General features: G+C 55.7%; 1 protein-coding gene and 1 non-coding gene across 4 annotated transcripts; both read right to left on the bottom strand.

Annotated features, from left to right (window-relative positions):
• Nucleotides 1–14,257: 14,257 nt before the first annotated feature.
• Nucleotides 14,258–121,658, bottom strand: PAX7 (paired box 7). Of its 3 annotated transcripts, none has more exons than XM_060411511.1 (9): nt 121,494–121,658; nt 118,752–118,987; nt 118,066–118,192; nt 116,461–116,595; nt 65,415–65,614; nt 57,812–57,977; nt 56,349–56,551; nt 25,080–25,326; nt 14,258–18,192 (listed from the first exon to the last, which is right to left on the bottom strand). In XM_060411511.1, exons 1-9 carry the CDS (start codon nt 121,576–121,578, stop codon nt 18,077–18,079), a joined length of 1,515 nt encoding a protein of 504 aa, XP_060267494.1. In that variant the 5' UTR covers nt 121,579–121,658; the 3' UTR covers nt 14,258–18,076. The 3 variants fall into 3 exon arrangements, with proteins under 3 accessions (XP_060267494.1, XP_027821445.1, XP_027821444.1); XM_027965644.3 differs by having other exon boundaries at nt 116,461–116,589; nt 118,066–118,195; XM_027965643.3 differs by having other exon boundaries at nt 118,066–118,195.
• On the bottom strand, nt 79,910–79,982 carry TRNAG-GCC (transfer RNA glycine (anticodon GCC)). Its single transcript has one exon. It is a non-coding gene; the product is annotated as a tRNA-Gly (tRNA).
• Nucleotides 121,659–122,400: the final 742 nt, after the last annotated feature.

Here is a 122,400-nt window from a genome sequence, read left to right on the forward strand (position 1 = left end):
GATCAAAGTGTCCCTGTGAGCTAGATAGTGTGAGAGGAATCTCTATTTCCTGTTTGTATTTTTAATAACTTTATTTGTTTATTTGTGGTTGTGCTGGGTCCTTGCTGCCGCCTGGGCTTTCCTCGAGCTGCAACAAGCAGAGGCTACTCTCTAGCTGTGGTGCGCGGGCTTCCGGCTTCAGGCCTTCCTCTCGTTGCTGCACAGGCTCCAGGCTCACGGCTCGGGAGCTGTGACTCACGGGCTCTGGAGCACAGGCTCAGCAGTTGTGGTGCCTGGGCTTGGCTGCTCCGCAGATGTGAGATCTTCCCGGATCGGGGATTGGAACGGTGTCTCCTGCTATGGTTTTTCCAGTGGTCATGTATGGATGTGAGAGTTGGACTATAAAGAAAGCTGAGCACTGAAGAATTGGTGCTTTTGAGCTCTGGTGCTGGAGAAGACTCTTGAGAGTCCCTTGGACTGCAAGGAGATCAACCAGTCCATCCTAAAGGAGATCAGTCCTGGGTGTTCATCGGAAGGACTGATGTTGAAGCTGAAACTCCAATACTTTGGCCACCTGATGACAAGAGCTGACTCATTTGAGAAGACCCTGATCCTGGGAAAGATTGAAGGTGAGAGGAGAAGGGGATGACAGAGGATGAGATGGTTAGATGGCATCCCCGACTCAATGGACATGAGTTTGGGTAAACTCTGGGAGTTGGTGATGGACAGGGAGGCCTGGCGTGCTGCGGTTCATAGGGTCACAAAGAGTAGGACACGACTGAGCGACTGAACTGAACTGAACTGATTCATACTGTCTTCCATAGTGGCTGTATCAATTTACATTCCCACCAACAGTGCAAGAGGGTTCCCTTTTCTCCACACCCTCTCCAGCATTTACTGTTTGTAGACTTCTTGGTGATGGCCATTCTGACCGGTGTGAGGTGATATCTCATTACAGTTTTGATTTGTTTTTCTCTGATAATGAGTGATATTGAGTATCTTTTCATGTGTTTGTTAGCCATCTGTATGTCTTCTTTGGAAAAATGTCTGTTTAGGTCTTTTCCCCGCTTTTTGATTGGGTTGTTTGTTTTTCTCGTATTGAGTTGTATGAACTGCTTTATATTTTGGAAATTAATCCTTTGTCAGTGTTTCATATGCTATTATGTTCTCCCATTCTGAGAATTGTCTTCTCACCTTGCTTATAGTTTCCTTTTGGAGAAGGCAATGGCACCCCACTCCAGTACTGTTGCCTGGAAAATCCCATGGACGGAGGAGCCTGGTGGGCTGCAGTCCATGGGGTCGCTAAGAGTCAGGCACGACTGAGCAACTTCACTTTCACTTTTCACTTTCATGCATTGGAGAAGGAAATGGCAACCCACTCCAGTGTTCTTGCCTGGAGAATCCCAGGGACAGAGGAGCCTAGTGGGCTGCCGTCTATGGGGTCGCACAGAGTCAGACATGACTGAAGTGACTTAGAACCATAGTTTCCTTTGCTGTGCATCACACTGATACCAAAACCAGACAAAGACAACACACAAAAAAGAAAACTGCAGACCAGTATCACTGATGAACACAGATGCAAAAATCTTCAACAAAATTTTAGCAAGCAGAATTCAGGAATATGTCAAAAACTCATGCACCATGATCAAGCTGGGTATATTCCAGGGGTGCAAGGATTCTTCAATATATGCAAATCAATCAATGTGATACACCATATTAACAAATTAAAAGATAAAAGCCATATGATAATCTCAACAGATGCAGAAAAAGCCTTAGACAAAATTCAGCATCGATTTTTGATTAAAATTCTTCAAAAAAAGGCATAGAAGGAAACTACCTCAACATAGTAAAGGCCATATCTAATAAGCTGACAGTGAACATCATTCTCAATGGTGAAAACCTGAAAGCATTCCCCCCAAGATCAGGAATAAGACAAGGGTGTCCACTTTCACCACTATTATTCAACATAGCTCTGGAAGTCCTAGCTTCAGCAATCAGAGAAGAAAAAGAAATAAAAAGCATCCAGATCTGAAAGGAAGAAGTAAAGCTGTAACTGTTTGAAGATGACATGATACTGTATATAGAAAACCCTAAAGATCATATCAGAAAATTACTAGGGCTAATCGGTGAATTATTTGATTAGCTGAAGAAGGGAATGGCAAATAACTTCAGTATTCTTCCCTTGAGAACCCCATGAATAGTATGAAAAGGCAAAAAAATAGGACACTGAAAGATGAACTCCCCAGGTTGGTAGGTGCCCAATATGCTACTGGAGATCAGTAGAGAAATAACTCCAGAAAGAATGAAGGGATGGAGCCAAAGCAAAAATGATACCCAGTTGTGGGTGTGACTGGGGATGGAAGTAAGGTCCAATGTTGTAAACGGCAACACTGCATAGGAACCTGGAATGTTACGTCCATCAATTCAGTTCAGTTGCTCAGTCATGTGCGACTCTTTGTGACCCATGAACCGCAGCACACCAGGCCTCCCTGTCCATCACCAAATCCCGGAGTTTACCCAAACCCATGTCCATTGAGTTGGTGATGTCATCCAACCATCTCATCCTCTGTTGTCCCCTTCTCCTCCTGCCCTCAGTCTTTCCCAGCACCAGGGTCTTTTGAAATGAGTCAGCTCTTTGCATCAGGTGGCCAAAGTATTGGAGTTTCAGCTTCAACATCAGTCCTTCCAGTGAACACCCACGACTGATCTGCTTTAGGATGGACTGGTTGGATCTCCTTGCAGTCCAAGGGACTCTCAAAAGTCTTCTCCAACACCACAGTTCAAAGGCATCAATTCCTCAGCACTCAGCTTTCTTTATAGTCAAACTCTCACATCAATACATGACCACTGGAAAAACCATAGCCTTGACTAGATGGAGCTTTGTTGACAAAGTGATGTCTCTGCTTTTTAATATGCTGTCTAGGTTGGTCATAACTTTCCTTCTAAGGAGTAAGTGTCTTTTAATTTCATGGCCGCAATCACCATCTGCAGTGATAATCAAGGCAAATTGGAAGTGATCAAACAGGAGATGGCAAGAGTGAACATCAACATTCTAGGAATCAGTGAACTAAGATGGACTGGAATGGGTGCATTTAACTCAGATGACCATTATATCTACTACTGTGGGCAGGAATCCCTTAGAAGAAATGGAGTAGCCATCATAGTCAACAAAAGGGACTGAAATGCAGTACTTGGATGTAATTTCAAAAACGACAGAATGATCTCTGTTCGTTTCCAATGCAAACCATTCAATATCACAGTAATCCAAGTCTGCACAGCAACCAGAAATGCTGAAGAAGCTGAAGTTGAACAGTTCTAAGAAGACCTACAAGACCTTCTAGAACTAACACCCCCAAAAGATGTTCTTTTCATTATAGGGGACTGGAATGCAAAAGTAGGAAGTCAAGAAACACCTGGAGTAACAGGCAAATTTGGCCTTGGAGTACAGAATGAAGCAGGGCAAGGGCTAATAGAGTTTTGCCAAGAGAACACACCAGTCATAGCAAACACCCTCCTCCAACAACACAAGAGAAGACTCTACACATGGACATCACCAGATGGTCAACACCAAAATCAAATTGATTATAGTCTTTGCAGCCAAAGATGGAGAAGCGCTATACAGTCAGCAAAAACAAGACTGGAAGCTGACTGTGGCTCAGATCATGAACTTCTTATTGCCAAATTCAGAGTTAAATTGAATAAAGTAGGGAAAACCGCTAGACCATTCAAGTATGACCTAAATCAAATCCCTTACAATTATACAGTGGAAGTGACAAATAGATTCAAGGGATTAGATCTGTTAGACAGAGTGCCTGAAGAACTATGGACGGAGGTTTGTGACATTGTACAGGAGGCAGTGATCAAGACCATCCCCAAGAAAAAGAAATGCAAAAATGCAAAATGGTTGTCTGAGGAGGCCTTACAAATAGCTGAGAAAAGAATACAAGTGAAAAGTGAAGGGGAAAAGGAAAGATATACCCATGTGAATGCGGAGTTCCAAAGAATAGCAAGGAGCGATAAGAAAGCCTCCCTCAGTGATCAGTGCAAAGAAATAGAGGAAAACAATAGAATGGGAAAGACTAGATATTTCTTCAAGAAAATTAGAGATACAAAGGGAACATTTCATGAAAAGATGGGCCCAATAAAGGACAGAAATGGTATGGACCTAACAGAAGCAGAAGATATTAAGAAGAGGTGCCAAGAATACACAGAAGAACTATACAAAAAAGATCTTCATGACCTAGATAATCACGATGGTGTGATCACTCACCTAGAGCCAGACATCCTGGAATGCGAAGTCAACTGGGCCTTAAGAAGCATCACTACAAGCAAAGCTAGTGGAGGTGATGGAATTCCAGTTGAGCTATTTCAAATCCTAACAGATGATGTCATGAAAGTGCTACACGCAATATGCTAGCAAATTTGGAAAACTCAGCAGTGGCCACAGGGCTGGAAAGGGTCAGTTTTCATTCTAATCCCAAAGAACCATGAACTTCCAGATGTTCAAACTGGACTTAGAAAAGGCAGAGGAACCAGAGATCAAATTGCCAACATACATTGGATCATAGAAAATGCAAGAGAGTTCCAGAAAACCATTGACTTCTGCTTTATAGACTGTGCCAAAGACTTTGACTGTGTGGATCACAACAAACTGTGGAAAATTCAAGAGATGGGAATACCAGACCACCTGTCCTGCCTCCTGAGAAGTCTGTATGTAGGTCAAGAAGCAACAGTTAGAACTGGACATGGAACAACAGACTGGTTCCAAATATGAAAAGGAGTACATCAAGGCTGTATATTGTCACCTTGCCTATTTAACTTACATGCAGAGTTTATCATGAGAAATGCTGGACTGGATGAAGAACAAGCTGGAATCAAGATTGTTGGGAGAAATATCAATAACCTTAGATATGCAGATGACACCACCCTTATGGCAGAAAGTGAAGAAGAACTAAAGAGCCTCTTAATGAAAGTGAGAGAGGAAAGTGAAAAGTTGGCTTAAAACTCAACATTCAGAAAACCAAGATCATGGCATCTGGTCCCATCACTTCACAGCAAATAAATGTGGAAACAGTAACAGACTTTCCTTTTTTGGGCTCCAAAATCACAGCAGATGGTGACTGAGGCCATGAAATTAAAAGATGCTTGTTCCTTGAAAGGAAAACTATGACCAACCTAGACAGCATATTAAAAAGCAGAGACATTACTTTGCCAACAAAGGTCCATATAGTCAAAGCTATGGTATTTCCAGTAGTCATGTATGGATGTGAGAGTTGGACTATAAAGAAAGCTGAGCACCAAAGAATTGATGCTTTTGAACTGTGGTGTTGGAGAAGACTCTTGAGAGTCCCTTGGACTGCAAGGAGATCCAACCAGGCATTCCTAAAGGAAATCAGTTCGGAACATTCATTGTAAGGACTGATGCTGAAGCTGAAACTCCAATACTTTGGCCACCTGATGTGAAGAACTGACTCCTTAGGAAAGACCCTGATGCTGGGAAAGATTGAAGGCAGGAGGAGGAGGGGATAACAGAGGATGAGATGGTTGGATGGCATCACTGACTCAATAGGCATGAGTCTGAGCAAACTCCAGGAGTTGGTGATGGACAGGGAGGCCTGGTGTGCTGCAGTCCATGGGGTCGCAAAGAGTCGGGCATGACTGATCAACTAACCTGAACCAAACTGAAATGAATCAGTGAATTTAGCAAAGTTGCAGGATACCTAATCAATACACAGAAATCACTTGCATTTCTATAGACTAGCAATAAAAAATCAGAGACAGAAATTAAGGAATTAATCCTATTCAACATTGCAACAAAAAGAATTAAATATATAGGAATAAACTTACCTAAGGAGACAAAAGAACTGTACACAGAAATTTATAAGACACTAATGAAAGAAACCAAAGATGGCATGAACAGATGGAGAGGTGTTCCATGTTCCTGAGTAAGAAGAATCAATATTGTGAAAATGACTGTACTACCAAACACAATCTACAGATTCAACGTGATCCCCGTCAAATTACCAGTGACAGTTTTCACAGAACTAGAACAAAAAGATTCACAATTCATGTGGAAACACAAAAGACCTCGAATAGCAAAAGCAGTCTTGAGAAATAAGAATGGAGCTTGAAGAGTCAACCTTCCTGACTTCAGATTACAGTACAAAGCTACAGTCATCAAGACAGTATGGTACTGGCACAAAAACAGAAATATAGACCAAGGGAACAAGATAAACCAATTCTTAAGGGAAAAGATAATCAACAGATGCTAACTCTGAGATAACCCAGATATTGGAATTATTTAAGACTTTATTTATATTTATAATCATACTCGATGAGGTGAAGTGAACATTCTTCAAATAAAAGGGAAGGTAGAAATTCTTAGCAGAGAAATAGAAACCACAAGAGACAACCAAATGGAAATTTTATAACTGAAACATTCAATATCAGAAAAAAAATTTTTAAGTCACTAGGTGAGTTTAATAGCAGAATAAATGTAACAGAGAAAGCAGTCATTGAAGTGAGAACAGATCAATAGAGATTACCTAATCCAAAGGGCACAGAAAAGAATTTTTTTAATTAACAGAACCTCAGTGACCTATGGGGCAATAAGAAAAGCTCTAATATTTCTATCATTGGAATCCCTGAATGAGAGGAGTAAGAGACAATCGGATAAATAATAAATAAAATATCATGCCTGAAAGATTCCCAAACTTAAGTGAGAAAGCATACATTTACAAGTTCAAGAGGTTAGTAAGCCCCAAAGAGGATAAGTCCAAAGAAAACCAGGCACAGGTACAGATGAGCCTATTTGCAAAGCAGAGAGAGACCCAGACATGCAGAAGAGGCATATGGACACCAAGGAGGGAGATAGGGGGTGGGGTGAACTGGGAGACTGGAATTAATACGTATACACTACTACTCATAAAACAGGTGACTATGAGAACCTACTGTGTAGCATAGGAAAGTCTACTCGGTGCCCTGCAGTGACCTAAATGGAAAGGAGATTTAGAAAATAAGGAATATATGTATACATATAGCTGATTCACATTGCTGCACGGCGGAAGCTAACACAGCATTGTAAGGCAACTACACTATAATAAAAATTTTAAAAAAAGAAAACCAGGTATAAAGACAAACTTAATCAAACTTCTGCAAATAACAGATAGCGGTCATTAAGGCAGTCATAGAGGAACTGCATGTGGCATAAACAGCAACAGAAAGTTAAGGAACCGTGAATTCCTTAGAAACCACAGACCAGAAGACAAGACACCATCTTTTCAGAAAGAAAATAACCACCAAGCCAGAATTCTATACCTAGCAAACATGGCCTTCAGAAATGAAGAGGAACTACAGATATTCTTAAATGGAGGGAGACTCAGAGAAGTCTTAACCAGCAGACACGCTCTGAAAGGAAGACTGAAGGATGTCCTGGCTGAAGGAAACTGATGCTAGAGAGAAGCCTGAACTTCAGGAACAAAGAAAGAGCAGCAGACACGGCAGATATTTGGGTGAATATAACAGCCCGTTTTTCTCCTCCTAAGTTCTTTAAAACACTTGCTTGTTTTTAACAATGTATTATATTATCTGGAAAGTTTCAGTGTATACACATGGAGCACACAACGATAACATCAAGGGTTGAAGGCATCTACGTGAAGTTGTAAAATATTAATGCTAAGAAGACTGTGAAGAAATTAGGGGTGTGTATATATATATATATATATATATATATATATATATATATATATGAATTAGAACCTAATAATTCCTAGAAAGAGTTAAAGTGAAAGTGTTAGTCGCTCAGTCATGTCCAACTCTTTGTGACCTCATAGACTGTAGCCCACCAGGCTCCTCTGTCCATGGAATTCTCCATGCAAAAGTACTGGAGTGGGTAGCCATTCCCTTCTCCAGGAGATTTTCCCAACCCAGGTATCAAGCCTGGATCTCCCGCATTGCAGGTGGATTCTTTGCCATCTGAGCCACCAGAGAAGCCCCTTAATTTCTAGGTCAACAACTAAAACACAACAAAGAGAATCAAGAGATAAATTAAAGTGAAGCAGTAAAATATATTTTTAAAAATCCAAGATAGGGCAGGAAGAAAGGAACAGGGAAATTTAAAATGAAGTTATAAAATAGTGAAAATGAAATGAAATAATGAAATAATGAAAATAGTGAAATGATAGACCTAAATCCAACTTGTGTGTGTTATGTGTACATATAGTGAACCTTCCCAAGTAAAATAATACTTAAAAAAAATCATATATTTTAAAGAACCTAAAAGGACAAAAATGGTTTGTTATATTTATATATGGCTCAGCTGGTAGAGAACCTGCCTGCAATGTGGGAGACTCGAGTTCGATCCCTGGGTTGGAAAGATCCCCTGGAGAAGGGAAGGGCTACCCACTCCAGTATTCTGGCCTGGAGGATTCCATGGACTGTATAGTCCACGGGGTTGCAAAGAGTTGGACACGACTGAGTGATAATCACTTTCACTTTCATATTTGTATTCATTACATTAAGTATATTCAGGAGCTTATTCTTGAGTTTTTATTTATCACACTGTCCTATTTAGGAAGCTATCAGGGAGAACGTTCCTTTACCAAGTTTTCTAGTTCTCATTCACATTGGTACTTGGGTTACTTATCAGGTTTCCCATTTTCCACTGGCTTCTAGGAAGCTACAGGAACCTCCCCATAATATTAATAAGCATTTCTATGGTAAAAGATCTTGTGGTCACATAAGTCTGTGAAACACAGACTAAAGAAAATTGATAAATTTCTTTATTCTGTGTCATTTAATCTTTATAACTACCTTGGGAATTGGTACCATCATTATGGCATTTTTATAAATGACAAGAAAATTGAGTCTTTAGAGAAGTTTAGACTACTTGCCCAAGGTTAGGGCTGGAACATAGAATGTCTGACTTCAGAGTATGCCCTCTTAAACAAGTAGAAAAGTTATGTATATGAAGCCCTGGCACAGAGGAAACACTCATCCTTATGGCATGGGCAACTCAAAGGCTTCTCTCAAGCCTGGCTTCACGAAAGGAGGAAGTGTGGTCCCAGCCCAAACCAAGGCATCCAGCCATCCCTACTCCAGCACTTACCTAAGTCCTACTTGGGGATGCTCCTGCCGAAGCCAGTTTTATCCAAAGCTGCTCCTAGTGACCCACTAACTTCATACAACTTCAATCAACTTTTTTTGATCCCCTAATCCTCACTCTTTTTCTCCTCAGTCTGACTTCCCTTCTTTGGAGGCTTTCTTCGAGAGGTAAATTTTCAGGACTGAGGAAGAGGGCTTCACAGACTTCAAATGCATCATGGAGATAACTGCTTATTGGTCATTTGTGTGCCCATAGAAGTGGAGGAGGCAGAATCAGACAGATTTTTTTTTTTTTTTTGCTAAATCTCTTGTATACTCCCCTGTAGTAGAATTTGGCATCCATACCCTTTCCCTGCACTGAGATGGACAGAATGGACTTCCCTCACTCTTAACTTTGGGCTTGCCCATGAAACTTGCCGTGGGCAATAGGTTGTTAGTAGATCTGATAGGAAAGAAGCTTGAAATGGGATTCCCCCTCCAAATGCCCTTAGAACTCTGGTGATCTGTAATCACGGCCCAGAATCTCTTTTCTTCATGGTCCTCCCAGAAAAATTATTGTCAGACTTGCAGCCTGAAGTCCAGCTGCCCATCTGTTTTACTTTTCTATTGCTGCATAAAAAATTAGTACAAATTTAGTGACTTACGACAACTCATTAATTATCTGATAGTTTCTGTAGATGAGAAGTCTGGGCACAGCATAGCTGGGTCTCCTCTGCCGAGGATCTCACCAGGCTGAATTCAAAGTATTTGCAGGGGCTGTGATCTCATCTGAAGGCTTGATGGGGAAGAATCTGTTCAGGGTGTTGGCAGAATTCAGTCCCTTCTATAGGACTGAGGTCTCCTCTTTCTTGTTGCCTGTCAGTCAAGGGTCACTCACAGATCCTAGAGGGTGACCTCACATCCTAGCAATGGCCCTCTTGTAAGACAGCAGCTCACGTCTTTTTTTTTTTTTTAAGCAACTTTTTATTGTGCATTGAGGTATAACTGATTAACAGTGTTGTGATAGATTCAGGGGAACAGCAAAGGACTCAGCCACACATATGCATGTATCCATTCTCCCCCAAACTCCCCTCCAATCCAGGCTGCCACAGCATCGATAGCGCGCTTCTTTAAATGCCGCAGGAGACTTCACTGAAGTCTGCTGTGATGCAGTCTTCTGTAATGTAATGTAATCACATAAGTGACCATCCCGTCATCTGTGCCAGATGACATGACCATATCAAGATAGTGACCATCTCCTCATCTTCACAGATCCTGCCCACCTTCAATGGCAGGGGACTACACAGGACATATATGCCGGGAGGTAGGAGTCTTGGTGAACTTCAAAGGGTTCTGCCTGCTGCACCATCCATGCCTAAATCAGTCAGACCACCATTAACCCACCAGACTGTGAAGGTGAGAGTGAATGCTTATTGTAAGCCGCTGGGTTGTGAGACAGCCTATTCCACTGGCTGGCTGATTATTGTGGCAATGGCTGGCTGATACACTTCTTTTCAAGAAGCATTGTCCTCCTATTTCAAACAGTGTCCGATTCCCATTTGGGGGAGGCAGTTTGCTATGATGGGCAGGGTACTGGGACCAGTGAGGTCTGGGTTTGAGTCTCTGCTCGTCTTTCTCCTGGCTGGGGGCCCATTTCCTTATCCAAATAATGGGACCTGCAATGCCCACCTCATTGGGATGTCAGGAAGGTTAACTAAGACAATGGATGAGGACCACCTGGCACAGAGTAGGCTCCACAAATGTTAGTGTTTTATTTCTCTCAAGCTCATATTTCTAGCCAACATCTCCTTATCTTCAGAGGGTGGGTGTGATACGCATTCTGGGAGGGGCTGCTGCACTGCTGCCACCTGTGGGCCACCTGGATGGCATCTCATCACCAGCTAGGGAGCTGACCTACAGGGCTCTCTGACCTCGAATGGGCTCTCTGAGCCAGACTGTGGAAGACAGCCCTCCTTGGTTTCTGTGGAGTAGAGACCCTGGATATCCACCCTCAGACAAGACCCCGCCTCCATCTCTCCAGCACCTTAAAGTTTTAGGCTAATTTAAAAGTGTGACACGGAAGCCTTCTTTTGGAGAGTTCGGTCTTTCCCACTGACCAGCAGTGTGAGTTTGGGCCAGTGACTTCAACTCTCTGACCCTTGGTTTCTTCCCCAAACATTGAGGGTGGGAGTCCCACCTTACACGGCTGCTATGATGGTGATGAGACAAAATCTGTGTGCCTGGGCCATCACCGGAGCTCTGCAGATGGAGTTCCTGTTCCTGCAGAGACTGTCTATGTCTGTCCTTTTATTGCTACTCCCTGCCCTTCCCGACCTCTTAGAGAAGAGCGCAGAGGTGGTGCTTAAGGAAACGTTTGCTTTCACCTTCTCGTCCCTCATTTAATCCTCATGTAGACCCCCTGCAGCAGATGTTGTGGTCAGGAGGGTTTTTCCCAACAGTTCCACCTCTCACCTCCCAGACAAGGGATAGATTACGCTTCCCTGCTCCCTTTCAAGTTCACTGTGGCCATCACACTTGCTTTGGTCTATGAAGGTGAGGAGAAGTGACCTAAGTCCCTCCAGTGGAAGCTTTAGGAGATAGTGTGTGATTCGCCACCTCTCTCCTTCTGGTACCAGTGACCAGTAACATCAAGATAATGGCCACTCTCTATTAGGCTGACTATGACGAGTCTTGAACATGAATATGAACAAGGAAAAATGTAAACCTCTGGTGTTTTGAGCCCCCGAGATTTGGGTTGTTGCTACTACCTTCCAGCCTTGTTATAGTGTGACAGATTTTATCTCCACCTGAAGGATGACGGGGAGTAGCTTGTCTACAGTCTCACAGAGGGCACCTTGAACCAACGATGGAGCTTCACCCGAGACAGCACACTTGATTCATTCCAGGGGAGAGAGTGGAGGTGTCCGGAGGCCTGAATGCACTCTCCTGATGCCTCTTGCAAGTGAGTCCCTGCTCCCTGCCCTGGATATTTACATGATCAGGAGGGATTCTCTGTGCAGAGTAAGTCAGCGCCAGCCTGGGGAGGGAATGGGATGGAGTTGTGGAAGCTGCATTCTTGGGAGGACTAGGCATTCTAGACTTAACTTGGCAACAGACAGGATTGTACTCAGAAACCCCAGTCTCTGTTCTGGGTTTCCTCCCATCTCAAGGCCCATTTATCTCCTGTCTCAGGAAACTCTTTCCTTCACTAGTAAATTTTCTCAAGGAAAGGCTGTGAAACTCACCCACCGTCATGTATGCCTCACAAGCAAGGCACAGAGACGGCTATGTTACGCAGCGTTGCTGCAGCAGAAGCTGAGCGGTACACACTTGTCTATTAATAATAAATATCCATTCCTCCCTTCCCTTTAGGCACAGAACCCTAATTTTATTCTGGACAGTACGTGTGTGCCTGGGCACAGGGCTATGTCTGTCAGCTGGCTGGGGTACAAACAAAGGTTGCTGAGTGGGACCCCAGAAAGCTCCCTGAGAGGGGTTCTCTGGGAGCCCCCAAGGGCAGGCCTGGGTCTGGGGCAACTTGACACTGTACACTTAACATCGAGCACTTTGTGTTGCGCTGGTGATGGACAGCTCCTAGACACCTGGGCACGCTCCAGGCTGCTTTGGGACCAGCCTGTGGCTCAGTTTATTGTCATGCTAACCTGGAAGATCTTTAGATACCATCCAGTCTGCTTTTTAAAAAATATATGGAAATAGGGTCTTACAGGGAGAGAAAACTGTCTCAGGGCCCACAGTGAGTCATATGCAGAGGTCAGAGTAGAACTTGACTGTTTCTTGATTCTCCCCTGTATCTTCCTGATTTACTGAACGGCAGTTGCTCAGTGGGGGTGGCAGGGAGCCAGGGAGATAGACATGGGTGAACTGTGGCTGAGAGCCCTGATTCTGCCACAAGCTGCCTGGGTTCCTTACGGGGCTGGTAGAGAGCTCATCGCACTGTAGGAATTCTATGAGGAGAAGGGTGCCTGGCAGCCTTCCGATCGCTCTGACCTTGGGAAGAGAACTTGGCTGGATTGGGTGGACTCAGATTCTTCCTTTGTGTGCGCGTTACCGATCCTTCATGCATATTATCTCCCCCAAACTCCTCCATCTCGCCCCCTCCCTGCTCAGATGACCCATGTAAACCAGCACCCTGGAATGGCACAGGTGGCCGGGTTTAGCGCCAGAGGAGTATGTGGAGTCGATGGTGCTAGTCCTTGCCCAGAGGCCCTTTGACGGGGCCGGCGCACCCGCCCCCTAACTGATGAGAGTTGCTGCTGAGGGCTCACTGCCATTCCTTTCTCTGGAGAACTGCCTTCAGCCCACAGGGGCCGTGTTAACCCAAGGTGCTTGGCCACACAAACCCTTTAGCCACCCATTCCATCCCGTCCCCAGGCACAGCCAGCAGCCAGTGAATGACTGATCTGTGCAGCAAATATCCCCTGATCTCAAGGTGAGGCTGACTCTGTTCTCCGATTCTCAGTCCAGAGCTCTCTGCCAGACCAGGTTGGGCCGAGACTCCAGGTAAAACCTCCCCTTTGCCCAGCTCCCTCCCCTGCCCCATCCTTCTCCTTTCACTCCCTTAAGCAGGGCTCCCCAACTGCCTGGGTCTAACGGCTGGTGATTTGAGGTGCAGCTTATATAATAATAACAGAAATAAAGTGCACAACAAATGTAATATGCTTGAATCGTCCTGAAACCATTACCCCTGGCTCAGTCCCCCGTGGAAAAATCGCCTTCCACGACATCAGTCTCTGGGGCCAAAACGGTTGGGGACCACTGCCCTCAAGGATTTCTCTTGAAGGCTCTCCAATAATTCACCTGCCGGCAACCCTCTCATATCAGGCTCTGCTTGAAAGACAATAAGTAAACTTGTGAGCTCTCTCCCACCGTGCAAATTCTGTCTATTGATACAAGGAGAGGCCACAGAGGGTTCTATGTTTAGTGGCAGGAAAATCCTGGTGAAGAGAACTGAGGCTTCACCAGAGAGGTGTGTCCACTGAAGAAACATTGCTGAAGCTTTCGCTGTGTGTCCAGCATCTGCTGAGCCCTGGGAGGCCCGGGGGGCGCCAGAGAAATGGAGTTCCTACCCCTCGACACACACTCTCCAGATTAGGTCAAAGGTCTTCTTGTCTGCTCCTCAGTCCCGTTTAAGGGCAGTCCCACATGGAGATCAATTGAGTACACGGAATCCTGGAGATGCTTTTAATTTCTTTTTAATGTATATTTAACAGTTAGACGCCTGAGTTACAGAGGAAGCGCTTACAAGCAGGTAGTTAAAGCAAATGCCAGTTTCTCTTTCTAATCTACTACTCCAGATAGCTGAATAAATTATGGTGCGATTATACTTAAACACACACCTTCGAGCCCACGCGGACACCCCACTCACACGCTCATGCACACACACTCGCTCCCACATGGAGGAAAGTGGCTGTGAGTCACACACGGAAGCAACCAAGTTGCCATCGCTAGGAAGAAGGGATGATCTAGAGCACTATGCAGATAGTTCCCGGGTTGGGATTGGCCTTATCGATAAGCAGATGTCTCTGAGCATTTGAGGATGGTGGCTGGAGGACGCCCATTTGGCCTCGGGTGTGGTGCCTCTGTGGGAGGGGAAGGAGAAGGTCAGTCGGCCTCAGAAAGCATCCCACAGTGAAGGGCACGCTGGGGGCCTTGAGGGGAGCACCAACCCGAGAGAGGCCCCAGAGCATCATGAGTTTTGGGGGCCACTGAGGGGCTTCCCAAGTTCCTGGACCCACACCTCTGAAAGCATTGCCCGCTCCCTGTCCAACAACACAGGATTTCAGTGGGGTGATCAGCATCATGAATCTGCCTTGTCCCATCCGGTGGTGGACCAGATGGAAAATCTGGCCTTCTCGTGTTCCTTCTGGGCAAACCTCTCTCGATTATTCCCTCCTTCTCTTTCGTGCCCCCCATCTCTCTCCTCCTTCACGTTCCTCTGGCAAAAGAATGGCAAATATAAATCAAGGAAAACATACGAGTGAAAAATAAAACATAGCTTGCTTCTTACACATCACTTTTTTTTTTTTTCATAGCAAGAGAGAAATACCAAGTGAAAAACGAAGCAATAAAAATGAAAGAACCCAACAGAGCCCGGAATGTATAATCCGAAACACACGGTATGCAGATATGTCCCTACAGATGGTCCCTGGCGCTAGCACGACACGCACTGTGGGGGTTTTTGCTCCTTCTTCTTTTTTTAGTATTTATATATATATTTATAAAAGTCAACTCCCTATAAACGAACAGCACATCACCACGTTTCCAACTAATGTACAATGAGTTCAGAAGAGGGGCCCCCATAGGTAGGACCAATAGCTACTTGTGAGAAGTTGGAGGAAGCATGTTTTATTTTGCTATGGACGCTATTTACAGGGCTAGAGCGGGATTGTTTCTGGGCCAGCCTTGCCACTGGGATTCAGACCTTCTTTCTCAGCCTGTGGTCAACCCTCAAGAGTTGGAAGCTTTCTAATTCTTATCCAGTATCATCTTGCTGGTGAAGCTGCAAGCTGCCAACACCAGACGGAATTTTACAGACTGAGTTGGTTAGACACATTAATACACTAGGTTTTAGGAAAAAACCTGTTAGGGTCAGGGTTTCTTTCTGAGGAGGGTGGGGACCCTGGGGGAATAAGTCCCACTTTCTACCAAGACGGTCGCTTGGGAGAACTCCAAAGAAGATGGACTTAAGGAGAAATCATTTGGTTTACACCTATTTTGCCATTGCAGGCAGATATTTGGGATTGGTCCTAGCATTGGAATGTCACTTCTGGGGGTGGGGGCACAGAGCTGGGTGGTTTTGATGTCACCAGCCTGAGATCCCTGCTGCTCCTGGAAAACCTAGGGTGTAAGGAGATGCAGAGGATGGCTGAGACCGGCTTCCAGAGGGAAAGGCTGACCATTCAAGGAATGTGGATGAAGACTGTAGTTCAGCTTAAGGAAGAACTGCTTCCTGGCTATGATAGCTACAAAAACACGGACCGGGTCACCAACAGACAACACACACCCTTCCTTTTTGTCCAGAGCTTGAAGAGCCCAAAGTCTCCTGCCTTGGATGCTCCCATGGAAACTTTGGCTGAACTTGATGGGCCACCCATGTCTGGGTGTCCACTGCTACCAAAGAGTCTGTTTGTCCCCAGTTAATCATAGGCTCCTCGAAAACCAGAGATCCAGGTCACCTTGGTCGTGGTCCAGGTCAGGCCTGAGACTATTGAGTCTGAAGCTGGGAAGCAGGTGAGAGCATTCATCACAGAGGTGACGTCCATGCAGGGAACCGTCCTAGTATCTCGCTAACCCGGCTCCCCAGAAGGGAGGCGCTCAGGTTGATCCCCAAAGCGGCAGCCTGTCCCTCTGGGGATGTCCTGTGAGCTGAGGGCGAGGCATGAGTTGAGCAAGGAGGTGGTGCCAGGTGCCCAGGAGGGGCCAAGCAGCTTGGTCCGGTCTGCGCAGAGTCAGCGCTGTGGCTCCTGTCTCCAGCGCCTCTGACCCGGCGGGACTTGATGCAGGTGATCCACGTGTAGATTATGATGATGGAGATGGAGACGAATAGAATTTTGATCAAGGGTAAAGGGGAGAGTTACAAGGCAGGCCGTAGTCAGGGGCCTGAGCCACTCCCTAAAGGTCTCACCGTGTAAAGAGAAGGCAGCTGGGGAGAGCCACTAGAATGGCCACGGAAGACGACCTTGCCTTCTTCTCCAGAACCTTTGGTGCCCCTCTCTCCCAGGGGCCGTGGCTCAAAGACTGGCCACATCTCCACGCCCAGGGGTGCTGGATCAGAAGACAGAGCCATCTCAGCTGAGAACTGAAAGATGCCAGTCTGGGTGGGACAGGGACATGCCCTTCCCGCCCCCCCCCCAATGCCAGAGGGACTCTGGTCTTGTCTGCGGGGCAAGCAGTCCCTGATGACCCAAGAACCCTTTTCCAGAGCAGGTGGAGGCGCCCTTCCTAGAGGGCAGGGCATTCAGGGGATGGGCCCAGGTCTCTGAAGGAGGCTTTGTGAGAAATCGAAGCTCCATGGGCTGTGGACTTGAAGGCAGACCGCTGAAGCCTTTGGCAGCAAAGGTTTGCTGCCCACAAACAGAGTAACCCCGGTTACGAAACCTCCTCTGAGCCTGCCTCATCACTCACATGTTCTCAAGACTTGGTCTCCTCCCCCGTCATCTGATTCAGCAAATGAGAAAACTGGAGGGTCTGTGTGCTCCCCAGACCCCACCTGGGATGGGCAAGGTTGGAACCTGGGCTTCAGTGTTAGAGCCTAAAGCTGCTTCTGAATATCCGGCCTGGGTCCTGGTATCCTGGACCAGCCCACTGCCAACAAGCCCCACCCATGTGGCCCTGCCCCCTGGCTAAGCTTCTTCCTGGTCCTCCCAATCCCCTTGCTTGGGCTAGATTCCCCCTCTACCCAGCAGAGGTATGTGGAGAGGTCCTGAAGACCTCAGAATTTGTGGGTGATTCCTGGGAGCACCCCAGGGCCAAGGTCCCCCCTCCTTTGCTGAGGAGGAGGAGCTGTGGTTCAGGCCCTGAGCCAGAGACCCACCAGGAGGGCTTACTCCCAGCACTTCCACCGAGATCAGCCCTCTGGGCTCCACCTCTGTGCAGGGGACTCATGGGCACTGCGGTCAAAGGGCTCCTGGACCTCATCCCAGACAGCATCTTCCTTTGGTTGCCCAAGGTGCTCTGTTCAGGGTGAGCTGGGATCTCTGGGTCTGAGATGGCAGAGGCCATGTCAGAATTTGGCTGGGGCAAGAGGGCAGGCTGACCAGAGGCCCTCCAGTGGGGAGAGTGAAGGGGCAGACTCCAAAGGGGTCACTCCAGGTCCCTAACCAGAGATGAACGGTGGGCAGGCTGCCTGTCTCCAGAGGGCTGGCCACAGGAAGGGAATTGGCTCCTTCCCTGGGCTCCAGGGACCCCAGGGCGATGGAGGGACTGAGGATGGGAGGCTCAGGGATCAGTAAGGGTTAGGCTGGGAGTCAGGCTGGGGCAAGGCGCCCCAGGGGCCCTAGTAAGCCTGGCCAGTTTCCACAGGCAGGAGTCCCAGCACAGCCGAGTGCTCCCCGAGCTTCATGCGACGCTGTGTGGACAGGCTCACATTTTTGGCCAGGTAATCAACAGCAGCTGGGGAAAAAAAGAGAGACTTCTAGAAATTCACATTCTTTTTGCCTGTTAATTCAATCTGTCCTACATCTATTCATCCATCCATATATCCATCCATCCATCCATTTATCAATTCACCCATCCATCCTTCTCTGTATCTACCCATCTCTTCTTCCATCCATCCATCCACAGCCATATCTTTATCCATCTATCTGTCGTCCATCCATTCACCATCAATCTGCCCATCCACTTTTTGTCTGTTTATCCACCTATTCATCCATCCACCCACCTATCCATCAATTTATTCATAAGATTCTTTCTCTCACTTCCTTTCCGATCATTCAGCAAATATTTGCTTCCCACATTGTTTACCCAGCTCCCCTATGGGCTCTGTAGGAAAGTACCTAGGGTATCCCATTGTCTAGCAAAGAACTGTCCCTTTCCCCAACACGCCTCTACCCATCCCTGTTCTGAGGCACATCTGGCGAGTCCCCTGGGGGCCAGGTAGTAGTGGGGGCAAGGTCCTTCTGCGTTTTCTGGATCCTAAGCCCAGCTCACAGCTGAGGCAGAGCAAGATCTCTTACTCAAAAACGAAGGGAGCTTTTGCCAGGGAGCTGAGGGGTCCCTGCAGGAGGAAGGGCCAGGAGCCTGTAATGCAGGGAAATGAGACCTGCAGCCTTGCCAGTTCTGGTCACCCGGAAGAGAGGGATGAGAGTCTGAGGGCATCTATTCACGTGTGTGTGAACCGTGGGAACAAGACTCTCTGTGATGGAGTGATGGACACGAACAATGCTTGTGCTTGTGTGTGTGCACAGACCTGGGTGAGGTGTGCGCACCTGCTCGAGGTGAGCGCTGGGAACACAGGTGACTGCACAGCTGAGTGCCACCTCAGCCGGGCTCATGCATTGGGTGTGTGCAGGTGGCCCGCTGGTGTTCTGGGCCGACTCTCCTCATTGTGCCTGCCTGGGGCTGCAGCCGAAACCATCCTGGACGCGATTTGCCTGCCATGTGACCGAGGCCCCTTGAGGCACAGACAGGCTGCCTCCCAAGCCAGAATTTGCAGCTCTGGCCTATCCTACCTTCTGGGAACCCTCCGATCTGGAGGTGAGAGGAAGCTGGAGAGAGGGCTCTCCCTTCACTGTCCCCTGCCCACTGAGGGGCCCGGTAACACTCTCCATGCCTTCCCAGAGTTGGGGGGCCCCTGCCTAGAGTGGGTGGGTGGAGCCGGGAGGTGACGGCGTGGCCGGAGGGAAAATAGGGAGCTGAGATGGGCTGTATCAGTAACTGAATTCCAGGAGGCCCTACTGCCTAGGGGCTCAAATGCCCTACATTCAAACTCTGCACCTGTCAACGTTCAGTGTGTGATCTGGGGACATACCATGTCACCTTTCCAAGCCTCAGTTCTGCTGTAAGATGATACTAGCACCTGGGTTGAAAGGTTATTGTGATTAGATGAGCACATGTATACGCAGCGGTCAGTCAGCCCCACGCCTGGTGCACGGGGAGTCGGAGGGACGAGGGCTCGTAAGGCTGAGGTGCAGTAAGAAGGCATGCCCTTTGATGGGAAAAGAAGGAAAGGGACGGTGAACTGGGCGACTCAGCCTCCTGACTACCTCCTGCTCACGTGGCTTTGGGCAAAACACTCTGTCTCTCCAGCCCTGCCTCCTTGTCTGTAAAATGGGGAGGACAAATTCCAGCCTCCTCAAGGGCTGTTTTAAGGACCAAATGAGACAATGTGCTTTGAGATGCCTGGCACAGGGGGCTCCCTGGATTCCTAAAGGATATACACATGCCCTGGGTCTTACTGGAGGCCTGGACTCCACATCCCTCAGCTTCCCACGCTGAGCCCCCAGGTGCTGCCTGTAAGGTTACTCAGCCTCCAGGCTCCTAGCTGGTGGGGCAGAGTGGTGGTGGCCCACCTTACCCTTGCCTAGGGTCCAGCCCTTACTCTGGGGGAGGGTGAGAAAACCTCCCATCTCTGGTCTCAGGGGGACCCAGCAGCTGTGACCACACCGTCTCTACTACGTGGGGTCTGTCTTATCTGGGTTTCAGGTCTCGCCCAAGAGGAGGCCACGTTGTCAGAGTGGTAACAGGAAGTGGGGGGCAGGGAAGAGCTGATGTTTCCCCAGAGCTGACTCTATGCCAGTCCCACTCTAAGCATTTTACGTGCACCATCTCACTTAATTGCCCCAATACCTCTGTGAGGCTGGGATTATTACCATCCCCATTTCACGGATGACAAAACTGAGGCCCTGCCCTGAGAGGTTGCATAACTTGAAAGATCCCAGCGTTCTTAAATTGTGGAGCCGTAATTCAAATGCAGGCAGTCTGATGCTAGCTGCTAACCACCCCTGCCAGCTCCACCTCTTGCAGAATCATCTCGGGTCCCCACACAGCACTTGAGAGTGTATGGAGCTCCCTACATCCCGAAGCCTGGAATGGCCCCCTTCTCTACTCCAGGCAAGGTAAGGGGTTTGTCTAAGGGCCAGCTCTTCCTGCAGGAGTGGCAGAAAGGTCTGGCTTTGGATAACAATGATGGGAACTGCCAAGTGCCAGGCAGACGATATCTCATCTAATTCCTTCAGCTGCCCCATGCTTTAGGCTACAGCTGTTCCCACTTTACAGATGTGGAGGCTGAGGCTCAGGAAGAGCCACCGGCCCAGAGGCACATGTGGGCTGGAGGAGCCTGACTTTACTCTGCTTGCGCCTCTGGTCACTCTGTCCCTTCCCCTTTAGTCTCTCCCTGTCACCAGCCATGGCCCTGCACGCTGTAGGGACTTCCCCAGGCCCTGTTGTCAAGACGACCAAGGAAACACCAAGAAACACCGAACTTTACTGACGACTCAGCCAGCTTCAAGGGCACCCGTCATCCCGCAGAGCCTGCCTCTCCCTGGGGTGGGGCCGGGGTCCCGCGAGGGCAGGGCTGTGACATTTCTCATTACAGCCTGTCAGTGGCCCTTCCTGTCTCTCTGTCTCTCCGAGCCTCCCCTCCTCTGCCTCGTGCCCGAGCCTGGGCTCTCAACGTCTCAAATTAGATTAATCAGGAGTTGGCAGGAGAGGTGGTGGCGATGCCAACCAGTAAACAAATCTCAGCCGTCAGCGTCTCGTCAGCCAGCGGCCCCAGAGGAGGACCCTTCTAGACACAAATTCTTATTGGACTTGTCAGATCTATTAAAATTCTTTTCACACTTCTGCGTTCTATCAGCCCCATCATTAGTACGGCCCTGGCCTCTGGGAACACCAGGGCCATATTAATCTGCCGTGCGCCCTGTCCCTGCCCCCTGCCCCCACCCCCTTTAGGGACAGGGAGAGACAGATGGACGGACGGATGGCAGCAGGGAGCAGCGGGGGAGGGTGTGACGGCGTCCCTGGGAAGTGGAGAGGACCGAGGCGAGGCGGCTCACTCTCCTGCTTTGGGGTTTGGTCCACCCGGCCCAGGCACACCTGAAAGGGAGGCTCCCCACGCTCAAAGGGGTGGCCCTGTGCGCCCGGACAGGTACTGTCTGCTGGTCCCAGCCAACCTCTCTGGGACCCCCTTTCCTCATCTGCGCAGAGGGAATAACCCAGTCCCCTGCACCGGGTGGCGGTGAGGACGGGGTGCCAGACCCACTCAAGAAGTGATCACTTCTTCCTTTACACACGGGCGTGTTGTAAAGTGACCCCCTGGAGCCGGTATAGACACAGAGCAGTGAATATTCACAGAGGAGTAAGCCTCTGCCCACACACAGATGAGTGTGAGCTTGTGAACAGGACTCCACACCCAGGGCGGGCGTCCATCATCCCTCAGCATCTTGCAAAGTTTGTGGTTTGACTCGAAAGAGATCTAGGTTTGAAGTTCGGAGACTCCACTTTCCGTGGGACCGTGGGGAAAGTTCCCGGCCTCTCTGAGCCTTAGCATCTGTAACCTGGGGTTTTTGAGGATTACACGAGATGACGAACACGCACCTCACCCAGTGCCCGGCGGGCTAACTCACACACAGCACAGGTGTGGGCAGATGCCAGGTGCCCTGGGCACACACAGCATAGCTTAGAGCATGAGGCTGTCACACACGGGCTATGGTGAATTCAGCTGCCCGTGGACATGGGGAGGTGGTCAGTGGGAACCCCACGTGTGTCCCTGGGCTGTCCCAGGACGTCACAGCCGAGGGGGGTGGTACCATGGGAAAACATCGAGACAATGGAATCGAATCCCTGGGCCCCCATTTCACAGATGGCAAAACTGAGGCTCAGAGAGGCGGGTGACTTGCCCACATCAGGGTGGTGGCGGGGCAAACTCTCCTTCAGTCCTCTCCTAGTGTGCCCCAGGAGCCTCTGTGGGCTGGGTGGAGGAGAGGATCTCACCTCTGTGGGCTGGGTGGAGGAGAGATCTCACCTCTGTGGGCTGGGTGGAGGAGAGATCTCACCTCTGTGGGCTGGGTGGAGGAGAGTGGGGTCTGAGCTGGGGTACCCCTGGGGAAGGGCTGGAGGAGGTGGCCCAGGAGGAGCTCTGAGCAGCCCCTGGCGGAGCCAAGGGAGGCAGGGTGGGGCTGGAGGGGGATGACTGGGGGGCGGAGCTGGAGGTCGGAAGAGTGAGGAGGTGTGGGGGGTGAGGAGCGGGGCAGGGAGGAAACCGGGGCCAGCTCTTCCCCAGCGAAGGGGAACAAAACTCCCTTCTCGCCTCCCGGGCCCTTTCCCTTTTGATCCCCCCTCCCTTGTGGCCCCCATGCTGACTTAGGGGTAATTTTATTTCCGAGCTGGGCAGGCACCCCTGGAGTCGGGCACGGGCTCCGGGTGTGACTAACGCCTGCCTCGGGCCGGGGCTGCGGCTGCCGCTGGAGCCCGCTGAACTCTTTATCAAGAGCACGTGTGTCCTGCTCCGTGCCCGGGAACGCAGGCTGGGGCCCGGGGCCACCCCGGCCCCTCTGCAGATACCGCCCTGCCCGCGTGCACGCCCAGCTCTCAGACTCGCAGGCACATGCACACACTCACACAGACACACTCACACACACATCATGAGCTCACACCCAGATGCACACCTGGATACCAGTACACACAGCTACACCTATACCCACGCTCAAGCATATCCGTACCTGTAAGTATACTCTGCACACACATGGACTCCAAACACACGCTCACTCCAGCATACGCACATGGCAAACACATGTCTATGCATGTACACACAGCCACACATAGTCCATGTTTACATACATGCACACTCCACATAGCACAGCAGGTCACACACACAGGCAGCCACACACACACCGAGCCACATGATCACGCCTGAACGCACGTTTCAACACACACGTGTATGTTATGGCCACATATACTCACATGACCAAATGTGTACATGTGTTCACATACAAACCCACGTGCACACAATATGCTCATTCACACTCACACATGTAAAGTGTCGTGTGCACAGATACACTGTCACTCACACACTCATGGATCCACACATACACGCATGCTCACCTAGACACAGATGTGTGCACTAACACGGGTGTGCCAACACACACACATACACACAGACACAGACCGCGAGGTACTCTTGACATGGACACTCGCGCTCACCTAGACACACGTACGTGAACACATGCCCCCAGAGGGAGGAGGCCATGAACACAGCTGGGAGGTGGAGGCCGGCACAGCTGGCCCGCATTTAGCCGTGGAGGCGAGGCTGTGCGGGGGGTGGGGGCGGGGGTGGGTCAGGAAGCAGAGGTCAGGGGCCAGGCCAGGGCTGCGGAGGGGCAGAGAGGGCCCCGGGCCGGGAGGTCACACCCTGCTGCCGCACGCCCTTCTGATGAGTTTGACACCAGCAGGTGACGCCTTTGCCGGGGACCGGGCTGGGGGCCGCGTGACCTCAGCCCCCCCCCCAACCCCGGCTGTCGGGAATGGCTCCACGGCCACCCGGCCCACCTGGCAGCTGGAGGTGGCGGCCCAGTCTGAGGGCCCACCGCCTCTGCTCCAGACCAGAGGCCAAGAGCGTAGCGCTAGGGGTGGGCACCAGAGACCACCTCACGGTCTGCGGAAACCAAAGCTGGGGTGGCGTGGGGGAGAGGGCTTGAGACACAGCTCTGCCCTGGGGGTGTGGGGGAGAAGGAGAAAGGGGCACGGTCTGTCCCCTGGCTCCCCAGCACTCGGCATGTGCCTGCTGCAAGCGGGGAGCTGCAGTCACCTTCCAATCTGATTTTCTCTTAGATTTAAAACCTCTAATTTGCTTTAATTTAGTGGTTGGGAAGATCCCTTGGAGAAGGCAATGCCTACTCACTCCAGTATTCCTGCCTGGAGAATTCCACAGACAGACGAGCCACCGTCCCTGAGTCTCAAAGACTCGGACACGACTGAGCGACTATCACGATCACATTCACAGTGACTGAGAAATTTTTCAAAATATTTGAAACAACTTGAGTGTGTAAATCTACTTCCTCCAGTTGTAAATTTCAGGAAACAAAGGCAGATCTCATAGTTCCAGTGAAAACTTAGAAACTGAAGGAAAACACTCTGGATTTCAAAAACAGTCTATGAAAAAAAGAATGTGAAAATGTCTTGTCATCACGTCATGTGGATTGCGTATCAAAATGATCATCTTTTTAAGCTATCCCGGGTTCCCTAAGAAATGTCAGTAAACTCATCCGCCTTGTAAAAGGTGGCTAGGAGGAAGTTTTAAACGATACCGGTGGCCCGTATCATGTTTCTACGGACAGCCAGGCTCCAAGACAAGAGGAGTGTGAGTGCAGGGGTCCAGGGCTGTATCAGGTCAGGACGGCAGTTCTGCCTTTCTGGACCTCAGTTTCCTCACCTGTGCAATGGGCACCCCCACCCAACACCCCTCACAGTTCTCTACAAGCAAGTGGGAGGTCCTTGTGCCGGGTGGGGGGGTAGTGTTGGGACAGGGAGAGGAGGGGACACCTGGGGCGCCAGGCACTCACTCTGGCCGTACTGGCCGTACTGGTAGCCAGCCACGGGGTCCACGCTGTAGCCGGTGGCGCTGTAGGTGGGCGGGCAGTACGACTGCGAGGTGGGCAGGCTGTCTCCCGGCTTGATGGAGTCCGCCCGCTGGCTGCAGCTGGCCGTAATGGAGGTGGCGGAGTCCAGGCCGCCGTGTAGCGGCGAGATGGAGAAGTCAGCCTGGGGCTGCGGCGGCACCGCGCTGGGGTTGCTCAGGATGCTCATCACCTGTGGGGAGAGAGCGTCAAGGCAGGGCAGGCAGGGCAGGCGTGTGGGGCCCCTGGGGGACCCCGCAGAGGCAAGCAGGGTGCAGGGGCGATGCCGGGGCGATGCCGGGCTGGCCTTGGACAGACCTTCGCTGGAGTGTCTCCCTTGAGGGCCCTGCAGCCTTGCGATCCTCCGTTTACCTGGCTTACTTGCCTTTGTGGGGAAGATGGTTGGGGGTTTGTCTGGTTAAGTCCCGGCCCTGGGAGCGTCCCTGCACTGAGAGCTTTGAAGGCAGGGCAGGCCCAGTCTCCCTCTCTGTTCCCGGGGCCTGAGGGGCACCTTGTGCTTGTCTGCTGAATGCAGGAATACACGTGTGCATCAGTGAATGAATGGAACAGCTAACTGTGTCTCTTCCATCAGACAGGGAGCTCCCCCAGGAACTGCGCCTCCCCATCAGACTAGGATGCCCCTATCTTCCGACACAACGGTTAAACACTCTGGATCTGTCTGGCGTCACCCCCAGTCCTGTGCTATGCCTACTACACTCTCGACTTTGAGCTTCTGCCCTTACACGGCCGGTGCTCCAAGTGCTTTCACAGACGTCTGTGACCATCACCCCCTTCTCCGCTTGGCACGGTTTGGCAGACAGGAAGTCACTGTGGGTGATGGCAAGCCCAGTTCACGTGGTGGGGCTCGTCTCTAGAAACTCAGCTGAAAGAACTTGGTGTTGGTTCATTGGTGTGCTCACTTATTCATTCAACAAACACACACGGATGATGACTATGGCTCCAAGCCTCAGGCCAGGCCCCGGGACTTCAGAGGAGGAAGAGCCCTGGTTCCTGACCTTGGCCCAGGGAGAGGGTCTGGGTCTGGGGCGGGTGGCAAGTAGCGGCAGACCACCAGAATCTGGAGTGACGAGGGGCATGACAGAGGGGGCTGTGGGTGCCTGCAGGAGGGCACTCGGGCATCCCGGGGGTCCAGCTCTTGGAGGGAGGGGAGGGGAGGGGAGGGGTCAGGGGTGACCTGGCCAATCCAGAGAGGATGGGGAGGGGAGGGAGGAGCAGTCCTGTGGACTTGGCCTGCCGGGTACCCTGGTGACCTGGTGATGCCACCATTCATGGGAGGGAGACCCCGGGCGCCGGCGAGGCCCGCCTTGCTGACAGCCTGCTCTGCACGGAGCCGGAGGGCCACACTGCCACCCAGGCTGGGCGCGTGGTGCGCTTTCTGACGAGCCCACCCGCCCCCTGGGGAGAAAACGGACTCTGCACGTTGGAGCGATGAAGTTTTGGCCGACTGGACGCCTTGTGAAAACTTTCCCCTTCTCGGGTCTGACTCATCCCTGCTCCAGGCAGGAGGCACCGATGTGGAATCCTCAGGCCAGGGTCAGACCCTGAGCTCCTGCACATGCTAGCCCTTAACCCCTACGACCACCTCTATCCTCAGAGCGGGGCCGGCAGGCCGGGACGGGCTCTGCACGCGGGACGTGCTCAGGCATCAGCGGCCCCAGGTCCTCTGGTCCTCCTTCTCTTTCCCTCCTCTTAGCAACGGACTCGGTGTGACTGCCAGTGCAGAGCCCTCCAGAGACGTGTGGGGCGGAGTCATGACGCCCATTTCTCAGATGAAGAAACCGAGGCCCACCCAGAGCTGCGTCTTCCCCAGATCTCACAGCGGGGGTGCCAGGGCCTGACCCCTCTAGCCTGATGATGTCAAGTCTGACTCTCAAGGACGGGTTTTAGACACGTGACCATGAAGGGGGTTCTCACTCCAGGTGGGGGTTCCCTGGGGGTGTGGGGTGGGATCCCAGGCCCACGAGGGGCCTGGCTCCTCAAGAATACTGCAAGCACAGCCTCCCCTGACTCTTCCCGCAATGCACCCAGCAGGCGCCTCTCAGCCTTTCTCTCAAGCCCTCTGTCCTTTCTTTCCTCACCCCACCCCCAGAGCCGAAGTCAAGGACACCAGGTCTGCTGGGGCTGGACTTTGTCTCCACCGCAGCTGGTGAGCTTTGGGTGGGACTTTGCAGGGTGTCAGCCCAGTGGGATGGCGGAAACACAGGCGGAGCTGGGTTTGCTCTTTCCTGACTGTTGCGGCGGGGTCCTGGGCCTGAGGAAGTTGCTGGGTGTGTGTGTTTGGTGGATCTGCGGGGGCGGGGGACACTCAGGAGTCTAACACTGCCCTGGGGTTAGGAGCCCCGATTCTCTTCTAGGTTGCCTGTCAGTTTCCTGGTCTAGATCTCGCTTCCATCCGAATTAAGAAAATCACCCTCCCTCCCATTGTCTACCCCATATAAACACTAACCCTGCTCCTCCTTCAAGGAGCCCTGGCCTCAAGAACAAACTCAGGGGCTCAGGGAAAACACACAGGTCCCATTTCCCTTTCTTCGAAAGGATCGTTGTGGGGTGGGAACCCTCTCGTAAGAGTTTGTCAGTTCTGATGAGCCTCTGATATAATCCTTCTCTTTACGTATCACCAAGATGCCAGGCCCAGCAAGGATGGGATGGAGGAGACAAGTCGGGAGGTATTTGGGGAGAGAGGAAGGATGCTTCAGAGGACAGGCTGGAAGGTGTGTACAGATCCATACTCATCCTGCAAGGCAATAGCCACCCAACAAATCTGACTACGTTGCTCAAGAATTATCAGCGGCTCTCTGGAACCTCCCAGATGGACAGGGCAAAGCTCCGTGTGACTGGACCTCCACTTGCCTGTCCCAAATCCCCCCTCCTTCCTACCTCGCACTTTATGTCCCAGCTGTCCCAAACCACACAGTGTTTCCTAAAGACATCCTTGCTTCCTTCATTCACTTACTCATTCATGACACTTCACAGAGCGTTACTATATGCCAGGCTGGAGACAGGGCTCAGCTATGAGCTCTCTGAGGGCAGAATGGAATTGTGTTTCATCCATCACTGCAGCCCCGGTGGCTACACTGTACCTCCTACAAACTATAAGCTCAGAAAATCCTGTCAAATACATGCATGTTCACTTAACAAATATTTATTGAGCACCTAATATGTGCCAGACACTGCGCCAGGTATTGAAACACAGTAATGAAGAGTAACAGCTGCATGACCTCCAGGAGCTGCCCGCCAGTCAAGTGCAGGAAGATGGAAACAAACCATATAATTTCCAATACTGATAAGTGCAGTGGAAGAAAGACACAGCATGTGGAGTAGTGAGGGGAGACCTCACTAGCAAGACCAGAGAGAGTCGGCCAGCGGAAGACAGAACAGAGAGGTGTCCGGGCAGAAGAGGCAGCGGGTGCAAAGGCTGGAACACGCCCAGCAGGTCTGAGACACAGCAAGGAGGTCGATGCTAGCCTTCCTGGAATGCTCTGTGAGAAGGGGTTCGTGTGGTGCCCAGTGGCCTGGGGGGCTTGGACCGTGGGCCGTTAAGATACAGCTCAGAATCCGCTCAGGCCCAGGGAGCTTTCCCTGTACTGGGATTTGTTCGGTGGGATTTGCCCTGCAACGTCAAATCGGGTCCACATCTGGGCTGGGTGTGAATGGGGGCTGTGCAGCATCTGCTTGCTCTCTTCCAGGGTGCCCGGAAGTCTGGGGATCAGAGGGCTTCGCCTGCGTCCAGCCTCCTATCTCAAGGCATGAGCACGTCCAAGCTGATGGGGTCAGACCCCTCTAAAGAGAGCTGGAGCATGGAATGACTTTTCCGGCAAATGAGCTGTTTTACCCCCATTCTGCAGATGGGGAAATCAAGGCACAGGGACGTGAAAAGGAGTGCCTGAGATTGCACCGTCAGGAAGTGGCAGAGCTGGGACTTGAAGCCATGTCTCCCTACCCCTCGCTATGATCCCTCCCCACAGCAAGCTGAGCCAGACAGCATGGGGAGAGAGGCCCGTGGCAGCCCCGCAGGGCAGAACTCCACAGACCTACAGGGCCCTCGCCAGCCTCGGGCAGGCTCACAGACCCCCACGGGTCCCCCTTCGCCCAGGGAAGCAGGAAGCATTGGCCCACAGTTAGGGGCCCAGCCAGAGGTCTGGGGCCTGCAAACTTTTGAACTTGAGGAAGTCCTGATCTGATGCGGTAATCACCCCCCTCAAGAATGCTATGGCCTCTCCCCCAGTGGGTTTTACTTTTTTCCCAGTGACCTTGCTTTCACTAATGTATTACTTCTTGGTACCTTACCGTTACTAACTCAAAATCAATACCGACCTCCACATCTGTAAGGTTTTATCTGAAGGCCGATCTCTGGGCTGTCCATCAGGCTGAGTGGCAGCCGTCCCTTCCTCCCCACCCCCCGTCCCCCGCCCCCTTGGTCTCCCTCTCCTCTAAATCAGTCCCAGCCTCCACCGGACTAAATCAATGAGGGTCCGGCCTCACCTCCCCGCGCCCCCACCTTCCACCCGCTGGGGAGAGGCTTGTAGGTTTTGGGGGGTGGGGGCCACGGGAACCCAGCAGCAGCCCCCCTTCCACATCCTTTGCTCACCGCCCCCTCCCCAGGGACCTGCCGGCGTTCCCCTACTTTAAAAGAAGGGGATGGGAAAATGTAATTAATTCCCTCCGTTCCTGAGCTGGCCCCGAGGGCCTGGGACCGGGGAGGCTGAGCTGTGAGATCTGCACCCTCTGTGATAACCGAACGTGGCTTTGGGAGTGAGGCTGCAATTAGAAGGGCGATCACCATCGTGGGCCCTCCATGGCCCGGCTTGGGGTGGGCGAGTGGGGGCTGTGGTGGGATGCAAGCGGGCAGGGAGGGGCAGGGGCCGAGACGCATGTGGGCAGGAAGGCGGACCTCAAGGTGAGACTGGGGCTGGAATAGCGCCAAGGACCACAGGACCAGCAACCAGGCAGTAGGTCAAGAGCCCCACCTCCTCCACACCAGGAGACCCTGAGGCCCAAGGCCCTGGCCAACAACAGTTTCACCGAGGGCACTTGGCCAGTCAGGGCTCTGAGGGGTCTCCTTGCAGCGCTGGGAGGCCAGGATGTCTGCATGAGCATCCACACTCTGCCACTGACTAGTTCTGACACTGGGCAATTTCTGTAACCTTCCGTACCTCAGTTTTCTCATCTGTATAATGGGAGCGATAATAACTGTTGCTACCTATAGGGTTATTGGAAGGATTAAATGAGTAAACTCACATAGGATGCTTCAGCCAGTGCCTGGCACGTTACTGATTCTTCGTAAATGCAAGCTCTCCCCCACCTCTCCCTCTCCCCGCAACTTCCAACTGGATTACGTGTGCCATGGCTTGAGAGAGGGCAGATCCAGGAACTCCTCGCTGTCAGGGACCCTGTCTTTTGTCTCTCTTCTGCCCCATGGCGCATGGCAGCCAGCGGGTGCTTTCTGAATGAAGCGTCACTCTGCTTGCACTCTGGAAAGGAGCAAGATGGGCCTTTCTTGCCTAAGGAAAGGCCACACCCGCTCCGGGGGATGGTCTGGGCGGGGGAGGGCAGTTCATGGCCAGCCTTGGTCCCCAAGGGTCCTTGAACCTGCTCACTTGTAGACAGTGATGGCGAATCTCAAAGTCCCAGTGGAGAACTAGCAAGGGCCAGAACTCACGTACCTGCACAACACACACACCGTTCACAGGGACACACACCTGAATCCCAGAAGCTGAGGCAGCTCAAAATGCCTCTTCTCCAGATTGCCAAGAAGCCTTTCATCAAAAGCCCAATAAACCGGCTTGATGAACCTCGCGTGTGCCCTTCCGCCTTTCTTAGGCTCATCAGTGCACTTGTACACAACACGCGTGCGTGTAGATGCCCCCAAATACACACAGGACAGCCGGGAGGCACCCTGGAGACGGGCCTCAGCTTCAGAGGTGGGAAACTGAGGCTCCAACAGGCTCGGCGGCTTGCACTCACGCAAAGTGTCACAGCCAATGAGCGGCAGGGTAGCCAGTCCCAGGGCCCATGACAGCCACTCCTTCTGGCCCCAAATGACCAGCTGTCTTGGCACACTGAACACTTCTGTCTCCAAGTCTCAGAAGCGACTAGACCTCTGCCTGGCCTACCCTCTTACTAACTCATCCCTCTGACTTTCACAGGAGCTGCGAGGGGCGTGTTTAGGGGGCAGCCTCTCCCTCTGGTCGAGGAGAGAAGGTGAGGGCTCAGCCTGCCGGGGAAGCAATGCAGTTTCTGTCTGCATGACATGAAGGCTGTCTCTTGGGGCCCAAAACTGCCCAAGCCTGGGGCCGAGGTGGGGAAGCCCGGCTCACGGCCTGCCCTGATCCCGCAGGGCCCCGAGTCCATCCCCGCGTCCCGCTAGACCCCACAGGGGCAGGCTGAAGGCCGGGCGGCAGGCACAGGGTGGCCCTACGAGGCCTTGTCTGCTGAGATAGCTGCTTCTCTGCCTGGGCCACCCAGTGCAAACGCCTGCAGAGTCTTCTAGAACACTGATGCCAGCACCCTGTCCCTTACAGCTGCGGTCCCCAACCTCTTTGGGACCAGGGACCAGTTCCATGGAAGGAATTTTCCCACAGACCAGGAAGGGGCGGGTGGTTTCAGGATGATTCAAGCGCTTTTGCATTTACTGTGCACTTCATTTCTAAACCAATGCCTCCACTGACCTGACGGGAGGTACCAGTCCGCAGCCCAGAGATGGGGCCCCCTGGCTCAGAGACGCTGAATAGTTGACCCGAGGGTCTGGGAATCGAGATTTTCAAAAGCTCATTGCCCAGGTGATTCTAAAGCTGCCAAGTTTGAGAATCACCACTCTCAGATCATCAGTATTATTGCTACACACACAGCGTGACTACACATCCGCACTCACGTGGGTGAAATCATGGGCTCACGCACAGAGCACACACAGACGCTCACACTGAGGCAGGCACGGCATTACACAGACGGGCCAACACGGACACACAGAGGACACGCGTGAGCAACGGCCTGCCCCCACGCCATCCACACGCTGCACGGATGCGCACGGGCTAACAGGCCTGAGCACATTCGTGCACACTGCAGCCTCTCAACTCCATGACCGCCAGCTCACTAAGGCCAGCTTCCGTGCCTCCATTCACCCCTGCCCACCCCCGCCAGCTCACTAAGGCCAGCTTCCGTGCCTCCATTCACCCCTGCCCACCCCCGCCAGCTCACTAAGGCCAGCTTCCGTGCCTACATTCACCCCTGCCCACCCCCGCCAGCTCACTAAGGCCAGCTTCTGTGCCCACGTTCAGCCCTGCCCACCCCCGCCAGCTCACTAAGGCCAGCTTCTGTGCCCACGTTCACCCCTGCCCACCCCCGCCAGCTCACTAAGGCCAGCTTCCGTGCCTACATTCACCCCTGCCCACCCCCGCCAGCTCACTAAGGCCAGCTTCTGTGCCCACGTTCAGCCCTGCCCACCCCCGCCAGCTCACTAAGGCCAGCTTCTGTGCCCACGTTCAGCCCTGCCCACCCCCGCCAGCTCACTAAGGCCAGCTTCTGTGCCCACGTTCACCCCTGCCCACCCCCGCCAGCTCACTAAGGCCAGCTTCTGTGCCTCCATTCACCCCCCACCACTCCCATGGACGCGCAGACACACATCACAGATGCGCCCCGCCCGTCCGGCCACCCATCCCCAGCTCCATGCTGGGATTAGTGCAAGCGAGAAATCACCCACCTGGGCTGCCGCCCCCCGCCGCTCCCCCCTCTCTGGCGCTCAGTTCTTGCTAAGAGGAGCGGGGCCCTCCCCGCTCCCTGCCCCCTGTGGACAGCGGTAATGGGCTTCGGGTGCTGACTTTGAGCTTCCAAACAAGATTTCCTGCAGGTCTCCCTGTCCCCCGCCCGCCTTTCGTTTCCTTCCATCTCTGCTTCATGGCCCTAGCCCTCCACCCCCTCCACCAGACACAACTCACACAGCAGTCCCCCCGCCCCCACCCAGGAGAGCTGGTACCCCGGCAAGCACCCCTCCCCTGCCCCTGACTCCGGTGCCCCTCTCACTTGTCCCTACCCAGCCCTCCAGCGAGGCCATTCTCTTGCACAAGCATAGAACACTACGGTTTCCAAAGCCATCTCCCTGTAAGCCTCAGAACTATTCTATGAAACTATTAACCCCATTTCTCAGATGAGGAAACTGAGGCTCAGGAGGATCTCAACCAGAATAACCTAGGGGATGAGCGACAGCACTGGGGCAAGAACACTTGACCCCTGACTTCTAGTCCGGTCCTCTAGCCCTGTGCTGGCCGTGGTTGTCGTTTACCATAGATGGTTCTGGGTCATTCTTAACTCCGTGTGTGTGCGTGTGTGCTACACGGGCCCATATGGGGGTACTGCATGTTTGAGGGCAGTGTGGGAAGGCACATGCGCACGTTCACATGAAGGGCTGTGTGTGCGTATATTTGAATTTTGCACGTGTGTCTGTGAGTCCGTGTGCACACGCGTGGGCATTCCGTGCGCATGTGTGTCGTGCACGCAGTATTCTGTGACACTACGTGACAGTGTGTGGCAGTGCGTGCACGTGAGTTCTGTGTGTGAGCTCATGTGAGTCTCGTGTGAGAGTACTTGTGTGCACGTGAGTGAGCACCATGAGTGAGTCTTACATGTGAGTGCTGCTGCGGATGCCGCCCACGTGTCTGGGCACGTGTCCAGCCTGCCCCCCTCGGTGGCCTCTCTGAGGGTGCCCCCCGGGGCCTGGAGGCCTCAGAGGCTCCCGGCGCACTCAGGAGAACTGCCCCCTCCGGCCCCGCCCCCAGAGCCCACCGGCTTCTCTCTCCACTCCATGGGGTAGCTCAACGTAAGTGAAAGTCGCTCGGTCCTGTCCGACCCTTTGCGACCCCATGGACTGTCCATGGGATTCTCCAGGCCAGAATACTGGAGTGGGTACTCTAGTCCTTCTCCAGGGGATCTTCCCGACCCAGGGACAGAACCGAGGTATCCCACATTGCAGGCGGATCCTTTACCAACTGAGCTGTCAGGGAAGCCCAGTTCAACACAGGGCGCCCGAAAAGACTTCAGGAGACAGGCTCTGTTTGATTGGAGAGGAAAGCAGGGAGGGTAATTTCTGCAGAGCGAGGACTCAGCCAAGACCTCCTGTAAGAGCCTCCTGGTGTGTGGAGGGGGACATGCAGACAGGGGAAGCCAAAAATGGGCCTCTCTGAGAGAAGATTTTCAGCCCGACTGGGGTCCCCCTTTCTGCCCTGGCCAAAGAGCGACCTTGCCCCTGGGTCTGCCCAAGAGCTGCTAGAGGCGCAATGAGCGCCCTCTCCCCACTGCCCATCGCACTGCGGGTGTCCAGCCGGTGCTTGCGTGTGTCTGTGAGTCGTGGGCATACGGTGCGTGGGCATACGGCGTGCACGTGTGAGTGCCGCTATGTGCACACGTGTGCACGTGAGAGTGCATGCGCGGGTGTGAGTTCTGTGCGTGTGCTTGTGAGCTCGTGTGAGTGCTGCGAGAGGCCTATGTGTGCGAATGTGTGTGAGCATGAACTCACACCTGTGACTGTGTGACTCTTCTGTTTATCCCCAGCACAAGGCCTGGCATAGACTGGATGGATGAAAAGGAAGGGAAGGTCCCTCCCCTCCCCTCAGCTCTGTGGGTGTCAGAGCCCCCTCTTCACCTCAGGGGTCCTGAAGGCTTAGCTAAAAGCTGTCTAGAACATGGGGGTGTATGTAGAAATGGGGGTGCATTTAGAAAATGAGGGTGCACATATAAAGTGGGTGGGGTGCACAGAATGTCTTCCAAGAAGCCAAGGTGCTCTCTCTCACACACATTTCCAGTGTCTGGTCAATAAGATGTCAAACTGTATCTCTGGAAACATCTAGAAATACCGGTGGGGGAGGGCCGGCTTGGGCTTCCCTCTCCCTCGGTGGACTCCGGGTTGGCCCCAGCCTGAAGGCGCTCGGTGCCAGGATGGGTGTGCAGGCCCCGTGCTCCGGCCCCGGGACCCGGCGGGTGCTGGAGCCGAGCGGGTGCGGAGGGTTCAGACGAAGTCTCCGATGGTGCGATAATGGGGGGCCGGGATTAGCGCAAGTCCGCTCCGAGCGGCGGCAGGGTTGGAGAAGGAAGGGGCCGATCGCCGGGAAAGATATGACTATTTAAAGATAATGATTGCATAAATTTAATTAGCACACTTTCACGCGGCAAATGGCCGTTTTGTAATTAATGTATCTGGCCTTACTAAGCATGAAGGATGCCATCTCCTCCCCCTCCCCTCCCCTGCTCAGCGGCCCTAATGAGAGACAGAGAGCAAGAGACAGAAGCAGTTTGTCAGCGGCTCCAGGTGTCAGGGGCCTAATTGGCTGAGCTGGGGGGGGGGCGGGGGGGGGGGGAGGGCCGAGGGGGAGGGGGAGGGGGCCTCGCTGACTTTGGCTGGGCGGGCTGGGAGAGGAGGTAGGGGACAGGGTGGCCTGGGCTCTCGGCGCCCCCGGCGGGGTGGGGGAGCTCCCTCTCAGTAATTACCCGAGACTGGACGCAGATTGGCCATGGCAGGGAGTGAGTGGTGGCAGGGAGGCCTCGTTAGAACCTGGGCCGACAAGCTGGCACGTATCACAATGCGTTAGGGACTCGCTGCCCTGATGGCTCAGGCCCTGCTGGCCCTCTGGGAGGAGCAACGCCCCGAACGTGGAAAGAGGGAATGAAAAGAGGAGCAAACCTCAATCTTCTCGTCTATATAAAGCAGCCCCTCGTGATCCAGAGGCTCACAAGGAAACCCGATCCAAACCTTCCATCCGTAAGCACCTACTATGTGCTGAGCACCTACTATGGGTGCGGGAGGCACTGCCATTCACTCCTTAGCACAGCCATCGAATGATGTGACTTCAGTCTTGGAAAAACTGGAACTCATTTTACCACCCACAGCACCGTGCTATGCCTATCGCGGCAGCCCGGATGCTGGTTGCGTGCGAAGCATTTGTTGAGGCCTTCTGAGAAGCAAAAGAAAGGGCCAGCCTCAAATTGTCTTGTTGACTCGCTAAGTCAATTTGACTCTTTGCGACCCCGTGGACTATAGCCTGCCAGGCTCCTCTGTCCATGGGATTTCCCAGGCAAAAATATCAGAGTGGGTTGTCATTTCCTCCTCCAGGGGATCTTCTGGACCCAGGGACCGGACCTGTGTCTCTTGCATTAGCAAGGAGATTCTTTAGCACTGAGCCACCAGGGACACCTGATCAAATCATCAGGTTCAGTGAAATATGGGTATTGGCTCTTCCATGTTACAGATCAGGAAACTGAGGCTCGAGGAAACTAAAACACTCGCCCAAGTCTGTACAATCAGGAAGTGGTGGGCTGGGATTTGAACTCAGAAAGTGTAACTCCAAAGTCGATTCTCTTTCTAGCATTTTCCTCTTGCAGGGCCAGCTTGGTACCTCGCCCCGCCCCAACCCCATGGTACCATTCTTTGCAGGCTGCCTACAATGCTTGCGTGGTCCCACGGGAAGCCTCTTTGTTAGAGGGGTACAGCAGTCAATTGCAGCAATGTTCCCCAAAGTTAGAGCTGCCTGGTTTTCTTGTCGGGGGAGCAGCTGGTGGGGTCGAGAGGGTGTCAGTGGTCCTGACTGACCCTTGGTGGCTGTGTGCGCCCACCTCTCTGGCAACGACCCTCTACCCGCTTCACCAGCTGTCCTCTGCCAGCCTCCGCCACCAGCCCCTGCCAGGTTGTCTTGGAGGAGGGCAGGGCAGAGAGGCCTTGAGTCAGCCTCGTCTGGGTGGAGCAGGGCCCAGCCAGCCCTCTCCCGGACCAAATTCAATTTCGAAGCTTAATGAGTTTGCAGAGGAGCCGGGTGAGCTCACGGACGCCACTCCTTGCCGGCTGGGTGGTTCCCGGCCGGGCCACCGAGCGCGCAGCGGCCCGAGCAGGGAGAGCCCTGGGCTCCGTCGAAGAGTGGCGGGGGCACTGAGCAAGTGAAAAATGTCAGAGCAAATTGCTCTTGACAGCGTTAATATCTGCACCTCATAGCAATAATTACATGTAAATAAATAGCGAAATCACACTCAGCTGGAGGCAGCTTGGGGAGGACAGGCACTGCAAAGGACCAGCTGGGGACCCTGGTCGCTCTGCTCCATCCTTCCTTCCCTTCTGAGAAGAGTCTCTGCTCCCCGCCCCCCTCCAACCAGACTGCACTGCAGCAGAGAGCGAGACAGCAAGATCCTGGCCACCACACTAAACACAGAAGGGAAAAGCAAATGTTTGAGGCCCCCCGCGTTCTCCTCCACCTAGAGGGACAGCTGGGCCAAGCGTCCTCCCAGCCTCTTTCTCTCCTCTCCCTCTAAACGTACATTCCGCCTCCTGGTCTCTCTAGAGAGACGCTGCTGAAATCCACGTCTCTGCCTCAACCTCTCCCCTGGGCACTGCCCGCCTCCCCTTCCGGCCTTGACCTCCACACGTCCACTCGGACCCGAGTCCTCCTTCTGCACGCCCTGCACCTGCTAGGATTACATCAGCCTCTGGGCCACCCAGACTCCACACATCCAGCCATCTATGCCTCTCTCCCAGCCTCGACATCCACTCTGCTGCATGGCGTCACGCACCACGCCAAGTCACAAGGTGACATGGCACAGCTTCCTGGAGCATCAACTTCCCCTGGTGCTAATTAATTTTATTATGATGGCCAACAAATATGGCTCCACAGCGGCAAAGCAGGCAAAATGAGCATGCGTTTTAAAGGTAATCCGTGAGCAGTCTGTGACATGCTGCTCATGACTCCCAGGGCCTTCTCGGGGGGCACATTTTGCACTCTGGAGTGAGCCTCCGGAAGCCCAGCGTGCGCCCAGAGTTGCCTCTTGTTGCCATGTGTGGGGACCTCTGGGGGCCTTCTTGGGGGGCACATTTTGGACTCTGGAGTGAGCCTCCAGAAGCCCAGCGTGTGCCCAGAGTTGCCTCTTGTTGCCGTCTGTGGGGACCTCTGGGTTTGGTTTGGTCTGTCTGTAAAAGCAAGGACTATGTCTCATCTACGTCTGAATTCACAACATTTAGCAAAAGCCCTTTAGAGGCGTTTGAGGGAAGACAGAAAAGAAACAAAAAAAAGTAACAGGCTTGAAGGAAAGCGAGGAGGGAAGAGAAAGGCATCGGAAGGTGGAAGATGGTGAGGAAGCTGCTGTCCAGGGAGGTGACAGTCCCCAGACGGGCCTGGGGTTACAGGTACGGAATGGAACTTGGGGGTCCACCCTCTCCTTCCCAGAGGACCCAAAGGCTGCTTCTGCAGGGGGACCCAATCTCCCTCCCACTTCTTGCTCGCGCCGTAGTGAGTTCCCATGAGTCAGCGCTCCCCTGCCCTGGGAGAAGGAGCTCAGAGGGCCAGCCTGCCAGCTACTCCTCCGCCCTGCCTGCCTCGTTGCACAGGGCAGGGACGCAAGCTCCATTCTTCGAGAAACAAATATCTTCTCCGGAGCAGCCCCCGCGTCCCGCACCATCTTGTTTAGCTCACCGACTAATCCACTTATCGAGGATAAAGCGCCTGTGAATCCCCATTTGATAAAGGCAGCCACAAAATTAGCAGAAACGTGCCCACGGCTCCGATGTACCAAACAAACAAGAGGCTGGGGACGGCCATGGAGAGATGTTGTCTCTTTGCCGGCCCCAGGCTGGGAGAGATGCAGGATGAGATAGGAGCTTTTCGGCTGGCACCCGGGGCTGGGAAGGCGATGCCCTGGGTTGTTTGAGAAGGGGGTGGGGGAAGTAATCAGAAAGGAGTGCCCACCCCATCCTCTAAGGCATGCACCCCAATGCAGCGGGCTTCCCAGCTCCCAACACAATCCAACTCCATGACTCTGTACTGACTGCACATCCCAGCTAACGCAGCTTCAGCGCTGACTCCACGCCAAGCAACATTCTAAGCATTTCCTGTGTCAACCTACCTACTGCTCACAACATCCCTGAGAATCAGGCACTGCTGTCATCCACTTTTTATAGGCGACGAAACTGAGGCCCAGAGACGTCAAGTCACTTGCCCAGGATCACAAAACTGTAACCTCTGCTCCCACCTGGAGCGTTATCATCTAAAGCACTCCCATTCAACCACGACCAACTGGAGCTCCACCTGCGTTTCCAAGAACTGTCCCCGACTCTGACAGCAGTCCCTAAACCACCTGGCAGTATCCCCAGCAAGCCACAGTCCCCTCCTCGGCCACTCGTGTAAGAGCCTTCAAGTGACTGGAGGCCGCATGCCCCCATGTGGTTCGACGACTGTCAAGTTACCTCCTGGGGTAACTGCCAGAGCCAGACTTGATCTGCGCCTAGGCTCGCATTTAGTGCCTCTGTCATCGGGGCTGTAGGGACCTCCCCGCAGGCCCTCAGAGGTCCCTGTGCTTTGCCCCGAGGGGCTCTGGGCACTTTGCTGACATGACCTCCTAACCGTGGTTGCAGGGTTAAGGATATCACAGAGACAGGAGAACAGGAGCTTGGGTGAAAAGTCGGCTCTTCTGAATTTAAGTGGCTCCTCCGAGGGTGGCTTTGAGGGAGGGTCTTCCCTGCTCTCGGATCCAGGAGGAGGGAGGACCAGATGGACTCTGGAAGGCTCAGACCCTGTGCTGCCCACACACCCACCAGCTCTAGGGTGGGGAGCAGGGGCAGATCCCAGCCTCGGGAGCGGGGACATTAATCACAGGGGGGCCCCTGTCAGGGTGGCATCTGGAACTAAAGAGAAACACTCATCAGAAGGCCAAGACTTTTCACCCCTGGTTCCGGGGGCTGGGAGACCAACCACCGCCACGCCAGGAGGCCAGGGCTGGGAGCAGGGCTTGGGGTGAGGTCCCTGCTATGGACATCTGGCCCATCCGTGTCCACGTGAAGAGGAGAAGGAGCCTGGACGGCAGCTGGGCTCCAGCAGGTTCCCACACCCCCTGATGCAGGAACCCAAGGTGCAGCGCCTTCCTTCCCCAAAGCTATGCAGTTAGCAGGGGGCGGGACTGGGAATCAAACCTGAGTCAGGCTGCAGGGCCGGTCGGAGCTCCCGCATGCCCTCTGCACTTGCCCCCTCCAGCTCTGGAGTCCCCCTCCTGTCTGGGATCGGGCCCACCCCACTGCCGTGAGCTCATCTCCCTGCAGCTGTGTCTCCGAGGCCATCACTCCCGGCTCCTCGTCCTCCCCGCCTCGCCTCTCCTGGCTTCTGCCTTCTGCTTCCTGTCCTCGCCCCCCTCTGCACAGCTCTGACCCTGCTGTTCTTCCTCCTTTTCCTTCTCTCTCTCTGTCTCCAGGCGTCTCTCTTCCCATCTCTGTTCCTCTGAATGCTTCTCCCCCAGATTCTCTCACCGTCTGCCCGCCTCCCTCCCTCAGCCTCCCCTCCTTCCCCTTCCTGACCATCCTGCTTGCCTAGCTGAACCCACCTCCCCTCTCTCCATCAGCGTCTCGCACCCCGATCCTCTCTAAGGGTCTGTCCACGTCCTGTGCCCACACACCTCCAGCAGGCAGCGCCCTTTAATCAGCCCTGGAGCTCGGCGTGCCAGAGTCGAGGTCGCCAGGTTGGAAGGCGAGGTTTCAACCCTGGTCCAGCAGGTTGTCAGCCCAGGCTGGAGAAACCCTCAGCCAGCCTCCCCTGCTTCTTCCCCTGAGGGGTTTTGGCAGCTTTCCTCCAAAGCCCCTTCCTGTCCCCTTCCTTTGTCGCCCAGGGTGGACCATTCTGAGTCACTCCAGAAGCTCAGGAGGCATCTAAGAGCTGGGAAGGCACAACACGGTCATTCCGGTCAGTGCTTCTAAGCTTTCCTGCAGGTGGGAATCCCCCGGGAGCTTGTCAAGGTGCAGAGCAGACCTGGAGAGGCGAGAATTCTGCTCTGACCGCCTGGCATGGAGGGAAGAATTTAATCGCTGGCTTCGGGCAGACCGGGCTTTTGAATTCTGACACTGTCCCTTGCTGCTGACCTTGAGCTTTGCCTCTTCGAGTCTGCAAAATGGGCGTGACGATTGCGGGCCCTCAGAGCTCAGTGAGGACCAAACAGTTAACGGGGCACATCATTGGCCCCTCTGGTTCTGAACAGATGGGGGATTTCTTGTTATTATTGAGGACTGTGTAAAGGTGCTGGAAGGAAACCCCGTTTCTTTGGGGCTCAAAGCAGAGTGGGACCTCAGCTGGGACAGGCACTTCCCCAGAGGCTTAGACAGGGAGACTGGAATTGGCTGGGGGTGGAGTCAGCATCCAGGGCGTTCAGGGAAGGACACCGGGGGAGTCAGGGGTGGGGATGGCTGTTCTGTGTGACAGTGAGAAGGCAGCCCCCAGGGGGCGGCTCAGGAGCTTCTGCCCCGGGGCGTCACGTCTCAATTTCGGCCTGGATGTGCACTTTTTGTGTAACACTCGACAGTGTTCTCATGGGACCTTAATCCTCTGGTGCCGCAGGTCAGACCCCCATCTAGCAGGAGCGTCAGCCTCATGCTGGGCTATCATGCTCTCTGCTGGCCCCCAGCAGCCCAGCAGGGTGGAGGGACAGGAGCTGGGGAAGAGATGGGTCTCCCTGTTCAGTGTGCTCAAAAAGGCTTCCCAGGGTTTTGCGCCAAAGTGGGGACTGCCCATGCAACTTGACTGCATTCGCTGTCCACCGATCAGATCTGCAAGGACCTGGGCATGGCCACGCTCACTGTGCCCTAGGAAAGGCCCGGCTAATTCCCGAGTCTTTCTAGGCAGTGAAAAGTGTGCAGCGCTATAGCACCAGTCTATCATAAAAGGAACGAGTGGGTTAATTACTTCAAGGCAGTCGTCTATCCTGGAGATTGCTGAGAGAGGTCTCAGTCCTGCCCCTGAGTCACTTCCTAAAGAAGGGGGCCTGGGGGTCAAGGTGCTGACGAGAGGTTGACAAGGTGAAGGCTCCCTAATCTGCTGCTCAGGATGTGCCAAACCTCACAACAGCTGCCTCGGACGGGGCCTTCTTTAAAATATAGACTCCTGTCCTCCACCAGAGAGTCTCTTGGACTGCAAGGTGATCAAACCAGTCCCTCCTAAAGGAAATCTGCCCTGAATATTCACTGGAAGGACTGATGCTGAAGCTGAAGCTCCAATACTTTGACCACCTGATGCACAGAGCCAACTCATCGCAAAAGACCCTGAGGCTGGGAAAGACTGAAGGCGGGAGGAGAAGGGGGAGACAGAGGATGAGATGGTGGGATGGCATCACCGACTCAATGGACATGAGTTTGAGCAAGGCTCCAGGAGATGGTGAAGGACAGGGAATCCTGGCGTGCTGCAGTCCATGGGGTCACAGAGAGTCAGACATGACTGAGAAACTGAACAACGACGACCTATCAGGGTGGAGCCTGGGAATTTCTATTTTTAACAGGCATTCCCAATCATTCTGATGCACAGCTTTGGGAACCACCAACTGAGTCTCCTAACCTTCTGAGAAGCCGCTCTCCAACAGTCTTGTCAAAACCAGATCCTGCCTGTACCCCTAAGACGAGGGTTTGCCTCCCCTCAACTCTGCCCAGCACCCCCCTCCCGCATCACCTGGACCCTGGGGGCTCTCCCTGTCCCAAACAGACCAGACAGCCCTGGCGGCTTAGGATGGGATTGTGAGGGGTCCCTTTTGCGCTCAGGTTACATAATCTGACCTCTTATCGCCTCCTGGATTTCCACGGTGGACCCCAAGGAGCCAAGGAAGGCGGTGGTCTGTCCAGCCGAACCTGGAGGCTGAGGAAGGCGTGTGCTTGTGCGGTGGGTGTGGGGGTCACAGACGCTGTCCCGCCACCACTCCCCTCGTCTGAGGCATCTCCTCCTCTCTGGGGGCTTCTGGCTCTTGGTTTGCCCGCTCGACTATTGCCAAACTAACTGGAAAGCCTCGGAAGGCAGGGGTCCCGGGGAAGGCAAACCCGGATGGATGCCCAGTGTCAGCGCAGCTCCACCCGTGCTTACCGGACCCGCTATGCACCAGGCTCTGTGCTGAGGGCAGGCCCCCAGAAAAACCTGGCTCTTGCTTAGGGAGAGAGCAGAATCCAGAAAGTCAGCATCCAGAGGTAAAAGTGCTTCCCCGGGAAGGAGCGCAGGTCGCTCAGACTGGAGGAGGGACGCTTCTCCTCGGAGGAAGTGAAGAGGGGTTGGGAAGTGAAGGTGGGGCGGCGGGAATGTTCTAGCAAGTGCATCACCGACTTCCCCGGGGACCAAAGGAAAGCAGGGTGGGGGCGAGGAGAAGGAAGAAAGGCCCGTCTGCTGGGCGCGCTAGCTGCCCGGCCCCCGGTCCCCCCCAGACTACGCGCACCGGGCCCCACCGGCCGCCGCCGCCCCGCGCCGGCCGGACGTTCCGGGGGCGGCTGGACCCGCCGCCGCTCCCTGACGCCGGCCCGGCCGCCGAGCCCGCGCGTCCTTATCTCGGGGAGACAGTTGTTGGGAATCACTTTGACTGAGTGGTTTTGTCTCCCCGCATTTTCCACTGTCAGGCGGCCTCGGGCCATGGATCAAAGGCGCGGCGGCGGCGGCGGGCGGGCGGGCGGGCGGCTGCGGCCGCGCGGATCCGCCGTCCCCCCGGATCCGCCGTCCCCCCTTCCCCGCCCGCGCCCCGCTCCACGCCACCCCCGCCCCCGCCGCGCCCCAGGTCCGCTGGGCCCGGGACCGCGCCTGACCCGCGCGCAGCACCTGCCCGGAGCCCGCCATCGGCGAGCTGGGTACCGAGAGATGGGGGGGGCGGTGGGAGACAGAAACGGGGGCGGGGGGCTGGGGGAGGGGAGAGGGAGGGAAGGGGTGCATGGGGGGAGGGGCGGGGGAGGGGTGCATAGGGGGAAGGTCTGGGGGAGGGGAGAGGGAGGGAAGGGGTGCAGAGGGGGAGGGCGGGGGGGAGGGCCTGGCAGGGAGGAGAAAGGGGTGTTTGGGGGGAAACCGGGAGAGGCTGTGGGAGATTAGGGGACGGAGCATGGGGGAAGGTCTGGGGGAGGGGGAGGGTCTGGGGGAGGGGGAGGGTCTGGGGGAGGGGGAGGGTAGGGGAGGGGCAGGGGGAGGGAGGAAAAGGAGGTGTTTTCGGGAAACCGGACAGGCCTGAGAGATTAGGGGACAGAGCACGGGGGAGGGTCTGGATTTGAGAGAAGGAGAGATGGAGAAAAGGAGAGTGGAACGCAGACAGGGCCAAAAGGGGCGGCGGGAGGAAGGCAGGGGGAGGGTCCCTGAGCGGGCTGAGGGTGGGGTCAGGCCCCCTCCTTCCAGAGACCGGGCTGGCCCTCCTCACTCCCGAGGAGACAGGAGCACAGAGTGGGCGTCTCTGGCTGAATCACCCACGGGAGGTGGGGGCCACGCTCGGGCCTCCTGGGGGACCCTGGCTCACGTCTCAGATGCTCCCAGAAGCCCCAGGAGAGGAGCCTCCTCCCCCTGATTCCTTCCCATCAACTCCGACCCCACAGAAACCCCCTCCAGCCAGAGCAGCTCAGAACACCTGTCCCAACGACCAAGGTGTTGGAGAAAGGTTCCCACCGGGGGAGAGGGCTCAGCCGGGAGGGTCTGGAGGGAGGGGGAACCCTGGAGCTGAGGTTGGGGCAGGTCAGGAGCCTAGACCCAGAGGCAGGGAGGAGCAGGAAACCCCAAAGGTGCCAGGAAGAATTGGCCTGGGGCCCCACACCAGCTCCCCGGTCCGGCCTTGGGAGCCCCCATCTGCAAACAGCTACGGCACAAGCTACCAGATGCGGACTTGCCGTGCGTCTATCAGCACACTTACTCCTCAGACTAGCTCTGAGATGGGGACTATTTATTAGCTCCACTTTACAGAGGGGGTAAACTGAGGCAGACAGAAGCCTGTTCGGAATCGCCCAGGCAGAAAAGAGACAGTGCTGAGGTGGGGCCCAGGCCCAGGGATCCCAGAGCTGCTCTGCCCTCCTACCTCTTAGGGCCCTGGGAAAAGCTGAAACCAAAGGGTTTAAGGACCTCAGAGTCTCACCAGCGAGTGGAAGACAGACTACTTTTGTGACGTGTACTGGCCAACAGCATGGTCTCTGGGGCCAGGTTCAAGTCCAGGCCCCAACACTTGTTAGCAGCTGACCTTGGACAGATGAACTAAACTGCTTGGTGCCACTGTCCCCCACCTCGTCTGTAAGACAGAAATAATTCCAGGTCCTCCCCTTCCAAAGTAGATGTTATGACCATTAAATGGGATAATCCGTATAACGAGCTTAGGACAGCATCTGGCCTGTGGTGTTAGTGCCCCCCAAATTGAATTATTACTATTATTACTGAATATTTATCTAGTGACACTTGGCTGACAAGGGTCTACATAGTCAGTCAAAGCTAAGGCTTTTTCCAGTAGTCATGTATGGATGCGAGAGTTGGACCATAGAGAAGGCTGAGTGCTAAAGGATTGATGCTTTTGAACTGTGATGTTGGAGAAGACTCTTGAGAGTCCCCTGGACTGCAAGGAGATCCAACCAGTCCATCCTAAAGGAAATTAGCCCTGAATATTTACTGGAAGGACTGATGCTGAAGCTCCAGTACTTTGGCCACCTGATGTGAAGAGCCGACTCACTGGAAAAGACCCTGTTGCTGGGAAAGATGGAAGGCAGGAGAAGAAGGGGGCAGCAGAGGATGAGACGGTTGGATGGCATCACCAACTCAATGGACATGAGTTTGAGCAAACTCTGGGAGATGGTGAAGGACAGGGAGGCCTGGCGTGCTGCAGTCCATGGGGTCGCAAAGAGTCGGACACGACAGTGACTGAACAACGTTTGTCTAGTCATACAGGTACTTTTAATGCCCTGATAAACTGATAAATGCACAAGGAAAGCACAACTAACCCAGCATGAGGGGTGAGCGAAGGCTCCTGGAAGGGGCCAGGTCCCAAACAGTAAGTAGGAGTGGGTTTGAGATGACGACAGGGTTGTGGAGGAGACCTGGGCAGGGGATGTAGCGGGTACAAAGGCTTGGAGGCAGGAGAAGTCTGGCTCTCTGGGGACCCTCAGAGTCTCCCCTGCCTTTCCTGTCTGGGGACTTGCCTGGCCTCCGAGGTCCGGTATTGTCCTGCCATCTCAGAGTTCTCCTACAGCCAGGGACCCCAGGGATGGACCGGCCCAGTCCTGAGTCTGCGTGCTGTATTCGTTGCTAATCTCCCTTATTGTCCTCCCTCTACGGCTGGGACGGTCTGGTTCAGCACACTCCCCGTGCTAATCAGAAAGAAGGACCGATTCCCCTCTTTGCATTCTCCTACCGTGCCAGGCAGGTCTGGTTGGCTGAACCCCTGGCCTGGTGGGAAGCCTGCCAGCCTCAGGCTGGGGCCCCAGAAGGTTGGGGAGGGCAGGGAGGAGGCACAGGCTGGAGAGAAGGGCTGGCCCCTACCCGGAGCCCGGGACTGGGGCTCGTGAGCTCCTTTTACAAAGAACTCCCGGGAATCACGGACTCTGCGCAGGAAGGATGGTTCCTAACTAGTGGGTGGCCCACCGCATTCACGGCACAGATAGGGAAACTGAGGCCCAGAGGGGCGAGGCGTCCACCAAGGTCACACAGTGAGTCAGAAGTAAAGTCCAGAGGGAACTCAGATTGGCCACTTTCCAGCCAGTGACCAGCCTGGGCTGGGCTGAGCCAGGCCTCCGGTCCCAGAAAAGAATGGCTAATTCAATTTCTTTCTTTTTTTTTTCCTTTTCCATTATGGTTTGTGACCGGATATTGAATATAGTTCCCTGTGCTCTGCATGGGACCATGCTGTTTATCTGTTCTATATATAATGGTTTGCTAATCCCAAACTCCCAATCCACCGCCCACCCCGCACCCCGTTTCTAGTCAGGGCAGGGAGACGCAGAGAGGGACACACTGCCACTTAGTGAGCTCCTCCCCTGCGCCAGGCACGGCGCCAGGCATGCCACACGAACCATCTCATGTATTTCTTAAAATCCTACTGGGTGACTAGTATTGGCCCCATCTTCCGGATGAGGAGACTGAGACGCAGAGAGCTCGTATAACTTGCCTGTGGTCACATAGCGAGTATGTACAGACAACCTGGGACCCAAAGCCTGGTCTGTATGATCATCTCACCGAGCCGGTGATGTGTCTGAATTAGACACCATTTCAGCATTTGCCATATTAGTTGCTGAGTATTAGAAAAGACCCTGATGCTGGGAAAGATTGAGGGCGGGAGGAGAAGGGGACGACAGAGGATGAGATGGTTGGACGGCATCACCAACTCAATGGACATGAGTTTGAGTGAACTCCGGGAGTTGGTGATGGACAGGAGGGCCTGGTGTGCTGCAGTCCTTGGGGTCTCGGAGAGTCAGACACGACTGCGCGACTGAACTGAACGGTCCGGTCTGCACCAGCCTCCTACTCCTTCACTGATTTTCCTCTGAGCAAATGCTACAGTTACCCCTTTGAGAAGCCTCCTCCAAGAAGCCTGCTTTGACCATGCCCTCCCTTTTCCGAACTCCTCTGCTCTTGCTATCAGATCTGACCAGAAATCCAGCTCAACTGTCAATAACTGATTCTCTCATTGTTCTTTGGTGAGTCTCGCCCAGAAAAGACTTGGGAAGAGCAGAAACAGCTGTGTATATTTCTTTTCTGCACCTCCCTATACTTTGTGTTGGGCTTCCCAGGTGGTGCCAGTGGTAAAGAACCTGCCTGCCAATGCTAGGCAATATGAGAGCCATGGGTTCGATCCCTGAGTCGGGAAGATCCCCGGAGGAGAGCATGGCAACCTGCACCAGTATTCTTGCCCGGAGAATCCCATGGACAGAGGAGCCCAGCAGGCTACAGTCCACAGGTACGCAAAGAGTCAGACACGACTGGAGCGACTTCACGCACACGTGCATACTCTGTGTTAATAGCAGGTGGCAAACAAATGGATGAAGGGCATTGCACGCAGTGACATCCAGGCTGGCTCACCAGCTGCCTCGAAAGCCTTGGGCACAGAGCGAGCTGCGTGCAGTGTGGCCTGCAGTGCGCCGGGGGGCTCACCAGCGCTTGTTGGAGGCCCACTGCGGAGCACATACCAGATTCTGTGTGTCACCAGGATGGACCGTCACACAAACACTATGAAGACCTTGGTCCCTCCGTCCAGTGGTGCTTGGAAACATCTAGATCTCCCCTTCCCTGCTTGATGACACCAGGCCCATGGGGAGGGGCAGAGGTCAGCTCCCACCTATACCTCCTCAAGGAGGGAGGTCTTGATCGCTACAGATGTATGGTAGACCAAAAAAAAGAGAGAGAGAGAGAGAGAGAATCAGAGCATCTGTGGAGGGCAGCCCTGAACCCGCGGCTCTCGTCCAGACTCAGGGAGGCAGGTTCAAGATTCTGTCTTCCCAGAATCCCATTCAGTCCTCTAAGAATGGAGAAAAGCCCAGTGTGTGCGTGCTAAGTCGCTCAGTCGTGTCCGACTCTTTGCAACCCCATGGACTGTAGCCCGCCAGGCTCCTCTGTCCATGGGATTCTCCAGGCCAGAATACTGGAGTGGGTTGCCATGCCCTCCTCCAAGGGATCTTCCTGACCCAGGGATGGAACCTGTGTCTCCTGTAGCTCCTGCATTGCACGCAGCCTCTTTACCACTGAGCCGCAGGGGAAGCCAAGGGGTGCCCTCCATGATAAAAAGACCCCAAAGTCGCCCGGAAGCCAGGCAATAAACCAGGCCCTCCAGTTCCTAGCAGGACTTGCCCATAGGCATGACCTGCTCCCATCACTAGTGTTCAGGAAAGTTCCCCATCCAGGTCTCGCCCGTCTGTCCCCCACCCCCCTCCCCTCCCCCGTCCCCTCCACCCAGGAAGAAGGGGTGAGAAAAGCAGAGACATAAACACGGGTCTGTTTTCACAGGAGATGAGGGCCTCTCCCTGTGGGCTGGCGCTGGGCTCTGACTGACGTGAGCAGGTGGCTGTGTCTGGCGAGCAGCCTCCAGGGGGGAAATAACTGAGCCTTTCCCACTGAGGTAGGTTAACCGTGGACAAAGGGAAGCTGGGTGTGAGAGCAGGATCTTGGCAGGGTCTGTCCCCCTGGGGGCTGGGAGGGCTGAGGATGCCTGGGACCCCGAGGCTGACTCTCTGAGCGCGCAGCTCATCCTTGTCCTGCGCTGGGAGTCAGGCGGAAGGGGCACTGGGCTGCGGGCAGGCCTGATTAGCTGAGTGGACACTGCCCACCGCCCCCGGTTGGTACCCCCATCAGGGCTATGACTGGGGCTGGCAGATCTGTGACTGGTTGGGGGGGGGGGTCTGGGAGCTGGGCTGTTACCCCCATCAGGGCTATGACTGGGGCTGGCAGATCTGTGACTGGTTGGGGGGGGCGGGTCTGGGAGCTGGGCTGTTACCCCCATCAGGGCTATGACTAGGGCTGGCAGATCTGTGACTGGTTGGGGGCGGGGGGTCTGGGAGCTGGGCTGTTACTGATTCAGTGAAAGCCAGTTGGGGAGGGCAGATGCTGCAAAAGGGCATTTGGCTTTAGGTCCAGGAAAATCTGGCCACAGACTCTCGGTCATTTCCACAAGCTGACCGCTGACCCTACGCCATCACCCCTGGTCATCGTGAGAAATAGGTGTGTGAGTGGGTGGCTGGGGTGACTCAGATAGCTTTCCCCTAATCCTGGGGAAAATCAGCGTCCTTCCAACCGGGGTGGGTCACTCCTTCCATCCCAGCTCATCCTTTCCCGGGGCCAGAGGGCGGAAGGGGACAGATGGCCTTTCCTGTGCTTTCCACTCCCTGCACCTTGGCGTCCTCTCTTCCCAAGACTGGAAACCAACTCAGGCATTTTCCAGCACTGAGGGGAAGGGGGGAAAAGACAGAACAGATGGAATGCCAGTGCAACAGAGTTGGGAGGTGGGTGGAGAGCTCATCAGGTGGCTGCCGTAAGGCAGCCCGCTCCAGTGTTCTTGCCTGGGAAATCCCGTGGACAGAGGAGCCTGGTGGGCTACAGTCCATGGGGTTGCAAGAGTCAGACACAACTTAGCAACTAAACCACCACCACTACCACTTGCCAGGCACTGTACTCAGATTCTCCTTTAGTCTTCACAGCAGCCCCGGAAAGGTAAGCATCATCACCACAATTTTCAGATGATGAGAGGAGGCCCAGAGAGGTTAAGCCAGTGACCCAGGGCCACACAGCAACTTGGAAAGAGGCAGAACCAGAACTCCAACTTGGCTGCTCCCTGGCGGAGGCTGTGCAGTTTCTCTTGCCCCAGGCTTCCCGAGAGAGACCTCCCGGGACAGGGAGAGCCTGGGAGAGACCCTGAGAAGGCGAAGGGAAGGAAGCTGGAGGCAGAGGAGCTGCTGGGAAGGGAGGAGAGGGGAGGGCGGGGCAGGGCCCAGAGGAGCGCTCACTCGGCTGGGGTTAAAGCCCCATGTTCCTACAACCCGCTAAGCCGGAGAAATGAATTCTGATCCCTCCAAAACCCAACCTTGGAAAATGTGCGAGAGAAGGGTCTCCTTTCAGGGGAGCGGGAAATCCTTCACACCTCCTCCCGACGCCCCGGTAATGCCAGGATGTCCCCAATCTGCTTTGAGGAATGGAGAGATTAAGAATAATAAAAAAATTGCAATAAAATATGTGTGAAGGAGGGGGTAATTGTGGACAAACGCAGCATTCAAATTCATTTTTCAGCTCTTTTACACACCATTTCAATCTTATTTTCTGCTTGTTAATGAGATCTTGTTGCCTGGGCTAGGCAAAACCTTCCAATATCAGGACGTAATTGCTCATAATTTTCTCTCCTACCAGTGATTCGCATCAGTTTTTTAAAAATTCTGGGCTATTTAACACCCCACGATCCCCCTCCCCGTCATCCTGCCTACAAATCTCCTACTCCCTCCTCCTTCCCCGTTCCTGGTCCAGCAAGACTCATTTTAAATGCTTATTATAGGCGCAGTGTCGCCAATAAAGGCGAGAAAAAAAACACACACACAGAGAGGAAGTGAGGGGGAGAAAAAGGCGAAAGGGAGTTTCCAGTGGCCACTGCGTCAGGGGCCCAGGCTCAGGGGTAAGATCAGGCTTGACCTTATCCCGCCGAGGGCGAGGGGCAGGTGAGATGCGTGGGCCAGGCGCACCTGCTGAGTCCCATCGCCACCACTTGCCTGCTCTGTGACCTTCAGTAAGTCACTTCACCTCTCTGAGCCTGTCTTCCCAAGTCCCAGGGGCCTGGAGTCACTTCCCAGAAGCAAAGGGCTGATAAGGGGCATGGCATCCGTCCATGATCAGCTGATGGATTGTCCTTCCTTGCTGGATCAGGTCCCCTGGAGGCCTCAGCAGATGCCAGAAGGGTCGCGGTGGAGAGGCATTCAGGAGACCCCACCAATAAAGAACTGGAAGGCTCTGAGCTTTGTCCCCGCTGATCTAGGGGGGGAGCTGGGCTTTTTGAAGACGTAGACCATGAACCTGGCCATGGCATTAACTGCCACTGTGGCCTCAAAACGCACTTTCCCCACGTGGATCACAGGACCAACCCTCCGCGGCAGACACGAGAGAACAGCACAGTGGGCTCTGGAGCCAGGCCAGTCGAATCCCGGCTCTGCCACCTTCCCAGAACCTACCAAGGGGCTGGCAGGTGGCAGGGGCCTAATTAACGTCTGCCAGACGGGTGGACGGACGGATCAAAGTTGAAAGTTAGTTGCTCAGTCATGTCTGACTCTTTGTGACCCCGTGGACTGTAGCCCGCCAGGCTCCTCTGTCCATGGGATTTCCCAGGCCAGAATACTGGAGTGGGTTGTCATGCCCTCCTCCAGGGGATCTTCCCGACCCAGGGATGGAACCCGGGTCTCCTGCACGGCAGGCAGGGTCCTTAACTGTCTGAGCCACCAGGACAGTGCTGCATAGCTCCTTTTCCTCAGCTGTAAACAGAGGTCGCCAAGCCTGGCTGGACGAAGCTGGCGCAACCTTTAGCTCATCCACGGCTGGCCCATGGTAAGCACTCGCTCCATGGAAGCCGTCAGCATATCTCTTACAGGAGATACGGTGATCACGACTGACCGTGTGATTGACTTCACACTTAGAGACTACTTTCCATTTTTCATTAGTTCCGTGGGGGGGAGATCGTAAATATGTAAATCCCGTCACAGGTTCCTCCACTTTAAGCTCCAGAGAGGAGCCAAGGGGATGACGCCCGGGGCGGCGTGATGGAGCAGGCAGAGGCGTGGTGGCAGAAACGCCTGCTTCCCAGGAAGGCGCCCACGGCGGGGGCCACGGGCCCGGGGTTCCAGCTCCGCCGCCACCCCGACGCTGGGATCTGGGCGATTTTCTCCCCCTCTCTGGGCCTCAGTTTCCACTTCTGACTCGGATGAGAAGCTGCCTCTAAGAAAGCCTGGAGGAGAAGGCAGCCCCAGCCGTGGGCTGCTCCCCCGGAACACGGTGGCACAGGCCCCGCAGAAGCCCCGGGACGGGCGGCCTGCCGATGTGACCATGAGGGCCTCCAGCCCTCGTGACCCTCGAACCAGCAGATCCTTGCTCCTGATTCTTTGCTCAGAAGCTCAGATAGGTCAGCGCTGATTATGAGTCCGTGGCCTGTCTCCCCCGTCACACTGGGAGCTCTCCAAGGCACAGCCGTGGGTGTTTCCACCATCAGACTGGGGCGTCCACAGACAAGGGCTCCTCTTCCGTCAGACTCTGGGATCTGAGCACAGAGCCCCCGAGTCGCTCCTCAGGGCGGGGGCTGTGTCTCCCTCATCGCGCTGGGGGATCCAAGGACCCGAGCGGCCCCTCTCTCTCCACCCGTCACCCTTGAAAGTGTGCCCCACTCACGACTCCAACGCAAGGGCTGGTACGAACTGCTCCATCTGCAGGAATTGCATCACCCAAAGGGGTGTCACCAAAGGGTCCTTTGGTCCTAAGTTCTCCTCAGCTGATTTCTAAGAGCTGCCTCCAGGCAAAGCCAGGCCCGTTCACCTGCTGACTCCCTAATGCTGCCAGGCTGGGCTCTGGGGGTGAGTGAGGGCCTGGGCCCCGAGGGAACCAATCCTCAGGGTCATCTACACCTCTCAGGAGGCTGCTGCCCATATGACCCAGCTCCGCCTATTGGCCCCTAACCTGAGGTCCCAGCCTCAGTGTTCTCATCCACAACATGGGCTGAAGGAGCTTTTCTGTCCGCTGAGCTGGAAGGACCGTCTTCCCGAGATGGTTTCCCCTCACTGCCCGTCAGTCTCTCAAAAAGAGAGCAAGGGTGTGCGTTTCTGCGAGGCAGGAGGGCATGGGGGTGGGTCAATCTCAGGCTCTACAAATGAGAGCGGGACCCAGGCTCCGTCCCTTGATGGAGAACCCCTGGGCCCACCCATCCCAGGACCACACAGATAAGCTGGAAGCGTGAAGACGCTCAGACAGGGGAGGACGTGCATGGAGAATCAGAGCTCAGAAAAGCCGAGAACGTCCACCTAGGACCCTGAAACAGCCCCTGGCACCTTCAGGAAGCATTCGCAGCGTGACCCCAGGGGGTCCACACCCGGAAGCCACCCGGCCTGCCCTGACGTGTGTCTGCCCCGCCTGCAGCCCCTGCGCTGCCCTCCAGCAGCTGCTCACCTCCTGGCCCCCTCTGCCCCTGTCAGACCCGCTGTCTGTCTTCACACCTTTGATGGGAACCTCCGGACGGGTCTCCAAAGTCCCCTTGATCCATCACGCCCCACACGACTGTCCACCCTGAGGGGTGGGCGGAAGCTGGGGCCTCTCAGAGGAGGGCAGGGGCGCGGCGAGCTTTCGTCTGACTGCCCACAGCAGCGGGTCAGGCTCTCCCCTTCCCCCCTCCCACCCCCCGCCTGACGTGTCTGGGCCCAGACAGCACCTGGAACCTCCTTACCCTTTAATCTCAGTGCTGAACCATGCTCCCCAAGCTAGGGGCCCCTTAATTTGCTAGTCTCTCCTCTGCCCTGTGACGAAAGTGCTCCTTTCAGGGCTAAAGCTCAGCCCACAATGAAACAGGGGCCTGAGGAGAGCAGCAGAGGGGAGCCAGGTGCCCTGGACGCGCGGGTCCAGCCCAGCCAGTGTGTCCTGTGCCCCCTCTGTGAGGGGCGCTGGAGGGCCCACTCAGACTCCGCTCCCCTCTTCAGATTTCCTCTGATTTGTTTTGCATCACGAGGCTGGGCCTGGGCCCCATTCTCGGGTATGGACGTCCTGGGTCTCTGCAGTTATATCCCTACCCGGCCGGCTGCTGATCCCGTTGTGTCTAAACCTGGCTCTGGAAGGTTAGCTTGGCCAGTTAGTCCTTGGCACCAACGAGATGGAGGTGGTGGCCTTGAACCCCAAAGAGGACAGGTAGGCTCCACTGGAAAACATTCTGGTGGCAGTCTGCATCAACCCCCCAAGTGGGGCCCGAGAGCCTTGGAGCTTCACCCCAGGGAGCTCTGTCTTCAGCTGCTTCCGTTCACTGGGCACTCACAAGTCTGCGCTAGACCTGGGCTAGGAGCTTTACCTAGGTCTCCTCAGTCAGCCTTCCCAACCCTACAAGGTGCGAGCTGGCATCACCCCCACTTCATGGATAAGAAACCTAACCTGTAGAGCGGGGAAGGGGCCCTGCGTGCGTGCTCTCTACACGCCAGCTGTCCTGTCCACGGAATGGGGTGATGCTAGCTCCTACCACACGCACAGGATGGAGCTGAATGCATGCTCAGTCGCTCCCGACTGCCACTCCATGGCCTGTAGCTCGCCAGGCTCCTCTGTCCATGGGATCACCCCAGCAAGAACACTGGAGTTGCCAGGGGGTCTTCCTGACTCAGGGATTGAACCCATGTCTCCAGTGGCTCTCCCACTGCCTGGTGGAATCTTTACCACTGAGTCATCTGGGAAGCCCCAGTAAGCCCTCAATGACACACATTAACTGAGGCAATAGGAAAATCCCCCAAACACGCAGAAAATTAAAGGGTATTAAGCAGGGGAAATATTTTACACCAACGGTGGCTCATTTTTTCGATAATAAATGTTTTAGGCTTTGCCAGGCCATGTGGTCTCTTTGGAAACCACTCAACTCTGCCATCACCACAGCACAAAAGCAGCCATAAATATGTAAATGAATGGACATGGCTGCGTTCCAATAAAACTTTATTTACAAAATCACGTAGTTGGAAGGAAGCAGCTTGCGGGGATGCAGCTGACCTCTTTGGTCCCATTTTTTTCCTTTACGTAACAGATTTCTCATATTACTATATTGTCCTGGCAATGGTTGTGGGGGCAGGGAGGGAGAGAACTAACGTTTATTTGACTCCTATTTTATGCCAGCTCTGTGCTGAGTGCTTTGACCTGTTAGCATGCTGAAGGCAGAGAAGGCCCTTCTTAGGAGGTTAGCAACTCTTTCTTTAATCACTCTTGTTTAATGGGGGATACCCCAAAGCTCAAAGATGCTCACTAGCGTAACTCCCTGAACAGTGGGGCTGGGATCCCACCCCCGCTCCAAGCCTCACCTGTTCTTACAGCTGTTCAGGTAAGTTTGCATCACATGTATTCTCACAGACACGAGAGAGGTGTCTCAGAAGGTGGGAGGCAGGGTAAAATGAGTCTTGGATTTAATTCTTTCCCTGTGGATGTCTGAGAGCCTGTCATAGCAGCAAACATGAACTCAACAGTTCTTCCAGTTCGCTCTGATTTCAAGCATCACTGAGTCCTGCTCCCCAGGCTCACCAATAACCACATCAGCTCCAGCTTGTCTTTCCGCCTTCATCTAAAGATGGTCCCACCACTTCTAACAGCTCTCCATCAGGCATGGAGTGACTTAACCAGCAGCCAATCACATGTGAGGGAAGAGTTCCAAGACCCAATGGGAGCAGAGTTCCCGGGCTAGAATCATGCCTCCTCCCAACATCCCCGCCCGACTGATTCTCTCCACCAGGAGGTGGTGGTCTTGCCTTTCACTCGCTAGTCACTCCTGGTGACCAAAGGTGGAAGAGGGAGCCCAGGATGGAATCTAAGAAGGACTACTGCTTCTAGAACAAAGCCGCAACCACAGCTCGCATCCCCTAGGAAACAGCGCAAGGCTTCCATCAGTGCGCTGAAAACGCCGACTGTTACGGTCTGCACAGTCAGGAAGCAGGCGATGGGCCAGATTAACAAGCTCTGGGTGGTGAGAAGTATGGAGACCTATGACGGAAACCTTTTCTCTGCAACTGCCCCACTGGGTCACCGGACTTGCAGATGACAAACCCGGGGTGAAAGGCTCACAGAACGACAAGTGAAGGTGGGAGGAGCCCACCCCCACCCGGCCTCCCACGCAAACCCTCTCGAGTTGACCAACAGCCAGCGGTGTGGCGGAGACCAGAGACTTCTTCCCCAAGAGGGAGCCACCTGCGTCCCCCTGAACCCTCGCTGGATGGGCTGGCAAGCCTCTGGCCCCTCGGACCCTGGACAGAGAGGCGGGGGCCCCTACCTGAGGCGACAGGCCGTTGCTGACGGGGTTCATGTGGTTGGAGGCGGCCGCCGGGTTCATGAAGCTGTCGGAGTAGCTGGAGAAGCCGTGGCGGGCTCCGTAGGCAGAGCTGGTGTCCGCGGCTGCGGCCGCCGCAGCCAGGCCCCCCTGGTGCATGGTGGACGGCGGGAGTGGCTGGGGCCGGTGCACGGTGCTGCCCCCGTCTGCAGAGAGAGCCAGCAAAGGGATGAGCCAGCGGCCTGGCCCCAGAGGGTGAAGCGGGGCAGGCACCTCCCGTCTGGAAGGCAGGTCCCCAGCCCCCTTCTCTGGACCTCCATCCAGCAGAGGTTGGGGGGGAGGGGGCTGCCTTCTCTCACTACTGGGGATGGGACACCCGGCTTCTGAGCAGGACACCAGGAACTGGCAGGTCTCGACTGATAACCGAGCAACATTCCAGACAACTTCTCCACACCTACTGCGCACCAGCCCTGTTCTCAGTGATTGGCACATAGTAGGTGCTCAATAAACCTTATCTGGGCTAAAACTCAGATCTCATTGAGGGCTCTGTCAGTCTGTTTGGCGCTGTTGGATAACATTTGGTGAGCACCAAAATCACCAGTGCTTTCACAAATCCCATCCAAGGGTATGAAGCAAGAATGATTCCCATTTTACAGATGAAGAAACTGAGGCTCAATGGGATCAGGGCCCACCCTTGCGCAAGGTGATGTGGCTAGGGAGCAGGGGGCCAGGGTTTGAATCGCCACTCTGTTCCTAGCCGCTGGGCTGCTCTTCTCTGTCACAGCCTCGCCACGTGGTCTTCCAGCAGATGGGACCTTCACCTTGGGCGACGGTTCAGTTTCTCATCAGGAATCACAAAGAGGCCTCTCTCCCCAGCTTCTAGAACTCCAGCCTGCCTGTCCTCTAAGAGGAAGCCACGAGGCTCCTCCATGAGACAGAAGTCAAGCAGTGGGTTCCTGCTGTGTGCTAGCGGTGTGGAGTGGAGGGAGTAGGCAGAGGGCAGACAGCGGGGCATGGGCCAGGGAGGAGGGGTGCTACCCTTCTCTACCTACAGGGCCCACCACCGTCTCTTCTGAAATTTAGTAAGATCCAAGAGATTCATGTGACTTTCATAGTTTGAGAAGCTCTGTTAAACGTGCGCATGGAGGCGACCTTGCTTCTCTTCACCTGGATGCAGAGGCAAGAGGTTCAAGAGCAGGACACCATCTCTTTTATCTTTACTGTCCACATCAAAGCAGACAAACACGGTCATTAAAGAGCAAGAAAAACAAATAACCTCTCTCTCCTCCTTCCGCCAAAGAAAACAATTTTTATTCCTTCTTTGCCGAGGAGGGAAGACGTGGGTGAGGGCCGGGTGGGGAGATAAGCGGGGGATGGAGGGGCGGGGCAGATGAGGGGGCAGGGTGGGTTGGGGGCGGGGCGGGTGAGGGGCGTGGCCGAGATGCCAGGATGCAGCTGAGACTCACCTTGGGAGATGGTAGTGGTGGGGTAGGTGGAGTCCGGTAGCTGGTAGGGGGGCAGCGTGGGCATGCCAGTGGGCGGGAAGCCACCTGGCAGAAGGTGGTTGAACGCTGCCAGCTGGTTGGCTCCTGCCTGCTTACGCCAGCGGGCACGGCGGTTGCTGAACCAGACCTGGGGGACGGAGAGCCGAGCGATGAGCCCTCAGCTTGGTTTCCGGCAAGGCGCTGAGGCACAGCTAGAACCGGGCCCCTGCGCCATCACCCTGAGTCCAGCCAGTGTCCTCCTCCGATGAGAGCCCCACCTTGCTGCAGCTCAGGACAGTTTGCGAAGCACGTTCATGGGTAGGATCCCATTCTGTCCTCATGACCTCACTACCCAGGGACGAAGTCGTGGTTATGACCCCCATTTTACAGATGGGCAAACTGGGCCCCAGAGTGGGGGAGGGGCTTGCCCACGTGACAGGGTGGCCCGAGCGACTCTCAGCCCAGTGCTCTTTCCCTGCAGCTGCTCCTGCCCTGAAGGAAGTCAGTGGATGACCATCCTTGTTCATCCATGTTGCACACGCCTCATCTCCTCCAGGAAGCCCCCAAGGAGGAGGCCACACATCCAGAACCCACCTGAATGAGACCCACCTGCCAGACTCAGATGCAAAAGCTAGTTCTGCGTCTGGAGCCTGAGGCCCTGCTTGGCTCACGCTGCACAGGCCCCCTGAGTTAGGAAAGCGCACCACCCCCACGCCCACCCCCAAACATAGGGACTCACTGATACCCTAAGATCTCCGAGTCTCCCTTTCCTCCGAGCCCTGTGCTCGCGCTCCCTACATCCGTCCATACGCAGACCCATGAGGCCCTCCTAGTCCCATTGACCCAGGGGGAAACTGAGGCTCACAGAGGTGGAATCACTTGCCCACAGCCACATGGCTAGTCTGTGAGGTCCAAAGTTCAGTCAGTCTGACTTTCTAGAACCCTCTCTGGATTTGCAGCAAGTTCCCTGGGATAGGCCAGAGAAATATGAGAATGAGTGTACAAAACGGGGCTCCTGAGGTGGTGCTTCCCCACCTTTGGACTTTGCATATGCTGTTCCCTCCGTCTCACACACTCTTCCCAGTGCTGGCTCCTTGGCCTGCAGGGCTCGCAGAAACGCCTCCTCCTGCCCCAGTGGGCACTGCCTGCCTCAGAAGTACTTTAGGCCAGTCCCCACCTCCTTTTCTCAGGAGGCCTCCAGCTGTGAGCTCCCTTACCCGAACAATTATTGTCTTTATCCGTTTTTCTTGTCTCCCCTCTGGCCCTAAGCCCCACAGGCAGAGGCCAGGCAATCCTGGCCCCCTGCTCACACCTCTATAGGAATCCTTGTTGAATGAATGGATGGATGGTGGGAGGCAGAGATGACTCTGGTGAGTCTCTGCTGGTGCTGCCCTCCGCCCTCTGCAAAGCCCAGTGGCGAGTCCTCCCCTTCATGGGTGACGGCCTAGGCCTCCCCTGGCACAGATCACTTGAGACCCTCAACCCTCTAGTCCGCGTCTGTTGCTGACCTGCGGGAGGGGGAGTCTGAACGGGGGTGGAGGCGTGTTTGTGTCCCCTCGGGTCATTTGTCTTTTCTCCGAGGGGAGAAATGGCATTCGGTTTTCCGAGCTGGATGAACAGAGCTGCTGGCTCTGACCCGTTTAGGGTTCACAAAGGAAAGAGATGTGGTGGCCAAATAAAGATGAAAAAAACTGTCTTCCACATGAAATGCAGGGCCTGGCTGCTCCCACCTCCCCGGGGCAGAGAGGGCTTCCCCAGGGGCGTCCAGGGCAGATGAACGCTGGCCAGGCTGACTGAGGCCCTCTGAACAGCTCTGTTTTAAATCAGCGTTTCCCAAAGGCTGGGGCTCCTGCACTCCAAGATGGAGACACCTCCCCAGAGGCGAGTGACACAGACATTAGATAACCTTGAACCACTCCCATCTCTTCAGGGCCTGGGGTGTGTGGAAGAGAAGGTCTCAGCTGGGTGCTCAACGTCCTTCATGCCTTCCTAACACTCATCACGGCCTCCCTGGTGGCTCAGCTGGTAAAGAATCCGCCTGCAATGCGGGAGACCCCAGTTCGATTCCTGAGTTGAGAAGGTCCCCTGGAGAAGAGAAAGGCTACCCATTCCAGTATTCTGGCCTGGAGCATTCCATGGAGTCGCAAAGAGTCAGGCATGACTGAGCAACTTTCCCACACACAACATTCATCAACCTCTCTTTTTAAGACCCAGAGAGGATGCCCTGCCAGGGGATGCCTTCCTGAAAAACCTTCCCAAGTTGTCTCGGTTTCCCTGTGTGTGTCTCCAGTCGCCTTCCTTCTATGAGAGAGATGTGTGCGTGCGTGCGTGTGTGCCCAGTCGCTCAGTCCTGTCTGGCTCTTTGCGACCCCATGGACTGTAACCTGCCAGGCTCCTCTGTCCATGGGATTCTCCAGGCCAGAACACTGGACTGGGTGGCCGTTTCCTTCTCCAGGGGATCTTCCTGACCCAGGGATCAAACCCACGTCTCCTGCATTGGCAGGCGGATTCTTTACCCCTGAGCCACCTGGGAGGCCCCTGAGAGTGATATGCATGTCTATTTTAAAATACACTGATTTTATTTTATTTAAGGACGTGAAGATATGGATATTGCAAAAGTGGCCCAAATCCTGAAGACGGTGGAGAAGGATTTATGTTTGGGATACTCTGCTCTGCTTTTGTTTGTTTAGAGAGGGTCATCTGCAGATAAAGAGGACTCAGCTAAGGCGGGAACGTTCTCCCGCCTTCTCTCCTCGGCCGCCTGGCTCCTGCTTTCCTTACGTCCCTCCTTCCCATCTCCAGGCGCTCCCGGGACTCCACTCTGCGTCAAGCAGGACAGGAAGGACAGAGGGTGAGTAGGACATGATCCTAGCCCTCAAGCTGCCCTTGGCCTGGCCATATGTCAGGCATGTCAAAGGACAGCTGCTCTTCAGTACAGTCAGCTTAGACGGGCTGGCGTGCGAGGGGCCACGAGGAGGTCTGAGGAGGGGCTTCCAACTCCCCCCAGAATCCAGGAGGACTTCCTGGAGGAGAGGACATGCCTTTTGCTTTCTCTTTCTCTCTTCTTCTTCCTCACTGTCCTATTTCCACGGGGCTGCCCCCAGTCCAGCAGGCATCTCCATCTTCACAAACTGACATCACACAAGAGTAGGGGCTCTGGAGTCTGATCAGTTGCCGGAATTTGAATCCTGCCTCTGACTCTTAGCTAAGATGGCCAAATTCTGTTATTCCTCTGAGTCTCACCTTCTTTGTTGCTAATAGGCTCAGTTTTAAAGAATCTGCCTACCAGTGCAGAAGCCACAGGAGACCCGGGTTTGACCCCTGGGTTGGGAAGATCCCCTGGAGGAAGGCACAGCAACCCACTCCAGTGTTCTTGCCTGGAGAACCCCCATGAACACACGAGACTGGCAGGCTACAGTCCGTGGGGTCGCAGAGAGTCAGACACAGCTGCGCGACCGGGTACACGCACAAATGATAGCCCCTACCTTCTCGGTGGTTCTGGACCTCAAGGCAGTTAACACAGGCAACGTGCTTATTTAGAACAGCATCCCCAACACTTATTTTGCTGGAAAGCCTCCGACGTCTGAACTGGAAGGGCTCTTAGCCAGTACGGACTGCAAGCTTCCTATTTACAGGTGGAGAAATGGAGGCTCCCAGAAGGACGGTGGTGGACCCAGAGCCCCACCCAGAATCTTTGATCAGGGTTGAGTCGTTTGAAAACGGAGGCTGAGTTTTATTACTCCTTTTTGGTCCTTCTCTCCACCTCTTGCCCTGGGAGCAGGACACCATAAGAAGAGTCTGATGACTGGGTTGAACGTCTCATCTGGCCCTCCTTCCAATGCAGCCCCGAGGAAAGGAGCACACAGACAGACTCGGGCTTGGGTCCTAGGACAGCCGCTTATTACCTGTCTTTAGGAAGTTGCTTCTGCTAGTGAAAGGTCAGGCTTCTCATTTGTAAAATGGTGACACTGACTGTCCCTGCCTCTTCTTAGGATCATGGTAAGGATGATGAAGATAGCGCATGTAGGGCGTTGAGCAAGCGTGCCTGGCATGCGAGAAAGGCATCATGAATGTCATCCAGTGGAACGAAAAGATTCAGTTTAAGTTATTAATTAGTGAGTCCCTCCAGCGCCTCCCAAATGGGATTCGGTTCAGAGCTCTAGCCCGCCTGCCCCCAGGCAAACAGCAGGGCTCCAAACTGGGACCAGATGAGCTGCACGCAGCCCTGGTCCCTGGATGCTGCTCATCTGGAGGACGGGATGTTCTCCCAGGCCTTGTGGGAGACACCTGGGCTGGCCTTGGGGGCTCTCAGCTCTCAGCCTCTGTTTCTAGAAGAGACATGCAGACTTCAGAATCTCGGAGCTCAGGACGAATCAGATTTGTTTACCTGCAAGGAAGATGTCTGCGAGGTGGGGGTCGGGCCCCCAGATGCTTAGAAATGAAGACCCCTCCGGGGAAAGGAGTCACCGGTCGCCAGGCACGTGTCCTGCCTTGCGCCCCTTTCCCACCGTTCCCAGTGGTGGGGCTTCCTGCAGACTGAGATGGGCATCTCCGCACTGGGGTACCATATAACCCCACACAGTGCCCTGTGGGTTTCCGAGGGAGGTGCCTGACCCTCTGCTGGCGGGCAGGGCTGGAGGGGAGGCAGAAGTGGCGAGACACGAGTGATGAGGTCCTGCCTGAGCTGCGCCTACCGGCTTCCTTGCCGATTTGGACGCCAGCCCTGTGACAGCGGGGCTTTCTGTCTGCCGGGTCCCTGGTGCCTAGAACAGCACCTGGCACACAGGAGGTGCCCAGTATGACTGCTAGATGAATAAGCCTGGAGGTGCGAGGGTGGCCAGAATTGGGCCCACCAAGAATAGGTGAACTTTAATAATCACAGCCCCTACTCAGGGTACTTCCTGACTCTGTGTGAGCCTGTTTACATGTTATCATTTAGTCCTCTGAACGAAGCGGACCCTGTTACCATCATCTCCGTTTTGCAGAGAAGGAAACCAAGGGCGAGGGAGTAAGTGATGGAGCTGGAATTAGCACCAAGGCATCTGAACCCTCTGGCACCTCCCAGTGCCCCTGAAACGCACAGGACTGCCAGACCCCTGAACTATAGGCTCTTAGAATCAGAGGCCAAGACCGCAGAAGCATCCAGCCCTAAGATCTAAGCAGAGCTCAGAGGGCTTCAGGCCCCAGGCCGCCCTGTCCGCAGCAGGAACCCTCTCACTGGGGCCTCCCATCCCCCGGACATCGCACTTCAGCTTGAACACTTCTGGTGACGGTGATCTCAGCACCTCCCGAGGCGGCTCTGACTGTCAGTAAGCCAGGACCCTAGAACTTTAAGGAGCCTTCATGCTCATTCAGTTTGGCCCCTTTATTTATAGAGGAGAGATTAAGTCTCAGGAAAGGAAACTGATCTGTTGAGGGTGATACAGCTGATCAGAGGCAGAAACCAGTGGGAACCCAGCCTGTGGCTCCTGGTCTCCCCCTCCCCAGCCCCACTCCAGGGCCTCTCAGAGCAACTGCATCCTCCAAGCCTTCTCCTCTCCAGGCCAAATGCTCTATTATTCCTGTCTTGATTTGGGGGGCGGTCAGTCTGTTCATTCTTTAAAACTCAACGTGCATTGATCCTTTCTTTGCTGTGATCAGGCCCAGTTCTCAGGCCACGAGTCGGGGGAGAGCCAGCCCCGCCCTGGGGCACTGAGGGTCTGCGAGGGGACCAGCACGTGGAACACGGCTGCCTTGGCCCCCGTGCCGGGGATGTGCCTGCGTTCTGCTGCTCCCCCTGCTCTCAGCGCCCCCTCACCCTCAGACCTTGAGTGGCACCTGTTTCTGAGTCCCCTGGGCCAATAAAAGCACTGCCCTGACAGCCAGGACGTTTTACAAGGAGCGGTCAGGCTTCAAGGTGGTGGGAAGCAGCCGTGGCCGCCAGACGTGGGAATGAGAAAGCACCCAGGAATGTGCCCAGGAGAACAGCTGCAGGGGGATCAGAGGCGGAGGAGGGAGGCCCGGCCGGCAGCTCGGGTGTCACCCTGAGGGGCGGGGGCTGGGATGAGCCGAGCTGGCTGCGGCCGCTCATCTGCACCCCCCAGGGTCTCCCTGCGTGGCGGCCCAGGGCCCCCCACTCCAGGAGGGGTGCGGTGGGCAGAGGGAGGTATGCTGGTCCCCGGAGTGCTCAAATGCCCGTTTGCTTCTGGCACATCACTGCTTTCAAATGCCAGGCTGAGTCCATTTCTCCTTCCCAGAAGGAGAGAGCCTGGGCTTGGTGTGCACAGGCCTGAGCTCTGCACACACACCCCCGGCACCGCATCACTTCTCAGTGACTGTGCCTGCGATGAGTGGCCAGCCTGGCCTGACAAGGGGCTCTGAGGTTCCCTGGGGTCCCGTGGGAGGAACCCCCAGCAGCGGCCACAAGGTAGATGGCCGACAGGAACTCTCGGATCCCTCTCGGATAAGACAGAAGAGCCCCCAGTGAGCAGCTGGGGGCAGCCCCTCGGCAGACTCAGCTCCCCGTTCACGGAGGGGCCAGGCCAAGACGGGCTCCCACAGGAGCTGTTCATCAGCCTCCCTTCCTCCTCCGCCCCTCCCCGCCCCCCTGACCCAGCCAGGCCCCCAGAGGCTCTGACTTAGGGAACTACAGACATCGTGCAATCTGAGAACTCAGCTTGGGGAGAGGAGGCGGGTCCTTCCCCCATCCCCACTGCAGGCCTTGAACCCTAAACAGACATGGCTCTTCCTGTGCCCCACCTTCCGCAGGCCCACTGATCGGGCACCAGGCGCTTAGCGGGTGTGGATGACCACAGGGTGTTTAAAGTCTGCTCACACTTCCCCGGATGCTTCTAACTGGCCAAGAATATGCGTCCAGGCAGCTTGCATGCTTCCCATAACAGGAAACTCATTACCCATCCTAGGAAGCTAGGTCTGTTCTGGAAAGTTTTGTCCTGAATCTTTCCTCCCCTCCTCAGAGATTTGGAAGTGCTTCTATTTCCTGAGCCCCCTCTCTTGTGGCTGAACTAATGCCCTTCTTTCCTCCCTCCCTTGCCCTTTCCTCTTCCCCCTTTCTGTCTCTCCCTCCATCCCTCCTTCCTTCATCTTCCTGAAGTTCTTGGTCCTCCCAGCTCCTCCTGGCTTCCCTGGGGCTGTCCGAGGATTGGTTAGCCAATCGATTAACGTTTGCTGCCCATTTACTCTGTACCAAGTGCTGGGGGCATTACTTGTCCACACAGTCCCTGGACCACTTGCCACAGAATCCCCACTCCTACTCCAGGGGCCCACTAAACCCCCTGACCCTGGCCACGCCCTCTCTCAATCCTGGTCTCCAGATGATGTGTGTGCTGTGGCGCACGCTTAGTTGCTCAGTCGTGTCTGACGCTTTGTGACCCCGTGGACTGGAGCTCGCCAGGCTCCTCTGTCCCTGGGATTCTCCAGGCAAGAATACGGGAGTGGGTGGCCATGCCCGCCTCCAGGGATCTTCCCCACCCAGGGATCGAACCCGGGTCTCCTGCAGCTCCTGCACTGCAGGTTCTTTCCCACGGAGCCACCGGGGAAGCCTGTCCAGACGGCGCCCGCAGCACAAGGCCCCGGTGCCCCTCACCTGCACGCGCGCCTCGGTCAGCTTGGTCCTCTGCGCCAGCTCCTCTCGGGTGTAGATGTCTGGGTAGTGGGTCCTCTCGAAGGCCTTCTCCAGCTCCTCCAGCTGCTCGGCCGTGAACGTGGTCCGACTACGGCGCTGCTTACGCTTCAGAGGGAGGTCGGGTTCTGACTCCACGTCTGAGCCCTCGTCCAGACGGTTCCCTACAGCCAAGCGAGAGGGCAGGAGAGGGCGGGGGCCCAGTGAGATGGACGGGAGCTGTGTGCCCACCTTCAGGCCTCCACAGCACTGAGGGTCAGATCCCTCTGAGTACAGGAAGGACGTCCCTCACGGCGCTGTTTATCAGAGCAAAGACTGGGAGGCAACCTCCCTGCCCACCCTGCTGCTGCTGCTAAGTCACTTCAGTCGTGTCCGACTCTGCGACCCCATAGACGGCAGCCCACCAGGCTCCTCCATCCATGGGATTTTCCAGGCAAGAGTACTAGAGTGGGGTGCCATTGCCTTCTCCTCCCTGCCCACCCTAGGGGACTGGTTAAATACCTTACGGTCCAGCCATTAAAAAAAAAAAAAGCACCCTGTAGTTGGGCATTTAGGTTATCACCACTGACGTGAAAGGATGGACATGGAATAGGACTCGGGGGATGCATTTGTCAAAATTCCTAGAACTGAACTCTCCAAAAGGGGGAGAATTTTTCCCATTTATTCACTGTACCTCAATCAACGTGACTTTTAGAAGGCAAGGCATAAACCAGTGTGCAGAGCCGAAACCCACTTTTGGAGAAAGCACGCATAGCACATTGTGGAACACCACACTCAACAGATGAACAAACGCGAGCCTTCAGGATGACAGGACTTTTGTTTTCTTTTTGAAATTTGCTTACAGTTTAATATTCTTTAAACGACGATCACTTAGACGACGATGGGATCGCATTTTGGGAAAACACTGCAGAACCTAAGTGAAAGGGGAGCAGGAAGAAAGGCAAGGACCGAGGAAGTGGGCAGATGCTTGTGCCCGGGCTGGCAGCCAGGGAGCGCAGGTTCCAGGCGTGCTTCTCCCCCAGATGCCTTGCACTCTGACCCTGGGTCTCGGATTCCCCATTCTTCGCCATGAAAGGTTTAGACTACGTGACTTCCACACCCAGGCCCTTGCTGCGCCGTTCCAGGATCACTGAGTGATCTTCCAGGCTGGAGGGGGAGACCTCGCCTGGTGATCTGGGTAATGACTATGACTCCCCGCCGCCCCACCCCCCTGGCATCATCCCCAGTAATTTCCACCCTAGAACCCAGGGGTGGGTGAAGGCCTTTGCTTCCTTTGCAGAGAGAGCTCGGGGGTCTGGGGCCAGCCCACGTCCTGACTCTGGATGGGCTGTCAGGCCAGGGACCTACTCCTGTTCTGCGTCTGGGAGAGGAAGGCAGCAGGAAGGGCTTGATCAAGCTCCTCAACAGTCAGGGCTGAACATACCTTGGGGACTGAACTGACTCTGCCCACAAAGCCTGGGCCTCTCACCGTCCCTGATCTGGCATAAGGAATGCTAGCAAGGGGCATGCTGGGGCTCTGAGACCGCGCCCTCAGGAGTCCTGGGGGCCCTAGAGGGGGCGAGGAGAAGGGGGCTGGCGAGAAGAGGAGGCCAAGGATGAGAGGCAGGGAAGCACGCAGGGACGATCCCCTCTCCCCACGCCTGCGTCTCCCTTTCCTTGCTTCGCTTTCCTCTCCCTCCTTTTCCATCTCCACCTTCAGTGTTCCTGGAAGGATGCTATGTTTTCTCCTTCCCCCCTGCGGAGCACTGACGCAGCACCAGCCGTGTGCCACGCACAGACTATGCATGCAGGCCATGTTCTGGGAGATAGCCTGAGTCGAGCCTCAGAGCCTCAGCGTGCATGCGCCTGTACTACAGACGGGAGGAACTGAGTCACAGAGAAGCAACCGAAGCGCCCACAGTCTCAGTGAGCATCCAGATCCACACTCAGGCCCTGCTTTCCTGGTTCCCGTCCTGTTCCTACCAACGGCCTCAAAGGTTGCTGACCCGAATCGGTCGAGGCTCCTCCCACAAGGGACAGCCTTCTCCCAACCCTGAAAACAACACAACACCCAGTGCAGCTTCTTAGACGGCAACTGAAGGTGAAGGAAAGGCCTTCCAGGCCGGGGGAAGAGTGTGTGCAGAGGTCTGGCGCGTCAAAGGGCATGGGGGTGAAGCTATAGTGGGGCGGCGCCCATGGCTGACAGGTCTTGGGCAAAGCCCCTTTTCCCCCAGATCACCTATCCTCCATCCTGCTGACATGGCCATCTTCCCAGGTGGCGCTAGTGGTAGCCCCCGATATGCAGGAGACATAAGAGACTTGCGTTCGATCCCTGGGTCAGGAAGATCCCCTGGACGAGGAAATGAAAACCCACTCCAGCATTCTTGTCTGGAGAACCCCATGGACTGAGGAGCTTGGTGGGCTAGAGTCCAGGGAGTCACAAAGAGTCAGACAGGACTGAAGGGACTTAGCCAACATGGCCATTGGGAAGTCATCCCTGCTTTTCACTGGCCACCGATGATGACGCTACGTAGCAAGGAACCAACGGCAAGGGAGATGTGCCTTCATTGCTGCCTGTCTCAGCCCTAAAGGCAAGGACCTGGGGTGGGTCCAGCCCCTCCCTCTGCCCTCTCCCAGCTGCTCAGCTCCCCATCACTGAGAGGGGGCCTCGACGGGCACAGGTGGCATCTGGGGTGCCTTCCCCAGCATGGCTGGGGCTCAGAGCCAAATACAACTAATCCCAAGGATTCATTTCCTGCAACTCACTGCATAGCTTCAGTTTTCTGACATTGACAAGGAGAGAGGGCCCTTGGGGCCTCAGAAGGAGGAAGCAGAGGTTGGCAGGAAGGGAGGCCGGCCCGCAGACAGGGAATGGGACAACCGGCTCTGTCCTCTCCTGGGGACTTTGGGCTAGGACAGCAGCTGAGATGAGGAGCAGGGTTGCCCGGGGCAACGCCTACGGGCAGAGATTGAACTTGGAGCTGTGAGGTCAGGCTGGGGAGGAGATGCGAGCCCCAGTCTGATGGAGGAGGCACAGCCCTGTCGTGGGAGAATCTCCAGCCTGATTAAATCTCAGTTCAGTTTAGAGCAGCGCCATCCAACACAACTTTTCTGTCATGTGGAAATGTTCCAGGTCTGTGCCGTTCCATATGGTAGTATCAGCCGCCTGTGGTTCTGATCACTTGAAATGTGTCTAGCACAAGATCTGAGTTTTTCATGTTATTTCATTTTCCTGCAAACTTACATCACCACACAGGGCTGGTGGCCACCCAAAACGACAGCATGTCTTTAGCACTATTGGTCTCTCTTTAACAAGGAGAGGACAGGCTTCAAGTTCTTTCTGCCCACACTAGTCTCCGGTAGAATTTAATGACCTCAGTTGTTTTCAGGGTATTCGTTTGTATGGGTCCCAGCTGTTTGTGGGCTTCCCAGGTGGCGCCAGTGGTAAAGAACTGGCCCACCACTGCAGGAGACACAAGAGATGCAGGTTCCATCCCTGGGTGGGGAAGATCCCCTGGAGGAGGGCATGGCAACCCACCCCTGTGTTCTTGCCTGGAGAATCCCATGGACAGAGGAGCCTGGCAGGCTATGGTCCATGGGGTCACAAGGAGTCAGACACGACTGAAGAGACTTTGCACACACACATCTGTTTTTAGGAGTGATACGTGTATTCCCTTTACAAGAAGATCAGTTTCCTTGAATTCGGTTTTTAAAGATACCTTTGTACCGAGTAGAATATTCCTTAATAATAGGGCAGGCTGGAATCAAAGTCATGCACGCAATCAGCAAACGACCGATGCAGGATAGGTTCAAGGTACTTCTGATACCAGACCTTGCCCAGCCTCAGAGCCTTGCCATCCCAATGACTTCAGGCTTTCTAGGTGACTCGTGGAATTCTGCGTTTATTTCTCCCTTCGTCTCCCTGTCCTTCCTGCCCCTTACTCAGCACAGATCTGGGAACTTCACAGGCCCAGAGAGACACCCGGGTGGAAACCTAGGCCTGGAAAGGCAGAGCAGGCCCCTACAGGTCTCTGCTGATTGAGAAGACCCGGGGGCTTCCCTGGAGGTCCAGGGGTTAGGACTCCATGCTTCCACAGCAGGGGGTGGGGGTTCAATCCCTGGTCAGGGAACTAAGATCCCACACGGGCAAAATAAGTAAATGTAAATGAAAGAGACAAAAATACGATCACTCTAAAAAAGAGAAAAGAATGGAGGGGTCGCAGTAGGATGCTGGTAGTTGTCGTGACAACCTTCTGGATGCTGAGTTGGGAGAGCAAGGCCGGGAGATGCAGGGAGAGCTCTGGAGAGTGGGGCTGGGGCCTGTGACTTAGGCCCCGGGATGGATCTCCCACCTCCTCTCGGCCCTTCCCGGGGGAGGATCTCCCACCTCCTCTTGGCCCTTTCCGGGGGAGGATCTCCCACCTCCTCTCGGCCCTTCCCGGGGGAGGATCTCCCACCGTACGTTAGGTCTGTCTCACTCTTCTGTGTGCCAGCCTCACGCAGACCTAGGAAGTGCACTGGTGGCTCTTTCACAAACAGGGAAATGGAGCACAGTGGGTCAGTAACTCGAAAGAGGCCGCACCACCAGTAAGCCATGCTCGTTCCAGGAGAGGGATGGGGAGGAAGACACACTGGGAGGGGGTCTGCAGGGCCCCCGGGGCAGCTCTGGTCTGGTCCAGAGTCCTTTCCTGGGAGGCCTGACACCTGGATTCTCAGGTCTGTCTCCTCCCTTGCTGCGTGGCTTTGGACACGTTGCCTCCACTCTCTGGACCTGTGTTGTCTCAGAGGTAAAAACGAGGATAGTGCTACATCCTTGCGTCCCTCCCTGGACTGCTCTGAGAACAGAATGAAATAACGACTTTCAGAGGAACCTGGAGCCTGTAAAGGGCACATGAAGGATTACTATTATTACTATTTATTATTGATGATGATGATAGAGAAAAGGGAGGCTCAGGGCACTGCTGCTCACCCAGCAGAGCCCACAGGGTAAAGTCCTCCCCTGGCGAGCCTTCCTGGGCCCACCCAGGCCAGGCTGGTTTCTCCACTCGTCCTCGGAGCCCTCAAAGCTCCTCGGAGACAGCAGGCTGGCCTGTGTCTGGTGCTCTAGGTCCCACTGAACCGAGAGGAGGGACACAAAGAACTCAGATGCCACCACCTCACCTCGGTTTCCCGCATGCTGCCCCTCCCCATCCACACGCCTGGGAACCCTTGAGCCTCTGAGGTAAATTAATCCAAAGGATTAGGTGGACGTGGCCACAGAGAGGCCCTGCTGGCTGGAGCTGAGAGCCACACACTGAAAGCCTCTGGGTGCAGCCTGGGCCGCCAGCATGGGGACGGGGACACGTGGAAAGCATGGGCATGGGCTTGCATCCATTAAAGAGGCTGGATTTGGGGGGCGGGCCGCAGGGGAGCAGTCTCCCAGGCAGCTTCGGCTTCTCCTCCTCTCCGGCTCTGAAGCAGCTGTGGGTGGACAGGCCCCACAGTGGGCGGGACAGAGCCTGGAACGGGTCTGGAGGTGACCCCAGGCAAGGAATATTGTGAGGGACCCTCTCTCTGGGTCCCCAGATCCTGTCTCATGTAGGGAGGTGGGGAGTCCAATACACTTCCTCCCTTGGAGCCCTCCCAATCTTAGGAGGGTGAAATGGCCTCTGTCTCAGGAGACTCCCATCTGATGGAGGAGGCATCCCCCCTGCACTGGGGACTTCCCATCTGCTGGAGGAGCACTACTCCCAGGTGGGCTGGGGCCAAGACGGCCGTAAAACAGGGAGACAGCTCCGTGTGACTGGAGAGCAGCCCAAGGACAGAAAAAGAGAGGAGAGGCCTCAACAGGCCTGCTCCAGCCAGAGTCCAGCCCAGGCCGGGCTGATGCAAGTGGCCAGAAAACCACTGGGGGCAGCCCTCTGGTTCTCGACCCCAGCCTCTGCCCGCTCCTCCAAAGCTCCCTGGCTTTCACAGCCGCTGACTGGGAAGGCTTCAGTTATGCCAGTGAGGCCCCACCACCCTCGGGCCTGCCCACACGTCCAGATTCACCCCTCGCTCCCTGTCCAGCTCTCAGCTTCCTAAACGACCCAGCCAGGCTGCCCCATGCCTCCCTGCCTTTGAATTCCAGCCCCCTCTACTCACAACGCCTCACCCTTCGTTGGCGCACTCCTGCTCATCCGGCAGAACCCAGCTGGCGGGTGCCCTCCTCCCCTGCAAGTCTTTCTGGGTCCATGCAGGCCAGGCTGGTTTCACTTGTGTCTCATCCTCGGAGCTTTCAGAGCTCCTCAGGAAACGTCAAGCTGGCCTGTCGCTGGGTCTCTCGGTCCCACTGGACCAGGAGATCGAGGAGTGCAGCAGAGACGGGGCCTGGCACCCAGCAGGGGCTCCGTAAAGCCTTCTTAAATGGATAAGGGTCAGCAAAACGATCACAGAGTTCCTTTCAAACTGACACTCTGGAGTAGTCACCACTCTCCCCTTGCACACGCACTCCACAGTTTACAGGCCCTTTCAATGTTCCAACACAATCTCTCCCAACAGAGGGTCAAGCAGGCGGGATTAGCCCCATTTTACAGATGGTGGGTGGAATCAAGGTCACTGAAGCCGGGAAGACCACCCAGGACTCAGGACTCCCAGCCCAGTGGAAGCCAACTTTGCTATAATTCCAAGGTGATGGAGAATTCCATTTTGGATCATGAAAGCTAAGGCACCTTCTGCTCAATCCTACTCCAACCTTCAAACTTTCTCTGTTCTCCCGTTTGCCAAAGGAAAAGTCTGGAAACAGGATGGTCACAATTTCGGGACCTACCCACCTCTCTCTCAGAAGGCAGGAGGGACATGACCACCTCCAAACCAAATCCTTTTCATCCCAAATCTGCGGAAGGCAGCAGGGAGACCCTGAGACTTGGGGTCCTCATCTCAGCTGCCCCCAACTCAGAGATGCCTTCCCATCCCACTCCTGAGCACCCCACCCCCACCCACGCAGCCTCCCAGCCCAACCTTTATTACAGTTTAACATAGGCCGGCCCGGAGCCGCGGCAGAGAAATGAATCACATAATAGTTGATATGCGTTTTAATCAAGTAATTCGGGCAGAGCCGAGAGCCGGCGAGTGCGGGCTGGGTGTCCCTGAATACCAAGCAGGCCAGGGCGCAGGTCTCGGAAAATGGAAAAGTCATTTATGGCTCAGCTGGGGGCCGGCGAGCAGGGGCCGCGGCGGGTGTCCCCCCCGGTCCCTCTGTGCGAACTGCTCAGCTGTGACCAGCACGTGGTGTGCGCAGCTCCTAGGGTCCCTCTGCGGGGTCTAGGCCAGGCCGCTCACAAGGGGCCGGGGGACCGGGGGTGGACAGAGGCAGGGATCGGACCCCAAGTTATGCCTCCTTGGAAGTGACCCCCGCCCCGTCCACCTCCTCTGCCCAAACTGCTCTGGGGTACCCGTCTCAGCACCACCCAGGCATCCAGACTGCAGACCGTCGGGGTCCTTAACAACCCCTTCACTCTCCCATCACGCCTCCCAGGCAGCCAGCCCAGCACCCAAACCGGGAGATGCAGCGTCCTTCTTATCTGCAAGCCCACCGCCACCCCACCCCGGTCCAGCCCCAGAGTCTGTCCATCTCTCCCCGGATTCCCACAGCAACTGTCAGCCTTTGCATAGGCTGTGCCCTCTGCCTGGAGCACCCCCTCACCCTCCTTCTGGCCTGCCCTTTGCAGCAGGCCACCAAAGAGGGGCACTGAAAAGCACAGGCCCCTGACACAGTTTGCCTGGATTCTGCACACTTCACGTGTGTCGATATGGAAAATAATGGGAATCCCCTCCCCCTGCCCCAAGAGCCACTTTCCTTCCTTTACGGTTTATCCACAGTGCGCACCACAGTCAGAGGTGCTAAACGTTCCTTTTCATTGCCTGTCCCCACCCCCTCCATCATCCTGGTCATCACTCGAGTCCAAGTTCCAAGCAGGTGGGCGTTTGCTCTGCTGAATCTCCAGGGCTTGGCATAAACTGGACACCCGAATATTTGGTGAATGACTGAACGAGTAAATGAGTGAGTCTGTTAAGGCCATGAAAGTGCCAGGGACAAGTGAGTGCTCAGCATGCGTGAGCTGCCATCCGTTTTGGACCACTCCTCCAGGAAGCCTTCCAGACACAACCTCTCCATCTGAGTCTGGAGTGCCTGCTTCTGCGCCCTTGTGGCTGGGGCTCAGCCAAACTGTCCACATGGATTCACTTCCGTCCTGCTCTCCCAGAGGCCTCCTGAGGGGATTGGAGGCACTGGTGACGTGGGGATCCATATAGGTTCTATCTAACTCCAAGTGAAACGAAGTTACTCAGTCGTGTCTGACTCTTTGCGTCCCCGTGGACTGTAGTCCGCCAGGCTCCTCTGTCCATGGGATTCTCCAGGCAAGAATACTGGAGTGGGTTGCCATTTCCTTCTTCAGGGGATCTTCCCAACCCAGGGATCGAGCCCACGCCTCCTGCACTGCAGGCAGATGCTTTATCCTCTGAGCCACCAGGGAAGCATCTGACTCCAAATCTTATGCTATTTCTCAGCGACTGACTGACGCCCAGTGTCACTCTGCCAACTCAAGGAGGGGAGGAAATCGTGACAAAACTTCTTCTCTGGGAAGTGTCCATCTAATCCCAGCAAACTCCAAAAACAAAACAAAACTCTGACCCTTTGGTAGATGACTTGCGTTATAAAAAATTGTGTCCGTTGGGGTATTCTCTGACTGTGGTTTCTGTGGTCACAGCAGAGCCCTGTCCTCGGGCACTAGAGGGCACTCTTCGTACATTCCTGCCAGGAAGGGGCATATCCAGGAAGAAGGAAGTAGTACTGCTGGAAATAGCCGTGTGTTGTTGCCGTTCCAGAATTCAGGGCCATGTTTTTCCTCATGATGGATCCAGAGATCCTGCTGCCCTGAATTGTGAACCACACATTGTGAAGCACAAATCATGTTTAGAGGAGAAGACAGAGTTGGTAAAGGGCTGGAGCTGTCTGAGCCAAGGGCACTCAGTCGGCAAAGACTTCCTGGGGACAGAGTTTAAAAGCAGGTTCACCTCCTTACGGCAAGAGGGTGAGCTGAAGGTAGGTGCTGGGCAGACAACAGAGTTTGCTCTAACGGGGGGATTGCCAATGGGGCCTCTTCTCAAGGAGTGTCACCGAGGCTGCAGACACTGCGAGAACGTGGGCGGGATAGGAGCTGTGGGGTCAGATGGACCTGGGTTTGAATTCTGGGTCTGTCTCCCACCACCGTTGATATTGAGTGTGTAACTGACCCTCTAGCCTCATTTTCATCCTTTCTAAAACAGGGGCAGTGATGCGAGTCAGGGAAGAAGGGAAGACAGCCGTCTGGAGGCTGAGCTCCGGGAATGTAGGTGACTGAGCTGAGCTGAGCCATCTCTCCTCTCATTCAGACAGAAGCCTGGCAGGTGGGGAGCCGGCCCTCTGGGCTCAGCCCTCAACCTGCTGTGTGGCCCTGGATATGTCACTCACACCCCTGGAATCTCTATTTCCCCATCCGCCCACTGGGAGAAACGCCGTCCACCTGCCCCTCAGGGTACGGATGGAGCTGCAGAGATGGAAACTTTGAGAAACACCACTGGGCACCCGTGACGCAGTGATCACAGCCTGCTCCCCCACTAACTCAGGAAAGCTGCTTCACTCCTCTGGGCCACAGTTTCCTCTTCTGCAAAATGAGGGAAACCATAGCACAGACCTCACAGAGTCGTCACACACGAAAACTGGCTGAATTACTGCAAGACAAGGCTTATAACACTGCCATGTACACAGTAAGTGTTCAATATATGTCAGTTATTACTGTTATCACTGCCGGTGCCTGAATACAAGAACTCCACCTATCCCAGCGGTCCTTGGAGGTAAGCACGCTCGCCCAGCACCAAGCACAAGGGACGCGTGAATGAGTGACTGAATGCCTCTGTCGTTTCTTCCTTATCCTCCCACGCTGGGGGCTTCGCACACACACAGTCACACGCACAGACCCCGCATCCCACCCCCGGGGACGGGCCATCGCAGACACACGTGGTGCCCACGGAGAGGAGAGGGTGCAAAGGTCTCAGCTGAGCCGTCCAGCTGGGGCACTGACGCTGGCAGGGCCGAAGAGGCCAAGCAGGGCGGCCGGCCCCCAGGAAGCTGGCCCGGGGAGGCCCGGGGCGAGGCCTCAAAACCAGCCAAGGGGAAACGGCAGCACCTGGGGCCCCGGCAAGCCAGATGCAGCCACCCTGCATGGCAGGGAGGGAAAGGCAGCCTGGCCACCCGTCCGCGCCCCACAAAGCTGCTGTGAAAAGACCATATGCCCAGGGAGCCAAGCCTGCTGGACCCCCTTCCGCCACCTCCTGACTCCCCTCTCCCCCTCCTCAAAGCTGCAGCCGCTAGAAAGCCATCACAGGAAGTGGGGTGGAGAACCTGGGGTTTCAGAGCCTGGTTCCATCCACCAACCCTCCTGCCTCCAGGCTCAGCCCGGAGAAAGGGCTTAAACCCGGGGCTCATGGAACCCCAAAGGCTGGGCTCTGTGACCACACAGAGCCTCCTATAGCAGAAGTATACAGTAAGTGCTCAGTATATGTTAGTTATTATTGCCACTGCATGAAGGCCACAGGAGAGTAAACTCGAAGAGAGCTGCCCGTGGTTGGAGCTCTGCGCTGCTCCTGTAGCAAGTCATGTGGCCCCAGAGCAGCCCGAAGAGACGAGCACTTCCCTGAGCCCTGTGTTGTGGATGGAGAGGCTCAGGAGGAGTTGGAGCAGACTGATGGCTGCGCCCGGGCAGCCTGTGCCCAAGCCCCATCCTCACCGTCGAGGTGGCCCTTGTGAGCCTGGCATTCAGGGTCCTCCCTGTCCTGGCCCAAACGTGCCCCCCTGCAGGCTGTGGCCAGGCCTCCACGCCCTGCAGAGGCTTGGGATGCTGCCCTCACACCACTTCCTAAGATCCCACTTCCCCCATCCTTCAAGCCCAGACTTGAAGCCTGCCTAGTCCAGGAAGCCCTCCATGACTACCACACCCTGAATACCCTCCTGAAATCCCTGTGCCATTTGCCCCCCGTGGCCTTGACTCCTGCTGGGGACAAACAATTAAGTTTTAAGGCCTGTGTTCTGTTTATGAATATGCCTTCTCATCCAGTCTGTAAGAGGTTTATTTGAACTGCTTGAGAATGGGACCTAGGTCTCCTCCATCAAGCTGGGGACACCCCAGAGTAGAGGTTATGCCTCCGCAATAAGACTGGGGATTTCTTAAAGTTCTAATCTATTGACATATTTCTTCTTCTATAACTGGGCATGACCCCAGGGCGGGGTGACTGGGCACACCTCTGTGTTCCTATCACTCTGCTGCTGCTGCTAAGTCACTTCAGTCGTGTCCGACTCTGTGCGACTCCATAGACGGTAGCCTACCAGGCTCCCCTGTCCCTGGGATTCTCCAGGCAAGAACACTGGAGTGGGTTGCCATTTCCTTCTCCAATGCATGAAAGTGAAGAGTGAAAGTGAAGTCGCTCAGTCGTGTCAGATTCTTAGTGACCCCATGGATTGCAGCCTTCCAGGCTCCTCCATCCGTGGGATTTTCCAGGCAAGAGTGCTGGAGTGGGGTGCCATTGCCTTCTCCTAGAATGTTCTTAATAACAGTATCCAATACGAACTGCAGCCGTCAGTTGAACAAAAACACTATGGACCTTGCCATCAGCAAAACAAGGAGAAACGACTCAAGTTTCCCCCGAGTCACAGGTTCTCTCTCAGGACCCTGGACTGATCCCTTTCCCCTCAGGACTCATTTCTGGCTGTCCAGTGTCCATCTGACCCCGCCCTCATCTTTCTTTGAATGGGCCTCCCAGAAAACTCTAACATCATATGGAACATTAAGGGACACCCCCCCACACACACAAAAGCCGGGGCAATTCAAGTCCACTACCATGAAAACAAGCGGATTTCTGAGAATCTCGCTCCTTTAGAAGAGAACCACTCTGTTAGAGGCAGACAGGGCTGTGAGCTGATTCTAGGACGTGGGTTTGAAGGTGAACCAGGATCGCTGGGAAAACAAGCTGCACCTTTAAAGTTGCTTAATGGAGGCCGGCCTCCCTCCCTGGAGACAGAAAGCTTTACCTGGGAACCCACCTAACAGGACAGACTTCCCCCTCCACGGACCAGCAGCAGAGGCCCCACCCGAGTCCCGTCTCCCCGTCTCGCTGCCCCTGGGGACTCCAGATTAAAATAAAGAGGGTCCCTCCAGACGCGCCACCTCACCCCTGCTACAGGCAGCTGAGACCACAGCTGGAGGAGGGGTTATTACTTTACCCAGAGCAGGGTTCCCAGGGAGCCTGTGAGCTGTTTGAAAAGACAGGGGGCTTCCAGATTGGAACTCTGACCTGTGTGTGGCTGGCTTCACCTCCAACTTGCTGTGTGACTCTGGCAAGTCCCAAACCCTCTCTGGGCCTCCTTTGCCCATCCCTGAAAGCCAGAGGTCCTCCTGGGTCTCTGAGAGTGAGCCTGAGAAGGGGGCTGGACGGTATCTGATTTATGCATCACTTCCCACTCCGGAACCCAGCACAACTCCTGGCATACAGTAGGGCTTGGGACATGCATCTGTGGCTAGATGAGAGAATGCTGGTGGTTGAGGGTAGCAAGGAGCTTCGGGGGGGACTGGGCTGCTAAGGAGGGGGTGCAGGGTGGGCTACGGGATGCCCCAAGATCATCTGATTCCTGTGGGGGTAAGGAAGGATGGACCTCGTGGCCCTGGGGTGCACACCACGTGCTGCCTGGCCAGTGGTCCCGGACCCTTCTCCCTCTCTTAGGGGAAGGGGGTGGGCAGGCTCGCGCCTCCGTCCCCCTTCCCAACCCTGCCCTCCCCTCCCCGCCTCGCCCCCTCCCCTCTCCCCATCCCCTGTGTCTCCGGCTGGTCGCTGGGCAGCGGGCCTTTCACGGTGCATTCTCCCACTGCCCCTCCCCAGCCTCGCTCCCCGGCAACCTCATCCTGTTGTGCCCCCATCAATCTATGGCAGCCCAGCCCCTCCAGCTGGCCCGGCTGGGCCGTTCCCAGGCAGAGCAGGTCCACAGTGGAAGGTGGTGGAAAAATGTGGACAAATTTCTGATTTGCAACACTCTGGGAAAGAGTTTATTGCCATTGTTTGAGGACGAATGTATAAATAAAGCAAGGCGAAGATGGCAGGGGGAGGCTGATGAAAGGCAGAAAACGAGAGATTTTATGGCCATAAGGAGCGTACCCTAATGGTGATTTTTGAGGCACTAGACCATGGTAGTTACTTAGCCAAATGATCGCTGTGAAGCTGGGCAAGGCGGCTTATTTCTTAATTACTGTTACGTATCATGTCAGGCGGACGCCCCAGCCCGGGAAAACTTGGTCTCGAGGCAGACACCCGCTCAGAGCCGGGTCCCGGGGTTGGGACGCTGCTGGGTCTGCGGGAGGATGTCACTCACCCGCCTCGAGGGCAAGGGGCTTCCCAGGACCCTCTCTCTCTGTCCAGGCTCCTGCACCCAGACAGTAAAGCATCCACTCAACACATAGGGGTCGAACATGTGTAGTTTCTGAACCAGCTCTGGGTGATACAGCAGAGGACGGAATGGACGAGATGTCCAGTTACAGAAGATAACAGCAAAAAGCGGCTGGGGCTCATTTGGGGCTCCTCCCGCAAAATGAGTCAGCAGGCAGGACAGCGGAGGGGAGGAGGCAGGCGGTGGGGCCGGAAGGCGGTGGAGGGAAGAGCAGTGGCTTTGGCTGTGCCACCTGGGCCAGGGACCTCTGTGAGCCTCTGTCTCTCTCCCTGAGAAAAGAGGGGGCAGGACGAATTTCCCTTCTTTTGGCTCTAACATCACATGGTTCTGAGATGCTGGGATGCTGTGATTCCATGATTTTTAGAGTTGGTGGGGTTGGTTTCTTTCAAAAGTGAACAGTGTTTGTCCTGTGAAACACTCTCGCCTTTTTCTGGTGGTCCCCGTCCATCACGTGACCCAGTGGCAGAAGGGGCAGGGGCGTTACGGTTTATCCAGGGTCTGCTCCGGGCCAGGAAGCCAACACACGTGGCGTCCTTGCATGAAATTCTCAGTCATCTCTTGGAGCCGGGGCTCATTGGTGAACGCTCAGGAAAGGGCGGAGACCTGCTCGGATACTAAGTGGCAAAGCCTCCCTTCAGCCCAGGTGGGTCCCACACCAAAGCTAACGAATGGATTTTAAGGAAACTTAAACCAAACGCCCTTGCCAGCAGCGCCTACAAGGGTGGTTGTCAAGCTTTAGGGCATCAGAATCCTCGGGAAAGTGAAACTGGCTCAGTCGTGTCCGACTCTTTGCGACCCCATGGACTACACAGTCCACGGAATTCTCCAGGGCAGAAGACTGGAGTGGGGAGCCTTTCCCTTCTCCAGGGGATCTGCCCAACCTAAGTATCAAACCCAGGTGTCCCCCATTGCAGGTGGGTTCTTTACCAGCTGAGCCACCAGGGAAGCCCAAGAATACTGCAGTGGGCAGCCTCTCCCTTCTCCAGCGGATCTTCCCGACCCGGGAATCGAACCGGGGTCTCCTGCATGGCAGGCAGACTCTTTACCGACTGAGCTATCGGGGACTCAGATATGAAACAGAGATTGCTGGGTCGCCCAGGGGAGTTTCTGATTCAGCAAGTGGAGCCTAAGAAGCTGCATTTTCAACAAGTTCCCTGGGGACGCCACGCCACCTCTGCTGCTGGGGGCCGTGCTTTGAGAACCATTGCTCCACAGAAATTCAGAGAAAAGTAACAACAGCTAACAAACAAAAACCACACTGCTCCAGGGAAATGGAAAAACATACAAGTCTTCTTACTTTTATCAGAATGGGAGTAGACAGGCTGAAAGAGACCGCAGACTCTCATGGCACCGAAACCCTAGGTCTTTTTCAGAATGATGAGGGAGAAGACGGTCAGCCCGAAGAGGACCAGCCAGGGGGTCAGCTCAGCAGGTGGACTTTCTTCTCTGTGGTCCTGCGACCTGCCATGGTGGCTGGGTCATCAGAGCCCGGACAGACCACTGGCATGCCTGGAGCCCTACACAGGGCCCTGCCTGTCCCAGCTCCACCCCAGCCTCTTCCCGCTCCTTCTAGCTACACTGTCTCCCTTCCTAAGCTCCCTTCCTTCTCCCACCACCTCTCCCTTCACCATCAGCAATCGGGTGGGCACTATTACTAGCAGGGGAAAGGCCTGCCGCCCACCCAAACAGCGACTTTAAATGGTTTTCAAAGTCAGGGACCCTGCCCCACACCTGCCTCCTCCCTGGCCCACCTTCCAGCCTCCCAGCTTGAATTATCTGGAGAGTCGTTATTTATTTCCGCTCCAGAAGAACAAGGATTTTGTTCACTGCTTTAATCCCCAGTGCCCAGAAGAGAGCCTGGCCCATTCAGAAAGCTCAACACAGATTTGCTGAATGAATGAATGAGTGAATAAATGCACATCTATGGAGCGAATGCACAGCCCTCTCCAACATGCTCAGATCTCTGCTATGACTTGGAATGCTCCGACAGATGCCGACGAAGGCTTGCTTTTCAGGCCAATGTGCTCGTTGGTGACTAGGTTGGAATCACCGTGCACAATGATCTCATTAGAGATGTATTTATGCATCGTCAGACACCTGGCACCACGCTGAAAGCCCCAGCTAGCCAGCTGAACAGTTCCAAGAGGTCTGGAGGATCGCTGCTCCGTAAACCGACACACAGGTACTCCACTGAATCCCTCCATCCACATCCAGATGGCTGGTCCACTCGGAGGCGGCCCAGATGCTAACGCGCCGTCTGAATGATGCTGCAAAACAGCCTCTGCGGCTGCCACCGAACCCCTTGGCCACCCTGGACTGCGAGAGTCTCCCTGCGAATAACACCTTTGGAAATGGGTGGCTGGAGGAGCCTGTTTTTAAAGGAGTTAAAATCCAATTTGATCCTGCTGCTTACGCCTTTTCTAGTTTGATGTGTTTTTGATAAAAAAAAATGTTTTTGATCAATAAAAATAAAACCTGTTACTCACACCCTGGGACAATTATTGCTCTGGGCTCAGTTTGCTGAATCTTGATAGAATAAATAATGTTATTTTCCCCAAACGTGGACAGCCATAGATTAGGTCCATGAAACCAGCAGGGAGGGAGTGGAATCTGGAAACACACTGGTTCTCAGAGGGCAAAACCATGCTTCGAGGTGGTAAGCCGTTGGGCTTCCCAGCTTCCCAACCGAGTGGGGATAAATCTCCATGAGGGTGAAGCAGCAATAACAGGCCCTCGCGATGGTCTTACCTGGCCAAGGGCTGTGCTAGGCACGCGTAACTGACATCCTCCCACGAGACTCAAAGCGGCACTGATACGGAACTGATTCTAAGGACAAGACTCGGAGAGGGGCAGTGACTTACCCAAGGTCACACAGCTGGCCAGGGCTTGGACCTGGGCCACCAGGAGTCTGAGCACATGGTTGGACCCCTTTGCCCCCATCTCCCTTTCAGTGGGTGAGGGCAGTGACAAGGCCCGGGACAGCGCGGAAGAAGCGCAGGCCGACGCCTCTTTCTCTACATGCTTGCCTTCTCCCCCTCTCCCCGCAGTGCCATCCTGGGCTCGCTCCAAATCGCCCTGAGACAGGGCTGCTGATCAGACCAGCGCGCTCTGTCTGGCCTGGGGTGGCGTTGGGGGAGGGGCTGCAGCCGTCGCCACAGAGGGGAACACGGTGGGAAGGTCTGGATCCCGTGCAACGTGAGTCCCATGGAAGGACCCACATCCGTTGTCAGCCACGGTCCCGCTGGTTATGAGCACATGTGCTTACAATTCCTGGGACCTTTATTTCCTGTTAGATATTTCTGAACAAAAGAATTGATCTTCTACCGAAAGAACCTGACGTATCCTGCAAGAGGTCAGGGGCGGGTGCATTGAAGGAGCGGGGATGGCTTGGCAACCTCAAAAGCTGAACTAGACAGGTAATACCAGGCGCCTAGGGCACCTGGTGGCTACCTTCAGAGGGTCACTGGTGAAAGCGGGGGAGATGGTCCAGGGATTCTGAAAGTGAGGGGCTTGATCAAGGTGCCTGGAGAGTCGGAAGGTGTCAGTGACCGTGGTGTGGAGATGGACACTGGTGGCAGATGAAGGACAGAAATATACAATCCCAGGGGCCCAGCGTGTGTCCAGCTTGCGTGCTGTGTGCTAAGTTGCTTCAGTCATTTCCAACTCTTTGCAGCCTTATGGACTGTAGCCTGAATACTCATTGGAAGGACTGATGCTGATGCTGAAACACTAATACTTTGGCCACCTGATGTGAAGAACTGACTCATTTGAAAAGACCCTGATGCTGGGAAAGATTGAGGGCAGGAGGAGAAGGGGATGACAGAGGATGAGATGGTTGGATGGCGTCACCGACTCAATGGACATGAGTTTGAGTAAACTCCAGGAGTTGGCAATGGACAGGGAGGCCTGGAGTGCTGTGGTCCATGGGGTTGCAAAGAGTCAGACATCACTGAGCGACTGAAATGAACTGAACTGAACTGGATTGTAGCCCACCAGGCTCCTCTGTCCATGGGATTTCCCAGGCAAGAACAGTGGAGTGGGTTGCCAGGCCCTCCCCCATGGGATGTTCCCGACCCAGGGATAGAACCCACGTTTCTCACACCCCCTGTGTTTCAGGCACGTTCTTTACCACTAGCGCCGCCTGGGAAGCCCTCGGGGGATCTTTCCCATCCAGGGACCGAGCCTGAGTCTCTGGCACGGCAGGCAGATTCTTTACCCTCTGAACCACCAGGGAGGCTCCGTGTCCAGCTTGGATGGTATTAAATACATTGCCTCCTCCCATCCTGACAACGAGCAGAAAGGAACTGTATCGTTCCCATTCTGAAATGAGGAGACAGATGATCCCACGAAGGCTCTAACTCAGAGATAAGGCAGAGCCCGGATGCAAGATTCGAATCCAAGCCAGCTGAACCCCGGTGATGCTGGGAAGGGGAGGCCTCCCCCAGAGTCCGACTGTTACCCTTACAGCCCTCCTCGCACAGGGCCACGGGGCGCCCCCGCCCCCACCCCGCCCGGGCCGCCTGCCCTCTAATTAGATTCCCCTGGAACTAAGAGTGCATTGTGCCGTTCTGCTGAAGGCAAACGGACTTTACAATTTCTTTTCTTTCCTCCTCTTTAATAACTCACAATGTCTCAAGGAGGTTTTACTTAGGGTCTGCACACTGGAAAATTATTCTGTCTCTCATGCACTCGATTTTCTCTCGGGGAAAATTGAAAGCTGGATTTCTCTTCCACCGCCGGCCCCTGCTCCTGGCCGATCGTGAGCCCAGAATATGCTAGTCCGCTCCTCAAACCCTCCTTGGAACCTTCTGGACCTCGAAAGCAAGGGCCCCCCTGCCTTCCTGCCCCACAGCCTGGAAAGCCTGGCAGCCCCGCTCATCTAGGGAACAGCGAGCAGCCTTTCAAAGCTGAGTGAGCAGGCCGGGGGCCGGGGAAGGGAGGGGGCGCAGCGGCCTGCTCCACTTTGAGATGCTTTTTGCCTCCGGAGAACTGGACCGGCTCCAGCCACTTTTGAGGTGGGAGCTGGGTGAGGCAGGACTTTTATTGGTCCCATCGGGTTCCCGTTAAGTGTCAGGGAATAAATCATAAACAAATGGGTCCCATTTCCATTTCTGAAAGTATCCCAGCCCTGCCTTGGCCCTCCGCATTGAAGGGTACATCCCTTTAAGTGGTGCCTGATGGCAGGAGGAGCCAGGTGGATGGTGTCACCTCAGTGGCCGGGGGGCGCCCAGTCTTCAGCCGGACCCACGGCTACGTGTGGCGGACAGTCAGACGGGCAGACAGAAGGGCGCCCCTGGGGGGCGGCGGATCTGGGCTCCAAGTCGACAGGTTTCATAAATTAGCATTTGAGAGCTCTTGCCCAAGGGAGGCAGGAGGGTGGAGGGGAGGCTGAGTGCAGAACATGGCCAGGGCTGGGCTGGGCGAGGGTGTGGCTGGTGCGTCCCCGGCTGGGGGCTGAGAGTGTGGAGATGGGCACGGCAGGGCCTTGGGGCCGGGCGCTCAGGACTCGTGGGACAGAATGTCTCTGGTATCATAAGCATGGTGACACCCCCTTCACCCCCACCTCCCGGCTCCTATCGCCCCGCTCCCACAGTGCGGGGTGGAGACGGGAAACTCAGCTACACCCATGCACATAATTCATCTGACAATAACAGGGACCATTTGCCAGGCACCCAGGTCCAGGCACTTACAATGGTCTCATCTAATCCTGGCAGTATTCCCACCAGGTAGGCACCGTTACCCCCACTGTACAGAGGAGGGCTCTGGAAAGCGGAAACACCATTCCCAGCTGTTATTACCGCCCCCAGGAAGCACTTCCTATGCGCCTGGCACTGTTTAAATGTGAATAAGTGAACTTCCCTAACCATGGCAACATGTGGCAACGACTATCATTCCATTTGCAGAAGAAGACCCCAAGGCTCAGAGAGGCGAAGCGTGAGCCGATCCCAGGTCCAGGGCACACCCTGACCTCTCTGTGTGGGGAGGGGAGGCTTTCCCAGGTGAACTTGGTCTCTGATGTTTGAAATCCTTTTGTCAAGAGAGTCTGTTGGTTCAAGCTAGGAGACCTGAGAGTCCCAACTCATTAGGATTCAACTTATAGTTGCAAAAAACCGAGACCAGAGAGGGAGTGTGACTTGCCGGAGGTCACACAGCAAGTCAGTGGGAGAGCTACACTGGCCCTCCTCTAGAGACCTGTGGACACTCTCGGGTATGTGAGCAATGGGGGGAAGGGTGGCCAACAGCAGGCCTCCCAGACAGGGCTCTGCAAAGGGTGCTGCCAGTATAGCCGCTGTGTAGTTAAGCCCTGGGGTCACTGACGCAGGACGCACGCTCTGAGCTCTGACGATGCCCTGATCCCTCCCAGCCCTCCCCTGCAAACCTGGAAGCAATTCTACTGGCTGCCACCCCTCAGCTGAAGACACTGCAGGCCTGGGAGTTGGGAAGGAGAAAAAAAAAAGAGGGGGGGGGGGCCAAGTGCCAGGAACTGAGTGGCGTCAGCCAGGCTGGAGGCTGGAGCGCCCTTCTCGTGCCCCCCACGTGGAACTAGAGGTGGCTGGCAAGACGTGGCTTTGGAGACCAGCGAGCCGGGAGTCCGAATCCTGGGCGAGCTCACACTGGCCCTGTGGCCTCTGAGCTCCAGCACCTGGAGGCAGGCAGGTGCCCAAGTGACGCAAGGCTCTGAGGACAGGAAGGCAAGGGAGACACTCGCTGTCCCTCACCCCCAAGGAAAACGGACACAGGTGCGGGCTGCCTCCTCGTGGGCCCCGACATGCTGCAGGAAGAAACTTGAGGAAGACGGGCCTGGCTGGGGAAGGGGCTCCACGGCGGCTGAGTCACTGTTTGCTGACGGTTACCCAAGATGTGCCCAGACAAGAACCAGGCAGGGTCCTCCTCCAGCACCGCCAGACACACCTGCCCGTTCCAAAACCAGGACAAAGGCAGCCCTCCTTGTGGAAAAAGACGTGCCAACCCGGCACCAAGCACGGCTCCATGACGGGAGCTGCGATTATTTTCACGAGCACTTAACGAGCACCTACTCAGCCCCAGGCACCTTCTCGCATGCTCTCCCTCCTAAGCTGCCATCCTGCCATCTCATGGCTCCCGGTTTTGCAGGCGAAGAGGCGGAAGCTGGGAGCGTGTGGCTCAGGCATCCGTGTGATGGAATACCCACAGCTCTGACTCTGGGCTCTCATCCTGGGCCACTTACTAGAATCCTCGGGGGGAGCCTTTCAAATAAATACTGCTCCCTTCTGATGTAATGGTCTGGAGGGGCAACTTGGGCAGTGAGGTTTTTTAAAGCTCCCCCATGTGACTCTTCCACGCAGCTAGGGCTGAGAAGCGCTGCTCTGGGGCTCCTGGGCCCTGCTACCGAATTTCCCATCTCCTAGTTAGCTCTGGAGTTGAAGAGACAGATGGTTAAGAGCTCAGAGGACTGGCATGGGAAGTGGGAGCATGTTTGCCAGTGGTCTCGGCTAGAGGAAGAGCTAAGTTTGGACTCTCCCTAACTGACCCCTGGTGCTGGCTGGGTTGGCTCAGGGGCCCCAGCCGAAGGTAACAGGTGGGCAGGAGCTCCTGGGACTGGACTGGGGAGGTCATTCACACCATCCTCCTGCCTCCACCACATTCTTGGAGTAAATCCCACCCTGGCCCCTAGCTAATCTTCCTCCCTGCCACCCTCCACCCAAGACCTCATGACTTGTAGAGACTAGCGGGTGGGCATTTCCTTAAGTGTGACCTCAGTCCTTCCAGCTGCACCCTCCAGAATCCGTCTCCTGGAACCTGTCCTCCTGGGCTCCACTGTTGTGGGGGGATCTAGCTACACTTCTTGGGAAAAGGGTTTCCCTTTATGGGGCTGCTGCAAAGTGAGGGATGTATTTAGTCCAAAGAATCTTTCCTTCCCTTGTAAGTCTCTAACAGAGGACAAAAATGAAGACCAGACACAGAACAAACTTCTCCCCAGCCCTTGCCTTTCTGTAAGATTTAGCACTTGACCATCTGAGAGTGGGTGTTGTTGCTGCCCCATTTACCAATGGGGAGCAGGCACAGGGAAGTCCAGCCCCACTGCACACTTGACTAGCTGTGGCAGGGTCAGGACCTGAACCCAGCTCCTCCTCAACTGAGCTATTGAGTCAAGGGCAAGCAGTCAAGGACCTGTCATCTTTGGGTCTATAGCAGGAGGGAAGAGAGTCAGACCAAAAGAAGGACTGCCCAACCTTAGACGTCCCAAGTCCTAGAACCAGCTGCTAAGAGGGAGCAGTAGGATGTCTCAGGGGGCTCTCGTGAATGAGCCCCAAAGCACGCCTGCCCCCGAAGCCTACCACTGGAACCAGGCTCCCAGATGCCCCCCGCAACCCCCCCCCCCACCACCAAGCAGCCTGAATCTCCCCCAGGTGAGCCCGAGGGGAAATTCAATCCTGTTTCCTTTTCTCTGAACTTGCCAAGAGCTTGTTTGCTCTGAGAGGCCTGTGAGGCCTTGGCTTCCCCGGTTTCAAATAATTGACTTTCACAGCCTGTCTTCGGGTGGAACGCTGCCACGCACCACCTGGGCGAAAGGTTGAACCCCCGAGGACTTTGCCAGGGAATGAATGGGGAGGTGTCCTAGCTCCGAGATTGGGTGGGTGCCTCCCAGAGTCAGCTCGGGGCCCCATTGCGCCCTCCCCCACCCGAAGCCTTGCCACGGTCACTGGCTGCCACAGAGTTGGATCCTCCCGGGGGCCTGAGACGGGCAGAGCGGGCTGAAGGCCCCTTGCACCCTGGAGGTCCTACCGGGCAGCTCCTAGAGGGACCATGTCACTTACAGCTGTGCCCCCCTGTGCCGTTTGCCCTGCTGGGGCTGGAGGCAGAGAGCACACTTCCCCACACCCAACAACCCCTTCTCTGCAGGGCCTGTGGTCCCCACAGGCCAGAGTGCTCAGGTCCCCTTGGACTGAAACCAGACCCCTGTGCGTGATGGGACGGGGCGGGGGACAGGCCTGAGGTTTGGAGTTGCAAAGCTGGGGGCTCTTCTCCTCCAGATCAAATCATCATTTCGAAACAGAATCATTATTCTCAATTGGCAGAAAACAGGTGCAAATTTTCTGCACCAACTGGGGCTTCCCTGATGGCTCAGCTGATAAAGAGTCCGCCTGCAACAGGGGAGGCCTGGGTTCGATTCCTGCGTTGGGAAGATCCCCTGGAGAAGGGAAAGGCTCCCCACTCCAGTATTCTGGCCTGGAGAATTCCATGGACTGCATAGTTCATGGGGTCACAAAGAGTCGGACACGACTGAGTGATTTTCACTTCAGGTGCAAATAACCACTCCTTGCTTTCTCCTGCAGGAAACCGCGTCATTTCTGCAGCTGAAACGCCCTGCTCCCCAAGCCTGCCCATGCCCATGTCTGTCTAGCTCCAGACACAAGACACCTGGTCCCTCAGCCTTCTGTGCTGGCTGGAGTCCTGGGAAGGACACGCGCCATAGGTGTGTTGTCAAGGCTACTGGGGCCGAGAGCTCCAATTTCAACCCCACTCAGTCTGCCCCGGAAATAAAAATAATCAGCTGCCACATTTGTCGAGAGCTGCGTCCAGGCTCCCTGCTGTGTATGTGCATCTGCCATCCAACTTGCTCAGCCACTGTCTGTGATGGGATCGCATGACATGAAGGAGTGAGTGGACACGAGGGAACTCAGGCCCAGAGAGACGAGGTCACTACCCCAAGGACACACTGCACAGTCAGGATTGGAATTCAGGTCCAGCTGGCTCTGGAGCCTGGGAGCTCAGCTACCACCCTACACTGCATGTTAGAATCCCTGGAAGCAAGAGGTGGTATCTCAGGCTGGGCATGTTCAAGAGCCTGGCGTGGTCCCTGGGGAAGGCAACACATTGTCCTGTTTCCCTCGGGATTTGGGGCTCACCTGTCATATGTTCAGGGGAACAATATGTGTCCAGGGGAGCAGATCCCAGAATAGGAGCCCCTGGCCTGCCCTCCTCCGGGCCTTACACTTTTCATCTGTATAATGGGGGCAGAGAGCTAGCTGACCCCAAAGCTCCCCGCCCTAGCCCCGGTCTGACACTCTATCACTTACTGTGAGGCTCTGAGCTACTGATGTCGCCCTTCAGGCCTCAGTTTCCCCTTATGTAAAACAGAGTGACAACCCACAGCGGGTAGTGAGGATCCCAGCCTTGGAAGAGCTTTGCAAACTGCCAAGTGAAAGTGAAAGTCGCTCAGTCGTGTCCAACTCTGCGACCCCGTGGACTCTACAGTCCATGGAATTCTCCAGGCCAGGACACTGGAGTGGATAGCTTTTCCCTTCTCCAGGGGATCTTCCCAACCCAGGGAGCGAGCCCAGGTCTTCCACACTGCAGGCGGATCCTTTACCAGCTGAGCCACAAGGGAAGCCCAAGACTACTGGAGTGGGTAGCCTATCCCTTCTCCAGGGGAACTTCCTGACCCAGGAATTGAACTGGGGCCTTCTGCATTGCAGGCGGGTTCTTTACCAGCTGAGCCACAGGGGAAGTGCTGGCCGTAAGTGGACTCCGGGCGTGGCTAGCTCACCCTCAGCCCGGGAGCACCGCCTCCCGCCTCTCCCCACGCTCTGTCTTCCCTTTTCCAGGTCACTGGCTCCCCGTTTGTCATGCCTCCTGCTCTCCTCCGGGTTTGGAGGACTCTCAACAATTGGGAAGGGGAAACCCAGATGTGGCTGTAGGCCGTCAGGCGGGCCAGGAGAGGGGTCACCACCGCCTCAGAGGAACGAGATCATCTTTCCAGCAAGATGGAATCAGTCCCGGCCCTGCCACTAATTAGCTGTGTGACCTTGGGCAAGTCACTTAACCTTTCGGGGGCCTTTGCCCCTCCATCTGTGAAAGTGAGAGGGTCAGACTAGATGCCTCCCGAGCTGACGCATGAGCCGGATCTGATGCTGGGGAAGCTCCTTTCTGCTCCAAATCACAATCCTAGTGCCAATGACCTGGGGGAGCTGGGAGCTTCCTGATCCTGGATGGGAAAGGGAATCAAAGCCGCAGGACCTCACATTCTTCACGGTGGGTGAGGGGCGGGTGGACATCTCTCTTTCTCTGCGCCCTCTTCAGTGGGCGGGAGAGGGAAAGGCGGCGGTGCTACGAGCGAGCCACCGAGGATGGGCCGGTAGCAGCCGGGCCTGGCGTCAAGGCCACGGTAGAGCCTTGCAGCAGTCCCTGGCCTGTCGGGAGGACGTCTGCACTGCGTATCTAGCCCATGCGGCCAAGCAGTTCTTATCTGGAGTCTGTCCTCTGAACTCAGCAGTTGTGTTTTAGGATGCGGCCAATTCCTCCGCACACTCCAGAATATTCCAGAGGACTTAAAAAATTCAAATTCCAGCTCAGTTACTTTCTATCAGGAGGCCTGATGGAACCCTCTATTTCCCTGGTCCTCAGTCTTGCCATCTGTAAAATAGGGGCAGCAGTGGCTCCTGGAGTTAGCAGGTGAGAGTCACAGGCCCAGGGCTAGGCACATCAGCCCCCACCTGTCAGACCAACAGCGACAGAGCAGCTGAAGAGCCCACGGCTCATGAGGCATCGAGAAGGGAGCAGCTTCTGGTACCAGCCTCCAGAAAATGATGTCCCTTGACACACGAACTGCTTGAGCCTAGAACAGGGCACGCCGCCCATTTTGTCAAAATAAATACATGCATGGATGTGCACATTTTCCTGCAGAGAAATACCCAGAAGATCAGACTCCCAAATAATGCCCAATATTTAACTCTGGGGGATAGAAAGAAGGAGATAACTTTCTACATCCTCCTATGCTTGGCTTCTGTTTTCACGTGAAGCGGGTAATTTTTTACAATGAAGAACTAACAGGTGCTTCCCTGGTGGTCCAGAGGTGGCGAATTCACCTGCCAACACAGGGGACACAGGTTTGACTCCCGCTCCAGGAAGATCCCGCACGCCACGGGCAACCCCACGTGCCACCACTCCTGAAGCCTGCGGGCCCTGGAGCCCAGGCTCTGCAACAAGGGAAGCCGCTGCAGTGAGAAGCTCACACCCACAGCGAAGAGCAGCCCCTGCTCGCTGCAGCTAAGGAAAGTCCGAGAGCAGTGGTGAAGACCCAGCGCAGTCAAAAAATAAAACAAATAAATCTTTGCTTAAAAAAAAAAAGAAAGAACTAATAAGAGGTTAGAAACCAGCTTTCTTTTTTCTCATTCCAGGCAGAAGTCTGACCTGCATCTACCACCTCTCTTACAGGGCAAGAGAACACACGAACCAAAGCAAGAACAAAGTGGTGGCTGCAAACTCCACAACTTGACGACGGTTACCTAATTTTTTCACATCATCACGGAGCACCCCTTAGGCGTCCTACAAGGCTGCTGGGATGCGGCCATCATCTTTGGGTCTGTTTTGAGGACAAGGTCGCCAAAGAGAGAGCAAAAGGCTTGGCCAGGGCCCCATGCTTCAGAGGGCTCACTTCAGGCTCTGGGAGGTCAGCCCCACCCCCAGCCCCCAACTCAGGGAGCTCATGGAAGAAAGGCTGCATCTCTGGCCCTTGAGTGCCCACCCTGTCCCTGGCAAAGCACCCATCCCTGTCATCCAGTCCCAGGGCACCCTCTGAGGACATTGGTGCTCGCTGAGACCAGGCTGTGCTCGACCAGGGACCAAAAAATAAAGCAGCCACTCTCCGGGCTCTGGGAGGCTGGCTTCCACCCCCTCCCTGGAAACGTTCCTTGACTTCAAAACAGGCTGGAGTGTAAAACCAACAACGCGTCCTGTCCCCATAAACAAACAGGCAGCCGCCTACCCCCCTCCTCCGCTCACCCCCTGCCACTCGAAGGCGCGGGCAGAGGGCAAGGCTGCGCACCATTGTCCCGGGTAATTAATTGCAGTAATAAGGAGCTGCCCTCCGCTTCAAAGGCCAGCCGGCTGGGAGCCCAGCCCTGGCTCCTGCGTGCGGCCAGAAGGCAGCGTGGGCCCCGGGCGGGCCTCTGTGCCTGCACCCTGAGGACCCACTGTGTGCCGGCTCTGCGCCAGGCCGTTGGCTTTCTCTAAAACTGTCCATTGGGTCATTCATCCTATCTTACAGGTGAGAAGACTGAGGGTTAGAAAGATTCTGGAAAGACGCACAGGAGGCGTGAGCTTGAAGAAAAGAAAGACAGACTCATCTCCCTCCCCTCTCAGCCTGCGTGCCCCACCTCAGGCACTGCTCACACCATGGGAGGGGTATATCCTGTCTGTCTGTCCCCCACACCAAACAAGGGGCCCCAGAGGGCAGGGATGTCCCAGGTCATTCTCCTCTTCAGCCCAGCGCCTGGCGCCTAGTCAGAGCTCAGCAACGACCAGCTGACAGACTGACAATAGGGCACCAGCGATTATTCTCAGTCACAGCCCCCCAGTCTGTGGCCCCTGCTTTCAGGGCACCAGTGACCATCCTCAGTCGCAGCCCCCCATTCTGTGGCCCCTGCTTCATGACATTTTCCTTTTGCTCTTTTCCCCGCAGCATTCCTGAGCCCCTAATATGCTCCAAGCTCACGCGGGCTGCTTCCACCCACACTATTCCACGGGATCCTTATTAAAACCCCCGAGAGAACAGAATTCTTAGCTCCATTTTACAGGTGAGAAAACTGAGGGTCAGAGAGAAGAAACACCTTCTTCTCTGGGGAGAGCTGGCTGACCACTGCTTCTCCCCCAATGCTTTCTGCCTCCCGACTGCCCTCCCACCTCTCCACCCTCACCCGGCCCCTCCTTGGCCGGCGTGCTTCCAGCCTGGGTCCCCCCCACCTCTGAGCGCCCTTCTGTTTTTTCGCTCAGGATTCCTAAGTCTAAGGAGCCGGGCTTGTTTATAGCCCTGCCTGCCCTGTTGCCTGGGTCCCAGCTCAGGTCAGCTCTCTGGGGCTAGGAGGGACTTTTGAACGTGCTAAATACAGGTTACAGGGGTCAGAAGGTCACAGCCCTTCCTTGGGGGACGTTTGACTTGAACCATCCATGAAATAGCGACTGTTATCTCGGGGGGGGGGGCGGGCTGTGGGGAGGAGAGGCAGATTTCTTAAATTATGATGATGCTTCGACCACCTCCCCATCTCACCCCGCCCCCCAGGCAGGCCTCACTCACCCCCACCCCGCTTTGGTCTCTCTGGGTAGATTCAGCATCTGGATTTCCCGTTTGCTTCCCTCTAATTCCGCCCTTCAGCCAGAAAGGAATACAGGGTCTGGGGGACCAGCAGAGCAGAAGTGAAGGGAGGAGGGGATATTTGCTGGAGGCCTGCTTTGCTCTGGGCAGACTGGGGTTTGAAGGGGTCTCAACTCCCTTTCACAGACCGGGTGACTCGGTGGAAATCACTGGTTGGCGAGAGGCAGGGCTGGGACTGGAGCTCGGTCTGAAGCTAAGTGCTGGGACCCCCAGGGTGGGCCGCCTGGTCAACACGCCATGCTTCCGCTGCAGGGGCACGGCTTCCATTGCTGGTAGGGGAACTAAAGCCCCACGAGCCACGCAGTGTGACCAAGTAAAGTCAGGACCGAACCACCAAGTCAGAATCGGGCCCACCCTGGCGACCCCTCCGCTGGTGGAAACTCCCCCGCCCCGAGGCCCTAGCCCCAAGCTCCACTTCCAGGAGCAGCCAGCACCCTCCTCAGCCACCCAGCACAAGTACGCAGGCCCAAGAGGCCTCCCCAGACGCTGCCTCGAAACACAGAGCCCTCCATGCTTTTCCAGAGAAGAAAAGCCCCTCTTCCCTTCCCACCCCGCCCTTTCACAAAGCCAGGACGAGGCTGAGATGACCCCACTCGATGCTGACATAGCTGAGCCTCAAAGAGACTTGTCCCCCGAGTCTGCCCAGGACTGAAGTTTCCCTGGGAATGTGAGCCTCAGTGCTGACCCAGGACAGCTCCATGCACATCAGGGCAGCCTGCCCCACCCCCCCCCCCCCCCCACCCCCGAGAGGGGAGGCCCGATGCAGAGGCTCCGAGGCAGCAGCATTTTCCTCCCATCTGCCTCAGCTTCCGTCTCTTCCCCTGTCCATCCCTTTCTCCAGGGAACCACCACCAGGGAGGAGGACTGCCAACACCCCTCCTTGCTACAAGGGAAGTTACTCAGAAGGTGAAGGCAAGGCATCCGGGTCTGATTCTCTAGCCCGCGATCATGAGGCTCCCTTTTCAGGCCCCCTCAGTACTCAGGCTAAGACAGGTGTGGGAGGGAGCGAGGGGGAGGAGGGGAAGGGGAGGCAGGGCGGGAGAGATTGGCCTCGCTCCCAGCAGACTCCTGGTGCCCCTCTCCCCTCCACTGCCACCTGTCTCAGGAAAGTTCCAGATTTAGGGGGCAGGTCTTGAGCACCTACTCTGCCTATGGTATTGAACCGAGCAGAGGGGGTCAAAACAAAACAGAATGCAGTTAACTAGTTCTTGCCCTCCAAAATGTTCTAATCTGGCCCAGGAAATGGAAGCACAGAACTATACCCACTAGGACAGTGAAACCTTCAGGACATACACAGGCACATGTACACACACAATACACACCACACATATGCAAGTGCACACACACTGTTGCCCACGTGTACGCGCATCTGTATGTGTGCACACACGTACAAGTGCACACACTATTGCTCACATATACTCACACATGCACACACGGGTACACACACACAACACACAAGTGCACAGACTATCACCCACATGTACTCACACACGTGCACACACGTGCACACACGCAAAGCACACACAAGTGCACACACGATTGCCCACGTGTACTCACATTTGCACACATGCACACACATGCACACATGCAAAGCACACACAAGTGCACACACTATTGCCCACGTGTGCTCGCATTTGCACACACATGCACACACGTGTACATGTACACAACACACATACACACAAGTGCACACACGATCGCCCACGTGTACTTGCATACACACACGGACATGCATGTACACACACAGCACACGTGCATACACGCTACTGCCCACGTGTACTCGCATATGCACACACATGCACACACGCAGCACACAAGTGCACACACTACTGCCCACATGTACTTGCACACACACACACATGTGCACGTGCACAGCACACACAAGCGCACACACGACTGCCCATGTGTGCTCGTATATGCACACACATGCACACACATGCACACACAACCCACACACGAGTGCACACACATTATTGCCCACATGTACTACGCACACACATCCAAACCCATACACAAACACATACGCACTCCCCATCCTAGTTCGAGGGAACCTGGAGTTTTCCCCCTTCCGGTGGCTGATCTGGGCGATAGTCAGGAAGGGGTTCTGACCCCACTTCCAGTCCAGGGCCCCTGCCAGCTCTTCTCCCACAGCCCCGCACCCCAAGATTCAGGCCTCTTCCAGACGACTGCTCTCCCAAAACAACACCGATTCTCTCTGATCTGAGTCATAGCCAGCCCGCTTAGAAGCCTGCTTATCACTGGGACTAAGATTCGCTTTCGGCTTCAAACTGCGTCCTGAACGCAGACCCTGGAAAACAGGGAGAGGCCTCAGGCGTCAGCCAGGCTCGGAATATACCCCCAGCAGCATCTTCCTCCTCTCGTCTCACTTCCCACCCACGACTCGGGGTGAGTAACCCCATCCTCGACATGAAGGCTCCCCTGAGGGGTGACGCACATCCGCACCTCCTCCAGCCCCTGGGACGCAGTAAGTGCTCAATAAACACGGTTCCGAGGAGGCAGTGAGACGGGAGGAGACCCCAGTCTCTAGCTTTTCTCCAGAACTACCCACCCTGGGGTCCCTGGAAGACTCCAGCAGGCTGTGCTGGGCAACATATGGCGGGGGGGGGGGGGGGGGGAGGGGCGGGACGGCAGGTGGGGGCGGGGAGGAGGCGGAGGAAGGCTGCACTTAGGAAAAAAGGAAAACCCACACAAAACCGGTGAACCCCAGCCGGCTCTTTCCACGGCCGCAGATGCACACTAATGCGGGGGAAGCGGGCCGGGGCTCCGGGCCGGGGGAGAGAAGCAGCCCCTTTCAGCAGGCCGTTGTCTGGCCTGATCTCGTCACTCTGAAGAGGGCCATTGAGGGGTATTCATGCGTCGGCCCTGGGGACAAAAGGGGCCGGTACACGTACTGACTGCTCAGTTGCCCGCGGGCCGCGGGGCCTTTGTCTAGCCTTCCCTTAATAAACTTTTGGGAAGAGTTCATCAATCCGCCTCAATAGCTGATGTTCTCATTTTCAGAGCGGGAAGAAAAATGGCAGAAGGCTGGCCTGGCTTTTTTTTTTTTTTAGGAGGCATTCTCAATGAGAAGGGGAATGGAAAAGAGAGAGAAAAGGAGCAAGCCGACAGACACCCCACTCTAAAGGGAAAAAGAGCACATCGCAGCCGGAGCCACAGATCCTAGATGGGCGCCCAGACAAAGCCGCTGTTCACAGGGCCCCAGGCCTGCCTGCATCTGAGCCTCTCCGGGCCACTGGCGCTGGGTGCCCTGGGCTGGAAAGGCTGAGGCCGCCGCTGCAGGGAGCCGGGGTGAGAGGAGACGCTTCTAGAAGGAACGAGCGGCTCAGAAGGGATGACAGGCGGGTGACTTCCGTCCAGTCTCTGCGTGAGACCTGGGGTCACGTGGCCTCCTTCCCATGAGGCAGCTTTTAAAAGTGGGAGGAGGTGTGTGTTTATTTTCTTTAATTAATCAAGAGAGTGATGGGATGAGGTGGGTGGGCAGCTTTTCCTCTTCTGAGCAATGTCTCCTGCAGTTTCGATCCCCAGCCCCATTTCCCTCTGAAGCTCTGCTGAGGTGGTAGGAAGTGCCCCCGTGCGTGCGCGCGGCTAAGTCGCTTTGGTGGTGGCCGACTCTTTGTGACCCCATGGACTGTTGCCCACCAGGCTTCTCTGTCCATGAAATTCTCCAGGCAGGAATGCTGGAGGGGGTTGCCCTCCTCCAGGGGATCTTCCCGACCCAGGGATCGAACCTGCGTCTCTTACGTCTCCTGCACTGGCAGGCAGGTTCTTTACCATTAGCTCCACCTGGGAAGCCCAGAAAGTGCTCCCCTTGCTCCTCCCCAAGGGAGTAAGACCCAGAAATCCGCCCCCTGCCATTTCCATGATGCGTGGTGACGTAAGGGGAGTGGGCTGGATTGGGGGAACAGGAAAGACAGGATATTCCAACATTTCTACCATGCTGGACGCTACACTAATTTTGACTCAGTATGTGTTAACTCACTTCTCACCACTGTGCTACTTTCTAACACACATTTTTTTTTTTTTCTCATTTTACTTGGGGAAACCAAGGCTCAGAGAAATGATCCCTGACCCAAGGTCCAAACTCAAGTCTTCTCTAATCCACATTTTCCAGTGTTAAACAAAGCTGCCTCTTACATTTTAAGGTGTTATTTAAAGTCGTAATAGCTACAGAAGTCACACTTTTAAAGGTGCTGGGCATTGTCATAAGACTTTCTGAACTTATTCTCCCAAGAGCCCAGTGAGACAGGTCCTTTATTACAACGCCCATAATATGGAAGTGGTGACTGAGGCACAGAGCAGAAAGAGCTGCCGGACCGCCCAACGGGCAGAGTCCGACCTGAGCTCAAGCCTGTCCTGACTCTGGTGCTCCATCCGGGTCCCCACGCTGCTGTGAGTGTGGTGAAAGGCAGAAGCAGGAAGATGGAAGCAGATGAACAGACGAACCTGACTTTTACCCCGACAAGTCATGGTTTCCTAGGTCCTGGTTCAGTTTTGCAGTGCAGGCTCCCAGACACACACACACACACACACACACACACACACACACACACACACCCTCCTCAAAGTCTCCCCAGCGGCTCTAGTTCAATGTTTTACAGGCCTAATGAGTGCTGACAAGTTTAATGAGTTTGTTTTAAAGAGGGGAGGGGGGACCTGGTCAAACTGAGATTTCCGAGTCAAATGAATTAGTGGAGGCCGCCAGACTTCAGCTGACAGGCCTGGAAGCCCTCCCGCAGCCCACAGCCTTGAGCCGCAGACCCTGGCTCCCTCAATGGGAGCAGGGCCCCACACCAGCCAGACACCGGGGGCTTCGGGGGCCTCGGAGTGGCCCTCGGGTGCCCGGGTCCCAGTCAAAGCCCCCGTTTCCACAGCCCCCTCCCTGCCAGCCCACCCCAGAGGGCCCCCCTTCTGCAGGACTCTCCTCCCCCACTGAGTCCCCAATGAGAAATTTGATTCAAACCCAGTTTGGCACTTGTTTGCATATTGATTGCGTGGTAATTAAGTGGCTTCATCTGAGGAGGGGACGTGCCACCTGCATTTCTAAGCTTCCCAGTCAAGGGCTGGGACAGGGCGGTAGCCCTTGTTTCTGACCGTGCAAACTGGAATCCAGGGAGCCCAGCGTCTGGATGCTAGAAGGGACTCATGTCATCCTCCTTTAAAACAGTATTTTTTCTTTCTTTCTTTTTTGCGCTGTTGAGATGAATTGGGAAGGAGCTTGCACAAACCTGACCAGCTCCAGATGAAAGAGCAGAGTTAAAATTAAATCATAATAATTATGCCGAAAAGCAAGGAATACATGTGCGCTTCTGATGTGACTGCGTCACGGTAAGCCTGTGCAAAGCGGGCTCAGTTCTCCCTTTGATTGGCCCCTCTTGGGGGAGGTGGTCGGGGGGCTGACCTGAAAGCCAGAGAGGCTGGGATCAAACTCCTTCCGCTTCTTTTTCTAGACCTGATCTTATGCAAGTGACTTTAACCTTTCTGGGCCTCAGTTCCTTCATCTGTAAAGTGGGTTTAAGAAAACCTGTGATACTCAACAGGGTTGTGGGCCCCTTAAGGAGGGCAATTGCCCGGCACATGGTGAGTCCTCCACCCTGCCGAGGTCGTCTTCCAGAGCTGCATCAGGGTTTGATCCCTGGGTAGGAAAGATCCCCTGGAGGAAGGAACAGCAACCCACCCCAGTATTCTGGCCTGTGGAATCTCAAGAACAGAAGAGCCCGGCAGGCTACAGTCCATGGGGATGCAAAGAGTCAGACATGACTGAGCGAATAACACTTCCTCTTAGCTGGAGAAGAGCCCGACCTGCCCACCTGGAGCTGTCACAGCCTTGCAGTCTAGTCCTGCTAGCTCCTAGCCCAGTTGACCTTGCTGTTTTCTCTCCACCAGCCCTGCTGCCTGTGAAGTCCTCCAGGTGCACATGGTCACCTCCTGGCTTGCCAGGAAGAAGTGGGTGAGCCGAGATTCAGGAAGGAGAAAGGCTCTGCATCGCGGTGAGCCGGTTTTGCTTTATTCTGCTGTGCTTTGTCGTCCACTAAGGAGATCAGAGCTGGAGCTGATACATCTCAGGCTGGGTCACAGCATCCAGCTGGGATCCCAGCCCCCCCGGCCCCTGCCCAGCCTTCTCCTTCTCTCTCCCACATGTGATTATTTATTGGATATTCCCCCTGGAAGGGGTGCCTCTCCCCTTCTTTAACTTTCCCCTAATCTCTGGTCTAAGGCGGGGAACTTGTGAGCAGTGCTCTCTGGAGTGAGAATTTCTTTACAGGCTGTTTTCCCTTTCTAGCTGGGAGGAGGAGGGGGCGGGGGGGGGGGGGAGGGCTGGGGGGATGGGTCACTCCGAGTCAAGTGGGCAGACCCTGCGGACCGCCTCTCTGGACAGGACTGTGGTGCCTCTCTGGTGATTTCTTCACTTCCTAGGTCTTGCCATTGTTCAGGGCTGTAGCCAGCTGTGGGCGTTAATCTTCGGCATATTTGCAATCCCAAGAAAGAAAGGCCCCTCGTGCAACAGGGCTGGGCCGGGGGCCCAGGGAGTGGGCAGAGGCTGAGACGCCAGGGTGAGGAGGGGGACAAGCATGTGACCGCACACACGTCCACCCGCCAGGCCCCGGGACAGAGTCTGCCGCCATGCATGCTGGCTTGTGAACCTTTTGTTGTCCCTTAAACCCTTCCTGGGGACCAGAGGAGAGAGGCTGGAACTCAGGGCAGCCCTGGTTTTCCTTCTCGGCTCAGCCACTAACTAACTAGGCGGCTTCCGGCAGCTCAAGTCTCTGAGGCTCAGTTGCCATCTGGAAGATGGGGGCAGTGCGCTTAGACCCCAGAGAAACGTACTGACCTCTCCCATGCACAGCGGAAATGATGTAACCCCAAGAGTATACACGCACCCAGGACCGTCCCTGTGACATCGCCAACAGACGCACACCCATATCTACACATCCACACACTCCACCCCTGAACACACTCACACGCCTAACATACTCACACTCCATCCTCACACCTCACATCACAAGGACACACTCACACATACCAACATCCCAAGACAAAGCCCCTGTCCTGACTTTTCTGGAGGTCTAGTGGCTAAGATTCTGCACTTCCAAGGCAGGCGCCTGGGTTCGATCCCTGGTTGGGGAACTAAGAATCCACATACCGAGCAGTGTGGCCAAAACCAAATTGATTTAAAAAGAAGAAATCCAACCATAGCCAACCCTACCTCACCTTGACTCCTAAACATGATCCATCAGCAACCATGTGTGCACAGTACTGCCGCAACAACACACACACGGAAAAAACACTCCCTGAACGGATCCCAGCGTCTACCTTCTAACACACTCCCAAGGCCACCTTCGATTTCTCAGTTCAGAGTCCCAAATGCAGATCAGAAATGGGGCAGGGTACCCCGTTAAGAAAAACAAATCTTCAAGCCGCCTTCTTGCTGAATCTTCTGTTAATGACAAGCCCCTGGCTCTAGAGACGGGGGAGCCACTCCCCAGAGACACAGGACGCTCGAATCAGTGCAGGGCATTCCAGAGTCAGGTGCCTGCCAAGCGCTGGCGCGCCAGAGCAGGAAGAGTTCGCAGCGCACGGGTTCTGTTTCTGGCTCTGCCGTCTGCTGGCTGTGTGTCTCTGGGGAATCCAGCAAACCTCTCTGAGCTCTGCTTTCGTCTTCAAACTCGGGATAATAAATACCCACAGGGCAGGGTTGAGGGGTTAAGTGAGATGAAGCATCACAAGGGGGACAGGCCAACAGCATGCTGTTCCAATGAGACACCCCTACCTGTCTGTGCCCCAAAGGCTGAATACTTCCTGTGCCTCACGCTTTGAATCTATAAGCGGGCATTGTAATAATCCCTCCTTCAAGGTGCTCTTGGGAGGATTTCATGCATTCATTCCTATAAAGGGCTTAACCCAGTGCCTGACCCATAGTTGGCTCCCAATGGGCTATTCTCCCAAGTAGATGTTCAATAAATGGCTGCCTCTCTCTTGCCATCCAGGCCTTAGGTCAAATATCACCTCCTCCAGGCAGGCTGCCCTGATAATCACTCTCCCAGCCTACCCCACCCCACCCCACTGCAGCCCATCAGTCACTTTGTCTTAGGACTCTGCTTTATCCTCTTCAAACCTGTACCCACCTTCTGAAAGTATTTCCTTACTTGGGGATGTGTATGTTGCCTCCCTTCCCCCAAGGTGCAAGATCCAGGAAACCAGGGTTTTGTGTGGTTCCGGGCTGTTGTCCCAGGCCCTGGCACCGTGCCCAGCGCACAGTAGGTGCTCAGCACATCGTTGTGGGAATAAAGTGGTAGTTCTAGCTCTGGCCCCTGGGGCACCGGTGGTGAGGGAGAGGAAGGAGGATGGTGGAGGTTGCAGGCCGAGGAGCCCTTCCTTCTCCTCCCATCCTCCACCCCCCTTACACCCCGCCACCCCCCTTCCCGACCTGCCGGCCCAGCCTTTCCGCTGCCTGCTGCCAAGGGGCCCAGTGAGCCTTGATGGGTTTACCTGGGTGTTAATCCCCCAACAATCCCCCCTGGCCTGACCCTACAGCCAGCCTCCATTCTTGTCCTGGGTCTAATTAAGTGCCTGAAATGCCACTTCCCCTTTCAAACCAGGCTCCTTTTCTCCAAGGCGAGGCAGGTAAAGCCCAGCCTGCCGCTTTGAAGCCGAGGAGGCCGGAAGCCCAGGCAGGTGCATGGAGGGGAGGGGGGAGCGCTGAAGGGCCTGGGGGGAGGGGGCACCTCTGTCTGCCCCTCACCAGAGAGGACAGACGCCTGCAAAGCCCCCACCTCGGAACGCTCAACCTTTTGAGGCTCTCGAGCGCTAGCAGGCCCAGCAAACCTAAGGGATTCTCCCTTAGGGAAATGCATACACACAGACAAGCGCCCATGAGTGAAGACTCTGTTCGGGGGGCTCCATGGTCCCCTCCGAAGCCTCTGTAGTCCCTGGGTTAAGCTGACGTGATGTCACTTTCCTTTAAATATACATCTAAATGGATGGATCGACGAATATTGATATAATCTAGATACATGTATATACACTGAGACAGCTATACCCCCAGTGTCAACAAAGTTATCTCTAGGGAAGTAGAGGATTCTCGCTAGAGAAGTAGATGATTTTTTATATATTAAAAAAACATTTTTTATTTTATATACTTCTTTCTGCTTTGAAATATTATGAGTATTTTGTGGCTTTTGTAATATATTTTAAAATTCATATGAAAAGACATATGCATAGCTATTTTCCAGCCCCTGATAAAGCAACGTGTGTTTGGCTCGGGAAGCTCTCTTCTCAGGCACTTTTAGGGACCCCTAGGCCACACGGATCACCGTCAGGCCTGTTATCTCATGTTAATCACACGCTCCCCGGGTGCCAGCCACCTTTTCTCCCTCTTGCTCATTCACTCTTGTTGTAATTCTTGCTGTCCACTGGCTGGATGGGGAAACCAAGCCTCAGGGAGGTGAAGCGACTCTCTCGGGGGACACGGGGCAGGGGGCTGGGTCTGGGTCTGGGTCTCACTGGCTCCTTTCATGGCCCAGCAGTGGCTGCCTCGGGATGGGAGGGCTGGAGGCCCGGAGCTGAGATGACGGTGAGTGTCTGGAGGCCATCCCCGCGGCGTGGGCAGAGCTGGGCACAGGGCAGGCAGGGGGTGCCTCAGCCCCGTGGTTCTCGGCATGGTGCCTTGGCAGGATGCCCCTTCAGTGGGGGCAGTGACCATAATCAAAGGTGAGGCGCCCAGAGACTTGGAAGGACGTTCCCTGCACGGCGTCTGGTCTCCTAGTCTGGAGGTCGGTCTCTGTTCTGACTCTGTTCTCAATTTGCTGTGCAACAGGAAACAAGTCTCCTTCCCTCTCTGGGCCTCAGTTTCTCCGTCTATAAATAGGGTGCTGCTATATAAATAGGGCGCTGCACTAGACCAATGGCTCTCAACTGGGGTGGCCATCAGAACGACCCGAACCCCACTCCCCACAGAAGTCCCAAATCGAGAAAGCACCAGGTGTGTAGGCTTGGCAAAAATGCCTGGGTGACTTGGGCACACCCTTCTGCCCTCCTGGCCTTCCATCTCTCCTACCCTATACTGAATCCTCCTTCCAGGACCAAGCCAAGACGGCGCTGCAACCCAGCCACACCACCAGTGTCCCAAGGAAGCACAGAGAGGGCAACCGCCTCCCCGTGGTCACACAGCAGGCTGGGCAGGGACTCCCACGGTCTGGAATCTAGCCCAGCTCTGCCTGCTCTCCCAGAGAGACCTCCCAGCCAGGAGAGAAAGTTCCCTAATCAGGGCAATAGAAGAGGAGGGGGAACCATTTGTCACCAGATAAGCAATATCAGCTTATCTCTGAAGACCAATGGCCACAGCCTGGGGCTCGATTCCAGGCATAAACAGAGCTCCTCCCTCCTCCCCTCCAGAGTAGTAGTAGTAGTAGTCTGCGGGACAAAGCCCCATCTCATCAGAGTTTCCTCTATCAATAATTCTGACTTCCTCCCCCCACGCCCCTCCTCCTCCTCCTTCCCCTCCCAGTGCAGACATGCTCAGAGCATCAGTGCTTGGCGGACCTTCACAGACTGCATCACCCCTGAAGCTCCTGCATGGAACCCCAAGGCTCCACGGAATAGCGTTAGAGAACCGCTAGGCTGGCTGCACCTTGCCTTTGCTCAGACAGGAGCAGGGACCAGAGAAATTGTGTCGAGTTACACGGCAGTTAGTGCTGAAGCCAGGGCCTCTTCATGGGAGGATCTGAATTCCAGCCCTAGCCAGGATACTGTGGTTACTTTCCCTTGGGGCTTTATTTTCTCTTGCTGCTAAAAGGACTCTTCCCAGACCCTCAGAAGGCCAAATCGGCAGCATCCCTCAAGTCTCAAGATCCCAGTAGGTGTTCATGGGAAGCAGTGGGTGGGGGGTGGGGGGGGAGTGGGGTACCAGCTTAAGCTCCCCGGGGCCTGAGGATCTAGGGTTCGTGAAGGATGGGGAGGCTGCTGGGGGCTGCATTGCTCAGAAGTGGCAGGAAGCGTAGCGGGGTTTGTGCCCTTCAGCCTTCTTGGGGAAAGAGGCATCAAAGTCCTGCAGACTCTACTAGGGAAGAAGCCCCACGGCCTTCTTCCTTGGGCACATTTCTCCGTGCCTCAGTTTCCTCCTCTGAAATAGAACTTGAAAGCATGCATCACGTTACACAGAAAGAATGATGTGCCCTGCTGATGGGAAAGGGCGGTGTTTCCACGCCCTTCCCCCAAAGCCTTCAATTCCTGGAGATGAGATTTCCACCAGCACATTCTGACCCTTTACCAAAGCAACTGCCAGCAGACCAGGTTATTTCTTCCTCCTTTGGGCTCTCTCTGGCTACAACCTCTGAGCCTCGGCTTTCCCATCTGTGAGATGAGCTGATGGCCGTTTTAGATGTACGGGCTCAACCGTCTTTGGGATCTCAGCCTAGAGAGGATTTCCAAGCTCCCTTGAATTCACCCAGCCAGCCACAGGCTCAGCACACATGGGCATCAGGTGGGAAGAATCTGGAAACAACTGCTTCTCTCCCTGCCTCTCTATCGAGGCTGGGGCTCCCCTCTCCTAAAATCCCTCCACTCATCCTCTGTGCCTCTGTCTCACATTAACCTCCCAGCTGGTCTCTGCACACCTTCCCATACACACTCTGCTCAGTCCAACTCTGCCCCGCCCTGGCTCCCTACTGCCCTCGGAGTAAGGCCTAACGCCTCCACTCTGCCTGGAGGAGTCTACAGTCGGGGCTCTGGTGGGATCACCCCCAGCACAGCTCGCAGGAAGGAGGGCTTCATGAACACTTGTGGAATGAAGGGACGACAGCCTGGGCCAGGGTGTGGACCTACTCCATTTCGGAAGCGAGGGGCTGGGACTGGAGAGGGGCGGTGTTTGGGGGCCTGCTTCTTTTTCCCCTGGAGGGCGCTTCCACCGGCTCCTCAGTCACCGTGCGCTGCCCGCCTTCCTCCCTTACCTGCCAAAGCTGCCTTTCTTTGGGAGTGGGAGTAGGGCAGTGGTCTTTAGGAAGGGAAGTCTGTCTGCACATCTGACAAGGTTGTGGAGTTCTATTTTTGCCTTCTTTGGCCTCTGTTGAATGAGGAGCTGCCCGCTGACAGCTGATTTCTTTCAGTTAAGGAAGAGCTCTATTCGTTGGCATCCAGCTGAGTACCTGCCCTCACCCGCACACACCCCAGTCCAAATACAGTGATCGCTTGTAGCTTTCTAGCCCCCATTATTTCTGAAGCCAAAGGACAGTGGGCTGTAGATGGAAAGAAGCCTTGGAGAAGAGGTGGAAAGGATTGGAGAAAAATATCCATCGGTCCTGTGATTTATGTCATTATATTACTGACTCTTTCCAGCGCACTTCACAGGTGTCATCCATGGGGCCATTTTAGAGATGGAGTCACTGAGGCTCTCAAGGGAGCTCACTCAAAGTTACCCAGACCGTGCAGAGGTCCAGGACTTCTTTCATCTCCTCTCTCCCGGCCTGTCACTCAGGCCCCTCCTCCAGGGCCTCTCCCAGAAGTGGCCTCCGCCCACCAGACTTCACTCATCGCAGGCCGCAGGTGGACCCGCCGGGGGCCAAGCCCTTCTGTTCAGGAGGAGGAAGGCAAGGCCTGAGAGTCAGGGCCGCATCGCTAGCCAGCACGGCTTCACCCCAGACACCTCTCTCCCTTCTTCCGAGCCCCCTCCCAAGACAGCCAGCGACGCCAGGCTCCGGTGGGACATCCCCAGCCCCGGGGGCCGCCGGGGGCGGCTGACCCAGCAGAAGCCCCCCAGCCCACCGGGGCCTGGCGCGCCCGGGGCCGGGGCTCAGGCTCGCGGTGGGGTTTTGCGCGTCCTGTTTTGTTCGGCCCCGGCCCCCCTCCCGGGCTCCCAGCGCGCCGGTTCTTGACTTCATCCACTAAGTCAATAGCCCGGGCGCGGGCAGGCCGCTCCCCCCGCGCCGACCCCCGGTTTTCTTCTCGGGATAATGGGGGCTCTTTGTGGCCTAATCAGCCTCCTGAGGGGCCGGGAGGCCGGGAGCGCTTCCCCCGCGGCCGTCGGTGAAAATGAAAGCGGGATTAGGCCGGGGCCTCGGCCCACACCATAGTAAAGCGCCACCAGGCATTCGCCCCTTCAAAGCCCCTTTCGGGGGTTTGGTTACTTTATTTCTAAAGTTGTTTGTATTTCTAAAGTGGCCATTGAGGCGCGAGCGGGACGGGGCCGACAGGGCGCTGGGAGGAGGGGGCGGCCGGGGCGGGGGAGGAACTCCCCCTCCTTCCTCCCCCCTTCCTCGGACTCGCGGACCGGTTTCTAAAGAGCCTTTCCCGGCCCTGCTTCTCGCCCGCCTCGCGAGGTGGGGAGGGGTCTTAGCCCCACTAATCAGATCGGGAAACTGAGGCTCCGAGCTAGAAGATGCGCTCCCGCAATCAAACCCACCGTGCAGCCAGGGGCGGAAAGGGGGGTTTGTGTGGTTTTGTTTTGTTTTTTTTTGGTGGGGGAGAGACGCCCAGGGCTCTCAGCTCCGAGCGCACCAGCTAAATCTCTTGCTGTCGCCTGCCTGTACAGGCCACCAAGAGGAAAGTCCCGACCTAAACACGAGGCGACCCCCTGAGGGAGGGAAATTCTGCCCCACCTATTCAAGAAAGTTCCAGGACCTTCTGTCTTAGGATTCACTCTTCACACTTCGGATAAACCCCAGAAATGGGGGCGCAATAATTCAGAATCTTCCCCCGGCGCCGAAGATGGGAGGGGTGGCAGAGATTCTGCACGTGGACTTCCCCGGCAGCTGGGGGCGGAACAGAGAAGGGATAGAGATGGGGGTGGGGTAGGGGGGCAGCAGAAGCAAGGAGACTAGCCGCGCCCCTTCTCCCAAGTGCGGACGCTGGGATTTCTTTATTTCTGCCGGACTTTTTGACCCTCTGAAGGGTGAATCCGCGCTCAAAAAGTCCAGACTAGGAGGAAAACTGTAAGGATGAGGGTCGCCAGAGGGGGAAGGGAGGGGGAGCTTAGTGCAGATTCTGGGGTCAGGTTCTAGGCCTGCAGCTGGACCAGCCGTGGGTCAGTTGTACCCGTGGATACAAGAGAGATCCGGAGATACAGGCTTTTTATAGGTTTTCATTGGGAACTAGAGAGTTCCAGAAGCTTCCTTAAGTCCCTGAGAAGGTTCGTTAAGACGCCTCCGACCCCTCCCAACGCCGAAACTGTCGCTCTAGAAAGAAAACTCTAGCGTGAATCCCATGTTCTTGTCTAGACAGCACAGAAAATTCGGCGCGGGCTTCGAGGATCAGCTTCCAGGCAACAGGAAGGCCTGGCCGCATCTCCACGCACAGGTAGAAACGCACTGCACCGAAACCCACGCACACCCACTCTTGCCGGCTCGACACCTTCCCCAGCTGCCCGGAGTCCTGCGGTCCGAATTCCAGCCCCAAACCATCACATCCTCTCCACCTGTCACCCCGGGTGACCCGAGTGGAGAGGGCCCAGCGGAAGGATGGCCGCCCACTCGGCTGGGGCTCTGTTGGGTCCGGGTCCCCCGGAAAGGGCCCCAGAGGGGTTCAGGGGGAGTTTCCAAGCTACTTCTCAGTGCCGGCGCCCCACCCTCTTTTCGGTCCGGCCCGGGGCCTCTTTGATCTCCGGTCAGACAAAGAGCACAGGGAAGGCCGGCGGCTCCGGGCCCCGCGGCCGGCCGGTCCTCCTCCCGCTCGAACCCGCGGCGCGCTTGGAGGCACCGGCGGATGCCTGCGGCTGCCCAGATGAGCTTGGAGGCTGCGTGCCAAATTCAGCCAGCCCCCCAAACACATCCTGCTGTTGTGCCTGCCCGTCCAGCTACGCACACACACTTCATCCCCCCCCCTCTCTGCCAGCGTCCACGAACACCCAGACGTACACAGGTAACCAGGCAGGTAGGTAAACACTCACACAAACACACGCACTGAAGCGTGTCTGTTTATCACCAGCCTTTAATTTTGTGTCTCTAGCAGCTGGCTCAGAACTCCACCAAGGCAGGGGGCCTTCCTGATGTCTCAGGGATCCTGGGCACTTAACACAGTGCCGGGCCCTTGGTAGATGCTCAGCAATTTTTAACAGAAAGAATGGAGACTTGGGCCCCTGAGAAGGTGTCTTTCCCCACCTCTTTTTTCCTCTCCCTGTCTTTCTCTCTCTCTTTCCCAGGCACAAAAGAGGCGCACGGCGCTTGGGTTTAGTTCTGCACACAACAGCCTCCCAAGGACCCCTCCAACAAGCACAGAGGGCTGGGATGGTGGGGGTCACTGCCTCTGTTTTGGAAAGAGGAGGAAGCAGCAACGGCCAGAGGCAAGCAGGCGCTCAGCCTCACCTCTCGCCCCACCCCGCCCCATTCACCATCCATTTCCTCCTCCTGGAATCCGCTGTTCCCTCAAGAACACCGGAGTCGCCAGAAAGCGTGTCTGTGAAGTTCTTGCTGGGGTGTGGTCTCTAGCAGCCCAGAGGGAGACCCTTTATGTTCCGTCTGTAAAACGCCTCCTGTATGGACCTCTGTGAACGGGCAACTTCTCAGGGTGCTGGCCGGTTCCCAAAGGGGTCCAGAGTCCCCCCGAGGATGAGGACTGGTGCAATTCTCTGGTTTTTCACGAAAACAAAAAAAGACCCAGAGCAGCCTGAGAGAGCTGTTCAGGATTTCCTTGCTAGTGAGGCGGGGAGTGGAGGTGGCAGAACCCTTACTCTCTCGGTCCCCCGCAGCGCTCCCGGCCCCTCCCGGATTCGCCCTGCTGGGTTCAGGCGGAGACCGGGAGAGCAGGCCCTCGGAGGCGGGAATCCAACTACCAGCCGCTGGGAGCCGGTGGGTGAGGACTGGATCCAGAGCAGCGCGAAGCCGGCAGCTCGTCCAGCTCTGTAACTCACGCTGCTCACCCTCCAGTCTGTGCGTCCGAAGCTGCGCATGGAGATGATGGCCTGGGCGCCATCTCCTCCCCAAGCTGGGAATTTCGAAGGGGGCGTCTGCTAAAAACCGGAAGGCGGTGAGCCTCCGTCTCCGGGCTGCGCAGCCAGGACTGGGACGTTTCTTTAGCAACGCTCCGAGGAAGGGTTCTCCGCCCCCTCTCGCTCGCGGCGAGTCCCGGAGGGGCCTGGCGCGCGGGCCGGCCTCTTTCCAGCACCCGGGTCGGCCTCCCGCCCGCCCCGCCGGCCCGACTTGCTCGCCTCTAATTAAGCGGCGGGATCTCAGCGAGCCGCCGGGCCGCGCTGTAATATGATGAACTGCCTTTGTGCCAGTGCCACCGAAAGCCCTTCTGATAAGGGCAGGCCGCGGAGGATCAAAAGGACGGCAGCGGCTCGCCCGCCTCCCGCCGCCGCCCGGCCCTGCGCGCTCGCCCTCGCCGCCCGCGCTCGCCCGCGGGCTGTCTCCGGCCCCGCGGTCCGTCCCGATCCGCCCGGCCCAGGCCCGCCTTTTGGTGCTTAGGCGCCTCTTTGTCCTTTCTGCTGCGGCGCGCCTCCCTCGCCCCGCGCTAACGCTCTAGGCAAGGTTCTCTCCTCCCGCGCTGGTCTTTCTCTGAATTTTCTCGCGCGCGCTCTCTGTTCCGACGCTCTCCACCCTCTTCCTGACTGTCTTTCGTCCCCCCCGCCCTTCCGTGGCTCTGGGTCTCCGGGGTCTCTACCCGTCCCTCCTTTCCTCTCGACCCGGGCTCGGGCCCAGCACACCCCGAAGCCCTGGGCGACCGCATCTTGGAAACGTCCACGGGCTGACCCGCAGCCCCAGAAAGTTGAACCAGTTCATTCCTAGCCCCTGGCAACCCCACGCTCACTCAGCTGCCCAAGAGAGCCGCCCAAGGCGCCCTGGAATGCCCTCGGGGCCTCTGGGGAGCAAGACTTGGGGTGTACGCAACTTCCCCTCATCGCTCCCTCGCTGCTGTGGTCGGAGACGCCTCACCGCTCCCCGGGGGCTGAAGTTTCAAGTGGAGCCCCCACCCCCCGCACCCCCTTTCCTATATCCCTTCCTTTGGCCCCCACCTCCCCTTTGCCCTCGACCCCTTCTCTTCCTCTTGCAGGCCCCTCCCCTTGGCTAGCTCCTAGTGCCCCCTGCGCGCTCTCCGGACTCCCCCTCTGCCTCGCCTCTCCCTTCCCCCCACTTTGTTTGAAGTTCTGGAGAGATCTATCTACTAATGGGGAAGTTTCCCCCTTAGGTCACCGTTCTGCCTTGATTCGATTTGGGAAGGCGCGTTCCCTCCCTCCCTCTACCCGACCCCAGCCGGGGCCAATCGCTCCGGAGCGGGTCAGAAAGCGCTGACCCCATTTCCACCTTTCCTCTTTCAGCCAGAGCTGGGGGAAGGGGCGGGAGGGCGGGGAGCGGAGAGAAGCAGAAAGGCCCGCGACAGCAAAAACTGAGAAGGGAGGGGGGATTGTCCCAACCTTCCAATCCCTCTTACCCCCAACCCCAACTGGGTTTCCTAATTACCTCCTTAGTCTGGAGTGGGAGACGAAGAGGAACTATTTTTATGGAATTCCTGGAATGTGCCCCCCCCTTAGTCATGGCCTTCAAGGCCCCAAAGTCCCTGGAGAACGTCCCCTTTGGGGTGTCTCTTCTATGTCCCTCTTTATAGCAGGAACGCTTCCCCTCACCAGGGACCGTCCATTACGTGGTGTGAGTTCTCTCTGGCTTTGGACTCTGCTTGTCCCAGGGCCAGAGCCAGGGCCCGGGATCCTGTACATTTCGTGCTTATATCCTTAGTCCCCATTAGGAGTGAAGCTTCATCAACTTTGCTGATGATGGTAAATAGAAACGCCAAACAGGCAACCTAGAAGGAAATCTCATTTGCTCAGTGCTCTCTCTCTCTATAAAAATACGTATGTTTGTAAATAATATTATTTATATAAAATGTAGTGTGTGACAACTATCATTTTCAGAAAGACGTCCTTTAAAAAAAAAAAAAGCCCAAATAATCACCTTACTGCTTTAAGGCTACTGTTATGTGCTTTTAAATCCTTCCATGTAAATTCCACTGAAAAATTTGGAAAGCTGTGAAAGGGGAGGGGGCCGCGGGAGTGGGAGGGGGAGGTTAATCCGGGTTTAACGCTGCGATGCCGTCTTAGGACCAGGGTTAGCCTGATTGCGTTATCTCTTCCCAACATTTGAGACGCCCATATTTCACCCAGCCAAATAGCTCGGAGAACAGCGCAGATGGCCGCCGTGGTCGCGCCTCAGGAAAATGTGTTATTAATATCTAAATAACTTCCCAATACTGTCTGGTAAATCTCCTCTCCACCATTCCAAATGATGAATTCGTTTGAAGTCTTCCCCCAGCCTCATCTTTTCAATGTCTCTCTCTTCTTCTTAGCCAGGCTTATTTCAAACTGGTAAATATCTAATTCCTTTAACGGCTGTGCCGTGCACACCAAGTCTTTTAGGTACAAACGCCTGGAAACAGCCGGTGCGTGGCGGTGCGCGCCCCGGGGTGAACAGAAAACCCGCGCGCCCTCGCAGCGGGGGACCCCACCCTGCTCCGAAACGCGTTCAGAGACGGGGGACCGCGCGGGAGCCTCAGTCTGGGAGCCGAGCTCCTTCCTTGGCGCGCCCCGGGGACCCTCCCCCGGTTCCCTGCGGAGTCCCGAAGGCCTCCCTCCTCCGCAGCGCGCGGCTCTCGGCGGCTCGCGTCTCCGAGACCCCACCCGCAGCCCTCGGAAGGCGCCCCTCGCTCTCTGGGGCGGGTAATTACCCTCCGCTCGCCTGTTCTCGCGTGTTCCAAGTTTGTTTTCTAAATGTCTTCTATTAGATTACGTTCGTTCATTCCCCCTCCAACCTTATCTCCTTCTGTCTCTTCTCTCTTTGCCCGTCACACTCGATTTAGGCACGAGTTTATCTGGCAAACAGTTTGCCGACTCTGTTTATTTACCGTGGGTTCCGGGGCTGCGAGCGCGCGCGCGCCAGGGTTCGCCTTTGTAATAGTTATCTCATTGTTGTTCTTCGTTAGTCCCGGCTCCCTCCGCCCCTCTCTCGTCTTCGGTTGGGGGGAGTAGAGGAAAGACAGGGGGAGTCTTGTCATCCCAGTGTGGGTTCGCCCCTCGCCCGGGGCCCCCTCCGCCGGGGTAGAGCCCCCCTCGCCCCGCGCGCCCCCTCTCCGCTGCCCCCATCCCCCCACCGCCCCAGCGCGGCACAGCCCTCGCCCCCTCCCTCTCCCCCTCCGGTCTCACTGAATATCCACCGCCGAGCGCTGCCTAAAGCCGGGGAATTGCCTGACACCCTCCCATCTTCCTCCGAGCCCCCATTATGCGAAGCTGATCCCACTCTGAACAGCCTCAAATCCCGCCTGGACTCTGTTTGATTAGATTGCCAACCCGGGGTAATCCTTTGATTTGGTGGAGTGTCAATTACCTTTCTCTAAACACACATTTACAGAGGAGGGAACTTGTTGGTTTAAATCAATGCAGATTGTTTCTTGATAAATGGACTCTCTTCAACCCCTCCCTCCTCGCTCTTCCAAGGGCCTCTCTCCCTGGGGGCCCCTCCCTCCCCTTTCCCCTTCTCGCCTATCCAGTAAACAATGCCCCTTCCAGGTGTGAAGCCGAAAAAACGGTGTGGGCTGAGGGGAGCCCTGCCCCCCCTCCCGCTATTCATTCGCTCCCCCGGAGCCTAATTAAATTTGGCAGGTCCTTGTACACACAATCAAAACAGCTTCCTCCGGTGTAGCAAACGACCGAAAACCGCATTAGCAGCTATCGCTGCTGCCAAATTAAATTGTTTCCCACCTCCTTTTACAAGTGTCTGAAACCCAGACTTCGGGCTCTCCCCTCCTTCCCCGTCCTTCCCCGTCATTTCTCACTGCACACCTGAAAGTTTGCTGCTTTAAAAATGAATTAAGGAAGAGCGCAAAGAAATACAAATCTGCCTCTCACACACACCTTGGTCCCCCACTTCAGATGTCAACAGATTCTCAGATGGACTTGGCCCCCTCTCCGCGGGAGAAGGCACACTCTTCTTTTTAATCTTGTGACTTTCCCCCTTATTTCATATTAATTGTGACCCAGCTGGGCTTTCTACCCTACAGACCAACTACGGTCTGATCTGGTCAGTTTCAGCCTAAACTTGTCAGATGCAAGAGGCCTCTTACTGATTACTACTGTTGTTACTCTTTTTCTAAATTATTTCTTCACACTCACTCCCTCCGCTTCTCACAGAAGAACGGTTTGACTCTGCAAGCCCCTATCAAATTTCCCACAAGCATCTCCCTGGACTCAGGTTGGGAAAATCTTTTTCTTTCCCCACCCCTCCTCAAATCCTTTTCCAGGCGGTCCCTGCCTGGGTGTGCCCTGATTCTCCTCGGAGAAGGGGTGAGGAGGAGAGAGGCCAAGTGGCTGAGGGCAAGGAACCTTTCCAGGTGTGCTGAGTGTGGCCGGAGCCCCTATCCACAGTGGTCTGAGAATTCTCACAACCAACAATCCTAATAACTCAGCCTTAACAAGGATAAGAGCAAAAAAAAAAAAAAAAATATGAACAGCCTCATGAATATCAGCCCAAGGGGAGCAGAAGTGAGCTGTTCAGAGATGAAAGTGCACAGAAATAAAAGCTCAATTTAATCTGCTTTAAAACCCTTCAACTTAACGTTTGTGCTTCAAACTCTGAGAGTGAGGACTGATTGCGGATAAATAGTTTCTTCCCATGCCTGGAAGCTATTACACCCCGCTCCAACACAGCTTCCTATTCAGCAGTCCTAGTTTTCATTACCAGCTCTAATAAGTCTTAGCATTATTAAATGCCAAGCGGACGATAGGGAAAAACGGACTCAGGGAGGGATCTCTCTTTAGCGCTTAAAGAGGAGAGCTCTTAAACCCCTTCTTGGGCGACTCCCCGCCACGAGAGGGGCAACCCCCGGAGAAAGCATTTGTCAAGAGCAAGAAGCCAAAACAAAGTTTGTGGGTGTGCACCCCTCCCCCTGCTCTGCCCAAGGGGATCTCTGCCTCTCCCCACCTGGCCCACTTGGGGGGAGGGTGGGAGGTCTTTTCACCTTTAACTTGGCCAGGAAACTGACTCCGGGGGCCTGGGAGAGAGATGAGAGTTTCCAACTGGGTGGTTCAGCAGGATGCCAGTCCCTGGCCAAGGTACTCGAATCCAGAGCTGATAGGGACCCTTTGTCCACAGATGGAAAGACAGCCCTCTCTCTTCCCCGCTCTCACATCATCCATTCCGCCCGTCTGCGATCGCACCGCACATCCACGCAGAATCCCACGATTCCATTCCAAAGGCCGGTGGGCAGACAGCCACACTGAGACACGTGCACTTACACGGCCATCCAGCTCCCAGCCACGGGGTGCCACACGCCCACTGTCACTCCCAAACCACACAGCTTGCTGGACACCAGGCCCACCACTTTCATTTCTGCAGCTCTGCTCCTAGACGCCCAGAAGCGCCAGGACTCTGCAACTGCCAGCCTCCTCCTGAAACCCTTGGGGACCTGGAGCTTCCTGGTTCCACTCAGGGAAAACCTCTGTCCAGCGAAACTGCGTGTCCGCTGGTTCTGTAAGCCAGGTCAGCACTAGAAACCCCTGGATTCCTTTGAGCCAAAGGCATCGTCAGACCAGACTTGCTACCCTCTTCCTTTCTTTCTCTTCCGTCTCAGGAGAAATGAGTCTGTTGTGCTTCCTCACAGACTGAATTGGACATACCCCTGCTGCACACACACACACACACACACACACACACACACACACACCCCTAAAAGTCTCTCCGAACAAAACCAAACCTCCTCTTTCCTCCCAGGGCGCCTCTCAGAAGATGCGTCTGCAGCGCTGCCTTGGCCAGGAAAGATGATTCAAGTTCTCTGTCCCCTCCCAGCCCCCCACAAAGGAAGTCTGACTAAGTCCCTTTTTATTCCAAACTGAAACACAGAGTGGGTCCCCACGCAAGGATCCCGGGCTGCCTCTGCCCAGCCAGGGGCTCCTAGGCAGGCAGCGGCCCCCCTCCGCAGACCCCAGGCCTTCCGCAGGCCCCGCACAGCGGGGTGCCGGGCACAGCCCGCTCCCTTTCTTTCCTGCCCTTTTGTCCCAGTGGGACTGGGCTCTACTAGGGGCCCTGAATGTCAATAGCCCGCCCCTTCCCCAGCCCCAGCCTGCTCTCACACTAGGCTGCCCCTGCTCCCCCCCTCCCTCCTTAGACCAGGCCTGTGGGGGCTGGGCTTCGCTGGGACTTGTCTTTGGAAGCGGGGCTTTGTCTGTGAAGTTCATCTTCAAGGTTGGGACAGACTACTGAAAACCAGAGGGAGACGCGGGTAGAAGTTCCAGGGAGGCGGGGAGAGGAGAACCTCAGTAACCCCTTGGAAGGAAGCTCCAAGAGAACTGTGCACTTGAACAAGTTTCGGGGTTCAAGACACTCCTCCCCGACTTTCTCCAAAGCCACTTTTTTTTTTTTTAATTTGAGGTTATAAAGGCCATTGCCTTTCCTGTTTGCCTGCTGCCTCCCCGCATTGTGTCTGGGGCTTTAGCTTCTTTCCCCGGTCCATCTTTGTGACTTTGGGTCTTGCGTTTTTACTTATTTTTCCAGGCCCTCCCTCCCCCACCCAAGCACACTGACCAAGTCTCAAAGAGACCTACGGAGGCAGTAGTGATGGGGAAGGGCTTTCCTTTCTCCTGAAAAATAACCCGTCAGTAAACAAAAGCACCACCACCCCCCCCCCCTTTCCTGGGCCTGAAGGCGCTTGAAAGAAAAATGCCTTCCCTAGCTCATCTCCAAAATACAGCCCCGCTAAAAGCGGGGACAGGGCGTGGTGGAGTCCGAAACTCTCCCTCCCACGAGGACCCCCCCCCCAGGCATCTGGGAACTTGGCCTTCACCCCTGGGCCCACCTGCGCGTGCCCGAGAGGAAAGCGCCTTAAAAATGTACGCTTCTGCCCCGGCGCTGTCTGTGCGGCCCTGGCGTCGCGGGTCGGAGAGTGAGGCGGCGGCCCACGCGGCCCGCGCTAATTTTTATTGACTGCAGCGGTCAGTCAGCTGTCAGGCGGGGTTTCAAGGGACCGTTTAAAGAGCGTGTGCGGGTCTGGTTAACAAATTCATTTAGGGAGCCGCGGGCCGGCTCCTCCTTCCTCGCCCCCCCGCCCCTTTGCCCGTTTCCTATAAATAATAGATCGACACCGGACTACCAGCCGAAACGCCGGCCCCGGAGGACGCACGGCCCGGAGCCCTCGGGCGGAGCGGGTGCGCCAGGGTGCGCGGTTCGCGGCCCCCGGAGCCCCCACGCGCTGCCGGGGGCCCCGGGGACGACTGGACCCCGCTCTGCCGCGCAACGGCGTCGCGGGAGCCGCTCCCGGCCCGAGCCGAGGGCGCCCTGCGGGGCGGGGGGGCGCTCCCCGCACATCCCGACAGGCTCTCGTTCCACCCGCCGGTCCGGTGGGACGGCGCCGCCACCGCCCGCACGCTGGCGCACGAGGAGCCCCGCGCGCTCGGGCGTCCCCGGCCCCGGGCGGCTCCCTACCTTTGTCGCCCAGGATGCCGTCGATGCTGTGCTTGGCTTTCTTCTCGCCGTCCTCCTCCTTCTTGTCCCCTTCGTCCTCCTCCTCCTTCTTCCCGAACTTGATTCTGAGCACTCGGCTAATCGAACTCACTAAACCTCAGAAATTGAAAGGCAAAAGAGCGGGTATTAGTCGTTGGGGCCGCGCAGGCCGGCCGCCTGGGGCGCTGGGAGAAGTCTCGAAGCGCATTTCCCCCCTGAACACACTCAGGGGGACTCACAGCCACCCCCCCCCATCGCGGGTGACCACCTACACTCATCGGGAGGCACAGGCAGGTCACCCCCGTGGAGACTCCCCGGGGGCACGGACCCCCCAAGGCTGTGACAGAGGCCCCCTGGTGCCAGCCTGCCATGCCTGTGCACACCTGGACTTTGCACGATCACACACCCTCAGTCAGTCGGTCAGTGAAAGTCTCCCAGGCGCATCCGACTCTTTGCGACCCCGTGGATTATACAGTCCATGGAAGTCTTCAGGACAGAATACTGGAGTGGGTAGCCTTTCCCTTCTCCAGGGGATCTTCCCAACCCAGGGATCAAACCCAGGTCTCCCGCATGACAGGCGGATTCTTTACCAGCTGAGCCACCAGGGCAGCTGAGCCACCAGGGAAGCCGGAGAATACTGGAGTGGGTAGCCTACCTTCCCCTAGACGCACTCATACCCACCCCACCCCCCGGGACCTCCCTGGGGCCCCTCCAGCCCGCTTGCTGCTCCCCACACTCAGGTGAGCATCCCAGTGGTACACCTGAATGCTCAGGTACACACATACACACACCTACACACACACAGACACCCCTGAATGCTCAGGTACACACACACACACACCTACACACACACAGACACCCCTGAATGCTTGAGGGTGCACACACACACAGACACATACACCCCTGAATGCTCAGGTACACACACACACACACACCCCTACACACACATACACCCCTGAATGCTCAGGTACACACACAGACACCCCTGAATGCTCAGGTGCACACACACACACACACCTCTACACACACAGACACCCCTGAATGCTCAGGTACACACACAGACACCCCTGGGGGCACCTTCCCGCCCACAGGCAGCAGATCCGGGGCCTCCACATTTGGGGCCCACTGGTGGCTGGGGCAGCACCAGCACAGAAATGGTGACCTGGAGAAGGAAGTCCAGGGAGCTTGTGACCTACCCTTCCAGGATGGACTCAGCCCTGTAGGCCATTCTCTGCCAAGGCACCAAGGGAACTTCTCTCCTCAGGCAATTTTGTAACTTTCTGCTCAACTCCCCCGTCCCCCCTCCCTCCTCCCTCCCTTCTTCTGCTCCTCTCTCCTTCCCTAACTTCGTTGCCTCCCTTCTTCCCTCTCCCCATCTTCCTTCAGTTTTAACCCCCTCCTGTGCCCCCGCCTCCTTTGCGCTCTGGTTCTTTTCCTCCCAGCTTTTCTCCACGTTCCCGGGCTTCCATCACCTCCCCTTGCCCCCAGTCCCAGCCCCACATGGCTCGAGCCCTGGCCCTGGTGGCTTGGAGAAAGAACACAGAGGGTGAGGACTGGCGCGCTCTGCGGGCTCAGCTGCCTTCTCACCTGAGGGCACGGTGCTGCGGTCACAGTGCCCGTCCTTCAGCAGGCGGTCTCGGATCTCCCAGCTAAACATGCCCGGGTTTTCCCTCTTGTAGTCCTCAATCTTTTTCTCCACGTCCGGAGTCGCCACCTGCTTCAGAGGTGGAGGTGGGAGAGTCGGAGTGGGAAGATGGGGTGGGGGGAGGGAGACACTTTTAATATCAACCTCCCAGGAGCCCCAGGGCCAGGCTGACAGCTCTGGTCACCATTCCTCCATTCTGAGACTGGCTTCACCCTTTCCAGAAACCTGTTCCTGGCTCCCAGGAAGGCTGCTGGGGTTGGGGAATGTAGAATAGGATAGGTAATAAACTAGAAACCTAATTAGGACCCCCCCGCCCTACTATTGCAGGCAAGACTGAAGGAAGCTTCCCCCATTTGGGATGGTAATGGGGTTCTGGGCAGCTGTAAGGACCACACAGGAATGACTCATTGGCCTTTTGGGAAATCTGGCCCCCAGTTACCCCCATCTCTGAGAAATTCAAATACTGGAGGAGCTCTGTGCGTGGGGGCCTTTTTCCACTGTACTGCCCATAGGTAGCATGTAGACTTACTCCCTACTGCTACTGGATGACACGGGGTAGAGTGCGGCTCCAGCCAGGACCCCCAGCCACGGGAAGGCTGGCTGTCAGCTCTGCAGCAAAGACACTCACTCTGGGCTTGCTGCCGCCAATGGCCCCGGGCCGGATGGACCCAGTCTCCTGGTAGCGGCAGAGGATCTTGGAGACGCAGCCGTGGGACACACGCAGCTGGCGTGAAATGACGCAGGGCCGGATGCCGTGGTGGGCCATCTCCACGATCTTGTGGCGGATGTGATTAGGCAGGGGTCGCCCGTTGATGAAGACCCCACCCAGCTGATTGACCCGGCCTTGGCCAAGCGGGGTGGACACTGGAGAGGGAAGGGGGGATGAGGAAAAAGAGAGGCATGGGGTGAGGTGAGAACACTGAGTGCCGCCCTTTGCGCTTCAGTTCTGTTGGAGCTCCAAGACCCCTGTAAACAGATCTCCATCCCCCACATTTGGAGCTGCTGCAGTTCAGAGGTCAGGGGGAAAGCTGCTCTGAAGCCAAGGGAAGGCCTGGCAGGGATGGGGAGACTCACGGCTGGCTGCCAGAGTCCCCGCAGATGCCACATCCCCAGTCCTGCCACGCTATGGGGATGAGGATACACCTGGGGGATCTGTGTCTGAGAAGGGGAAAGAGAGATGCAGAGGGGAGAGCCCAGAGACCGGTGGAGCCTGGGGACTCGAACCGATGGCCCTCTGGACCGGCAGCTTGGGCAGAGGGCTGCTTGCCTTCTAGAGAGACTGATAACTGGTGAGATGGGGCCCATCGGGTCGGTTCCACGCTCTAAGTGGTCAAGTCTGGTTCATTTGATATTGGCCCTGGAAAGAAGGGCTGATTACTAGTATTTACAACTCTGGCTTGTGCAGCAGAACTGTCCTACCCATAACTGGATGGTCGAGGCACAGCAGAGGGACCGGCCACAGAAAGCCGTTGGCTGCTGCCCCTGGGGGCTCCTGACTGCCCCTCTAGGGACTCCCTCTCCTTCCTACCCCTCTCGCAGTTCAGATTTCGTTTGGGGATGATTTGGGGGTGATTTGCTCCACTGTCAGCAAGCTCCTAAATCAAATACTCATTTGGCCTCAGACACCCATGAACTGTCCCTGCAGGTTCGGAGAGGCCGGTGCACAGATGGGCCAGAGCCCCTTCCGGGAACCAGGAAGACAGACGCGGTTCGCCGTGCGAGCCGGGAGGGGAGTATGCGGAGGAAGCTTTCATGCAAAGCCCACACAATTTCTTCCCAGAAGGCTGGGGGTCGGGGGGACACCCGGTGCACTAATCCAGCCTCCATCCCCCCAATTTGGGGACTCGGCGGCTGCGGAGATCTGGTAGATTAGAACGATTTCACAGCCCGGGGAGTGGAGGGAGCTGACAGTATAATTGGAAGAAAGAGGCTCGGTAGCTGAGCTGTTCTACCGCCTCCTCCCCTCGCTCTGCCGCCCCCCCCCCCATGGAAAAGTGGGTGCCTGAAGCCACCCTCGGATTTAATCAGAAATCGTGCGTCGCCAAGTCAGAGTCACTCGGTCTCCGTGGCGGGATATGCCATTAGCGCTGGAGAGCTCTCGAGCGCCCAACTTTATATTCAAGAGCCTCTTTAGCGACCGGCACTCGGCTCTCCTCAGTATTCTCCGTCATGTTGGGCAAATATTGTCCTAATCCGCTGCGCGGCCGCGGCCGCCTGTTTTACTTGCATTCGCTACAAGAGAGCGCTGCGACAAATCCCCGGGCCGGCGCGCTCTCCCGCCTGCGTGGCTGCTGGCGCGCACTTGATCACGGAGCCGCTCTCCTCGCCGCGGTCTAATTCCGGGACCCGCGCCGGCTAGCTGCCGGAGGGACAGCCCCCTCCCCAGATCACAGGCTGCCTGCCCGTCCTTCCCCTCCTTGCCTTCTTTCCCTTCCTCGCGCACAAGTGGCTCATACAATTATAAGAAGAGTAATTAAAAATAAAAGTCGCACCTATCTCTAACCACGTCTGACATCCTGGGCTACCTACCCCCAGAAGCCAAGAGATCCCGGAGTTGACAGGTCGAAGACCTAATATTAGTTTTAAAAGAAAGCAAAACAAAAATGCAGGAAAGGATCTCGGTGCGCTCCAGCCCTCGCTGGAGCCGAGAACCGGTTCACTCCCGCCAGTCCCTTCGGCTCATCCCCGGTGCTGGGTGTTTAGGGAGGAGACCTTAGGAAACTAACACTTTCCCCTTGTCTGGACATTTCCGTGCCCTCTCGCAGTCTTGAGGTCTCTCCCGAGGGATCTCTAGAGTTCGGAAGCCCGAGTGGAAAGTTTCCGGGGGGCCGAAATCGTTACTGTTTATTATTTCACATTAGCTTGTTTCCAGCCTCGAAGGCGAGGTCCTAGTTAAGACATATAAAACATCACACACTGTTGGTATTTCGAAATAAAAGGGATTGTTAAACCATCCCGGGGTGAAAAGAACAATTCAAAACAAGAGTAGAAAGCCCTGTAGCTGGCAGAACACGGGAGAGCCGAGAAAGTATTAGGTGGAAAGTATCTGAAAATAGTGGGACGAGTTGAGATCCACTAGGACTTGAAATTGACTAGGAGTCGAGATCGACTCGGAGTTCAGCCTGGCGGGGAAAGGCCGCAACCCAGGACGCGTGACGCTGGGGCCGCCGGTCGGTGAAACCCACGCGGAAACGGACAAGTGTGGGTCCCCAGAAACTTCCTGGGTCGGGCGCCGGGACTCGGACTCAAAAGGGAAGGGAACCCCCCGGCTCCCCCCTTGCTGGCGCCACCGCCGCCCCGCGAAGATTGCCACCTCTCCGAGGACTCGGAGGCCCCGGCGGAGGAGGGAGGCCACCCCGGGCGCTCTTACCTTCCAGGGGAAACCCCGTGCGAGGGTAGTTCTGCCCGGGAGCCGGCCGCACCATCCTGGGTACCGTGCCGGGAAGCGCCGCCATTCTTCGCGCACGCCGGCGGCGGGTCCCGAGTCGGCAAAAATCGCTTCCCGTCCGCTCCCCTTCCCCCTGCCGCGATCTCTTTCTTTCCTCTTCTTCTTCTCCGTCTCCTTTTTTTTTTTTTTTTAACCTCCTCCCCCTCCCCTCGGCAAACACTCCCCACCCCCCACCCCCGGCAGCAGCCGCTTGCGTCCAGAAGCTGGGGAGGGCGGGGTGGGGGTGAGGTTGGGGGGCGGAGGTCGGGAGGCTGGGGAAAGAGGGGAGGTGGCGACGAGGAAGTTCAAACAAACAAACACAGCCACCCCGAGGCCTCCTCTGCCCGCCCCGCTCGGCCAGAAGTTGTGCGGGCGGATGCGCGGGGCAGCAGCGGGGGCCGCGGCCCGGAGGCCGAACGAGGCTGGCGGGGGTGGCGAGGGGATCGCGGCCGGAGTCCGGGGCCCCAGCCTCGGACTGGCGAGGGCCGCGCTCCCGCGCTGCGGGCCAAAGTTTCTGAGCCGAGCGGCTGCGGACTGGATTCCTGTTTCCGTATTTATTTATATATTTATCCTCTCGCTCCCCCGCCCTCTCGCCTGCTCTTCTCCACGCCTTCTTTCTCCGACCACACTCGCTCCTCGCGGACGCGCCAGCTTTCACACTCCCGCCCCCCCCCCCACCCGAAGATCTGGGGAGGGAAGAAGGAACCTCTCGGGTTGCGGGGGCTGAAGAGGGGGCGACAAGGGGGTGGCGGGGTCGGGGGGAGGTGGGGGGCGAGCGATCCGCTGGGTAAGCCGCGCAGAAGTGCTGGCTGTAACGCGCGGGAGGCGGCGGCGGCGGCGAATGGGACGT

Source organism: Ovis aries, chromosome 2 (genome assembly GCF_016772045.2).
Source record: "Ovis aries strain OAR_USU_Benz2616 breed Rambouillet chromosome 2, ARS-UI_Ramb_v3.0, whole genome shotgun sequence".
Taxonomy (NCBI): Eukaryota; Metazoa; Chordata; class Mammalia; order Artiodactyla; family Bovidae; genus Ovis; species Ovis aries.

Coding starts and splice junctions, on each gene's coding strand:
- PAX7 (XM_027965643.3), bottom strand. CDS start 121,578: ATGGCGGCGCTTCCCGGCACGGTACCCAGGATGGTGCGGCCGGCTCCC. Junction 65,615..116,460: donor CGGCATCCTGGGCGACAAAG/GTAGGGAGCCGC, acceptor GCTTGGCTGTAG/GGAACCGTCTGGACGAGGGC. Junction 57,978..65,414: donor TGACCGAGGCGCGCGTGCAG/GTGAGGGGCACC, acceptor TCCGTCCCCCAG/GTCTGGTTCAGCAACCGCCG.